At 29.7% G+C, this 144,179-nt stretch overlaps 6 protein-coding genes, 1 long non-coding RNA gene and 1 pseudogene across 19 annotated transcripts; 4 read left to right on the forward strand and 4 right to left on the reverse strand.

Annotated features, from left to right (window-relative positions):
* Positions 1 to 421: 421 nt before the first annotated feature.
* LOC145191977 (glutathione hydrolase 1 proenzyme-like) lies at positions 422 to 15,064 on the forward strand. 4 transcript variants are annotated; one of them, XM_090084041.1, is made up of 17 exons: positions 434 to 656; positions 2,985 to 3,019; positions 3,996 to 4,241; positions 4,418 to 4,477; positions 5,391 to 5,592; positions 5,778 to 5,894; positions 6,429 to 6,577; positions 7,158 to 7,339; positions 7,543 to 7,733; positions 8,014 to 8,242; positions 8,363 to 8,543; positions 10,325 to 11,568; positions 11,777 to 12,101; positions 12,639 to 12,829; positions 13,748 to 13,973; positions 14,098 to 14,278; positions 14,573 to 15,064. In XM_090084041.1, the coding sequence occupies exons 1-12, from the start codon at positions 577 to 579 to the stop codon at positions 10,432 to 10,434; spliced, it is 1,782 nt and encodes a 593-aa protein (XP_089940167.1). In that variant the 5' UTR covers positions 434 to 576; the 3' UTR covers positions 10,435 to 11,568; positions 11,777 to 12,101; positions 12,639 to 12,829; positions 13,748 to 13,973; positions 14,098 to 14,278; positions 14,573 to 15,064. The 4 variants fall into 4 exon arrangements, with proteins under 4 accessions (XP_089940177.1, XP_089940167.1, XP_089940155.1 ...); XM_090084029.1 differs by having other exon boundaries at positions 2,985 to 3,766; positions 14,573 to 14,780; XM_090084051.1 differs by lacking the exons at positions 5,391 to 5,592; positions 5,778 to 5,894; positions 6,429 to 6,577; ... (2 more) ...; positions 8,014 to 8,242; positions 8,363 to 8,543 and adding an exon at positions 4,920 to 5,121 and having other exon boundaries at positions 422 to 656; positions 11,455 to 11,568.
* A 2,672-nt stretch (positions 15,065 to 17,736) lies between these two features.
* Positions 17,737 to 31,150, reverse strand: LOC145192187 (glycine dehydrogenase (decarboxylating), mitochondrial-like). Its single transcript, XM_090088239.1, has 28 exons — positions 28,568 to 31,150; positions 28,326 to 28,404; positions 27,689 to 27,824; positions 26,884 to 27,048; positions 26,583 to 26,660; positions 26,280 to 26,433; positions 26,041 to 26,152; positions 25,564 to 25,648; positions 24,302 to 24,504; positions 24,148 to 24,203; positions 23,815 to 23,901; positions 23,227 to 23,307; positions 22,820 to 22,920; positions 22,190 to 22,274; positions 22,038 to 22,079; positions 21,730 to 21,872; positions 21,552 to 21,627; positions 21,343 to 21,468; positions 20,676 to 20,755; positions 20,409 to 20,478; positions 20,050 to 20,162; positions 19,795 to 19,978; positions 19,443 to 19,518; positions 19,009 to 19,104; positions 18,712 to 18,819; positions 18,492 to 18,556; positions 18,245 to 18,325; positions 17,737 to 18,137 (listed from the first exon to the last, which is right to left on the reverse strand). The coding sequence occupies exons 1-28, from the start codon at positions 28,820 to 28,822 to the stop codon at positions 18,006 to 18,008; spliced, it is 3,069 nt and encodes a 1,022-aa protein (XP_089944365.1). The 5' UTR covers positions 28,823 to 31,150; the 3' UTR covers positions 17,737 to 18,005.
* Positions 31,151 to 38,832: 7,682 nt separating this feature from the next.
* On the forward strand, positions 38,833 to 60,282 carry LOC145192107 (structural maintenance of chromosomes protein 2-like). The gene is made up of 33 exons (XM_090067931.1): positions 38,833 to 39,182; positions 41,095 to 41,244; positions 41,470 to 41,592; positions 41,771 to 41,809; positions 42,898 to 43,008; positions 43,469 to 43,513; positions 43,761 to 43,853; positions 43,954 to 44,031; positions 44,422 to 44,484; positions 44,594 to 44,647; positions 44,779 to 44,874; positions 45,024 to 45,213; positions 45,293 to 45,347; positions 45,522 to 45,642; positions 45,780 to 45,838; positions 46,440 to 46,499; positions 47,056 to 47,113; positions 47,325 to 47,405; positions 47,528 to 47,674; positions 47,779 to 47,901; positions 47,971 to 48,052; positions 48,272 to 48,407; positions 48,537 to 48,661; positions 48,799 to 48,884; positions 49,004 to 49,111; positions 49,199 to 49,264; positions 51,107 to 51,184; positions 51,258 to 51,323; positions 51,494 to 51,622; positions 54,375 to 54,575; positions 59,082 to 59,207; positions 59,529 to 59,680; positions 59,806 to 60,282. Exons 1-33 carry the CDS (start codon positions 39,015 to 39,017, stop codon positions 60,086 to 60,088), a joined length of 3,552 nt encoding a protein of 1,183 aa, XP_089924057.1. The 5' UTR covers positions 38,833 to 39,014; the 3' UTR covers positions 60,089 to 60,282.
* Positions 60,283 to 62,439: 2,157 nt separating this feature from the next.
* On the forward strand, positions 62,440 to 76,184 carry LOC149894692 (receptor-type tyrosine-protein phosphatase epsilon-like). Of its 4 annotated transcripts, none has more exons than XM_090067948.1 (16): positions 62,440 to 62,462; positions 66,639 to 66,718; positions 68,178 to 68,372; positions 68,493 to 68,585; positions 68,711 to 68,777; positions 69,157 to 69,350; positions 70,222 to 70,362; positions 70,542 to 70,697; positions 71,039 to 71,376; positions 71,716 to 72,006; positions 72,167 to 72,422; positions 72,686 to 73,017; positions 73,127 to 73,255; positions 75,216 to 75,373; positions 75,502 to 75,637; positions 75,773 to 76,184. In XM_090067948.1, the coding sequence occupies exons 2-16, from the start codon at positions 66,664 to 66,666 to the stop codon at positions 75,995 to 75,997; spliced, it is 2,766 nt and encodes a 921-aa protein (XP_089924074.1). In that variant the 5' UTR covers positions 62,440 to 62,462; positions 66,639 to 66,663; the 3' UTR covers positions 75,998 to 76,184. The 4 variants fall into 4 exon arrangements, with proteins under 4 accessions (XP_089924074.1, XP_089924070.1, XP_089924066.1 ...); XM_090067944.1 differs by lacking the exon at positions 62,440 to 62,462 and adding an exon at positions 65,632 to 65,731; XM_090067940.1 differs by lacking the exon at positions 62,440 to 62,462 and adding an exon at positions 65,889 to 66,152.
* Positions 76,185 to 87,708: 11,524 nt separating this feature from the next.
* Positions 87,709 to 90,253, reverse strand: LOC149894693 (uncharacterized). Of its 2 annotated transcripts, XR_016452688.1 has the most exons (4): positions 89,261 to 90,253; positions 88,735 to 88,918; positions 88,375 to 88,596; positions 87,709 to 88,231 (listed from the first exon to the last, which is right to left on the reverse strand). It is a non-coding gene; the product is annotated as an uncharacterized LOC149894693 (long non-coding RNA). The 2 variants fall into 2 exon arrangements; XR_016452684.1 differs by lacking the exon at positions 89,261 to 90,253 and having other exon boundaries at positions 88,718 to 88,833.
* LOC145192708 (chloride channel CLIC-like protein 1) lies at positions 88,204 to 117,645 on the forward strand. Of its 4 annotated transcripts, none has more exons than XM_090088081.1 (6): positions 88,204 to 88,630; positions 95,213 to 95,454; positions 111,512 to 111,793; positions 114,660 to 114,865; positions 115,110 to 115,308; positions 117,254 to 117,645. In XM_090088081.1, the coding sequence occupies exons 3-6, from the start codon at positions 111,578 to 111,580 to the stop codon at positions 117,584 to 117,586; spliced, it is 954 nt and encodes a 317-aa protein (XP_089944207.1). In that variant the 5' UTR covers positions 88,204 to 88,630; positions 95,213 to 95,454; positions 111,512 to 111,577; the 3' UTR covers positions 117,587 to 117,645. The 4 variants fall into 4 exon arrangements, with proteins under 4 accessions (XP_089944207.1, XP_089944195.1, XP_089944202.1 ...); XM_090088076.1 differs by lacking the exon at positions 88,204 to 88,630 and adding an exon at positions 94,195 to 94,557; XM_090088069.1 differs by lacking the exon at positions 88,204 to 88,630 and having other exon boundaries at positions 94,015 to 95,454.
* LOC149894694 (uncharacterized) lies at positions 113,112 to 114,497 on the reverse strand (annotated as a pseudogene).
* Positions 117,646 to 137,612: 19,967 nt separating the features above from the next.
* Positions 137,613 to 141,596, reverse strand: LOC149894695 (uncharacterized). Of its 3 annotated transcripts, XM_090067179.1 has the most exons (5): positions 140,932 to 141,596; positions 140,556 to 140,780; positions 139,708 to 140,418; positions 138,890 to 139,290; positions 137,613 to 138,419 (listed from the first exon to the last, which is right to left on the reverse strand). In XM_090067179.1, the coding sequence occupies exons 1-3, from the start codon at positions 141,190 to 141,192 to the stop codon at positions 140,221 to 140,223; spliced, it is 684 nt and encodes a 227-aa protein (XP_089923305.1). In that variant the 5' UTR covers positions 141,193 to 141,596; the 3' UTR covers positions 137,613 to 138,419; positions 138,890 to 139,290; positions 139,708 to 140,220. The 3 variants fall into 3 exon arrangements, with proteins under 3 accessions (XP_089923305.1, XP_089923300.1, XP_089923308.1); XM_090067174.1 differs by lacking the exon at positions 137,613 to 138,419 and having other exon boundaries at positions 138,703 to 139,290; XM_090067182.1 differs by lacking the exon at positions 137,613 to 138,419 and having other exon boundaries at positions 138,703 to 139,290; positions 139,708 to 140,415; positions 140,932 to 141,540.
* Positions 141,597 to 144,179: the final 2,583 nt, after the last annotated feature.

Consider the following 144,179-nt stretch of genomic DNA (forward strand, 5'->3'; position numbering starts at 1 on the left):
CACATAAACTCTAAAGTATAAACAATTTGGTGTGTAATTCCTGGGGTTTATTCGCTGTCTAAATCCTAGGGATGCTTACAGAAAAGAATGCGTTTTTAAATATAATTAAACGTTTTTGTAGCAATATTTAACGCTTCAGTAGATTTTTATCATAGTGTTTTTGATTTAAAAAAGGGGGTTTTTCAAGAATCAAATCTTTTAAAATAACAGTCTCATTTGATTTATTTGCGAATTTGTTTGTAAAAGTACAGTAGTAAAAGTGCTGAGCGCACTTTGGTTAGAGCAAATGATATCTGTTGTCAAAGAGGTGCAATCTACTACACTTACAAAGTGAAGCTTGCATAGTTCCCCACAAGGGATTTTTCTACCATCCATCAAATGTGTGACCAGTGATCTGAGACAGAATTGTCATACCGAAAGCCTGACGAAAAACAATGCCCAAAATATAAGAGCAGGCATCGAGCGTGAAACTATCGAAAAATCATGAAAAGATAATGTTTTTTTAAAAAAAGATTTTTATCTTATTTCTATAATACACACAAGTTTATTTTTTTGTGTGTAAAAGAGGCAAAAAAAATGGCTTCATGGGGAACCATGAGTCACTGCTTCTTAGTGGTTGTAGTACTTTTAGCTCTTCAAGAAGCTGCTGGGAAAAGGTATCATCTTCATTTGTGCTTTTGGTTTAAACTCAATGTGTAATATGTAAATTAAAATGAAAAAGTTTACACTTAACTAAAAAAAGGGAGAGAACTTGAGGAAGATTAAAACAGGTTACCAAACCTCTGCTCCGAACATTTTAATCGTTATTTCTTACGGCAACATTATTATTAAAAAATTATATATTACTAAAAAATCGATTGTAAGAGTAATAGTTCAATCAGTTTGAAAGCTTTAAAAGAATCCTATATGCGATTATATCCATTAGCATCTTTGATGTATCCAGTAAATTTTTATAAGAAACCAATCCAGTTTTTACAAAAAATTGAGCCGAACTAAATTAAAAAAAAAAAAAAAAATCTTTTTAATGGATTTTTAAAGTGCGAACAAATTTTATCTAAACTTCTTCTTTTTGAATTTGTAGATAAAAAAAAATTGTATGATAAAAAACATAAAAATCACAAGTTTTTTTGGGTTATAATTAAGCGCCGTCAATTTTTTTCAACTTTTTTTTAACTGAAAAAAAAAAAAAAAAGAAAAGAAAAGAAAAAATAGTAAATGCAAAACTTTTTTTAAAATGTACTTTTTAAATTTATTCAATTTTGGGTTGACAGAGGGAAGATGGCATAATGACGGTTATTGTTTAATCAATAATAAATGCTTTAGAACACGAATTATTATTTATTCTAAACTTGTCGACATTGAAATTGTTGATAAGTAACAAATAGAACGGTGATGCGGTATGAAACCTCAAAACAAGACCAATAACGCTTTATAATGTGTTTGTATCTATAAAAAGTTGAACATCTCATTTATTTCTCCACAGCGCATTCATAAAAGATTTTTTTTAAATGTTGTACTGTGTGGTAGATACACATTTGGCAACCCAATTTTATATAGTGCATTGTCATGTTGGTTTGTTTCAGACACGAAGGCAGCAGATCCATAAAAGCATTGTGTGGGGAGAGATTTATTTTTCTGGGGTGGAAGGGATAAATTAAATGGGCAAATTCCATCTAAGACTCTTACTGATTGATACGATTATTTAGGGTGTTCTTCATTGCGATAATAAAACTCAAACCTACCACTGATTACATTGATACTGTGGTTACTGTGGTTACTGTGGTTACTGTGATCTCTGAGTCGTAACTTAGTAACGCTATTACTTTTTGCTCAGCGAAATAAAATCTTTAAGCGGTCTAATACCTTAACCCGTTACTTTGTATATACTCTGTATATTTTCAGAGAACTTTTTTTACGTATATATATATATATTTTTTCTTTTGATGGTGATTAGCTACTTTTTTAAAATAAATTATTTAAAAATCAGTATGAGGAACAAGGATAAAAAACAAACGTAACATTAATTTAAATGAAGAAGAATTCCATATCCTTATATTTTACACATTTTATATTCATTACATTTACAGATTTCTCAAACAAACTCTAAACTAATCAAATTGTTTAGGATTTGGGAAATTCCTTGCTCCTTTTTCTTATTTCGCCAAAAAGTTAACTTTCACCAAAATTTTTTAATTAAAATTTATTTTTTAACAAGTATTTTTATAAAAAAAAAGGTGGAATGTTGTGAATGGAATCTCCATACTTTCAGAAAGAATAAAAATACCTATCGCACTTTTGGCCAGAAGGCAAGACAATCAGGGCAGTTTGAGATTTTTTAAATTTCTTTGCTCTTAAATTAGATCACGTAATAATTCCCGAAAGAAAAAAAATTATTCCCCAATGATATATGTTAACTAGATGTCTAAGTTCGAGTTAGATATCTAGTTAATAAATATCATCGTTATTCAAAGAGTCAAAGTAGAGGTTTAGGATTAAGAAAAAGGTTCGAAGGTTGGGGTGGGGTATGGTTAGCGGGATAGCGTAAGGGTTAGAGAAAAAGAAGGGCTTTTATTTTTTTTACGGGGTGTTTTTTTCATCTGAGTATCAACTCTTAGAACAAACTATTATGCATATAAATTATTATGCATTTCGCTTAAAAATTTAACTGTAACTTTAACGCAATTATTTGTGAAATAATTTAATAAAAATTACTACCATTATATATATATATATATATATATATATATATATATATATATATATATATATATATATATATATATATATATATATATATATATATATATATTCGGTTGATTTAAGACAGTTGCCTAAAAATGCCAGGCTAATGCCCCAATAGCTCTTCCCATAACTACTACGTTGTAATATTATAAACTAAAGTTTACGTTTCATTATACCTTACAGTGCAGTGTAACAAAAATGTGATTTAGTTGTATAATTTTTTTGTTTGTTTTTGTTTTTAGTCGACTTGGTTTGAAAAGACATAAAAGTGAACCTGGTAAGAAAAGAGATAATACTCAAACTAATGCTGGTACTCAGTCTGAGGCTGGGACACAAGCAAATTCTCAAACTGGAGCTGCCACTGCAACTGATACTAAGACTGAATCACAGACATTTACAAATACAAAAGTCAATACACGTATAGCAACTTCTTCTAATGCTCGTAGTGGAGCAAATGCTGCAGCTAAAGTAAAAACTTATGCACATGCTAATACAGAGACTAGAGTAAATACAGAACAAGAGTCACCCCACCCACCTACAACTACTCCAAGTCCATATAAAACTCCAAGACCTGATGCTTTGCCACCAGGTCCATTTGAATCTCCTAACAATGGTAGTTGGTACGGAAATTGTACAGGAAATAAATGTCCTCCCACAATTATTAAAGTTTATTGTCCAAAATGTCCTTGTCCTTGCCCTCCACCATGTCCATGTGATTGTCCTTGTTTAAGACCAAAATCAACACCAAGACCAACAAAACCACCACCCCCTACTATATGTTTACCACCTTGTGTACCCCTTCCTGGACCTTGTATCTCACCACCTTGTCACCCACAACCTATGCCAATATGTATGAATCCACCTTGTTTTGATATGTTACCTCAAATGACATACCCTATGTGTCCAATGAATTGTCCAATGCCTCCATGCCCTTGTCCATTATATAAGCGTTCTGAAACTATAAGTGATATAAACCAAACAATTAAGCAAAAGAAAATAAAGAAGAAAACTCACAAAATGTTCAGTAAGTAGAATTAAAAAAAAAAAAAAAGAATCACAGTGACTTTTTGACAAAGACTATTGTTCTATACCCGAATTCCAAGCATTTATCAATCTGAATTAACTTGTTTTTCCTGTGTGCATGTGTTATCATTTTATTAAAGGTGGTTTTATTCACTTCTCATACATCTGCTTGCTGTATTATATTCATAACATGCAATAGCACTAGTTGCTAATTGCCTTTTTTGCTTCAGATGCACAGAAACGAGTGCATGCAGCTGGTCCACCACCAGATAGTCAAGAAGAACCTCTTCAGTTTGAACATGCAGCTGTTGCAGCAGATAATGAAATTTGCTCAAAAATTGGAAAAGAAATTCTATTGAAAAATGGAACAGCTGCTGATGCTATTGTTTCTACTCACTGCTGCGTTGAAATAGTTAACAGTCATTCTACTGGCCTTGGTGGAGGAGGCTTCATGGTATATTATGAAAAAAAAACTGGTAAGATTATAAAGACACACACACACACACACACATATATATATATATATATATATATATATATATATATATATATATATATATATATATATATATATATATATATATTCTGCTTATTATATAGAGCATGCTTTTGAACATGTAATAAATGTTTAACACGTGTGTGTTTTTTTAAGGAAAAGCCAAAGCATATGACTTTCGTGAATCTCTTGTTGCAGGATATACAGATTCAGGAAGTAAGTTTATAAATTACTTAACTGATATTTGTATAAATATAAAAAAAATTTCAGTTTTATATATTTATACAAGTTTTTTTATTGTAATGTTACTGATCTGTTTTATAAAAAATGGGGGAAGAACCTTTTTATCTGAATTTTTGTGATACTAATTTCCAAAAGAAAATTAGCTTTTTTTGTTTGCATGCTAAATGATCACTTTTTTTAAACAGAATTAGTTCATGGTCCTCATTATATGTATCAGTTAAAGTCCCCAGTAAAAGTTACATTTAGCTGATTTTCTTTTGGATTAGTTTGCATGCTTTGCATAGCTTTCATCATTCTGTTAAATTCCAGGACCAGAATAAACTTCAGGCACTAATTCTGTTTAAAAAAGATATTTTTTTTTTTCAAAATTATGGGTTGGGCAAATTGACCATAACATGTTTTTAATTGCATCTAGGTAAAACCCAAGGGGAGACAATTTTAGTGCCTGGAGTTTTGAGAGGTCTAGAAGCTGTGCACAAAGATTTTGGAAAATTACCATGGAAAGATTTATGGCAGCCTTGCATTAAGTTAGCTCGTGAAGGATTTTATATTCATGCAGCTCTTGCTGCTGGTATTAAAAAGAAAAAAGATTATATTGAGGCTAATTTAGGATTACGGTAAGACTGGCTGCACTTAGTATGCTTAATATCTTTTGAACTGAAGGTATTAAGTATAGGGCTAAGTATGTCAGTGCATTTTTTGTTTGCGTTTATCCAAAAGAACAATTTTAATACTGAGGCCCTTTTATTTTTATTTGCTGTAATTTTGTTTTGTAAAATATTACCCCAAATCTCTCAAAAGTTTCAAGAGCTGGTATTAAAATTGGACTTTGTGAAATTAGTTTATTTAAAAAAACACATCAGCAAGTTTTGATTAACTTACTTAGACAAAACACAAGGGGACACCATTTTAGTTCCTGGTGTCCTAAAGGGATTACATAAAGTGTGGGAAGATTTTGGAAAGTTACCATGGAAAGATCTTTGGAAGCCTTGCATTGATCTTGCAAACAAAGGCTTTCCAATTCATACAGCTTTAAATAATGCTATTCAAGCCAAAAAGGATTACATTTTGCACAATGCAGCATTAAGGTAAAATGTTTATATGGCTTATGCATTCTACATATGCTTTATGAATTCTTTGTATTTGTATGTTCATTTTTTCTTATTTACAGAAAGAAATTTTTATTCTTATGATTATGTTTTCAAAAATTTATTTATTACTAAATATTTTTATATTGCTATTTTATGTTATTGGCAAAAATGTCATTAATTAGAAATTTGTTCGTACGAAATAACAAACTGCTAAAACTTGGTGATATACTCAAAAGACCTACACTTGCCACAACTTTCCAAAGAATAGCTGACAATGGCAGCTCAGATATTTTTTACTAGTGAGTCTTTTTTCACTTTTTTTAAAATTTTAATAATACAATTTTAAATTTGAATTGTAATCTCTTCTTTTTTTTTAAATTGTAACCTTTTTTTTCTCCTGTTATCAAGTATAATTATATTATGATAATCCTTTAAAAGATTGCTATTGACTTGCGTTTACTGTTCTAATCTAAAATTTTTTTTTACTCATTTAAATATTTCAAATTCCAGCCAAATTTCAATCACAGAAACCATTCTATAAAGGTTATACTTATAAATTTTCAGTACAACAGAAATTTAATAGTGCTAGTAATATGAGAAAATTATTGTACTATTGTTTTATTGTAAGATGTTATTGATTGAATACTTCTGTTTCTGCTTGGCTTTTTGTTTTCATAAAGAATTGTAAAGTGTGGAAATGCAAAAATTAAAATTAATCTATCAAAGTAATAAATTACCATGAAATTTTTCCTTGTAATGTAAGTTAACTATGTCTACATGCATTTATTTAAGTTGAAAATTTATCTAAAGCAAGTCATTTCTGATTCTTTTAGTGGTGATATTGCAGACCAGATAGCAAAAGATGTTCAAAGTGCTGGTGGTTCTATGACAAAAAAAGATTTAGAAGATTACCAGCTGCATGTAAAAAAACCTTTGAACACAACCTTGAAAGGATTAATAATGTTATCCACTCCTCCTCCAGGTGGGAAACTGGTTTACCAAGTTTTTAATTTATTCAATTAGTTTCACAATTTTGAATTTTTCTGAATTTATTCATGTCTTTAATATGAATCGTCTGTTGAATTTTCATGTAAGTTTGCCATAGCTCAATATGAATAGGCTTCAGATTTTTATTGGACATTTGTTAGAGCAACCAGGTATGTAAATTAATGTAATTGGATTAGATTAATGTAGATCAAAAGGTTTTAATTTTAAAAGTAGTGGTTTGAAATCAAACTAAGAAAAAATATTTTTAAATTTAATAAAAAAGTCAATTTTTATGAAGGAAAAAACATTTTTTTTTTTTTTTTTTTAGTTGGGGAGAAGTAAACTTGTTAAAATTTATTTAAAATATTAATTTTATTGTTGTATATTTATTGTTAATTTTGATTAAGATGTTAAAAAAATCAAATTAATTAAAAATAGGGTGAAAAGTAATTTTATTTGAAATCGGAAGCCTATTCAGACTGAGCTATTGCAAACTCTTGTGAAAATACAAAAAACAGTTCATTAAGAAGAAACAAGTTCTTTGCTAAAGGTTAAAAAAAATAATTTTTAATTAGGAAGTGGAGCATTGATTTCTCTGGCTCTCAAGATTATGGAGCACTTTAATTGGACTGCAAATGATCAATATAAAAACAAGGCACTGCTTTACCATCGAATAGTTGAAGCAATGAAATTTGCATATGCCCCATATTCTTTTTTGTCTGATCCAGCTTTTGCAGGACAAACTAAAACTGATCAGGTAATCAAATTTTTTTATTTATTATTTCTACTATTCTCTATGTTTTTATATCAATTTAATTCTTAATTTTGCTGATATATTTCAAATAATTGTTACAAATATTCAAAAGTCATATAAACATGAATATTTTTTGGGTATAAGATAGTAAATAGTATAACTTTTCTTATAAATACTAAAAAGTTTTTAATATATTTTTAAAAAAGTATACAGACTACATGCTGAGTGATGATGTAGCATATAGAATGTTCAAAAGAATTGATGGTGTCTCACATACTGTAGATTATTACAGTCCTTTTAACAAGAAAAAGCATCCAAAAAAATCTGGCACTTCTCATATTTCAATTATTGATAGATTTGGTAATGCTGTTGGTGGTACAACTTCCATAAATGCATAGTAAGTATTTGCAATGACCTCAAATACTGTTTTTATCTGTTATTTATCGATGTCAATCTCTTTCTCTCTCTTTCTTATCAATTTCTCTTTCCTACCCTTTGTGAACTTTATGAAAACTTCTTTTTTTGTATTTTGACAATCTTTTTTACTTTTAAACCTTACATTTAAAATGTTAAATTATAAAATAAACAATTATAAAATATAATATTGCAAAATGTTCAATTATTAATTCAAATTATTAATTTATTAATTTAGTTTAAAATACTAATTATTAATTTAGTTTTGGATCTAAATATTTGTCACCTAAACTTGGCTTCATTTACAATAATGAGCTGGCAGATTTTAGTGAATTTTGGCCTGATGTCTATAACCTTAATTCTGACAGAAAAATTCCTGGTAAAAGACCCATGTCAAAATCAAGTCCAATAATATTTCTTGATAAACATTATTCTGCAGTTGGAGTCTTTGGTGCTGCAGGAGGATTTTTCATACCATCATGTCTAATTCAAGTATGATCAGTTTGATAATTGGTTAATACTGATATCTTAGTTTGTATTTTAAAGGCTTAACTCTGATGTATTACCCTTAGTCTAATTTTCATATCATAATGCTCTTTTTTTATTTTCTAGACTATTGCTAATTGGTTATTTTTCCACAATAACATAAAAATTGCTGTGTCAAAACCACGTGTACATTGTCAACTGTTTCCACCAACAGTTGTTTATGAGCCAACATTTCCATCTGAGATAATACCAGGCTTAGAATCATTTTCTCATGCTTATGTCACAAATAGCACTTATGATGTTTCAGGTAAGAGTTTATGAATACCGAATAACTTTTTAAAAAGCCCTTTCATTTAGTTTTGAGCAAATCTAACTTTAAAAAGTAAAAAACAAATTTCCAAAGATCTTTTTATTTCATGTTTTGAGATTATTTTAGAATGATAATAAATAAACTTGAAGTTTTGTGTTATTAAACTCTTATTTGTTTTAAGTAGCAATTTTGTGGGTAATTTTTATTGGGGAAGGGTGGGAAATCACTTAGATCACTTTTGAAGACTGTTATCTAATAATTCCATTACAATTGCATGTCTGAGTATTAAATGCTTCTTGTAAGAAAATTTTTTAAATGCTTCTCGTAAGAAAATTTTTTTTAAATTGAAGTTTAATGAAAATACTTTTTAACAATAAAAATATTTTTAATTTTCTTTTTTTTTTTTTTCTTTTTTTTGATTTTGTAAAAAATTGAACAAATTTGCTTTATTTTCATTTGACAACCTGAACAAATACATTAATAGAAGTTTGGTGAAATTGTTGATAAATTAACTGTTATTGTGATTCACAAAAAATGAATACAAATTTACTATTATAGTTTTCAAGTCACAATAAACAGTCGATTTTATTATCGAATGCTTTTATGCAGCGGGTTCTGATCCTTTAAAAGTTAATAGCTGGGCTACAAAACACCATAATTCAAGAAATTTAAGTAAATCACAGATTTCTATTTCAAAGATTTATGAAAATCTTGATGGACAATTTTAAGCAAGTTTAGTAAAATGAAGAAAATTAATCATCTTTAAAAGAAGGTGGTTATTATAGCTGAATTGTGTGGGAAAAAAATTGTATTATACTATTGATTTATACTGCATATCATGTAAATGAGTCATATTTGTTTTGGAATAAGGTTGCTTGGTCAAATGAATGCAAATTCAAAATATTTCCTTCAAAAAGTTCAGTCTAAATGGCTTGAGGAAAGCCTGGCAACAAAAATTGAACCAAAGCATTTAATGGCAATAGTTGTAAGAATCTCTAGAAAACTAGAAAAAAACTAGAAGAAGAAAAAAAGAAGAAAACTAGTTTTCATCAATAAAAAAATGTACCAAAAAATGTCTACAAAGTCAACCTCCAAAAGAAAATTTTTTTTCTATTACCCAACAATTGAATTTTGAATCCAATTTTGTATTCCACCATGATAATGACCCAAAGTACCCTTAAAGTGTGAAGCAATATTTATCAAAAGCATTGAATAATCTTTTTATCTCCAGTTCTTAATACAGTTGAATATCTATGGAATAATTTAGCATGAAACGGTTACCAATCTGACAAACCAAAATTAGCTTGACTGAAAATTTGTCCATTCTGTATTGCAGCAATTGCAGGCAGTTCCAGAAATGAAAAATTTCAAAAAGTAATAAAAATTTCCTTAAATATTTCTGATTTTTTGTGTTACATTCATAATAAACATAAATAATAATATAATATTCATAAATAAACCGCTGCTTGAATTCTTTTTTTGCATCAAACCGACATATCAGAGATAAGAATGAAAAAAAAAAGGATTTTTTTTTAAAATATATTTGCTAACAGCAAATATATTTTTTTTAAAAAAAATCATTTTTTATTCCAAAGAAAATATTTGGAATTAAATTAGTTAGAAAATAAATTTGTGGTTTTTCTATTGAAAAAGTAATTATTTCTAATAAGTATCTGAAATCATTTCTTAGTGGTTGTCTTCAAACCATTCTGATTTTATAAAAGCCTGTATTATAAATATGCAGAGATTTTTCAGTAATAAATGTTTACATGTTATAGGCCAACTTAACGCTATTATGGGAGTTGTACAAGCTGTTGTTAGACTACCGAATGGCAAACTCAATGCTGAAAGTGATTACAGAAAAGGAGGCAAACCGGCTGGTTTTTAAGATATCACTAATTACTAGGAGTTTAATTTCTCAAAAGATTGTTATCTATTAATGCATCACTATTTGGACAAGATGAGAGGATTCTTGTGCTGAACTCAATCAAATGTTTTTTAGAAAGTTATGTTCACAAAGACTTTTTTCATATATTTTGCATACTTAAGTATATATATTTTATGTTCATAATTATATGGAATTTATACTTATATGGTTTTAGATAAAGAAATAAAATTTAAAAAATTCATAACTTCCGAAATTATTTTTATCAACATTTTAATTTTTCAGGAGAATATTCACTAGCAGTAAATGTAAAAGTTCTTCTCTCCTAAAACATATTATTTACACCTGTTTTAATGCATGAACTTTTGATAGTCATCTGTATACCTTCTTTTATCTCAAAAATTATATAACATTTATATGATGCACCAAGAAAAACAGATTTTGAGGGATCCCCTACTTGTTTGTGTTTTTATTTGGTGTTTTCATTTAAAATTTATTTTTACTTTTTTTAAGTTCTGCAAATTAGTATTTCATTAATTTTTTTAGACTTTTCACTATGGTATTATTATTTAACGAGGCTTAAATCTTGTTTGTCTATTTAAGTATTGTTCAAATTCAATTAAGTGAGAAACATTTATGTTATTTGTTCATGATACTAATGTTTCTTTCATAGTTAAAGGCAGTATTTATTTTAGAAATATTAATATTGAATGTTTCATTATCTGTGATCATATAATAGTTCCAGCATATCTTGTATTTACATACAATTAAAAAAATGAATTTGTATTTTTACATATTCTCTTTCTTTTTTCTGTTTCAGAATGAAAGCTGCTATTGGTTCTTTTCACATTTATTCCATTTGCAACTGTTTTATATATCACATTCTTGTGTCCCCTTGTAGAACTAGTCAAACTTGCTGATGTCTTGATTAGTCAAATTTGGATGTATTTCTATGATTTTTATTTCCCTGGTGTTGCAGTGCATGATTTATAAGAGCTTTAAAAATGTCTTTGTTTGCTTTAGAGAATTGTTTGCCCCTGATGGCACGATTCTGCAGCTCGGCGATAAGCTTGCACGACCAAAACTTGCACGAACCTATGAGCAAATTGCAAGTGAAGGAGCAGATGTTTTTTACCTGTATAAAAATCATTTTTATAAATTATTTATATTTTACTTCTTAATCTTTTTGATTTCTTTTTATGATTATAAATTGTTATAATAAATTTTATTATTAACAGTTGCATTTATATTGCCTCTGCATACTTTGTGTCTTAAAAATTTTTTCTATTAAGCAAATATTAAAGCTAATTACAAAAATAAAAACTTTAAATTTTTTATATTTCAGTGGAAAAATGGCTGGTCAAATTGTAGAAGATATTCGTGCAGCAGGGGGTTATATGTCACGTGAAGATCTTGCTTCGTATAAAGTCCGTGAGGTAGAACCTATAAAAACCCAAATTAATGAGTTCACAGTCTTGACTACTCCTGCACCAAGCAGTGGAGCACTAATGTCACTTGCATTGAAAATTTTAGCTGAAGGAAAATGGAATGCAAAAAAGTTTTCAGAAACACCAGACCGATATTTTCATGAATACATTGAGTCTATGAAATTGGCCTCAGCACCTTCAACATTTTTAAGTGATCCTCGTTTCAATAACATTACCAAACAGGTACCAAGTTCTTACATATATACATTATACGTTATTCTTACATATACATTATTCTCAATTTTCACAAAACTTCAATAAATGTTGGTTCCAGAATAAAAAGTATTGTCAACTTATTAAAATTTGTATAAACATCAAATAAAAATTTTGAAGTTCTCTAATGTTTTCATGAATATGAAACAAACAAAAAATGGTTCAAAAAAAAGTAAAATTCAATATGTAAAGTTTTATTTGAAATATGTAAAGTACCCCATTGATTTTTCTAATTATAAAATTAGTAACTACATGAAATATGTAAAGTACCCCATTGATTTTTCTAATTAGAAAATTAGTAACTACATGAAATATGTAAAGTACCCATTGATTTTTCTAATTAGAAAATTAGTAACTTCATGAAATATGTAAAGTACCCATTGATTTTTCTAATTAGAAAATTAGTAACTACATGAAATAGTAATAAATGCACTTTTTAAAAACATGTTTATGCTGGAGATTTTTTTTGATTGTAGTGGAAGTAAATTTTTAGAAATTTTTCATTAGGTTGAGGAGTACATGTTATCTGATAGTACTGCAAAAAACATGTACAAGAAGATAGACGGATTCTCTCATAACGTTGAAGACTACAAACCATACTCACAACTCTTTTCCACTGAAAAAACTGGAACTTCTCACATGTCTATTCTTGATCAAGATGGCAGTGCCTGCTCACTTACCTCATCAATTAATGCCTAGTACGTCTGAAAATGTTTATTTTTCTAAATGAATATATTTAACTTTATAGTTCACATAAAAAATTACAATTGTAATTATTTCAGTATGCTGTGCTTATGAATAATTGTAATTTTTTAAAAAGTAAAAACACTGTATGTATGTATGTATGTATGTATGTATGTATGTATGTATGTATGTATGTATGTATGTATGTATGTATGTATGTATGTATGTAATGTATGTATGTATGTATGTATGTATGTATGTATGTATGTATGTATGTATGTATGTATGTATGTATGTATGTATGTATGTATGTATGTATGTATGTATGTATGTATGTATGTATGTATATAGATTTATATATAAATTTATATATAGATTTTTATAGATTTATATATATATATGTTTTATGTTATATACATATATTTCTAAATATGTACACACATTTAGAGCATCCCGCCATTGGAAATTGCGTAAATGCGTAAATTCCGATGTGAGAAATAGTTTATAAAGGTGACTCCTACGTGATTTAATCTTTTTATTTTCCGATATTTTCCGATGGTTTGTGGTGGCTTGCAAAATTTTGCTGTAATTTTGCGAAAACTTCGTAATTATAGGTAAATACATCGGAAATACCACAATATTACGAGTTTACACTTTAAATACGGTTTATTGTGAAATTACGCGAAAATATCGTACGATAATGCGTAAATCTCGAAATATATCGGAGTGCGTGAAATTCTCCCCATCGGCCTCGGACTACATCGCATCTCCGACGTGATACTATTCCTCACCATCGCATCACATAGGAGTCACCTTTATAAACTATTTCTCACATCGGAATTTACGCATTTACGCAATTTCCGATGGCGGGATGCTCTACACACATTTGGCTTTTTAGCAAAGTATAAAAGGAAATGAACTTTCTCTTTAAGTTTTGGATCCAAACTTCGATCTCGAGAACTGGATTTTATTTATAACAACGAACTTGCAGACTTTAGTGAATTCTGGCCGAAGATTTACAATTTGACATCTGATGCTAAAATTCCTGGAAAAAGACCAATGTCAAGAGTAATGCCTTCGATTTTCCTTAAAGGAAAGAACGTAGAAGCTGTCTGGGGAGCAGCCGGAGGATTTTTTATTCCTGCCGCTATCACAATGGTAAGATATAATTTTGTAAAGTACTAAATTAGAACATCGCATTTGAATTTATTGTTAATTTTTTTCAAATTTGTTAATAAGAGTTGATAATTCAAAATTTCAAGAGAAGTTTCTTATATTTCAGAGCATTGCAAACTGGATGTTTTTGCAAGATAACTTAAAGGTTGCTATTACACGACCGCGTTTACACTGCCAGTTGTTTCCACCAACTGTGGTATATGAGCCAACTCTCCCTAGACAAATGGTCCCTAAAATTGAGTCATTCAGCCATCAATATGTTACTAATAGCACTTACGATGTCTCTGGTAAACATAAGTTTCGATTATTTCACCGATATACAAAAATATTTTAAGGTTATTTGTCCATAAGACTGCTGTTTTATATGTTATCACCTCCAAGTACCGTGCCACTACTCTGCATGTAATTTTCGATTTTGTCATTGTAAAGTAGGATAAACTTCTGAAAACATTTTCGTTTATTTTTCAATTCGATAATGCAATGATATTAGTGCTAGATTATCTTCGTTGCTTTTTACTGACAGTTTTTTGTTAACTGTTAAAAAGTTTGTTTTTTAACTTGTTTTATCTCCTTTTTTTTAGGTCAATTAAACGCTATTATGGGTGTAGTTCAGGCTATTGCTCGCACTAAAGATGGAAAAATCTCTGCTGAATGCGATTACAGAAAAGGTGGACGGCCGGCTGGTTTTTAGGAAACTAAGTGACCGTTGAAAGATTTTTAAAATGTAGACAATTTCACGCTCGCCGAAATTTTTAGTTTAACTCTTTAGAAAACTATTTAATCGCGTAACATTCGTAGTTTTCAACTCTTATCATTTTCTTTAAAACGAATACTGTGGGGAAAAAATGAGACTTAGTAGAAAAATATATCAGCATAATTGGCCCTTTTAATCGGCTGTTAAAAAAATTATTTTGTAAGTTATAATCAACGGAACATTAACGTTGCAAGAAAGACTAATTTTTGTGATCATGTAACATGACCTTGTAAAGATTACTAATTTAATATTTAAATTAATTTTTTTTTTTCAGTAGCAATGTACAATTAAAATTACGAAATTCATTTTCATTATTGAAGCACTTTCTAATATAGATTTGTTCGTAAATGGGCAATTCATCTTCCAAGGTTTCTCTGTAGTAGCATTAAGGAAATTTTCTTCGAAATGACATTTTCTGTAATGTGCTGAAATAGAGAAACGTGGAATTGTTCAGTTCTCTTTATCTAACGAATTTCCACTAAAAACCGAGTTTACCGGTCTCTTATTTTTAGTTGGCTAATTAAACGAAAATCTAAATAATAGTAGGCACCAACCTGTTCGATCGAAATAATTTCAGGTTTTCGTCCAAAAACAAAAATGTTTTCCAAACTTAAGTAAAACATTTTCGCAGTCAATTATCTTCAAGGCCATGATGCTTTTTATAAAGATAAAAATCTTTACATCAGTTATTCTAAAGATTACATATTTATTAAATGACTTTATATATAGATAATACCAAATGTCAACGGTTTGAGATTAACTAGTACTAGACACCTGCACTACGAAAAAATTGCGATTTATGAAAGGTGGTAATTACAAGATGTTAGACATGAAACTTGAAGTGAAAATTCCAAAAGAGAGCGTAATTAAAAAAAGTCTGGCGTAAGACAATTTTGCAATATACGCAACTAATGATAAAAGTATATTTTTGTGATAAGAAATACAAAGAAAAAGTTATTTCTGTTGGCGCAAATATTTTTCTTCATCAGTTTCCAGTCAGATTTTCTTTAGTAAAATTTTCTTCAAATTCTGTTGAAAGTAGACAATCATGTCAACATTTTCTGGATCTTGGATGACTTCTGCGATCACTGACAATTTGATAACTTGCAGAAAACAACCTTTCGCTGTCCTTCCCTTGAAAGGAGCACAACCCATAACAACATTTTTCTGATTGAAATTTTTGTCGATGTAGTGTAACGTTATCGAGATGTATAAATCATTGTTGCTATTGGTCCTCATGTCTATTTTGAATACTACATCTTCGCATTCTGCAAGATTAGTTTCCAACCTGGAATCTACAGCTTTGTTTACATCATTGTAGAGAAGAGGAAGTTTGTTCTTGGAAAAAGTTATTCTTGGAAAAAGTTTGTTCTTGGAAAAAAGTTGTTGCGCTCTTGATTGTGAATTTTGGCAGAAACTTCGAAGCCCATTTTTCGGAAACCTTCATTCTCCACAAAGCTGAATGGTAAGTTGACGCAGATGAGCATTTCCATCACGTCTCGATCAAACTCTAGCTGGCAGCGATCGAATTAGGGTAGCTTCATGTTCATAAAGGAAGAAATAGGCTTTATTGATGAAATTTCAGCCATCAATTTTCTTTTCTTGCTGTGAAGTGTCCTGTGTACTGATGTACACATCTCGTTGTCTTTCATATTCTTCCGCTTCCTTGACTGCCGATGCAAGTTCATCAGTTTCAAAAACACTTTTTCTTTTCCTTGCAGTCTCATTTTTCATAACTTTGGTTGCATGATCAGTGTGAGATATTTCAAGGTGATTACTCGTCCCGGAAGTAGTAGCTTTTCTCTATCGAATGATTTTAGAGCAATTCATTTGATTGACCAGTAATCAGCTACAGGGATAGGGTCTTGGTTGTAAAGCCACACAACGATGTTTTTATTGCAAATGTGATAAAGATTTTAATTAACTAATTGTTTGGTGTCCACACACGCAAATAAAAATTAAATTTTGTGACAAATGTGGGAATATCAAATTATCACTTATTTAAATTTAGACTTTTGTAAAATTATTTTTAGAAACTGGAATGTTTACAAATTTGAATGTGAACTAACGAAAGAAGTACATGAAAATTACGACTGACTTCGCAATTTCTACCTATTTATATAAAAAAGTTACGACATATACCTTTTCGTAATAACTAACGAAAGAAATACATGAAAAGTACGACTGACTTCGCAATTTCTACCTATTTATATAAAAAAGTTACGACATATCATACCTTCTCGTAATAACTAACGAAAGAAATACATGAAAAGTACGACTGACTTCGCAATTTCTACCTATTTATATAAAAAAGTTACGACATATACCTTCTCGTAATAACTTCATAAATACCCGTTCGTAATGCAGACGTCAGACAATTACAGTTAAGATTTAAAACCAAGGTATTGTGTTTTAAACTAACAAAAGCATTTAAACAAGGTTCCAGATCTTTCTATAAATCCTTAGCAAGACAATTTAGCCCTTAATAGACATCAGTTAGGATCCTAAAAAAGCTCCCGAAATACATTTTGGATTTTATGTGTTATCTTACTCTCAATGATATTGGGATTTATTGACCTGCAAAAGTCTTAAGCTCCCTCCGACTTTTAGATACAACAACAAAAACTTCTTTTTCAGTTGCAAAATGAAAAAAACATTGATAAGCAAACAAGTTCAAAGAGATCATCGCTCAAATACATTTTGAATATCAAAATTTCTTAGCTTTTGTTTTTCACGAACTTTTGTTTTAACGAACAATTGTTTTAATGAACTATTGTTTTAATGAACTATTGTTTTAACGAACAATTGTTTTAATGAACTATTGTTTTAACGAACAATTGTTTTAATGAACTATTGTTTTAATGAACTATTGTTTAACACAAACGTTTGTTTTAACACGAACTTTTGTTTTTACAAGTTTTCGATTTGAAAATAGCTTTTTCCATTTCATAAAATGACGAATAGTCTTTCGGAAATAAAAACCTAATTTAATTCGTTTTATTCGTATATATTAATCATAATAAAAACTATTACATAATCATTAAACGCGAAATTAGAATCAAGTAGAATTTTTCAATACTAAAATCCAAATTTCTTAAAATTCCTATTTGAATAAATTTAAAAAACGCAAAAAAACAATGTATATGCAGATATTTACAAGTAAACAAATATGACAAAATATAAGTATTAAAGTATAATACGAAAGTAGGACAGTTTAAGTTTCAACATTTCAAAACGTTCGATAAAAAATATCATTATTCTCACAGTCCGCCTTGTTTTTGATGATATTCATAATCGTCAACGGGAGGACAAGAGCAAACGAGATGCGAATCACCGTGCACATCATCAACTCGTCCGACAGAAGGCCAGAATTTCGATCGCAAAGACCAAGGCTAAAAATTAAAACACGTTGTTTAGGCTACATACACATCACGCACACACAGCCCCAAATAAAAATTAAAACTAGGTAAAACTGTTTACAAATGAGTTGTAAACTTACAGCAGGAAAAGCCGCTGTTTTACGTGAGTAAGGTTTGTTCCAAATCTCTTCAGCTAATACCGATTGTGTGTGAGGAGCATTCTAACGAAAGCATAATAATAAAGCTCTTAAGTTTTAAAGAAAAAAAAAAAAAAAAAAAAAAAACCTTAAGAATGATGACGAAAACAATCAAAATTAAAGTTACAAACTCTTTTTCTACGAGTATAAAATATTTCTCTAAAGTTTTCTGAGCAGTTTAAAAACGAACCTTGAGTGGATTATTCAAACGATCCATACGACCTTCTTCAATTTCACGAATTTCTTGTCTGATATCTTTAAAGAAAGAGAGAAAAAAAATCCATTGAATAGTTTTCAGTGGCATGTTCAAGTCTCAAAAGAAAATTCTGATTGACTGATTGCGTCCACACCCACACGCAAATAAATTGGCAATTTATGGCGATGATTGGTTAAAAATAAAAAACACTCACATATAAGAGCATCACACAATCTATCAAGCTCAGCTTTATTTTCACTTTCTGTAGGTTCAATCATTAGAGCGGTACTAATAGGCCACGCCATTGTAGGAGAATGAAACCCTGAACGTAAAAGAGGTGTTTGATATTTGTTTAAACAAAATAAAATAAAAAATAGAAGAGAGAAGTGAATATTTGTTATTCCTAGTTAACTTTCGTTAATCTGCGTCTGACAGATGGGATTACCAAAGCCATTTTTTTGTCCATGTAAAATAATTTACGTAATATTATCTATGAAACATTATTGGTTACCATAATCTTGCAGCCGCTTAGCTATATCAATTACTTCAACATCAGCACTATGTCGAAATGCTCTGCAATCAACAATGAACTCATGAGCACAGTGACCTAAATTGTAAACATTAATCCATAAGAAATTGGCAAATATGTCTACGTTTTAACTAATTTAATGCAGCATAGGTTTTATCTTGAAAGTAGCTAAAATTGATTTGCTCAGCCAATATATTGGCTTCTTATTTACATTTGTTTTAATAAAATTTGAAAAAAGAATTTTTGAAGAGCTTGTTACTCGTGTTTATTTAGTAAGTTGAAATTTTTAAACCTTTTTAAGTAAACCCCCCACCCCCACCCCCACCCCCACCCGCTAATAAATTATATAAGAAAAATGTGTCTTGTCAAAATTTACAAACCATGTTAAAAAAATTAAGAACCATGTTTTTTCTTACCATGTTTCCCATGGAAACGTAATTCATAATGATCTTCAAGTCTTTTCATCATGTAGTTGGCATTCAAGATGGCCATCTGAAATAAAAAAAATGATATTCCTTATTAATGATCAAAGGAAAAACAAAAAAACAAAACATTTCTCATATTTAAAAATATTGATAAGTCAGATTGAGTAATTTATTATAAAACACAGTAGAACAAAGAACAGTTTGGAAATAAGGTCATATTTATTTGTGAAAAGTGCCTTTTAGAATTCTTTTTTAAAAAAACCACAATCACCTTGTTAATTTTCTAATTTCTAAAGACCAAAAAGTCATAAAACAAAATATTTAAAAAAAAAAAAAATTTCACCTGTGTTGCTTTTTTCAATCCACTTACTCCCATCATTTTAATATAGGCCCAAGGAATGGTTAAAATACCCGCAGAACCATATGGTGCTGCTGATATTGTACCAAAAGGTTTAGCATTTGTAGAATCAGTACCTTCAGGGGGTACAACAGGATGTGAAGGGAGGAAAGGAACCAAGTGCTTTTTGCTGTAAAATTAAACATTCAATAGAAGAATAAATACATAAAAACATCCTAAAATACATCTAAATGTACTTACACACAAATAGGACCCACTCCTGGACCACCACCTCCGTGAGGTATACAGAAAGTTTTATGTAAATTTAAATGACAGACATCTGCCCCAAAGTCTCCAGGACGGCACAAACCAACCTGCATTTAATTTTACTATATGAAACTATTTTTAAGTTTAATTTTAACAAAATTTGATACCAATATGATAAAATATGATAAGATTAAATACAAATATAATCTAATTATTGAGGAAGTGTATGCAAAACACAATAAAATACAAATAACACAATTTTATGATGAACCTAATAACATTTATAAATTTATTTTAGAGCCATAATATAGTCACAGAAGGAAAGATAAACCTGTTATAAAAACCAAAGCTACCTGTGCATTCATGTTTGCACCATCAAGGTATACTTGACCACCATGTTTATGGACCATCTCACAAATTTCACTGTAAAAAAAAATCAGTTACTCATATTGCGCTATATCAAGTAGCAAACATGCAAGTTTTAGAATTAACTTGATTTAACTTAAATCTTTTTAATACTAAAAATTCATCTCTTTAACATACCTAAAGTCCCTTCTTACCCCAATAAATATTATTAACATGATCCTTCTTACACCAATAAATATTATTGCTAATCTTACATAATATCTTCCTCAAAAACACCACTTGTTGAAGGATATGTTATCATGATGGCGCCAAGACTTGATGAATTCTTCTCTACCTAACAAAAACAGATGATGCTCTGTTAAAACCTGATTACATTTCCACTTCAAGTGCAAAACTTTAGCAATTCTCAATTTTCATTTTAAGTGCAAAAAAAAAAAAGAAAAGCTTTGGTTCTTTTTAAAAAAAATTATGTTGAAAATTTTTCCAAGCAACAACTATATCATTTTGGATGACAGGTATAATTTATTTAATTTGCTGTAGGCAAGAAATTATATTTTATACACATCATTTGTTCAAATGGATTAGCAACTGTTACTTAATAATCACTAATTTAGATTATCATTTAGATTACAGATTATCATTTCTCTAAATGAACATTATATACAACCAGAAGTAGTAACCTGCTGCAACATTAAAATTTATTTTTTTGTAAGACAAACAACATATTTAAAAAAGATAGTAGCATATGCTACCAAGAAAAACAGCAAAATAACAAAAATGAGCATTTTTGTAAGTTCTTGATTTTTTTAAAAAATAAATTCTTTACTTTTATATATAAAACACTTGCATTTTACTTGCTTTAAATTTCTTTTAGCACAGTTTTTGTTTTTTATGCAGTTTGTTTGAAAAAAAAAATACCACCTTGCTTTTTAAATCAATCATGTCAATTCCACCCATCTTATCTGAATCTACAGCTACTATTTTGAAACCGGCCATTGCAGCACTAGCAGGATTGGTCCCATGAGCAGATTTAGGAATAATGCATACCTAAGAAATAGTATATATAATTATTTCTTTCACCTTATAACTATTATATTTAAAACCTGAAAATAATAAAGCAAAGTAATTACATTTCTATGAGCCTGGTTATTATTTTGAAGATATGCGCGAATCACCATGAGCCCAGCATACTCCCCTTGTGCTCCACTAAAATAAGTAAATTCTGACAAATAATTTTAACTGTTTAAACCAAATTTCTTGTGATTTTACAATCATGAAGAAGGGAAAATGTAAAAAAGATACACGTACCTATTTGGCTGAAGAGATGTTGCATCAAAGCCAGTTATTTCAGCAAGATCTTTTTCTAAGTCTGAAAACAATTGATAGTAACCAGCTGCTTGATATTTTGGAACAAAGGGATGCAAGTTTGAAAACTCGGGCCATGTTATTGCCTAAAAACACACAAATGGCATTTAACTAAAACCTTTAATAAAATATTTTTTAAAATATAACTAACTTAGTTTCTAATCCTTTGGGATTCCAATTAATCTTTTTACAATAGCTTATTTTTTTACCTATTTTGTATATTTCTAGTAGACAAAATTTAAAAAACTGACCATCATTTCTGTTGTACCATTTAACTTCATTGTGCAGGAACCCTAAAAGATGTCATTAAAGTGAACTTAATGTAACAGATACATTTAAAACTATTTTGGCAAAAAAAACGAAAAAAAAAAACGAAAAAAACACTGGCTTTCTATATAATTACCAAAGGAATCATTGCATGAACAAGTGATAGATCTTTATTTTCTAACATCTTCATGTATCGCACAATTTTTGTTTCACTTTGATAACTAAAAAGGAATAAATTACTCATAATTATGATAAGTTTATTTCTAAATAAGTTTAATATTATATAATATAATATTCTAAATAAATTTAATTCTATCATTTTATATGAATTTTAATCCATTAAAAAAACATTAATTTTTGTCATGCAGAAATGGTGTGTGATAGAATGAGGAGACAAGAATAGATTACAGGAACCATGTTGCAATAATAATCATATAGTTCCACATGAAAGAGATGTTTACAATTTGAGTATAAGTGTTGAGTTCTATTCTTACTAATCAGCCAAACTATATATGAAATATCTCAAAATATTTAAATTTATTAAATGATAAAATACAGTGATAACTATTTGCAATTTGAAAGTCTTTGACTTCCCATTGCAAAGAACTTCCTATTGAAAAAAGTGTTCTATGACAATTCAACAAAGATTACAGACATTATAGTAACAGCCAACATAAAATGACTTTGATGATCTGATATGAACATAAGTTAATAAGAGCTGTTCAAAAAAAAAACTTTTCAAATGTTTAAAGAGAAAAATGTTTACCTATTAAAGACAGGGTGCTTCATAAAGGAAGATGTTCTTTTCAGCTTGCTTTTAAGAATACTTTGATGCAGGGGATCACTCATGCCTTTAGCAACATCAGCCTGGACAACACATAAAACTAAAATATGGTGCTAGTTACACTTCTAAAATATCATAACTACTCTAAATGTTTTAGTTCAAATTTATTTACAAAGAGCATTAAATGTGATCTGCATAAATAATATTATTTATAACAATGTTTATACATTTTTAATAGTAATTTCAATTTTGAGATTCAATTTTTTAAAAGAAAATCTGAGAAATAATATACTGTTTCAAAATACTTTTAAATTATCAGCTACAAATAAATTTTAAAATTGCAAAAAGCTACAAATACTATAAATACAAAAGGGTACTTTTACACTTACAGATTTTTCACCTGCATTAAATACCCAAAGTAGATCATCTAAGTCTTTTTCTCTGATAGTTTCATCCATGGATATTCCAAGCTACTCAAAAAAAATAAATTTTTTTGGCAAAATGATTACATAGATTTCTAGAAAAATATTAGTTATTTGCCTCTCATCTATTTTGACTTTATCATAAAACTTTTACATAATTTACACAATTTGTTTTAAAAATTTCCATGACATCAATTCTTTACTCCAACTATCCTGCTGTTCATTGTCTAGCAGTCCATCTTTTGAATTAATGTCCTTATCACTAGGCTATTATGGTTTGTGAAAATGGCAATCTCATCACAGTAATAGCAAACTTTGAATTTTTTTGCATTTAAAATTTTTAGAAACTAAATGTAAACAGCAATCTGTGATATGACCTTAACATTTCTCAGACCCCTTTTTATTCTAAATGTCCTTCCTTCTTCCTCTAAAATTTAGCAAACATGCTTCCCAAAAATTCTTACCTTAATCTCCTAACTTCAAAGATTAATCTCCTAACTTCAAAGTATAAAAAAATGTATTACTTTATAAGAAACACAGAACATTAAAACTTACAGATGCAGCATCACTAAAAACTCTCAAATTTATCTCTTTTTGATTAGCTCTTTGTAAAACAGCCTTGATATCCTTCACATTGATGACCTGCACATTTGAAAGAAATCTTCTTAAAAATTTATTTTATAACTGGTTCTTTATTTGGCTTTCTAACAGTAGTCATTGCAAAACCAGTTTTAAAAAACGAGTTATGGAAAACGAGTTATAAAATTTAGAAAGAATCAAAATTGTATGGTATTTAAAAAGAATTTAAAATATTTTGGACCAAAAAAATCTACTACGCCACAGGGTACATTTGCCTTTGTTCCTGTAAGAAGATCCAACATAGTATACCTTAATTGTGTCAAAAAACTGTCCAGGAGCAAGTGTATATCCTGCTTTTTTTAAACCTGGAAAAAAGTAAAAAAAAAACAAACAAATTTTGAGTTTAAAAAAAAAAGAAAAGAAAAAAGAAAAAAAATGTCTTAGTAAAAACTTGATAAAATACCTTCAGACAGAATTAAAGCAGCATTGTGTACACGTGTTGCAATTTTCTCTAAGCCAGTTGGACCATGATATATCCCAAACATAACTGACATATTAGCAAGAAGAGCCTGGGCTGTGCAGATATTACTTGTGGCTTTGTCACGACGAATGTGCTGCTCTCGTGTTTGTAAAGCCAAGCGATAACATGGATTGCCATGAGAATCCCTTTAATGAAAGTTTTTTAAAAACAGATTCAGAGTTTAAGGTTGAATGCTTAATTTTTCCTCATACAAAGTCAGGACTTATAACATGTTAGCAACAATATGTAAACTGACTCATTTAGAAAGCTGTCTCTGTGCTCTGCAAAAGCCAATTTAAAGTTTATTTATAGATTTCAAATAAAGAGTCTTGCAATATGTTCTTTTTCCTTTATAAATTTTACAAATCACTCAGATACAACCATTTTAAAGGTTTCATCAGAGTGATATAAAACACTTTAAAATAATGACAAAGCAATATTTAGCAAAACCACTTTTAAAAAATGACAAGATAACGTCTAGCAACTAAAATGAAGAAATGTTCAAACCAAAATTATCTTACACAGGCCATGCAAAAGATTTCTGCACAGAAGTTAGTGTAGACTGTTTAGTTAGTCCTGTGTAGGCTGTGTGTTAAAATTCTTTATAAGAAGAGAAGTTTTATGTTTAGCGATGAGCTATTAAATTTTGAACTTTAAGTGTGTTTTTAATTGTACAGCAAATTAAGATTCCAAACAAGAGAATTGCACTGATACCATTTTCCAAAATTCTACAGTTTTTAATCTACTGAATTTATGTGTTTCAAACTACTTCTAAAACTAAATGTATAGTTCATATGAAATACATAACCAAGCTACAGATGGACTGCCACAATTTAAGGAACAAGACTCACTTGTAATCAACTTAGTCTCTGAAGATGATGCATGAGAAAAAAGTACTTATCATTGCTGGAGAGTTTTAATATACAACTTGATGGCATGTAAAAAGTTTAATACAAAATTTGATTGGATGGCATGTAAAAAGTTTTATTTAAAACTTAAAAAAATTTTAGATGGTGAAATGAAAAAAGCAAAACTCGAAACGCTGTTATGAGAAATGGAATAACTAGAAATGGTAGAACGATAAAAACCAGAAATATTATGCCTATGCCATTTGGAAAATTTGTTGCATTTCTTTGTAACTAAACTGTGTAGCCTGTGTAAGATGACTTTAATTTAACTAAAAGTATAAAAACACAGCTACTTACTTTGAAATCCCAACAACTCTTCCTGGTAACATTCTCTTGAATTTATCTGACACAGCAAAAAATGCAGCATGGGGACCACCATAACCTGCAAAGCATTGAATTCAAACACTTCTATACAATTAAAAAAAAAATTAGGATGAATTTTTGGTGTCATGCAGTCTCATCATTCTGATAAGAGTAAATTTGAAAAATATGAAATGGATTCTTGCTCTAGCAGCTTTCACTGGTAGTAAACATCTAACAAACATCTAGTTAAATAAAAGATAAAACTTCTTTAATTTCCATTTAAAGGAACAAGGGTCAAATTAACACACAATCATCAATCTAATACACTCCTTAAGATATTATTCTAATATGTTGACATCATGTAATGTTATCTTAATATCAACAAAAAGATAATACCCTAATATAAAACAATATATTAGCCCCGGCAGTTTAATCAAACTATCACAATCAGTTGTGGAGAGAAGAACTTACCAAGTGGCACACCAAACCGTTGACTACTTCCAAGAGCAACATCACAGCCAAACTCTCCAGGTGGTTTTAACAAAGTCAATGCAAGTAAGTCTGTTGCACAGCATGCTAAAGCCTTAAAATGAATTTAAAATAAAATTTTTAAAATACTAAAATAAAAAAATAAAAACTTTGCTTCCTTAGTAATAATAAAAATTGATACAGACATAACTTACAAAAATAACATACAAACTGTAACTTACCTTTCCCTCATGAGCTTTTTTTACTAATTCCTCAAAAGAATTTACTTTTCCATTTGTATCAGGGTATTGGAAAAGAACACCGGCAACATCCTCTTTTAAAAAATCAAAGCTTTCATAATTTCCAACAACTACTGTCATTCCCTCACCAATTGTACTGTTTAAAAAAAGTTGTAAAATTTTTAGTAAAATAATGCTGGATAATTTCTAGAGCAGAAAATTTTGAGACAAAATTTTTAGTTAATATTATTTTATAAAATTTTGTGGCAAACTAATTGTATGAGTGGTAAAGCCAGAATATTTTACCTTGCTCTTGTTTGAACAACTGCAATTGTTTGTGGATGGCAGTTTTCATCAACAAAGAACTTCTTTTTTTTTGTGTGTCTGAAAAAGAAATTATACAATATATTGCAAAAAAAAAAAAAAAAAAAAAAAAAAAGAAACTGGGTAAGAAACACTTACATAAGGGTTAAGTGTCACTGAATAAAAAAAAAATACAGCATGATGTTCATTAATATGATACATACTTTCCCTGAGTTAAGTTATACTTTACAAAAGAATTTTGTAAAGTATAACTTAACTTAAGTGTAATTTTCAGAGTATTTACCTGAAAGCAAGACTTAATGCCTCTGCTGCTGCGGTGCCCTCATCTAAAAGTGATGAATTAGCAAACTCAAGGGCTGTCAAATCACTTATCATTGTTTGAAAATTAAGCAAGGATTCTAGACGCCCTTGTGATATTTCTGGTTGGTATGGTGTGTATTGAGTTGTCCTGAAAACAAAAATTACTTTTATTTACATTTTAAAAAATGTTTAAAGAGAAAAGTTTGTTTGAAAAAAATAAAATTGGATGAAAAAATATGAAACCATAATAATACCAGTCATACCAAAATGTCAAAAATGTAAATTAATGCTAAGAAGATGTAATAAAACTTGCCACAACTATGGTTATTAAAATAAATAAGAAACAAAAACTTTTAAAGAACTGTTTAGCTTGTTTTAGCTTCTTTTTTTATTTTAGTGATGATATATACTAAACTTTTTATACTCTTTGTGTCAGATTTTTAATTGTAACATTTGAAATGTAATTAACAAAACATTCTCTCTTTTTTTCCCTTTAAAACTACATTTTAGACTATTAAAACTGTTGCGACACAAAACTCTAAAAACTTCTTTATTTCATTTTTGATATCCCAGTTTTTTAACTTTCTGATATTAAACTTTCGGAAAAGTTTAATGTCAGAGATTTAAAAAATTTTATAAGAAAAACAGAGGGTAAATGATATGCAAATATATCTAAAGTAAAAATTCTATTACTATGATACAAATTGTGGAAGATGATACAAATGGTGGTACTTCTCTCAATATTAAAAAATGACAAAAGAAAAAGAAAACTATTAAAAAGTACCTACCACCCAGGATTTTCTAAAAGGTTTCTGAGTATTGGAGTGGGAACGTTAGTGTTATAGTATCCCATCCCAATGTAAGAGCGCCATACCATGTTTTGTTGACCAAATTGCCGCAAATGGGTAAGACATTCTGCCTCAGCTAAGAAACAGAACTGAGAAAATTACTAAAATGTTCTTCGCAGCAAATGATTTTGAAAAATAGGTTCAATTTGTACAAATTGAATTTGCTCTTGTATAGCATGCTTTTACACAGTATCTATTGACTATATTAATAGTATATAATGTATATTTGTCTAACAACAACTTTTAGACCTAATACTTTAAACTTTTAGAACAAAAGGTTTCATTTTCATATATTCTTTAAAATACACATAAATTTTGTATGAGTAGTTAAAACTGAAAACAAACAAGAGATTGTAACCATAAATTGCAGAAGTTGCTTCAATAATTTGATTACAACTTATTTTTGTAACCAGCAAAGAATTGTTATACATTTGAAGTGTTAGGCTCTTATAACCTTAAATTTTAGGATATTTAAAGTTATGAGGTTAAATTTTTACTTCAAATACTGTGTAAAAACTAATGCTAGTATATATTATGCAAATATGTGCTATGTATAACCAGATTCTGAAAATCATACTTTTTGGAGTTTCCAAATTGAGTTCACCATTTAATCTAATGTTTCTTGGTATAGTTCTGTCAATCAACTCAGATATATTCTAAATAAACATGCATATAAAAATATCATTGTTTAAAATTTTATTCTTTTGTTCTAAGATATTTAGGATACATATACAGCTTAAAAAAAAATTAAAACTTAAAATTCACTGGCATTCTGATTGCCTTTTAATGTATGTCCAATAGATGACCTGCAATACTAACCTTTAAATTCAAAAATTCAATCATCTCAGCTCTTTCTTCTTTTCTTGGTCCCAGATGACGTTCTGCAAATGCATCCTGAGGTGGTACAATATGTTTAATACTGAAATCTGATAAAAACCTCACATATGAACTACTTGTAAAACTTGGAGTTAAATTGTTGCGACACAATATGAACCTTCTTGCAGGATGATTTACAATTCTGTTGTTTAAGAAGACTTCAGGTCTTATCCGAGTTATCCATCTTCTAGTCGACATTTTTTAGTTAAATGCACTTGAAATATCATGTGAATGTTAAATATAAATAGATTTTGAAACTCAAGAAGGGGTATTTACCTAATGACTATCTATCTAAACCCTGTCCAAGTACTTTTACTAACCATAAGAAAAACTGGGGGCTGATTTAGTTTTGGTTTATTTTTGATTTATCAAACTAGTATAACAAATTAGTTACAAAACAAAACTTGCTGACTAAAAATATTGAAGGCAGAATTATTTTATATTATTGAATAGAGAGTATTATTAAGGATTTTATGGCACGTATTCTTAAAACATTTTAAAATCTTTGTAAAGTCAAACAAAAAAAACCACACAAGTTGTTTCTTATTTCAAAAAAATAAAATTTAATCACTAAATTTAAAAATATTTTAAGCAGGCTCCTTGTAAGAAAGTAGAGTGTTAAATTTTAAGCATTTATTAAAAAAGAAATAGATGAAACTTTATAACTTTTCCTTTAAGAAATATTATTCTTAAAAAAAAAACAACTGTAAAATTAGAATCATCAATTGAACAAAAATAGTACAATAAGAAATGTGAACAAGCTAAAAAAGTTGAATCCAGTGCAATAGTTCAAATTTAGCGTGATCTACTTAGTAAATACTTTGCTTATTCAACTATTTTTTTTTAAATATGTGCTCTGTTCCTTTTATTTCGTTTATGACAATCTATAATTTCAAACATTTTTGACAGAGAAAAGAGCTATTGCAGACAAAGGTCATCTGGTGATTCAATGACAGAGCTCAATGGGACTCTCTTTTTTTTTGAAAGTTTGTGAATATTAACAATTTTCCATGCATCTATAAGTCTTTTTAGAAATACAGTAGTTTCTTTAAGATTGCTTTGATCTATTTTAGAATGTGCTCATAATGCCGAAACACACACAACACACAAACATTTTTCTGCTCAACAGATTTCAGAAAGACTTAAGCAGCATTTAAGTGTGAAATAAGCACAATTGTTTTATTTTCTAAACAGTAAAGTTTCTTAAGGTCTTCCATCTTGGAATTAAATTATCATTATCGTTGTCCATAAACTGTAATTCTTGAGTTTTTTTAGAAATCCAATTATTTTTAATGCTTTTCCAAATATGAACATAATCATAAAGTTAAAAAAATGTTAATTTAATCTTCAACAGATTCAAAGAGAGAGAAAAACTTTACATTGACTTTATCATTATTACATAGAACTGCAACAGTTACCATTTGCATTGGAAATTGATTTAACTATGGAATTAATTACTTCATACTGAATGTCTGAGTTAAGACTTCATCTTAAAATCATAAAAATTATAAAATTGGGTCCACCAGAAAGACACTAATATTGCTTTTGTTAATTCATCATTATTTAATTATAAAACTTTTGATGTCAATTTTTGTGGAACATTAACACTAGGAAGTTAATAATTTGTCTAATTTGCTTATAGAAAGCTCTCAAAACAGAAAAATATTCAAAAGCACAAACAGTGTCTGAAGAATACATTGTACCACAAATACTTGAGATTTTTAATAAAAGCTAAACTTTCAACATGAATTTGTTTTCTTCTAGATAGTTTGATATTAGTTAAATATTTTATGGCCTCAGTCAAAGCGGACCATTTTTTAAAATAGTTGCATGGCTTTTCCACAAACTTGTTACATGGCATAAGCATTCACAATGATATCTCATATTTTAAATTAAAGAAAGATTTAGTATATACCTATGAAAAAAAACAAAGACAAAAAAAATTACTGAGATTTTCTAAAAAGAAATTCTATGATAAAAATTTAAAGTAAACTGATCTTATTTTAGTAGACGACAGTATAATTGAGTTGATTGAAAGCAAATTTTTAAAATCTTTTGGTGTTTTTTTTATAATTAATAACCAAATTATTGTAATGCACTGATTTCATGGCTAAAAAAAGCTTCAAATTTTTCAGCTTGTACATTTCTTGCACTTGAAGTTGCTGAAACTGTAACCCTTGATTTTTGTGGTGCATTGGTACAAGGCTGGGTTTAGCCCTATGAAAAATAGAAAGTGGAGAGGAAAATCTTCTTTACCATGAACAATTATTTTTCTGAAATTTAAAGGCCAATACTCAGAATATATAACAGTAAATTTACTATCAAAAATAATACTTCTTGGAATAGCAAATAGCCACTTTCTATGCTCCTCTGGATCTTTAGGTAATCTGTAAGCAGCGCATAATTAGTAGAACAATTTGTAACACAAGACTTCATAGGCATAATCAGTTCAGACTCAGAAAAAAAAAATGTTTTTTAAAGAAAATGTTTTGTATGTGGTATATAGTATGAAGAACTTTTCTGAACAAATTAGCCTACAATTTTTCTTACGGTTTGCACGAACAATAGGTCTGGGTTTTAAATAACCGTGATTTACCTACAAAAACCCCGTAATTGGATAGGACAGAAAAATCGTTTATTTCCGTGATTCCTAAAATGAATCTTTTTAACCCCCACCCCCTCCCCCTCCCCTACCCCCTCACCGTCCCTTATTTTAAGGTCCTTTTTTTCAATCAAATCGTTTACGGTAGATAGGGTTCAAGTGAATTAAGTTTACAAAAATGTATTATTCTCATCAAAAGTTTACGGTCGATCATTTCAATCAAAACCAAAAAAGGCGGTAAATTTAAATATTAAAACAAATTAAAATGACTCGAAAAATAGATGCTCGTGAATCTGCTGGCTTTCATGTACAGTTTAGTTATCTTACAGCTTTTAACTTTCAAATTAATGATTTATTTTTTAAATCAAATCATTAAAAGAAAAACCTATGTTTATTAGAAATATATGCTTAACGAAGATTTTTGTTGAATTTTCATCTTGTTTAAAATCTCACTCTCAGTTTTGATTTTTTTTTCAACGGTTCAATGAACGTTAAAAAAATTTGGACGTTTTTTTAAGTTCATGCATATGGGGCTTAGCTTTAATAAAGCTCTTCAAATGAAAAGTTCTGTAAGTGGTTACAAATGAATTTTGTTTGTTTTCATTTTTAAAAAAGTTGTAGAAATGCATAAGCATTTAGAACTAGTTATATTTGAAGCATTTTATTCGTTAAGATAAATAAAATGCTTTAAATATCCAATAGCCAAAAGTTTTTATAACTCGGAGCTAATTTTAAGATAACATTTTTAAATTCACATTGTCTTTGGATAATTTTTAAGATTCGATGAACAAAAATCTTGTCTTTAAAATATCGGATGCAAAAAATCTTTACGGTACAAACAAGTCATTTGTAACAACTTCTCAAGTCGAGTTACTATAGTTTACCTAAGTAATAAAAAGTTGTTATTTTTTGTAAAGTGGTTAACACGATAGCGTTAATATAAGGTTTTTAGTATATTTTGTGAGCAATCACCCAAATTTTGTATCAATTGAAAAAGAAAACATTACGAGACATAATTAAATATTAAGCAAGAACGGTGTGAATAGTATTATTTTTGAATTGGTTTTAATGAGTCATATATTTTTGTTTGTGGGTGTTTTACACTTAAGCAGAAATAGATTCATTTTTAATGTTTCTTTTTTAATGTTTCTTTTTTGTTTCTTTTTTAATGTTTCTTTTTTAATTCACTTTTACCTCATTTTCAGATAGCATAAAGCTAAAAATAATTTTAAAAAGTTTTTTATGATAAAAAATTGAAGCTAAGTTTTCATTAATTTCCTCAAATAAATCTTATTCGAACTAAAAAGAAAATTACACAGAATTGCAGAAAAAAGAAAAAAAAAAAGATGTTACAATGAAATAATCTTTATCAAAGAATTTGGTCACACGCTCACGCACTCTTATTTATTCTTAAAACAAACGAACTGCTCGTGGGAATGCTTATAATAATGCTTATCAATGATAAGAATAACAATGATTACAAGAATTAGAATCTATTTCAAATATAAACCAGGTGCATTAAAGTTAAATTAAGATCTTTACCTGAAAGTTAAAACTTTCTAACATAGAGCAAATATCGAGGTTACTTAATCCCACATGTCTGCAACAAAACCTCCTTCTCTTATAGATGCAATATTTAATTTCTTTTTGGCATTGTTTGATAACTTTTCGTGTTTTAATTTTTCATATAAATTACCTGGTTTATAACTGAAATGCCTGCTCACAATTGTGGTACTCTACTGGCAGAAAATGCGAAAACCAGAAACCCTTGTGCATAACTGAAGACTATTTAAACGTGTCATTTTTATTCTAATTACCAACTTACTAAGTTTTGAGCAACCCTCATCTTGCACTTCCTACTCATTAAATGCAAAACTTCCTTTCTTAATTTTTAATGAATGAGAAGAATTAAACCAATAAATAACTAATTTAAAATCATAAAAAAATAATTTAAAAAAGTGAAAAAACGATATGATGTCAAAAATCTGTTCGATCCGAAATTGACAAAATAACAAACTAACCTCCATTTCAAATTAGGAAATTTAGAAAGAAAACGTTGTTTTATTACTCAAATAGAAGTCTAGAATGTCATTCTAATATTTTTTTAATCCACACTCTTTTCAAGACTGTAAATAGTCAATTTTTAAATAAAGCATGCAAATAAGATGCCTTAAATATCTAAATTTTTTACAAATTTTACAAACTTGTTAATTTTATAGTTTTTAAACTTCAAAGAACTTGGTTTGTATGTTGGATTCCACAGTAGCCAGTGGCATTTAAAAACATTTGGAAAATGCAATATTACATTGAAACTTTGGCTCGGGTATAATTAGTTTCAGACTTAACGCATTTATTAATCTCTATTGTGAGCCATTTCTCGCCATTTTTCATAATAAACCGTTACCTCTAATCGTCTATGTACCTCAGTAACCTTAACTGTCTGACTAGAAGTACTTTTGAATGGGCCGAAATGAACCTAATTCATGGTTTATGATAGCTATAATTGTGTAATTCACAAAGCCTACCCAGTAAACACGCTTTAATTGGTCCAACTCATGGGCCAGTATTGGCTACAGTTGGCTAACTGTTGGCATTTCTCGCCAACCATTAACCGACTGTATACCGCGTGTTTTTGGATCGTAAAAGTTCCCCGTAAGTTTGTAAATGTATATTATAGATATATTCACTTAGACCATGCGACTAATTATTAAAATTATTCAAATAGATTCATTCATTGATTAAAACTATTCAATAGAGTTAGTTTAGTTTGAAGCTTTTTATCATTTTTTTTTTTTCAAACGCTTTTTCTACCCTTTAATTAAACTTTTAAACTCAAACTCTCGTACACCTCTTAATATAACCGTTACGCTGGTAAGTAGAAATATTTTACATTTATCCATTAGTGACACATTCAGATATAATTTTTGACATTGGTTGAGTTTTCAATTTATTTTTATGATGAAACCATTGTTGTATTTGTATAAGACATTTTAGCTCTATTTTAACTATTATCAAAAGTTGAAATACAGCTAAAATGTATATGTGCGTGTATAGTAGTATGTTTATGTGTGTATTTCTGTATGTATATGTATGTATGTTTGTATGTATGTATGTATGTATGTATGTATGTATGTATGTATGTATGTATGTATGTATGTATGTATGTATGTATGTATGTATGTATGTATGTATGTATGTATGTATGTATGTATGTATGTATGTATGTATGTATCTATCTATCTATCTATCTATCTATATATATATATATATATATATATATATATATATATATATATATATATATATATATATATAGATAGATAGATAGATAGATAGATAGATAGATAGATAGATAGATACATACATACATACATACATACATACATACATACATACATACATACATACATACAAACATACATACATATACATACAGAAATACACACATAAACATACTACTATACACGCACATATACATTTTAGCTGTATTTCAACTTTTGATAATAGTTAAAATAGAGCTAAAATGTCTTATACAAATACAACAATGGTTTCATCATAAAAATAAATTGAAAACTCAACCAATGTCAAAAATTATATCTGAATGTGTCACTAATGGATAAATGTAAAATATTTCTACTTACCAGCGTAACGGTTATATTAAGAGGTGTACGAGAGTTTGAGTTTAAAAGTTTAATTAAAGGGTAGAAAAAGCGTTTGAAAAAAAAAAAATGATAAAAAGCTTCAAACTAAACTAACTCTATTGAATAGTTTTAATCAATGAATGAATCTATTTGAATAATTTTAATAATTAGTCGCATGGTCTAAGTGAATATATCTATAATATACATTTACAAACTTACGGGGAACTTTTACGATCCAAAAACACGCGGTATACAGTCGGTTAATGGTTGGCGAGAAATGCCAACAGTTAGCCAACTGTAGCCAATACTGGCCCATGAGTTGGACCAACTAAAGCGTGTTTACTGGGTAGTCTCATACTAAATGTTTATTTTTATTAATACATTAAAACTATTTTCCTTTCTAAATTTAGGGTCTTCAAAGTCTCTAAAAGTTTCAAGCTCAAATCTTTTCCTCATTACTTTAAACAACGGGTCAAGTACAGTTCAAAACTCGCCTTTAGGGCCAGCCTATAGCAAAATCTTAAAGAATATTGATTTTCTTCATTGACATGCTAAGAAATAAGTTTCTTTCAAATCTATTTGTCTCATTGACTTGTTACAGAAATTCAACTTCGTTCTTGAATCCTACTTGGGCAACACTCTTTCAAGATTTTTTGTTTTGAGTGGATTCTTGGACTGGAAATCCCAGTTCATTAAAAGCCCATGCTGTCTTTTTTTTTTTCATGTTTGTCACTTTAAAGAACTCAAGAAGTAGTTATGGGGGCTATACAGTGCCCAAATAACTGATGTCATCCATCATTCCTTCACTCAGCAGTTGCAAAATATACAAACGTGTGCCAAATTATTCTCAGTATGGGATCAATCTAAAAAACCGCTTGGTCGACTTCAATAGCAAGCATATTTAAAGACTTTCCTTAAAAACTTTCCCCAAATTTTATTAAGTATACTTTTTGTTTGTAGCATGCCATATCAAAGGAAAAAAAAAAGGGGAGGCACTGGGTTCCATTTGGTATAGGCCTCATGATACATAGGAGCCTCAAAAGCCTTAAAGCATAAAAGCTTTAGATGTTATAATATAAATCCTAACTTATGTATCAGTACTGTGATTCAATACTAATCTAATGTTATTATTATGATTATTATGGTTATTTATGTAAAAATAAGCTATTTGTTATTTATCTAATTCTTTATTCTATGTTATATATATATATATATTATTTTTGTTATTATATAAACTAAATAATTAGCTTGGTTTATATTAAATTACTTAAAGTTTCACGCAATAGCGATCATCAGATGTTATAAACCGTAAAAAAACGTAACGACAAAAAAATACGAAAAAAGTGCTATGGAGTGTCTGCTATGATGGCATTAAAGTTTTTTAATAAAAATTTATTTTCATGGCGGCACTTTGATGTTAGTTCGCTTCGTTTATTGAGCAAGTCTAGTTCTGAAGTAATAATGTGGTACTTTTCAGTCAAGCACAAATTACAGTAATTACCACCAGGTTTAAATGGTTCTGCCTGATCGAGAATATTCCACGTAAGGATGGGTCCTAAACCTTTACTTTTGCACTCCCATACAAATTTAGAAAGTTCAGTGGAGTTTGCTTTACTTTCATAACGAAAAGAGTTCCTATGCTTATACCATCTGTCTTTAAAGGTTTTTTCAGTGAGCCCAATATAATAATGCCCCTTTTCTTGCTGCTGAGTTTTTACATTGTAAATATAAATAGGGTTTTTCTTAAGGCATTTTCCATTTAGTGGGCATGCAGCGGTTTGTCGGCAATTGCATGATTGGCTATTATTGTCAGTAGAATTAGATAGAATTCTTTTGTTATGAGCAGTAATAATTTTCTTAATATTTGGGAGGCAGCTGTAACTAACTTTTAAGTTGTTCCCGTTAAAAAGTTTGTGAAATTTATGGTCTTTAGGAAAGCATTTATCAATTAAACCCAAAAATATCTTTGCTACGTTTGTTCTAACGTTCAGTGAAAACGGAGGGTTAAACCAAATAACGTTTCGTTTTCGAGATCCTTCATCACGTTTTGGCGTATTTTGATTGAAAAAAATTTTTCCTTTAAATCCACAAGAATTGAGAGCGTTGTTATAAAACGGTGCGGCTCTATCAAAAACCTCTTTATTTGAAGATATATTACTGATGCGGTTAGAAATCATTTTCGGTATCGATTTGATGGTATTAGGTGGGTGATTGGAGTTGACGTTGATATACATAGGGTTATCTCCTTGTTTTCGGTAAGGTTGAAAAGTACTGTCAAGGAAATTAAGAGCGGTGTCGAGGAAGTTTACAATTTTTAAATTAGATTTAATAGTAATAGTAAGGTTGAATTTATCTTTGAAAATGTTGACAAAATTTTTCTTTTTCTTTATTTTTTCTGACTGAGGACCGCTGATATTATAGAAGTAGCAGAGACCATCATCTCTATATAGTCTTGTGGTGTTGAGCCCGTATTCACTGGCAATAGTATATAATATGTAAAGGCCTACTAACTCGCTCAGTTCGGCTCCGTCAAAACTTCCCATAGTAACGTCAAAATCAGGGTCGCCTGATTTTTTGCTCCACATATTATTTCCTGCAAAAAGTAAAGTTTTCCTAGTATGGTAGATGATATTGATTGATTCATCAGGAATTATGGTGAACTTCTTAGCGTGTATTAAAGTGCCATGAAGTAATTGTTTTGATATAGAAGAGAAGAACTCGTTAATGTCGTATTGAATAAAAGTACAAAATGAATATTTCTATCTATTTCTATCATATATTTACAAGTTAAATGTGTGTGTTTGTATATATATATATATATATATATATATATATATATATATATATATATATATATATACACATTTAACTTGTAAATATATGATAGATATAGAAACTTGTAAATATATGATAGAAATATTCATTTTGATATTATTTTATAATTTCATTTATTAATTAGAAATTTTTTTCTTTCCTGTATTTCTTGCTTTTGTCGTAATTGAGCGCGTAGCAAATTGCCTATAAAAAGATAAGAACTGATCTTGATAGAACACAAGATAAGATGAGAGATCAGTTGGTATTCTTTGTTTGTATATAATAAAATAACATTAACTACCAATTTACAGTTTGTGATTATTATGTGTTTTAGATATAGGTGGATGATTGTAAATGCGTGATATGCAAGAAGACTTAAAATGTTAAAACCCCTGGGCCTCTGTGAGGGCCTGTTTGTATGTACCTCAATCTACATTTCCTTAACTGTAGTAATGATATTTATGAGAGTTATAGAATTAATTGAAGAGAATAATCAGTTCAAGATTACCGAATTAAAAAAATTGAGAAAGCAAAAATTTAAAACTTAAAATCAAAATTTCTTTCTCGGATATTTTAACCAAATTTCAACTATCTTCTCATTCAGTCAGATCCTAAACTACCAAGCATACATTTTTTTAGAAGACCTAAAAATCTAAATATTGAAATAAGTTAAACAAAAAAAATCAGCTTTTACCTCTAGATTTTTAATTTAGAGGTAAAAGCTGATTTTTCATGCCGGTAATCCAATTCAATACAATTACACCAATATATATATATATATATATATATATATATATATATATATATATATATATATATATATATATATATATATACGAGAATATGAATATGCTATCAAGATGGGACAAATCTGTGATTTGGGCGCGTAAATGACCCCCGACGTGCGTTTGAACGCTTATTCCCGATGTTATAAGGGTCTTTTGTACGTATAAAACTAGTTCTTAAATACAAATTTGAATTCTTTTAAACCAAAAAAAACATTATTTTAATGTATGGCATATTTAAATGTGAAAGTTCGATAATTTTTGCTGTTTTTGCTATAATTTTTTTGCATAAATGAGCTGGTTTGTTTATCACCATTTACTAAAAAATACTAAAAATCATTTGTTTACGCACCACAAATTTGGCGCGAACTTACTTAACTGTAATTTTACAGGGAGTTTAAATTCGAAATCTTTTAAAAAATTTTCATAGTATATTTGTATTAAAAGTTACAATCAGTATGTTTTAATAATTTTGTTGCTTTCTCAAAGTGTTTTGTTGCTTTCTCAAAAGTTTCTATAGTATTAAGTATAATACTTCAAAGTAGTAAATGTATATTAAAAGTATTGTTTTGGATGGCTTTAAATCATATGCACAGCGCACAGAAGTCAATGGATTTGACCCTTTATTTAATGCAATTACTGGGCTCAATGGAAGTGGAAAATCAAATATTTTGGATAGTATTTGCTTCCTACTAGGCATTACTAATTTAACTCATGTCAGTCAGTTTCTTTAATTTAATTTGGTTTTAATTATATCTATCTTTATGAAGATCTTCAATATAACCTGTGAATTTTTTATATTTTGTTAATTAAGCACTAAGTTTAAAAAAATTAGATTTTTTTTCCTAATACTGAGGTGCTCATCTACCAAAGATTAAATTCTCATAAGCATTTCTTACTAAAAATTTATGCAATAAATACTAGTTTATATATCTATATATATATAAGGTATGGTTTGGTTACCCATTCATATTTTATGTAAAACTTAAATCTCATTTGTGTTTTAAAACTTTGGTTGCATGTTTAATAGATGCAAGTTTTTTAAATTTTTTACTTTTGAAATCAAAAAAATTTTTAAAAAACAGAACATTTTACAAAGTTGTACATTTGGAATATTTGTTTGGTAAGTGCTTTGATACTTTTAAAAACAATCAGTATTATAAGTAACCTTTTGATTATCTATTTATAATGTTACATGGTTCAAAGTAACTGTTGATACATATTGGTTATGATTTGTTCATAGTAATTGTAATAACTGCTTTTAGGGAGATTGATCTAAGGATTCTCCATCAGAATAACTGTTTTACTATTTCGATCTGATAATAAATTAAAAACTGTTTCCTTATCTTTAAAAATATTACAAAAAAAGATCCAACAGAAAAAAAAATCATCAAAGACTGCAAACTAATAAATTGTAGGAGAGTTTGAACTTTCAGTTACTAAAACATTGTTTTAAAATCTTAGCAAGGTAATGAAATTATTTATACATCAAATAACAAAAAAGAAATAATTTAGGAGAATATTATGGTTACTTGCAGAAGGGGAAAGTAAGTCTCATAATGCTCTCTAAATAAGGTTCAACAGCTTAACAAGAAAAATATACAACTAATTATACATTTTTCTTATTAAGCTGCTGAACTTTATTTGGAGTCAAAAGGTGGTAGCTATGAATGATTCCATGGGTTTATGAGAAAGTATTCAGAGCTAGGACTATGTACACCAGAATCTACAAGTCTTAGTCAAGGTACCAGCTTTTATAGGCACAATGTTTAAGCTTTCTTAAAAAAACTTAATGATTAAATGAAGTAATTTAGCTTTGATCTATAGGCCATTAGGAGTGTAGATGAAACTGAGATAACCACTGTTAACATGCAAGTTTTCTGTAATATAAGGAAGTAATATAATTTCAGATGAATGAAATGAACTAGTCACTGTTTACTGTGTAGTAAATGCAATTGATAACAATTTATCATGTGCATAGTTACCATGGTATTTACCTTCAGAAATACTGAAAAGTACTCTGGTCAATACTCTGCTTGATTTGTAATTATTGGCACTTCTAATTTAAATTTATTCTGTTTTTTTGTTTTTCTTCTGCAGATTACTAAGGACATGTTTGCCTGCAGTACTAAATTTGAGATTGTTTACCTTTTGTTTTTCCTCTGTTGATAACTTAATTTCTGAATTATTCTTTAATGCTTTAAGTGTAGGGATGAGGGCCATAATTATTAGGTTAAACATAATTATTGGTAAGTTCTTGGTGTAAATTTTTGACATTTATTGTTATTTTATGTTATAAGTGTATGTTATAAGTCTATTGTGAAAAAGGAGCAATATAAATAATAAAATCTAAATTAACAAAAAGATTTAGTTTGTATTTCTACCAAGTATTGGTTGCAATAGGAAATATTTTCTGAATAAAATTAGCCATTATATTGTTTTGATTTGATGATAATTTTAAATTTTAAGATCAAATAATCAAATACCCATGTATTATTAAGAGAATATTAAACGTAATGAGGCAATTTAATAATATACATTTATACATTATTATGCAATCACAGTGTATGTTATCTCTGAAGTTCAGTCAATATTTAAAAATTGAAATTAATATGATTCAAAAATTAGGTACGAGCTACAAACCTACAAGATTTGATTTATAAAAGTGGTCAAGCAGGTGTTAGTAAGGCAACAGTCACTATTTTATTTGACAATAAAGATAAAGATCAAAGCCCAGTTGGTTATGAAGCATTTGATGAGATCACAATTTCAAGGCAGGTAAAAAAGGAATATTTATTAATTCTAGTAATCAAATTAAGTAATTAAATTAATAACTAAAATTTAAAGTTTTATTATTTAATTACTTTTAAAGTTTAAAGTTTTATTATTTAATTACTTTTAAAGTTTAAAGTTTTATTATTTAATTACTTTTAAAAGCTCACAATATTATAGCTTTTTAGCCTTCCATTATTTTTTCATACTTTTTCTGTAAACTATCTGCAGATTGTTCTTGGAGGAAGGAACAAATATCTTATCAATGGTTCTAATGCTCACAATGCTAGAGTCCAAGATTTATTTCGCTCTGTGCAGCTGAATGTCAATAACCCTCATTTTCTTATTATGCAGGTAGTCATTTTATGTTTTTAGGAAATAAACTTATGATTAAAAAATATGATCACAAAAAGCACATAAAGTTTTACATATTGAAAGCACTTGCATAGTTAACTTATTTTTTGGTCTTGTGATTGCTTTATAGAATTTAAATCTCTTCCATTTGTTGTTTTCAATAGCTTCTGCTTTTTAGGGAAGAATAACAAAGGTTTTAAACATGAAGCCCCCAGAGGTATACTTATAAAAATATTAAATTTTTTTAAAATTTGTTTTAAATACTTGTAAAATAAACATTTTATGTTTGGGCTTAAATGGCTGCATAATATTATTTAGTAGCTTAAATATATACAGTGTTTTCAAAGAAAATCATTAAGATTACTTTTCTATATAGGCTTTTCAGATCCTGCATATTCTATATTTTTCCTAAGTAAAAGCTTTCTTACTTTATTTAAAAAGAATACCACTATTTCATTCCAATTTTAAAATCTTTTTCTATGCTCATGATAATTACCCCTTCCAATCAAAATTGATTGGAGATCTTAGAATTAACAAGCCTTATAAAGAGCTTTTGAGGTCTCAGTTGAAGCAGCAGAACTTGTTAGGTTTAAATGCACAAGGTGTAGATTAGAGAATGAGTTACCAGTCTTTTTCCAGCTTCTTCACCACAATATATTTGTTCAAAGCAATCAAAGTAACTGTTAATAGAATGAATTTTTTTCTCTTGATTGAGAGCTGATTTTGTACGTTTCCAGCATTCTCTCATTAAATAGCATATATCCCATTGGTTCTGATATGATAATGTCCACATTTTCAGGTAAAGTAACCTTTTATCAAAAAATAAATTGAAAATAAAATCAAAAATTAAAAAAAAAAAGAATAAAAAAAAAGAAATGCACTAGGACAAATTAATTTATTTTTCTTCTTTTTTTCTATTTAGAATTTGCAACCCTTTTTTAATCATTTAAAATGACACTTTAACTTAATTCTGTGTTTAAAATTTAGTTTTTTAAAAATTAAAACATAGTTTTTTATGAAAAAGTTTATACAAACTCAATCTCAGCTCTCAATCAAGAGAAAAGAGATCCAGAATCCTTAAAAACGTTACTGCTCTGTAGTAATAGTCAAAAGTATCTACCTTTTCTTGTGACTTATGCAATACAAATGATATTAATCTAGAGTGAAGTGTAATGAGTAGACTTGGAGATCATGGAGGCTTAAATTGCAAAGTTCTGAAGATTGCATAATACTTTTGGCATAGTTATTGTTTTTACAATGATGCTTTTCTAATTGTTAGAATGCTCTTTTCCTTTCTTGTTAAAGATATTATCTATGCTTGAGGAAGCAGCTGGAACTCGGTTATACGAAACTAAAAAGCAACAGGCATATAAAACAATTGAAAAGAAACAAAACAAGTTGCAGGAGCTTGATTCTGTAAGTTTTTTTTTCATTTTTGTTGATTTCGGTAAAAAATAGACTTTTATTGATTTTGTTATGGAAATTGTGATTGTTTCTTACTTTTTATTTATCTTAATGAACATTAAATGTCACCTGTTTTTATCTGTTTAGTTTTTTTTATTTATTGAAATAAATAAAAAGCTATAGAACAAAAAAAAAGGGTTCTTTTAAAAGATAACATTTTTAAAAAGTTAACATAAAATTAATTTGTTTTGCTGTTGTAAAAGTTAAATATTTTTAATTGAAAAAAAAGAATTCTTATGATAATATTTATATTGATAATATTATAATAAATACATTATTATAACAAATAGTTATTATGCAACTGTAACTACATTTTTTATTTACTAAAATTGTTTGTTACTAAAAGGAACAAGTTTATTACTAGTGTTTAATTATGTTTTCAAGTAACCTTCATATCTTGATTTTCTTTAAGATTTTAACAGATGAAATTATGCCTACCATTAAGAAATTAAAAGAGGTATTTGAACAATAATCTACTAATTTCTATTTGATGTTTATAGTGAACAGATTTAAATCACAATATTTAACATTGCAATTTTCATTTGGATGTTGTTTTTTTTTTTCATTTTTTACTTTTCATTTTAAAAATTATTATTTTTTGGTTAAATAATTTTGAGTTGTGTGAAATGTCATATTTTTGAGTTCTTCTGTATTCTTCTGGAATGTATTAACTAAAATATTAAACACTGTTCTCTTACTTACAGGAACGTTCTTCTTATTTGGTGTATCAAAAAGTAACACGTGATATTGAACATCTTTCTCGCTTATGCATTGCATACGAGTTTGTTCGTTCTGTGGTATGTTTTGATGTTTTTGTAATTTTAAACCAGATAAGATTGGTGAAGATGTTGGTACCTTTAAGACTCTTGGATAAAAAATAAGAAAAAATTTGTTTAGGAAATCAAATCAAAATCTACTTCTGAATTGGAAAGTATGAATGCATCAATAGAAAAACTCAAAGAGCGAAATTCAGAGGTTTGTAAAGAAGTGATTTCCATAATATAATTTAGTTAAAGATGATGTCAAATATTATTGAAATCCTTTTTAATACTACATAAAATGTACATTAATTGAGACAAGGTAATATAATATGGTAATTTGTCAATGATAACAGTAAGATTTCGCTAATTTCCTAACTTCAAACCATCTATGGTAAATACATTCTTTATTGGATGTTGAATAAATATTGTTCGTGTTTTGTAAAATTTATGTCAAATGTTAAAATTCTTAGGTCAAGGAACAAACATAAGTAATAAACTCTAAAGGATAAAACTATGTTTGTTGTTAATCAGAATATCCTTTTTAACTAATAACAAATTTAAAATAACAGTAAAAAAAAAAACAGTAGCAAAAATTTCTGTTTAGATTGACACGGAAATAAAGCGTATTGATGGAGAGGTTGCAAATTTACAAAAGAAAAAAGATGCTGTATGTGTTGATTATCTCAATATACAATTACATTATAAAACAAGTTATGCTTTTGAAAAAAAATTATCAATTTATATTTTTACTCAATTTGAGTTTTTTCAATTTGAAGGAATCAGGAAATCTTTTAAAAGAACTTGAAAAAAAGTTGGATGAAGTTTCAAAGGTTTGTTGAAAGTGTGATTGGCTGATTATTTATAAATGGAATTCTAATCTAATATATTGTTTAGTTTGAAAGCTGCATTTTGCTGACATTTTGCTAAGATTTATAGTATACTCTTGTGATATTTAATATAGATTGAGGTAAAGTCATCATCAGATGTCAAACATGCAAAAGATTCTTTAAACTCAGAAGTAAAGAAAATAAAGCAAAATGAAAAAAACATATCTGAGGTACCTTTAATATAAAAAGTGGATAATATATTCAATTAGAGCTTATTTACTTTGTGAAAGTTGTATAATAGCATAAACTTGTTGTTTAAATTAAGTATATGTAAAGTTGAAATTGATCATTTGTTTCAGCTACTATCTTATTATAATAGAATGAAGTTCAGTTGGCTTCTAAAGAAAAAATGGTTACCAACCTTCAAACTGCACTTACTAAATTGGAGCAAAATACTATTGCTGACATGGCAGCTGTTACAGAAGCTCAAAATCATTTTCATGCTGTTTCTGCAGGGTTGTCAAGTAACAAAGATGGAGAAGATAAAACACTCACTGATCAGTTAATGGGTGAATAGTCTAATTCTGTTAATAGTCATGTGATTAATTTTGTTTGATTGACTTTTTTTTATTTTTTTTTTTATTATAGATTGCAAGAACATAATTAGCAAATCTGAAACTGAAGTCAAACAAGCTCAAATCAAGCAAGTTTATACATTTGCTGTTTAACATTTCATAACTAAAGTTTTTCTTAAACATTCAAATAAAGTTACTTAGTTTTTAAACTTCTAAAAAATGTCTTTGAGTTATTGAAGCAGTTCAGGGATGTCTTTAATTGGGAAAGCTCACAATTGATAAATAAGGGTTTTTTTTTTTAGGTTAAAATATGAAGAAAGTGAACTTAAACGTAAGAGTGAGTTATTAAGCACCACAGCTAAAGACTATCAAAAAGACAAATCATTACATGATGCGCTTAATACAGAGATAGATAAAATAAAAGTAAAGTTTTAAAATGTTTTTTTGTGAAAATGCTCGTTAAAAGTTCCTAGTTTATATGGCTTTCAGAGTTGCTAATTGGTAAGTCTTGATGTAAAATTGATTTTTTTTTAACAAACATTCATTTTAAATTATTTTAGGCCCAGCTGAGCAAGTTAAATTATGAAGAAGGTCGTGATGAATCTTTACTTCAACAGAGGTTATTTTTTAATCTCAAAGTTTAAATATCTAACACATTCATTAATAATTTAGACTCTCAAAGGTTCTAAATGGATTCTTAGGAAAAAATAGTTGCTGCTGAGCTGTAAAACATGTCCAGGTTTATTAGAGTATTTTTAACACATGTATTTAAAAAATCTATTTAATAATGCTTAATTTTTTTTTCTAATGCTAAATTATATAATTCAGTGTGTATATTGACGTAAAACATTAAGAAGAGGGATAAAATTTGCACCAAGTGAAAGATATACACAAAAAAAATTGTAGAATACTCACTTATATTGTCAAATATGGCAATAATATTTCATATCTTTTGAATTTATTTGTTATATTTAAAGAAGACTTAAATTATTCCCCCTAAACAGCAAAAAATTTTAAATGGGAGCTTTAGTTTATACTACAGTTGATTTTAAAATAAATAACGCGTTGAGCTACAAAACTAGACCAAAATTAATTAACAGAGAAATTTTGGAATTAATCAAATTTCACAATTGTAAAAAGATAATTCTTTTTTTTCTTCTCAAGTAAAAAATGAGCCCAGTTTTAAGTATTCTAATTTTTATAATTGTTATTTTTTTTAGGCGCCAGTTGCAAGGTGAAGTTTCCAAGTTTCAGACCATTGTAGAGACTCTGGAAAGCAGGTATACAGAAGGTTTCATAAGTCATATTTTTTATAATTAACAATAAAAGGATGTAGTAATGATACTTTGCTTGAAGTGGTCAATTCAGAAGAATAATCTAACTAGATCTGTCTTATCTCCATATCTCCCTGATATGCTGTGCTCATCCTGTAATTTCGTCATCAATTTAGTTAACACTTCTATTCATGTGCAATGATAATTATAAACTAGTTTACTCCTCTATTTCTGTATGACTCTTTCTCTATTCATGTAATCAGCCTCTGAGGAATAGTTGAATGTATGAATAAGAATTACTTTTTTGTTTTCTTATCATCCCCTCGTACATATTCAAGGTAATTAGTTTTTAATGATAGGTTTGTTGTTATGATCCACATTTTTTCTTGTTTTTAAAGAGTAATGTTAATTTACAGAGAGTAGGAAAATAAGAGTATACGTGTGACACAGTGTCTTTGACAATCTATGGTTTTTGTATACTTAGGTAGTCATTGGTGTTTTTCTATCTGTTAAGTTAACTTATGAGAAAATTAAATTTTTGGAATAATTTAATACTTTTCAGATTTCCACATTTGCAATTCCAATATTCTGACCCACAGCCAAATTTTGACAGAACTAAGGTCAGATTTATTCATAGATGATGTGTTTTTAAGCATATGTTTTGAAATCAGTATTTAAAGCTGATTTATTTATGAAATATATATTTTAAGATTAGGGTCTGAAAATTTTCATAATTGTAGAATTAATGACCCTGTCTAAAAAAATTCAGACAAAGTGTCATTGAGAATTATTATATATCAACTAGCTAAGTTAAAACATTTTTGGTCATAGGTCAAAGGTTTGATCTGCAACTTAATCAAGGTAAAAGATATTAGCTATGCTACAAGTTTGCAGGTTTCAGCTGGAAACAAGGTATTTAAAAATCCCTAACATAATGGTTTTAAAATGATAACTAAGTTTTACTTTAAAGTATTGTTGATAAATGTTAGATAATTTATTGTAAAAATATTGTGTTTTTCTTTCAATGTTATCAGTTGTACAATGTTGTGGTTGATACAGAAAAAACAGGCAAGTTACTTCTTGAGAATGGTCAGTTGCAGAGAAAAGTTACATTGATTCCATTAAACAATATTGCTGCACGTTCAATTAATGAAGATGTTGTAAATAAAGCAAAGACTATAGTAAGGATTTTTAGTACAACGTATTGATTGCCACAACATTTTTATTACAACATTTACTGTGTTCAATTTTTTGGGACATAAGATTTACTTTTTTACGTCAATAGGTTGGTAAAGAAAATGTTCATACAGCTCTATCCTTAGTTGGTTATGAAGATGAAGTTGAAGCTGCCATGAGATTTGTGTTTGGTTCTTCATTTGTAGCAAAGACATTAGATCAAGCTAAAAAAGTATTAAACTTTTACTACTGTTTCCTATCTACTTAATATAATTCTGTTTTATAACATAACATCTTATAGGTTGCATTTGATCCACAAGTGAAGATAAAGACAGTAACAATGGATGGGGATGTGTTTGATCCTGCTGGTACTTTAACTGGGGGTAAGTGAATCTAACCTAATTCAAAGTTTATTCTTTTGACAAATACATTTAATTATTACATATAAAGAAAAAGCAGAAAAAGTCTCTTATAATAAATTAGTAATGATAAATTTTTAGTAGATTACTATTTTTATCTAAATGAAGTTTATGGTTAATTTAAAGCTTATTAGTATCAGTATTTATACTGATTCAACTGTCACACAAGTTTTTTTAATTTAGGAGCTCGCTTGAACCAAGCTTCCATACTTGAAAAACTTCAAGAACTTCAAGATTCTCTGAACAAGATGAAAGCATCAAGTAATGAGTTGGCTTTAGTGGAAAAAGAACTAAGTTCTACTAAAGATATAGCTGACAGGTAATGTGCTTTATGTGGATTTAGTCTTGAGTGCTCTGTTATGTGTTCAAATTTTTTGTTTGATTAAGAAACATGTGTTATATATGTAACTCATTCACTCTAATTATTTATTTTTGGCATATATTTTAGGCATAATCAGCTTTCAACTCAGTTAGACATTAAATCACGGGAGCTTGAGCTTGTCCAAGATAGAATGAAACAAAGTTCCCATCATCTTAAAGTTGAAGAACTAAAGGCTCATGAAAAAGCTATAGGTATAAGTTGCTTTTATTAAAGCTATATAACATCAGGGTTTGCATCATGAAAAATTGTTGTTTAGAAAAAGTTTTAAAACTTTTAAACTTTTTGACAGGTGTTTAAATCTCAAAATATCATTTTTATAATTGTTTAGTTGACCTAAAAGACCTTGTTAAACAAGCAAATGAAGCAAAGCAAACAGCTCAAAAGAAAGAAAAAGATCTTGAAATAAAAATGAAGGTTTTATTATCATACCTTTTGCTTTTGTTTTTTTTTAATCATAATTTAGAAAAAGAATTTTTTTTTAACCAAAGCAAATAAATAACAGCACACAATGAAAGTGAGTCTTTTATATTCAGGAAAAATCTTCTCATCGAGATTCAGAGCTCAAAGAAGCAGAGAATCTTCTTACAACTGCAAAGCAGAATGCTGAAGGGTCAAGCAAAATCTTTAAAGCAAAACAGCAGGTTCCTGAACTCTTCAAATTTTATATTTGGAAGCTAAAATTTCAGTTCAGTTTTTTAATATTGATTGATTTTTTGTCCTTTTTAAAGGAAATGGAAGAGCTAGTTTTGGAAATCGAATCTTTGAAGGAGGAAAATAAAGTATTAGTAGATCAGGTGATTCTCCTGTATTTACATATATTTGCTTTATTTGGAAATGTTTTGGAAATTAATTTGAAAGTTATGACAATTTCTCTAAGTAGCACTCAAGGCCAGAATGACCATGAATAGAATCATATTGTCAACTGATGGCATGTAACTTAATTTACCAAAATAAAAATTGAAACCAAGCACTGAATTAGCTTTAGATGACATGCAGTATCATACAATATCCTGTAAATTTAAGAGTTTGATTAGTTTTTTCATGTTATTATTTTCCTCTAAAATTTCTTCAACAGTTGCTAAAACAAAAGATCTTTTTTCTCCAGAATTCAGGGCTTCTCAATAAGAGAATTTTTTTTATTATTACAATCAAACAAATTTTATCTTAAGAGATCCTTGTCCTGAGTCCATCTCACAAATGAGAAATAAATAATCTTCTGTTCTTTTAATTGTCTTGGATAAAAGAAGAAATCTAATTGAAGAACCTTTTTAATGAATTATTAGAAAACCCCAATTATTTAACTAGCTACTCAAAGGGATTCATTAGTCTTTTTTATCAGGACATCTAACAACAATGTTAAGAGAACTGCTATGTGCAGCCTGCATGAAAAAATGAAAAATTAAAAGTATGTTACCGCCAAAACCCTAAATTGAACAAAGTTGTTTAAAGCAATTATGAAGGGTCAAATTTATTAAAATAATATTGTATATATTGTTATTGATTTATCTGGTTAACTAAATATTCAGTGCTGTTTCTGTCCATATTTTAATAATTTCTATGACTGTTATTAAATATAACCTTGAAGTGGTTTGCCATATCTAAACATAATCACTCCACATAGACATCTTTGATTCAACAGCAAATGCTACCACTTGAAATTTTGAAGGTTTTTTACAAAGCTTGTAAATGCAAACAGCACAAGTATGTGTCCAGCATTTTTTTTTTATGTAGAAGGAATGTATTTAATTTTTAATATGAGAGTAATTCAAATTGAATGACTTTTTTTTTATATAATTATTTATTTCATTGTTTTCCTAACAGCTGTGTAATTACAAATGTTTTTCCTAGTAAAATGTGTTCAGTGTTTTAAAAAAAAAAATTTTGATTGAAGGTTTTGGTAAGTTCACAATAACTGATCTATTGGATTGGCTCCTCAGGATGAGATAAAGCTGTTCTTGCAATCTGTAGTTTTTTGTAACCTTCCTGATTCTGGAAATTGTTTTAAATGAACATTTAACATATATTATGTTAACATAATTAACATATTAACATAATGACATAATTCTTGGAAATTATTAATCTACTTGCTTTTTCTCTGTTGCTGATTCTGAAACCATCTTTTTATACCTATTATCTGGCACTTTTTTGCTCAGCTTACTGCTTTCCATCCCATTTCTATGATCTTAACTTTTAGATCTTCTCAAAACAAAAAAAATCTTAAATGTGACTTAAAAACTGGTCATCAATAGCAGTTTTAAGCAACCTTTTATAGAAAATAACATTAGCAAAAAAATAGTTATGAATAACAGTTGTTTTCAGAATAAAAAATAAAACAAAAATGAATTAAATCAATTAAAAAATTGTGCACCTATTTTTTATTTACTTTTTTTTTCTTTTCTACCACATTTTCAAGTAAATGTTTTTAAGTGTACACTTTGTAAAACTAAATCTATAAAAAAATGGACTAGTGAACTGGTTAGTGACATTAATTGTAGAGAAAGTTTTTTGCCATGCAAAAAAAAAAAAAATCAGTCTTTTTCAAATATAGTTACTTTTAAGGCTTTGGCAAAGAAATATCAAAAAACATCTTTTTTGAAGCCATTGTAAATTAGTTAAAAAATTTAATGTGTTTTTAGAACTGTGATTTAAAAAGATGTGTTACAAAGTTAGAAGATGATATTGCAAGATTGACTGAAATTGCTCAATCTAAGTTGGTAAAAGAGTTTTTTCTTTTTATTATAAAAATTGTTATGAAAAGTGATTAATTAGTAAGTCTCTTATCTTAAGGCTGCAGTAAAAAATGCAGAGGAGATGCTACAAAACCAAAAGGATGCTTTAAGACACTGTAACGAGGTTCTTTTATTACTTACAAACTAACAATTAAATCTTAAATGAAGTTTAATTTTATCTCTGTGTTTTATTTTATTATAAGAGTTAGCTTATAATGCTTAAGTAAGTAGTTAAAAGTGTGTTAACTTTCATGTAAAATTTTTCATTTGACATTTTAACCCTTTTACTTTTAGAGCCTCACAAATTTCGCGAAGGAAAAAGGACAACTACTGAAGGAAAACTCTAATAATAATTTATTGTTAAAAGATTTAACGCACAAAATAAGTAAGATAATCAAAGAAACCCAAGAGTCTGCTCAAAAGGTTAATTTTGTGAAAAAGCTTTAAGTAAAATTTTTTTGAAAATATGGTCAGTTTGGGGGTAAAAAAATGGCTAAGATATTTTTAAAAAAGAACCCCATGCTTCCTTACTTTGTTCCTTGGAAATCAGTATTTTATTAATATAAAGGACTGGGGTTCCTTTAGTTTTGTCTAGACTTCGGTGCACTTATATGGCTATCAAGAAATTACATCAAACTAACTTTTCAACAACTTATGATTTTTAAAATTGTAAGATCCACATATAAACTATATCTATTTGATGCGAAACTATATCTTCTATTTTGATGTGTGGGATGCCTAACTGCATATCTTGAAATATGTTTAATTATTTTTATGCTTAAATGGTATTTCGTAAAAAAAAAAAGAAATTTTTTTTTACCAGTAGGATGTCTTGGGGGCTTGGGGACAAAAAGAAGTATCCTGAGTTTAAATCTTGAGTGCTTTATTTTTGTCCCAAATGAAAGGGACATGTAAGTCTACAATAAAGTATTACCACTGGTGTTGTTATGACTTTAAAATTATTCGACTGTTGACTAAATTGATTAATGTATTATAATACATTTTTAAAATCGACTTAGTCAACTAAAAGTTGATTTAGTCAAAATATTTGAATAAAAAAATTGTATTATAATCATATACTTTAATTTTGGTTGACAATTTATTTTTTAGATTTTATGAAACAAATAAAACTTTAAGAGTAAACAAAAAAACTAGGTGGTATGTAATACTGCTATAATACTGCATGCTGTTGTTATATCAAGAGCATTTTCTTTGTTCATTTTTAATTTATCTAAACTATTAGATGAATTAAAATCAAATAAACAATCAAAATTACAATCACAAAGTAAAAAAAAAAAAAACACAGATGGCACTTTATATCATTCTTTTTTTCCACAACAATTAAAGAAAAAAATTAACAAAAAATTTAATGAAAAACAGTGGTGTAGATAAGTGAGGGCAGATGGAGCGGCTAAACTTTTTTAGGGTATCAGGTTTATAAAACTTTTTCTCATCCTTAACTGAGTACGATAACATATTACATAACATTTTAATTCAAAAAACATCAACTGGTTACTTTAATGAGAAAAAGGAAACTTTAATGAAGTGGCGGTACATATAGTAAGCTTAGAGTTAAGTTTATGTGATACTGCAAATTAGTTTCAATGGTCAGATATTTTGGTTGACTTAAAAAAACTGCTATGATTGATATTCTTACGCATGGCTCAATCCTTATAAATAATTTATCTTCACAAGATAAACTACTTATTAAGATATCTCTTTACTAATTGGTCAGCATCATAACAATATTAATGATTGATAAAGTTAAATCAAGTGAAAAAATAGAAATAAGTATGTTAGGATGATTACCAGACTAAATCGACTTTTAATTGATTAGTAGAAAACCCATAGTCGATTAAATCGACTATTCGAATTTTCAAAGTCAACTAATTTTGACTTTTGACTAGTTGACCTTTAGTCAAAGTCAATAACAACACTAATTACCGCAAAGATAAACTATGCATTCTGGTATTAGAGTTTCAATGTTTCAAGGAAAAGCAAAAAATGTTTTATATAAATATAAGCAGCTTTTATACTTTTTTTCTTATAAGCAGGTGTAAAACCTGCTTCTTTTATGAAAGATTTTCTAGCTTTTATACTTTTTTTCTTATAAGCAGGTGTAAAACCTGCTTCTTTTGTGAAAGATTTTCTAGCTTTTTTTTCCTTGAAACATTGAAAACAAACTTTCATATGATAATTAAAGAAAGCAATTACAAATTTTTTTTTTTTTTCCAAAAAGAGTCTCAGTAAGAATAGTGTCTTTTGAGTAATTATTTATTTTTGCATAATATATGATGGCTCTTTTGGATTTTAGTTTTGAAGTTTTTTTTAACGTAAGCTCATCTCTTGCACTTATAATTAGTGACTGTTCAAATTGATGGCAATCATGCTCTTGGCAGCTATATAGTGGAATAAAAACATTGTTTCAATCACCCTGAGGTTAGACAGTTAGAAAATTGTCTGTAATGCTGAGCCTTGAGAATACTTGAGAATGTGATCTTATTTATCTAAGTTACAACTGATTAGAATAACTTTCTTGGTTTTGATTACTTCTGAATAGGAGAGGTTAGTTTAAATCTTTAATGGTAGAACTGCATGTAGTATATATAGCATAATGGTAGAACTGCATGTAGTATAAGTCTACTAATGTTCCTACTAGTTTTAAAAGTCAAACCAAAATTAAAAAAGCAATACCTCTTGTAGAAATGTAAGCAACAGTAATTTACATAAGCTAAAGTGGCACAGTTTACAAGTAAACTCAACAAGGTATTTTACATTTTGTAATGTTAAATATCTTGCCAAGTTTATCTTTCATGTTGTAATGATTATGAATGTTCAAATTTTTTATCAAATGTTCCATTCAATAGCTTGTTTAAAAACAACAGATTTTTCGAAAATGACAGCGCTGCATAGTTTACTACCATCCAAATGTTTACTTTAATGTTTAGAACTCTGTCTTGCTGTTACAATTATTAAAGTTTTATGGTAAACCAACTGTGATGAATGAGAGACTTTTTATTTAAGTTGGCACTTACTTTGCTCTGTTACTTATTTGTCAACTTATAGTTATATTTAATATCAAAGTTAAGAAAAAGTGCCTTTTTTAGGCCCAAACTGACAAAATGTAAAAATTCTATTCCAGGGTGTAATATTGTTTAAAAAAATTTACATTCAGGTTGAACATATGCTTGGAAAATATGAATGGATTAAGACAGAGAGAAATTACTTTGGACAAGTAAACACAGCATATGATTTTAACAATAATGATCCAAAGGAAGCTGCAAAAAAAGTGGCTCGTTTAGAAGAAACTAAAGAAAAGCTTGGCAAAACAGTCAACATGAGAGCTATGAATATGTTAGGGAAAGCTGAAGAGAAGGTGAGTAGATATTGCTTTTTTTCTGACCAAATGTAACTTAATGCACATCAAGTTCTCTTTCTTTGATAATATACATGAAAATTCTGATCTTTTTTTTTACATAAAATATATCTATATACACACACCTATCTAAAACTTGTCCAGACCTCAACTTTGATCTAATCTCTAAAGGAGAAAAACACATTTAAAGTTGTTTGGCTTTTTTGGCTTTTTTTTCACCTTTGGCGTATGGAATTTTTTAAAAAGTATCAAAAACACTTTAGAGAAATGATTTTGCTAAAATCTAACAAAAAATGAGCTCTTAAAGACTTTTGGTTTGTGTACAGAGACCTAAAATATGGGCTCTTACTATTAACTATGGAAGTTTCAAAATTTAAGTGAATGAAAACTTGGCATGTAGCTTTCAAGCGAAAAAAAAAAAACAAAAATATAAACAAGATATCTTTTATCTGTGCCAACATATTGTACTTAAAGTAGGAGTCTGGCCTTTGAAAAAATGCCTAAAATAAACGACTTTTTTGTGGTTTTTATGCTTTTTAAAGATTCCAAGTCACATCAAATAACAAATTTAGTAATAATATCATGTAACTAGTTGGTATTGGATTCTATGTTTAAATGATTTCACATGTGTGTACTTTGCCAATAAAAAGAGTCCTGTTTTTTTGTTCAGGTTTGTATAAAATTTGGGATGGAAACCCTATAGTTAGGCATTTTTTTTCTTATTGTTCTGAAATTTGAAACACATTAAAACCTCTATACATTTTAGTGGTTAATATAAATGTTTGCTTTGTTGTTTTTGCTTAAAATAATTGACAAAATTTTCGAAATGCATTCAATAACTTTTTTTTATATTTATAATTCAAAAATTTGGGATTGGAAAAAATTGGGAATTAGTAATGAAACTTCAAAATTTGTGTTAGAGTTTCAAGTTTTTTTTTATATAAGTCATGTAAAATATGCTTGTAGTGCTTATTTCCTTGTATAGAAGCATCTCATTCTGCTTTTTAAAAAAAGTGAAAATAAATGTTTTTTATTTTCCTAAACAACAAAAAAAGTTTTTTCAGTTAAATATTTGTAAACCAATTTAAAAGAAAAACTCATCAAGATGGTTTTTTAAGATCGTTGGTAATCTGTATGCTTCCTTTTTTTTCAAAATATGACAAACAAATTACTGGTTTTGATAAAAAAAGAACTTAGCCATTTTCTCCTAATTATCCTTAACAGAATTAGGCTAAGCAGAGAAAATAAGTAACAGATGATAGAGCTTTAATTATTGCTCCAAGCCCCTCCAGAGTTCAATGGATATCAAGAATTTCTCTAACTACATTTGACATGGTTCAAGTTCAAATTTATACTGGTTTTTCAAATAAAAAGATGCAAGAACTGGCTTTAACATTAAACAAGGTTATAAATTCAAAAAATGTTGAATCATTTGAAAAGTTGAAAGTTCATTCAAAATTTCCAAAATTTTACTTGCAAGGTCACCAACATAAACTGATTAGTTGACAGAGGTTTTTCACTGAAGTTACAACCATGTTGGAGAGTTTTTTGACAATAATTGTTATAAGCTTTTGAAGAATATGAATGTTTTGCAAAGAATTGTTGAAAGAGAAAAGATGGACCATATGCTTAGCTGTGTCAAAACTTTTTAACATTTTAAGAGTGTTGTCAGACCCTCTTTTTGAATGATATTAAATACTGCAAATGTTCAACATATCAAAGACTCTAAGAGGTCATATATTCAGTTACCATTTTCATTCACAAGCCCATGAGGTGTGTAACCATGTTCCTGAATTTATTGCTCGTAAGGGTACAGAGTTGGGGATTTTTTAGTGGGCATTCAATAGAAGCCTTAAATTCAATCTTCACTGGTCAATGGGCCAGTTAAAAAAAACCCTGATCATATTGATTATGGGGTTCAGTTATTGAAATGTGTGATTGACTATAACAGTAGTATCTTTGAATTGAATTTTTTAGTTGATTTTTAAACAATTTGTATGATTTCAAGTGTTTCATTCTAGAAATACTTGAAATACTTGAAATAACAAGTTTGTTGATAAAGAATATTCTTGTCTGAATTTTTTGTTTCCAATATCAGGTATGTTCATTTTTTTAAGTTAGCAAAAAATTATTCAGGAAAATATTTCTTATTTTTCAATTATTAAATAAAAAAATTCAATCTCAGCAACAATTACAAGGAAATGTAATAAACACCATAAAACAACCATAAATTTTTTTTTTTTTTTTTAATGAAATTATTTCATGTTTGTATGTATATTTTTTTTTAGTGAGAGATTAAAGTTAAATGGGATTTTCTTTTATATGAAATCTTGTTAAAACTCTTTTCAATAAAATCTTTTTTTTGTTTAAGCATAGAAAAAAGTTGTTATTGTTGTGTAATAGCAAATTTTTCTATACTTAAATTAAAAAGATTTCTTTTGTTTTTTTTTTTGTTTGTTTGTTTAAATTATAAAAATAATTTTAATTGTAAAAACAATTATTTTCAACAAAAACAACAAAGCAAACATTTTGGGTTGTTTGGGTCAAACAGCTTTGGTCAACAACTAAAATGTAAAGAGGTTTTAATGTGTTTTAAAATCAGAACAATTAGAAAAAATGCCTCTAACTATGGGGTTTCCAAAGTTGAGACTCCTACCTTAATTGCTTTATCTTTGCACAGATAAAAAATATCTTGCTTATACTTTTTTTGCTTAAAAGCTACATACCAAGACTTCATTCTATTAAGCTTTAAAACTTTCATAGTAATAATAAGAATAAAATAAAGACATGAAGCTTCCATTGTCACTTTTTAAAGATGCTTTTAGTGCCACACCTCATATTTTAGGTCCCTGTACACAAACCTCAAGTGTTAAAGAGTTAGTTTTTTGTTATGTTATTGCCAACACATTTCTTTAGAAGAGTGTTGGCTATAACCTAACAAAAAATTAACTCATTAACACTTGTGTACAGGGACCTAAATTTTTAGAAAATTCAAGAGTTCTTGATAGTTTTTAAAAATTCATTACACCAATAGTGAAAAAAAAAACAAACAGATTTACAATAGGGTTCTAAGTGCGATGAATAGCACAAAATGCTTTAAATTTTAATGTATTTTTCTCTCTTTAGCTATAGGGATTGGATTTTAGTTTTTACATCTAGTGATACCTGAGATCTTGAAAATTAATGCACCATTGGTCATATTTTTGGTCCTCAAAGTTAAGTTTGGATAGGTGTATACAGAAGTAACTTTTTCCAGGAATTTAGCTGTTTCTGCAGGATAAATTTGTTCCAAGGTTCTTTGGAGATACTCTATCTAATGTATTAGTCTACCGAGCTTATGTTTTTCAGTTTAGTTTAATTATTGGATAATGTTTTTTTTGTCGGACTGAAATCAAATTGAAATCTTACTCATTATTATAGCTGATATTGCTTATGCAATATAATTTTCAATGGGGGAATGCAATATAATGCAATATATTGCTTATGCAATATAATTTTCAATGGGGAAAAATGAATTAAGGGGTCATTATAGCGGATAGTGAACGCTATACAAGAGAAAATAGGATCGTTTTCAAAAAAGAATTACCAAAAAAAAAAGGTCTGTTAAAAGCTGTGTTAAATGTCTTTCTATAATCTAATTTACAAGAAGCAAAGATTCTTTTATATTCTTTTGTTTAAGTATTTGTTTTACTCTTCCCTTTTTTATTAGAAATTTTTTATTACTTAAAAAGATTGATTTGTTTAAACCTTTCCTGCCTTACGGTACTTAGAAGTACCACCACATTTTTCGTCTAATAACTTAACACAAAGTTCCTGACGGTACTTTTAAGTCTAGGTCTTGGAAATAGTACTTCTAGGTACAATAAAAATCTTAAAATAATCTGAGCGTTTCCTTTTATCTACCTTATTATGATAATAAAGTTAAAAAGCGGAACTTTTCAAAAATTACTACCCCGGCAGGAAAGGGTTAACAGAATAACTTTGTGATTCTCTTGCGGTGTATAATCGTCACGCGAATACTTCACAGACAAGTGAAGTGTTCGCGTGATGATTAATGAGTCCCGGTTGTGTTAAATGTTCTAAAAATAGATTTGGGAGAGAAAAATGGCTTAAAAATGACAAACATTTCCTTGTTATGTTTGATTTTTCAGTAAAGCATTTCTTCAAATAAAATCAAACTGCAATCAGTTAAAACAAGATTTTCAATACAAAGATTACATTTAAGGGCACTAAATTTTCTTAGAGTCAGTAGTTTGGCTGAAGTTTTTTCGCCTATAAATGAATGTGCTATTTTGTCCTCACGTCATGGAATTTTCATTTGGTTGAAAGAAAGTTGGATATGACAAAGTATGAATAATCCAACAATTATTATCTTAATCCAATTTTTTTTCTTTTCATAAAGTTTTTTAACGCAAAAAAGTGGGAATTCACTTTAAGTGATGAGTCGATGAATTCACCGTGAATGTTGATGAATGAATGATGTTAAGTTGTTTTGTTTATTTTTAGTACAATGATCTGATGAAACATAAAAAAACAGTTGAAACGGATAAATTGAAGATTGAAGATCTCATTAAAGAATTAGACGAGCAAAAGAATCAAAAACTTAGAGAAGCATGGATTCAAGTCAACAAGGTTCATTCTTTATGTTTATTTTTGTATCCAGCAATAATCTGATTTAAAATAACGTTGCGGCATTTCTTTACAAACACGACTGTCCCTATTATTTTCTAAGTGATCAACGTTGCATTTACGGAAATTTACCGGGATATAACTAAGATTAATTTTCTGAGAAAACTTGATCACGTGCGTAGTAATTATCTAAGTGTCACAAAGCAGGTTCCATTCAATCAACAAGTTTAAAAAAAAAAAAAAATTTAATCAGTTCAAGAACTTTTAAAGTTTAACAATTAAAATGCCTTCATTGGATTTAATTTTAATTTTCGAACTTTATAGGATTTCGGAAGTATCTTTTCCACCCTTCTACCAGGAGCTAACGCAAAATTGTCTCCGCCTGAAGGCCTTGGTGTTTTAGATGGTCTGGAAATTAGAGTCTGCTTTGGCAACGTCTGGAAAGAAAGTCTAACTGAACTTAGTGGTGGTCAAAGGTAAAGTTCGATCATAATCGCGCTCTTTACTTCAATTTTCTTTTTTTCTTTTTTTTTTATGAAAGTTAAAAATAATTTTTTTTGCTTTTAAAATTTGTTGAATTTAGTTTCTTATTTTTGAACAGGTCATTAGTTGCATTGTCTTTAATTTTATCAATGTTATTATTCAAACCGGCACCAATTTATATCCTCGACGAAGTTGATGCGGCACTTGACTTATCTCATACTCAAAATATCGGTCAAATGTTGCGTTCGCATTTTCGCCATTCGCAGTTCATAGTCGTGTCATTAAAAGATGGTATGTTTAGCAATGCAAATGTTTTGTTCAAGACGAAGTTTGTTGACGGTGTATCAACTGTTGCACGATTTGTCCAAAATCAATCTCAAAAAGCTGCTCCTCGCCATTAATAATGCTGGAATTTCGAAAATCAGTTAACTAACAAGTGATAGTTACCTAACGAGTAATAATTAAATAACGAGTGGCAGTTAGCTGACGAGTGACTACACATTTCTTCTATTCATGTCGTATTATTTTAACACTAGAATGCTATTATATAATCGTTTTTAATGTAGCATCTTTAGACAAGAAAAATAATTTATTATAAGTGTGTGGTTCATTACTAGCTCATTAAATAAAATAATGTAAAATGGTATAAAATAATGTAAAATAACATGAAATAATATAAAATATAGTAAACTTTATTGTGATGAATTACGGGTTTAAAAAATAAGTACTGAAATAAATCAACAACTTTTGGGAGTCTTAAAAGATGGCGGTACAGATTGCCGTTTGCTACAGTCAACTCTTTTTTCATAATTCGCCTGTAATAAGAGTTGATTGTAGCAAATAACATTTATAATGAAATGGTTATTTTTTGAGACCGAAGAATAACTATTTTATTTATAACTTAAAATGTATACATCCGGTTGTAATTTGGATGTATACATTTTAAAATGTAAATAAACTAGTTATTTTTGCAATTGGTTTTTCCTAATCGAATGAGGTTTTGTTGTAAGAATAAACCGCTGAATTTTTTTTCTATCAATGAAAAAATCTTATCTACTTGTAACAGTGTCCTGCATGTTAATAATTTTTTATTCTCTTTGTCGGGAGTGTCCATCATTCCGACCTCAATTTACATTAAACAAACCCAAAGCATTGACACAAAAATTTAATCACAAGATTAGAGATAAAGTGAAAAAGGAAAACTTCTGTGGTTTAATAAAACAAGTATGAAAATTTCAAATCAAAAAGTTTACACACAAAAAAAAATAAATAAATAACGCTCTTAAGTAAACGCCACTTTCTCCCTATCACGTATCGTTTTTTAAACAAACGTGTAAATCTGGTTTAAAGGATAAACTACACCCAACTTTTTAACGTTAGCAAATAATTTTTTCTCTGTAGTATTAATTGCGAAACAACTGTCACGGATTTAAGGGGAAAACTCTGCGTTGGTGCCGATAGCGTCCTCATAAAATCTAAACGGTTTTCATAAAAATTATTTCGAAAATTTTTTTTTAAAATGGATTAAAGTTTGTCTCTATAGCATGGGATAATCAAAGAAGCATATCTTTATCTCTTTGAACAAAAAAATGCAAACAATTTTAAAAAAACGGTGCTTTGTTTTTAAACTAAAAGCTTTTTTTCAAGCTTGCTTAAAACTTCAAAAACCAGCCACCTAAAACCACGTTTCAAGATCCGCCAATCAAATAACCCCACATTGCTTCCGTTATTATCGATTTAAAACAACAGCTCGGAAGGTTTTCTACTTTTTAAATTTGTTTTCCAACCTTCGTTGCAGCGGGATTTCGTAGAGTTAGTTTATACCGCTAGAAACTTAACTTTTAAGTGTTATTTTAAAGGGAATTAATTTTAAAGATCTGGAAACAAGTTTGGTTAAAAATGCATTCAGAATAGTTAAAACAGCCGCTTTTGTGGTCATGGGTTACTGTAAGCGACGCAGTAATAACGACAAGGGAACTACAATTTAAAGCTGCACAGTCTCCTATCTAAACTTTCACGTACTATAATTTTAACAATCGTTTGTTGAGTGGATAGAAAAATTAAAAATCAATTTTACTAATATTTTGAAAACGTAAACGAGAACGCGTTGCGAAATAGCAATTAACTTTTAATAAATACGACTTAACTCAAACATAAAACGTTCCCGAGTTATTTAAAGAACGGACTTTGTCTTGTTAATGCATATATTATATTAAAAGCATTTTTTTGAATTTTTTTTTTTTTCTCGTAACAATTATGGTTTATGGTTATAAATTTTGTTGCAATTTTTTTCTAACGATGTTATGAAGTTTATGTTAAGATAGTGGCAGCTAATTGATGATATGTATAAATACGTTTAAAATTGTGAGGTTATAGAGAGAACTAGAAATACGGATTGACCAACTTGAAAATTTTTGGAGACCTTTTTTTTATTGCATTTGGTATGGATTTTTCTAATTAGTGTTTACGCTCACACATTCTTCCCGAAATTTTTACATCTCCTGCTAAATGTCTTACCTGAATTTATATATTTAAATATTTTTAACATATATGACATATATAACATATGCTAGTGTATAAACAAGCAGTGAGTTTTTCAATTTGCAATCAAAAGGATTTTTTTAAATTTTCATTTTAAGTTTGATGTTCATTTCTTTCTTAAAAGAAACTAAAAACTTCCTTTTATCATCATCTTATTCTTAAAAGAAAAAAAAAAGAAAAAGGAAAATGATATAAAAATTTAAAATTTAGCAGCTTCACGCATGTGGAACTTTAGTGAGTTGAATATTTCTTTAGATATAATAAATCCCCAAACTCTTAAGCAGGTTTTTTTTTTTTTTTTTTTTTTTTTTTTATTCACGTGTTGACATGTGTCAATAACGTGATGTAATAGTTCAAATAGAATGTAAGTTTCGATATAAGCCATATAATTTACTGAAGATCATACCAAAAATCATCATTGTTATTTCACAATTATAATTATTTGACAACATCCTCCTTGGTCAGACGACGACAATTTATGGAAGTAGTTACAACTAAAGGACGTTGCGTAATTAGTTATTATGGTTTTCATATTTTAAGTATACCTTTTTTCCATTGTATTTCTCGTTTTCTGCAACAGCTGATGTGTGTGTGTGTGTGTGTGTGTGTGTGCTTGTATGTATATATATATATACATACAAGCACACACACATCAGCTGTTGCTATATATATATATATATATATATATATATATATATATATATATATATATATATATATATATATATATATATATATATATATATATATATATATATATATGTTTTAAAAGATATTTAATACTTAGTTGGTTTTAAAAATACAATTTAATTAACATTTATGAGATGTGATTACTCTTTATACTGTCTTTATACTGTCACCTATATACGTCAAAGCGAGAAAAATTATGTAAGGGCGAAATTAAAATTCTTTTAGATTCGATAAGTGGGACATCTTTGAAAAATAATTTATCAATTATTAAGTTTGAAAATCATCATCATCATCATCATCATCATCATCATCATCATCATCATCATTATCATCATCATCATCATCATCATCAGTATTTTATTACATTTTTTTTTTTTTTTTTTACCATTGTTACTTTTATCTATAGAAATAAAATTTTTATTTTTATTTCTTTATAAACTTCTTTCCCGTTCTTTTAATACAATTAAATAAACAATACGAGTTAAATCTGCGGTTTAAAAATATTGCTTTCTATAAGTGATTTTCTAGAGGAATATATTTCACGGATCTAATGGATTTGGGGATATTTCGTCAGATAGATAATCAAATCGAGTTAGAATATTTGCAACTTATTATCAGTAAAATTTTATCTGATCGACGTAATAAAATTATGTTGCACTGTAAATGTAAAACTTCAAAAGTAACAAGAAAAACATTTGTAAACTTTTTATTACAATTTAAAACAAATGTATAAAAAATAATATACAAATTTATAAAATTCTATACAAACATTAACAAATTATACAAGCTCGAATTTTTACAAATGCATTCAAATTTCTGTAATTGAAAATTTTTAAATCATAAATTTCAGTTTTTGAAACTCGCGAAGTGTATTTTTTGTGATAAGGTGAAAACTAAAGATGGTGCTGTAAAATTTCATGTGTACGATAAATCAGTGTTTTAGCAAAACATCTAGCATACATAGATCTCTGAATGAAGTTCGCATGAAATATAATAACTTAAACATTATAATGTAAGTGTATGAGTATATAGTTTTATTTTTCTCCTTTTCTATTCATTTTCTCATTTTTCTCTATACTTTGTCATAAAACTAAAAATCTCCAAAGGGATTTTAGTTTTATGACAAAGTATAGGTTTATGAAAATCAATCGTGAGCAATTTTGTTTGGCTTTATCATCCATGGGTCAGCGTTATTTTAAGGCTTAGTGTAAAGAGACTAAAAAGTGTTCTAATCAAAACGTTGTTAACAATTAAAAAAATAGCTAGCATAGTTGTAAAATTTTACGTTGCGGTTCAATCGCACTATTGTATCTTGTTTTAGCTCAAATAGACGAATAGAAACTATTTACCATTGTTAAAACGGATATCAATTGATTATAATTTGCAAAGGTTTCACCAAAAAAAATCATGTCCGTCTTTAAAATTAGACGGTCAAACAAGTTATAACCAGTTAAACAAGTAATGAGCTGAACGACTCCAGGGTGTTTGTAAAACCGCATCAAGTTTCAGACCTTAAACAGCGATGAATGTAAAGAATGCATATTGGCCTATAAAGATTTTCTAAGTGAAAAGATTTTTAAAAATTTCTCCTTGACGATAAAAACAACATTAAAGATTAACACAAAAATATGATAACTATTTAGTTAAATATCTAATATTAGATAATAGTAGAATGATTTTTTATTTAAAATGTGCTGGCAATTTACAGTACGGAAATGTCCCGATAACAGTCCGTAAAAGTAATTACTAATGAGAAAAAAGTAATTACCAATGAGAAAAAAGTAATTACCAATGAGAAAAATGTAATTACCAATTAGAACTGTAAGTAAGAAAAAAAAAAAAAGCTTCATTTTCAAGCTCTTAAAAAAGTCAAATGTATAACTCACTACATCTGTTAAAATTCAAACTTTTTTAAATGTTCAATTTAAATTACTCGAATTTTTAACCAATAATCAGTGGAAGTAAATATCGAAGATTAAGTTTTAGTACAAAATTCAATGATTTTTTACACTCTCTAATGCTTGCCCACATCTTGCTACGCTACTGCCAACGATCCGAGATGCTCAAGACAAAAGTTTCTTTACAGAAACTTTTTAAATTTTAGCAATATTAATTTATTTAGTTCTTCATAAGAGTAACACCAAGAATATATTATAGAAAATTTCAACGACTCTCTAGATGCAGCATATTGGAAAACTTGTGTTAAGTAATTTAGTACTTAGTGCGAGATAAAGGATTTAGTTTTTAGTTTTTTGTTAAAGATTTTTGCTTGTGCGCCATTTTTAAATGAGAAATGATAAAAAATTAAAAGAGAATCAGTATAATTTTTTGTTCAGCATTTCATGTGTAATTTAAAAAAAAAATCTTAATTAGAGCTATAGAGAAGGCCACTAAGAAGTATTGTAAATAATTTGAATTTTTTCGCTGAGAGGAAATTTATTAAATTTTGTTAAACTGAATGAATTTATTGAGTTTTTTAAATTTCTTTAAAAACTTTATTATTCGTTAATTTTCCTTTTAAAAATTAAAGCATTTTTTAAAGTTCCTTTTAATCGCATCGTTGTGATACATAAAGATCGCGTCATTTCCTTTGTCTGGTTGTGTTGCGTTCATTTTGTTGATACTTTTAAGTCGCGTTAGATCGCCATGTTTAGTGTTATTGTTCATCACAAATGTAACTTTAACTCTGCTTAAAAAACAATTGATTCAAAACTTGCTGGAAGTATTTTCTCAAAGGGTGGTAATTCTTTACTCAAAAGGGGTTTTGGTGGATTCGAGCGTTGATACTAAGAGTTCCTTTTTCTCGTTAAAATGTAAGTAGGTAGAAATAATTTTTTTCTGTCGCTAGCAACTCCTGCGTCTTTTCCACTACAATCGCATTTTGATGTGTGACGTAATTGCTATCGAATCTTTGACGCCATTTCTAATAAATTTTGTAAGCATATGAGCCTCTTCGTCATCATGGTTCATGACGATGGAGGGAATGAAATAATGGGATCATTACGGATTCAACGACAATCAATCATCAGCATTCAACATTGGTGGTCCTCACTGAAATTAGTCAACGTGAAATATTTTTTATAAATTTACCGAAAAGCAGCTGCATTATTAGTTATAAAAGCAAATATTAATATATGCTCTATCGACCAAATTATTGATATAACGTTGCACGAGCCGAACAATGTCTTGGAAATTCCGCTTTCAGACAAACTTGACGTTTTAGCTGGTCACTATGTAAGTCAAGAATTATTCACGTTTTCGATAAATTACGTTAGAGTGACATTGAGTCCAATTCAATTTAGTCTGGGAGCGTACTGAACGGGTTTCTTCTAGACTGTAAATTTCAATTTCTTTCTTTGAAATCTCAGTTTAAATCTTTTTTCTATTGTCACCTCGAATCACCGTTTTTAGTTACTTTTGGTTTTTGACCATATTGATGCTTGATATAAAATTCTTTTATATTTTCATTATGAACAGGAAAAAAAAAATTAATTTAATAGATAACATTCTTATCATGTTTCTTGTTTATCGCACGAATAGTACGTTCTTCTTTTTTAAAAAGAATCGTTGGGTAATGGGGACCAAAATACTTTAAATACGATGTAATTTAAGATTTAAAAAAAAAAATTGCATTCGTAACTAAATCTTTTATAATAATATGAGAGAAAGTGATTATTATTAGCTGTGACTTAATTTTTCTCAATTTATCTCATCTTTTAGAAGTCATAAAAAACTAAAATTAAAGATGAAGTTGAAGATACCCATTGTTATTGCCATTTTCATAAGCTCATTACAAGCAGGTGAGTTCATTTATTGTTCACTGCTACCATCTTTTTAACAATTTAGGACGGTTAAGCAGTCTGTAGAAGTATTGCCGTGTGGCAGCTTAAAATCAGTAAATATGCTCTAAAATCTCCTAAGTATTTTCTGCTTTCTAAATTACAATTAGGGAATTAGTCCCAGCAACAAAAGTTGTCGTAAGTTTCTATTAATAAAAGCATGCTAATGTTTTAAAATCCATTTAAAAGTGTAGGAAAACAAAATTTTTAATCAAAAGAGGCTAATCTACACGATTTTCATAGGGAAATAGGTATTATTGATTATTTCACATGAAGAAATAAAAAAATCTAAAAAGTAAAGGAGTCAAAAGCTATTGCACCCTCCCACTTACCAAAATGCTATTTAAACTTTCCCCCTCCTACTTTTATTTGCGCATTTTTGATCCTTCTAAAAAAAAAGTTCTATCTACCAAATAACTGCATCACATGTATAACAAACGATATTATAATTATTTTTGCTTAATTTACCAGAATGATATTGAATCCCTGTATGCAAATACTGCATTTCATCTTCTAATAAAGAAAAATTAACAACTTGGAGGAGTAGTTCATACTTTTAACAGTTCAACTTTAGTTAATGCCTAATACTTGAAGGGAATTATTTTTCTATTGCAAAGGAAATAAATTCATTATATAAATAGTGCTTTTGAGGGTTTTATTAAGTAGGATCTAGTAGTAGAGTTATTGAGTTCTTATATTTTCTGGAGATTATCTAAATGTTTCTTTTTAATATAAGAAGCTAGGTTGTCTAAAATACTAGTTCCCTTTACCTTGCAATTATTCAGGACCGTTCTGGAAGAGCCTACAAATTTATCTTATTAAAATACTTTAATAATTCAATCAAATTCAAAGAAATTTTGAACGTTTACTTATTGTTGATGAAGCACAGACTCAGCTCACAAAATTTAGTAATAAGTTGTATAATTTTTTCTTACAAATAAAATCACATGGTCACAATTATTTCCTTAAACCCTCAAAACAATAAACCTTGTGAATATCAATTCCTTAAAAGCTTTAAAATTTTTCTCTTTATTCTTCATAATAAGTATTGCAAAAGGAAAAATTTCAATTATTTATCATAGGTTTACATAAATTAGAATTATCCAGAAATTTAAAAGTCCTTTTATTGGTAATTTCCTGTTTCATGTTTGTTTTTTTTATCCTGTAAACTGCTCCTGCATCATGTTGTGTTAAAAACTGAAGCATTAATTATATTTTTAAATTTCATGTACTACTCAAAACATCTAATTCTTTTTTATTATCTTTTACAACAAATTTTCTTAGCTTCAACAGGTCTAATGATTTCTAAGTTTCATATCTGATCATGTATCATAAATAAGTTATGCCAGTTAGGTTATATTATAAATACTTGCTATATGCAGCTCTATAAACTAAAAATATATATTTTTCTATTTTTAAGTGCTAACAGATGATAAGGTTGTATTGATACAGACTCTAAACCAGTTATCTAAACCAGTTGCATCAATAACCTGGCAAAATGTGAAAGCTGATCTCTTTTCAGTTTACTTTATAAAAAAATCAGGGATATATGGGGTTGAAAACAATTATGAAGAAAGGAGAAATTATACAAAACCTCAAGCTTTGATAACACTTGGTAAACATGAGATTATTTATAATTTACTCAATGTACTGTGTAATCTATGTCTAACTTAAGTTCATTAGGTATATAGCAGTTATAAGATATGTAATTATCTATTTTTTTAAATTTGTACAGACTTTAATGCAGAATACAGTTTTGTAACAACACACATGGAAAATGGTTCAGAAAGTGGACGCAATGAACCTATTTGGCTACAAACAGCTGCAAGTATGATGAGTTTTACTAATTTTTTTGCTGTTTATTTTAAGTGAAAATGTCTAGTTTTGTAAATGAAGATTTTTTTTAATCTTTGGCTTTAAGAATTAGTTTTATTTTAAAATTTTTTTTTAAAGCTCCCATACCAGTTGCAAAATCAAGCACCACTGCTGAAGTGTTAATGCTAGACTTTCCTAATGCAAAGTAATTTATTTTGCTATGGTTCCAAGTTTTTAATTTGGCTTTTTTTTTTTTTTTCAGCAAAAATGTTGGTGTTTTGTTAAATGCTTTTCTATTTTTTTTTTATTTATTGGTTATATACTTTTCTTTTTTATAATCAGGTGCTTTTGCGTATCAGTATGTTTTGTTTGTCATTTTGTTTTTTTTTTGCTTTTAAATCACAGCTTAACTACTGTAAACATATTAAAAAAGTAATTTTTTGTATTATTTAAACATTCAAACATGTCATTCATTTAAACATGTGATACATGGCGCCATGTAATTTGTTTTTTGTGTCTTATGAGCATATATCTAGTAAATCTGTATAAAATCTTAATTTTTAACATACTATTGTTCTTTTTAGATACCATGAGTTGGTTGTGTTTAAATTACCGTCATTTAACATAACCAAGACATCCCAAGTCAACACTACTGAACTATTGCTGGATGTTAAAAATAACCAAAAAGTCAGATATGTTACACTAATTATTGATAACTTGGTGAAAGAACAAGTTTTTGTTGTTGGAAATAACTCACTGTTTACATACAATAATATAGGTATAATAAATTTTTGTTATAAAGTATAGTCAAAGTATTTTTAAGTATTTATAATATTTGTTCATATGTGAATACCAATGTTGGCTTGAATTTAAATTTTACCTAGGTTAAAGAAAGTCTTATATATTTAGTGCTGCTTATAAATGATCTGTATCTGATACATAACCAAATAATAACCATGTTTGCAAATGTTAAAAAATATTAAAATTGGTAAATACTTTAAGAGAACAAATATTTTTATCATTGATAATAAGGTTTTCAGGTATTTAAACCTACTTTTAGACCTCATATAAACATAAAAACTTTTCTAAAATCTGGATTCACATTAGGCATTGGTAGTTCAAAAGAATAAATTCTTTTAAATTACCAAATGATTAGAGTAAAAACATCAATCTGCTATTAGCTTGAGAATTCAACAATGGTATTTAGAAAATAAATATGCCTCTCCTTGACATTGTATATAAACAATGTCTGAGTTGTATAGACCTTTAGGTGTCTATACAAGTACTTTCTCTACAAGAAAGAAACATTTTGGAGGACAGTTTTGGTTGGAAATCAAAACTAAAAATAGAAATTTAGTCCATAGCATTTTTGACAATAATAAAACAATTTTAACTTCATTATTTGTTTAAACTTTAGTTAAGTACTAATCAAATTCCAAGTTAAAATTTTGCAATTTTTTTTTTAAGTTAATGATAATCAAAGTATAAGCCAATTTTTTTTGGTGGTAATTAGCTAATATTTTGAGCTTTTGAAATCATAGATGAACTTGATTTAACTTTCTATAAATAAAGTTTCCTGCTTTTTTTTGCACAGATTTTAATATAAAAATATGTTTTAAGTTGTTTTTCTCTTTTTTTTTATGCAATAGCCTACTGTAATTTTGCTCTGGAACCGAACACCAAGTATATGTTTTTCCAGCGAACATATTTGAATGATACTGAGTATTTTTCATATGACTGGATGACAGTTATCCAAACAAAGCCCTTGCAACAGAATAAAAAGCTTACTGGTATTTTTTTTAAAGAAATTTTTATTTGTTTATTATTGTAATTTTTGTTTGCTTTTTTTAATTTTTTGTTTTTTTTACTATATAAATCAGTATCTTTTATTTCATGTGGTAAGGATTATTGTTTTTACATTCTTTATCCTTGTTTGAAAGTTAATCCTAATGATTCTGTTTACTATTAGAAACTGAGATAGCATTATTGTCAGTTGGAATTATAATTGGTATTGTTTTGCTTGTAATTGCTATTGCTTGTTTTCTGTATTATCACAATTCGTGTAAATCTAATGGACTCAAAGAAAAAAGATCACGCTCAGATCTTAGTGATATATTCGATAAAGGTACAACTAAATATTTTGTTGATGCACTTTCAATTAATATATTTTTAAATCTAAAAAAAAAAATTGATAATTAGTTTAAAATGTATGAATCACTGAATGTCTTTAAATATCCCCATAAAGTTGTGGAGAAAAAAACAAAAGAAAAAAACTAGAGACCATTTTGTAACCTTTTTTTTGGTATTGGTTTTCATATCATCATTTGATCATTTGTTAAGAAAAATATTCGTGCAAACTGTCAAGCAATTAGCAAAGTATTTATGTATGAATAGTAGATAAAGTTATAGTAACACTGCTTGGTTGGTACATTCTCTTTACATATGATGGTTTGTGATGAATTATAGATTTGGACCTACAACGTAAAGCCACAATCACTTCAATTGAACATATCCCAAATATGAAGTTCAGTAGCCTTCAAAGTTTTATTGATAGGTTTTCTCCCAATTTAAATGATTCTGTTGGTTTTAGAACAAATAGTGCTAAAAAATTCAGCACTATTAGTTCTCTAACTTATGATGAGTTTAAAGTTCATGCCAAAATCAATGATATCTATAAAAGCGCAACTTTTATACCTGGATTTGTAACGGAAAAAGATTATATAGTTTTGTTGAGTCTGCTGGATGAGGAGGTTGAGCTTTTATGGAAGATGGTTTGGGAAAACAATATAAACCAAATTGTAATGGTAATCCATTTTCTACTTTTTGTTAATATACAAAAAGCTTTTTCAGACTTTATTTTTCAATATTTATTTCTATGGGTGTAGAAAATTTTTGTCTGAAGATTTTGAAGATTCTGCTATCATAAAAAAGCAAAAAATACTTTTCTAACAGTTTGTATAATAAATTGTTTTTCATGAATCTTAAGTGTTATTCAATTTGAGTTGTTGTTTAATATTTTAAACAATATCATTTTATAGAATAAAAAAGGGTTATCAGATATCTTTCCAAAAAAGATTTTGATTTTTCTATTTTTTTTTTTTTTTTTTTTTACCTTTTGATAAAAAATTTGGTTGTTGTTTTAGATAGGACCTTTTAAAGAGAACAAATCACCTCTTTGTGTGCAATATCTTTCTACAGAAGACTCACAAATGGTTCATAACGTGTACAATGTATCTGTAGTTAAAGTTTACAAATCTGCCAATATGGTTTTCAGGACTATTTCTTTGAAATTTGGAGAAACATCACGCATTGTCAACCATTACCAATTTCTAAGCTGGAGATCTGATCAAATTACACCAACTCATCCATCAATATTTATACAATTTGTTCTTTCAATTATTAAGGAAACAACCAATCAGAATTCAGGACCACTAGTATGTATTTTTGAAACAAAAATATATTTTCGAATTCTAAAAGATCTTTTGAAATTTTTTTTCTAGCCATTTATAGTTTTGATATGATAATTACAGTTTAATAATCAGAGATTAAAAAAAAAAGTTAATAGAGCTTGTTGAACTAAAATGTTATTTTCAGGTTGTTCACAGTGCTTCAAGCCGCGGTTGTGCAAATGTATATACTTGTGTTGATGCTCAAATGCGTCGCATTGTTGAGCGAAATGATGTCAATATTCATTCAAATGTCTTAAAAATTCGCAATCAAATCAAATCAATAGAAGAGTTTATATTTGTGCATGACTGTATACTAGAATTTATTCGCATAAGAAGTTTTGAGGACATTCCTATTGAGAATCTTTCCACTTATGTTGAAAAAATTAAAAAGGAAGTTGCAGGTGTTTATATTTTAACTTATCTTTAAAACTTTTAACTTTTGAAGGAAACCTTTTAATAAAATATTGTGTTTAATAATACTAATCTAATATTGTTAAATGTTGTAATCATTAATGTTAATTTTTTGTGCAAAGTTCAAACAATTTGGATTGGTTTTTTTTTTAATTATGTAATTAGTTAATATCATTTTTTGGTCATGCAGTATTTGAATTATTTTTATTGTGTACTTTATCTTATCAAATTAAACTTTTTTTTTTTCTTGTAGATTCTCCTTTTAACTCTGAGTTTAATTTCATTTTGAAGAACTTCTCAACCAATCAAAAGACTTTAGTAGCAAATTTAGATAGTAATAAAAAACAAAACTCTGATGGCTGCTTCAAACCTTTTGATTATAATCGAGTTAAACTTAAAAAACTACTTAATTCCGAGACTTCTGATTATGTTAATGCAAGCTTTATAGATACCTTTTCAAAAAAGAAAGCATATGTTGTAACTCCCACTCCAAATGCCAGTATGGTAGAAATGTTTTGGCAAATGATTGTTGAAACAAATTCATGGATAATTGTAATATTTAATGAGGAATATAAAGAAGACAAGGTAACATAGAAATATAAAATTTCAACTTCCTTTTTTTTTTTTATTTTTGAGATTTTTCAAAGTCTTGAAAAGAAATTGTTATTATTATTTTTTTTTTTTTGTATCATAGAAAATTGAAAAATTTTTGCCAAATGAAGGTACTGGTTTTGCATTTGGTGACTTTTCTTTAAAACTGATGTCTGAGCAGTGTGATAATGACAGGGATGTTGTATTGAGGTGTATAAAACTCACAAATAAGGTAAAAAGGGGCGTAATATAATCAAAATATGTTAATATACACTTTTTAAAATTTTATGTTATATAATAATAAATTGAAATTTATTATTATATAACCTTTTATAATGTTATATAATAATAAATTCAAAATGAAAATGATCCTCAGATATTTTAGAAATGAGAAAAAATTGCCCTAAGAAAAATAAGCAACTCTGCTTTCAACTGATGTGTTCAAACATGTCTCCTTGTACCATAAGTAAGCTCACAGTTGCCTTTCATGGCCATCTTGAAATATTTCCAAAATCAGCAATCAAAAAAAAAAAAAAAATGAGGTTCAAGAACTGATAAAAAACCTATTAAAGTTTTAAAAAGCCTTGAAAAAGATTTTATATTATGTTTTAATGTTATATAATAATAAATTGAAAGCCCTTAAAAAGATTTGTATGGCACACAGTAGGTACCAGATACCAACAACAACAAATATATTTTCCAATAGGATTTGTATTCAGTTCATTTATACATTATGACTAAACCGTTAAAAGAGATCAAAAAATGATTTTCTTTATTTTGGAAACTTTTATTAACTCATCATATTTAAAATCAAGCTGTAAATATGCAATAACAGGTGATGAGGATGAGATACAATAAAAGATGATAAAATTATCATCTTTTATTCTATCTCCCCCCTCTGTATTTATGTCTCTGTATTTAAAAGTATATAGAAAGCTTATCTTAAACAATTTTTGTGAGGATTTCAATTCTGAATCCATTAAACTTAAAAATCAATCAACATTTACTACTCTGTCAAAATATACACTAGTGTTTTTTAGATAAAATATTTGATCTTGTTCCTTTACTTCCATAAGTTTAAAACCATTTACATATTGAAGATGTTTGTAAAAATCCAAGGAATGTTTTGAGGCTTGAGGAAACATAGTAAACAGCTATTGGTCTATCTAAGGCATTTGCTAATGCAAAAATTTCATCATCAGTGTCCCAGATTTTATCATTTTCCATATTTGCAGCTCTGATATATTTCAACATTGGTGTTGATATACTTCAAACCCATTTCTTTATTCTGGTTTCAAATTATTCTGGATAAATATTTTTTCATCACAATTCTAATTTAAAGGTATTTTAGAATAAGGAGAGATTTAGCAAACAGCACTTGGCTAAAACTTTATCATCCAATCAAAATATTGAACAATCGTGGGATTTTCTGTAATTCGTCTTTTTAGTCTTTCTTTTGTTATGATTGAGAAATATTGTAAACTACACATTGAAATTTTTTTTATTTGTTTCGAGCCTTCATGCTCACCAATAAAATAAAGACAATTCCTTGACAGGAACTAGTACAGGATGCAATTTAGGAGATTTTTTGTTTGTTTTTGATGTTGATTTTCGACAGTCATAACCGTTAGCAACATAATTTTTAATATCTTTATTTATATTAAGCCACCAAAATCCTGAATCTAATAATTTCTATGAATTTTGATTTGATTGTTTTCAAGTGAGCTTTTTTTAAACTGGTTGTGTGTTGTTTGATTTTTAACTATGCACACATTTTTTTGGCTAGAAATATTATGAATTAACAACACTTGTAATGAAACTAATAATTGTAACCCCTCACATTTTTAAAAATTTTTTGCCCCTTACATATACCCTTCCTTTCATAGTTTCTTGTAATGTTCCAGATTTCAAGTATTCTACTACTGAAATTTGTCATAATTGAGTTCCTTTAGTGTATTTTTAGATGACAACAAATCAAATTTAAGTTTGTGTATCTATTAAATGCATATTCTTTATGCATTTAATAGATACACAAACTTAAATTTGATTTGTTTATTGAATGTATACTCTTTCTGTGGAAATTTGGTTGGGTTTTATGTCTTTCAAAACAATAGCAAACTATAATATTAAAAAAAAGACAAAATACATTCTGTATTTGTCTTTTTTTAAATATCTATTATTTATTACATTAGGCTGGTGAAGATCAACTGGTTATGTTCTATCAGTATCTCACTTGGCCAAAATGTGAAGACGTTTCGTTTGAATCCATGTCCAGTTTGCTAAACTTCATTCAAGAAACAGATGTTTGGAGAAAGAAACTTAGCGCAAAAAGAGTTGCATTAGTCTCCAGGTTTCTGTTTAAGAGATTTGGTTTCTTAAGCGCAAAAACAGTGTTGTTTATAATTATCGATCGATGTACTTTTTGATTAAAAATTAAATTATTTTTGTTGATTTCTTTATTTTAATTCGGAATTTTAGTTTGGAAGACAGACAACCTGGTGTTTTTGTTGCACTTAAATCTATTGCAGAAGAAATCGAATCCACTGGCAAAGTGAACATTTTCCGGACAGTTTATACATTACGTCAACAAAGGCTAGGGATGATTCAAACGAGGGTAAAAAGTTCTTTAGATTACTTTTTTTTCATTATTATATTTTGAGTTCGATTTCTTGAAAAGGTTTCTGTTTTGCCAAAACATTTACAATGTTGGATTCTGCAAAGTGTTCTAAATTTGATTTTGCTCAAATAGGCTGATTATGCTCTGATATACACGTGTGCTTTGGAACTTACAAAAAGACTTAAACGAACCAACGAAAGCAACGGAGTCAAAGGTGAACAGTCTTTAACAGGAAGCGAACAAAACAATTTCTCACCAAAAGAAAATACTTTTGCTTCGTTGACCTCTCTATCTAACTCCATCGGACAGACGAATTTAGCCTTTAATAATGAAGAGAACCCCTCTGTCCTAATGTAGTCGTTGAAAACTTTAATGCTGACAAGCAACACCTGGTTTTTACTGCAACTAGAAATGATTCTCTGTTTTAAGATTTCATTTCTGACATTTTAAGTTTTGAGTTTACTCTTAATTTTTATGCCGAAAAATACAAAAAATGAAAATGTTTTGTATATACAATATTTACGTAAATATTTACGTCTGAGTCTTTTTTCGTATTTTTAAATAGCCTTAGGATTATGAACGGGTTTTCAAAGAAGAAGAGCGCTTAAATTTTTTTTAACTGATTGTTGCTGATTGCATGGTTGTCACTAGATGTGCATTTTAAATCGTGGTCTGAAAGTTACCCACAATTACATTTTTGGAAATAGTGTTTTTTCTCCAAATAGAAAGGTGCCAATCAAATTACATTTACATTAAAGAATTTTTTTTTAATTCTATATTTTTTTTTACAACAATCGTTAGCAGCAGGAAAAAACTTAAGTAACTTTCAGACTTCAAACTGCTTTTAAATGAATAATGATATAGTTGTCGTTTACTTAAAATGAAGATATGCATACTTGGTATTAGGGATTGCAATCCCGGAGGTCTTTTTCAATCCCGGGATTTCGGGATTGAAAAATATCAATCCCGGGATCCCGGGATTGAAAAGCAGATACAACATCTATATAGTATTAAGTAAAATAAAAACAGTACATTTAACTAAAAATATATTTATTAAATGAATTTAATTTAACATGTTAATTTTCAGAAGTTAATGTTAAAAAATTATGTTAGAGATAAGGAGATATGTTATGTTTTTTGTGCTTCGAAATGTGACTTAAGGAAGCATAACGCGTCCAAAGTTTCATCACCTAAACGGTTACAAATTTTTGTATTGAACAGTCCAGCGGAAGAAAATGCCCGCTCAGCCTCGACACTTGTCTGTTTCACGGTCATTAAGAAAAGAATAAACTCTTTCTAAATAATCGCCACGTGTACCCCCATTTTTAAGTAGTGTGATTTCTTTTTGAATTTTCGATGACAATGTTTCACGTCTAATTGATTGTATTGGTGATTGTCCTTCTTTAATAACACGATCAAGTTCCTCTTCAATACTTAAAGTATTACTTTAAGACTCAGGTGCCATTTCAGATTCCTCAATCAAATCCAGCATGTCAGACTCAACTGATGCTCTTACTAGAGCAGGATTGGAAGCATTTAATCTATCCACCAATTCTACCGAAAGTTTTCGACATTTAAATGAAGAAGGCACTGTAATTATTTCTTCATCGACTTCAACGGAGTTACGACCGTCATGCAGGTATTCCAGAAGTCCACTCATATCGGCTCGGCGTTCATGCATGTGAGTCATTAAAGCTCTACGCATTTCTTTGCTTGTATCATTGTCAACATCATTTAATTTTGAGCATGAAATTAATAGCAATGTCGGCTGTAAATAGGTTAGAATCTCGACGACATATTGCTTCAACCATTGCTTTAATGGGAACTAAAGTTATAATAGTCTCTGATAATAATGTCACTTCATCATGCGACAGAGTTATAGAATTATTTTGCACTAGTTAAATATCAATTAATGATTTTGTATATAATTTTTTACTTTGTAAAATTGTTTAAGCATTAACAGAAGGCTGCTCCACCATGTCTTGCAGTCCATTATTAAAGACAGCTGTTTTCCAAATTTAGCCTTAACATACTTTTGTAAGATATCGTTCTTGGTAGGTGATCGTCTAAATTTTAGCATTAATTTGCGTACTTTTTTAATGACTGGCCCATAATGAACTTCATTTAGTTCAATTTTAGGTCTTACATTTTCATGGTTGTAGTCCAACAAATCTTTCTCAATGTCCTCATTCTCGGATGAATCACTGTCAGAAATTTCATTCTTAAAATCTGGCTGATTTGCATCGAATTCTCTTTATTTATAAAGAACATCAATTACAGCAAGTTGTGTGCCATGAGCAAAACATAATTGTTGGTTAGCAGGCAGCAACCTGCCAACTTTTTTCATAACACTAGCTCTGTCGGTCATTATAGCCACAATGTCGCTGTATAGATCAAGACAATGGTCTTTAAGTCTTTTTTTCTAATAGATCAATGCATTTTTCTACTGGTATTAAATCTGTTATTCGCACTAAACCTAAACTCCAGAACTGAGTTTAGTCCATGAACATTAATATTCATGTAGCGACTATTTCGAAGTGACGTCCATTCATCAAAAGACAAAGGAAATCTCTCCCCCACACAGAATTCCGTTTTCTTGCAAACTTCGATTTGATGAACTAAACCAACCAAACCTAATCTTATTTTTTTCCTGTACTCTACTACATGATTACGAATTATGTTTGCTGACGTTGGTAGATTTCTGAATCCCATAGCAGTTTGAGCGGCACGTAAGTCTGTTGAAGAACAAATTACATTAAATGAAAGCCCGTCAGACGACGTTAAACGAGCAAGTGTAGCACAAAGTGTTTTATCTTCCCTTTCATAAATCGTATTCTGTTAGTGGCTTAGATTTCTTTTTTGGTGGTTTATTTGGTGTGCATTCTCTGGTAATATGAGGTTGGGTTGGAATTTCGACCTTCACATTATGCACCGACAACATGTGTGTATGAAGTCCTTTTGTTGAGCCACCACCAATTTTTAAAATCTTCTTGCAGTTTGGCAATTTACAAATTGCTGTTTGGCCTTTTTCGTCCCGTAGAAAATATTTCCAAACAGCTGAGTTACTTTTAATTGTAAAATCAAAATATGACATGCTGATTTAATTTTTAATTATACGATTCTACCTTATAAGAAAAGCGCTTTTCTTCAGTTTGAAAAAACTGAATATACTAAATAAGCTATTAAAAATTATTAACCATAGTAACTAAGGTATTAAAAAATCTAACTAATTTAACGCGAATATTTTAAAAGTGTTTACATAAATAACTTTTTACAACGTAAATTTGTATTACATAACGAATTATTATAAAATAAATATAAACCGAATATATAATGATACAAAGTCTGGGTATCACAAGCAAGCATATTATCATAATATTTTTAATTGCTTACAAATCTATTATTTAAATCAGATCGTATTCAATTTTTAAATAGTGTATATGCTAACCAACATGACATAGTGCGAAGATTTTCTCTTTTGTTTTTCTCTAAATCAATCCTTTTCGATATCGTATCTTATTATACAACTAAAAATACAATACTTTTTACAATTTTATAATTAATAAAAATTATTTTATTGATACGCAAAATTTTTGTTATTTTTATATAGAGTAAAATGGGGTCAAATGAAATAGTTAAGAATTTTAATTAATTTTTTTTTAAGAGAAAAAGGTTTTTAATTTTTTTTTTAAAGTTGTTGAGGAATTTGAGCTGTATTTAAATATATACAAATCAAATAAAAAAAGTTTTTAGTTTTTTAAGAAACATTTATTAAATTGAAAAAAAAAAGTTATTTCATTCTACCCCACATTCTGGGAGAATGAAATACGCAAATTTATATGTAATTAAAACAACACTTAATTAAAAAAAAACAAAAAGCAACCAATAATAACAATTAAAAAAACAACCCATATTAACAATTAAAAAAATAACCTAATAAAAAAAACTTTATTCTTGTGATGATGTTGAGTTGTAGAGAGGTACTAGAGGCTGAGCTGAGTTGTCACTTTTGCGGAACTTTTTGGTGCAATAAAACTCAGCGCCTTTAACATATCGCTTTGGTATGCATTTTTGACAAAGCCAAACCTTGCATTTAGAATTTTCACACTGGTACCATTCTATATTTTGACTTGTTGAAGCTTAGCCTAAAACTTTACGGCACTTTTTACACTTGACTTGGTTTGTAGCTATTAATGTTGTTGGAGTCGCTGTTGTTGCTTGGTTTATTTGCTGCTCGTCATTAAAGCTAAGCTTGCGTTGTTTTTTAGCTTGCTTTGCTGCTTTTTTGCTCTCAGCATCTTTTAATCTCTCGAGTATTTCAGGTTTATTGAGACACTCCTCTTCGAACCTTGGTGCGTCTACATTTTTTCGTTTTTTTGTGTCAACGAGTTGAATGCGAAACTTTTGTCTGGGCCACTTAAGCACCAATCTTTGTAGAGACATTTTTTAGATTTTTTGGAGCAGGAAGATTACCAGCATCATTGATGCGATTTCCAACTGTATACTGGATTTTTTTCGAGCGGCTCTGAGTACTGAACTATTGCTTATGGGTCTAATGCTCAACTTATGACTCCAAAATATTCCAATATCTCGAAAAATAAGCAGAACGGAAACATAAAATTAACTCCCGAATGTTTAAACTAGTTTATCGTTTAAGTTAAAAGAACGGGGAGAAGCTAAAAACAAATTTGGATAACCTTTTTCTAACATGTTTTAAGAGAGATGGTTCAGAACGTCTTCCGAGTTGTGCATCTAGCGGGTTGTGCATCTTGCAAATCGTGCATATTTTTGTATTTGATCCTTATTCTTGAAAACGCAGAGAGCTGTCGTATCAATATCCTTTGGAAAAGTTAGGGTTTCTCCTTGGTTGAAACTGCATTATGTTTCATGTTACAACTGCCAGAACAAGCTTAAATGAAGATAAAATTGAAATTCTTCACCAGAAAATTAAACGTTCTGAAGATTGGGGTAGGGTAAAATCTTAAGAGTCATTTATAGTAATGTTTCCGAAAATTGTACAGCAGTTTACCATATCTGCTAAATATTTTCGGAACAAATATTCCAATCTTTTTTACCTATCAAACTTCTTTTCAAATCACCACGGAAACGGAATCATCACGAAAACCCTTGGTAAGTATTACAATTCATTTATTGCTGAAATTTTGCAACACTCAAGATTCGCTGAAAATACTTTTATAGTTAAAAGTGAAAATTGATTTCACTAACAAATACAAATTAGAGCTCAGTTAAACTATATCTTGTTCACTTAAAGAACAGTGATAAATTAGATTACATAACTATTAATCTTAATACCTATTTATCTCCAAATCGTTGGATTAGCTTAGTGAAAAACTAATCATTTCTCAGTTTTCTTGTACTTGCTGTGCAAGTTTTAGCATCTTCTAGCGGAATCAAAGAATTACTGCACATGACAATTTTCTGCCAACTTGGCTACTGCCGAAAAACCTGAGTTCAACTTAGCTTTTCTTTTAGCACTGTCAATAATAACGTTCAGTGTACACAAATTCAGCAGTGATAGTTGAAATGAAGCACAGCTTATCAACGGCTTCAGTTAAGATTAAGTTGAGGATGCAGAATGTAAACCACGAGTATATCCCAATTAAGTTAGCTATAACTAATATGTATTATTCCATCAAACACTTTGTCAAGTTCACCTAATTCGAATCAGCCTCACTTATTCTGCTGTCTAGATCAAATATGATGGCTGACTAACGTATCACTGATGTGATTGCCTCAAAAGACTATACCACCAAATGTTGATTAATACTCTTTTAAATTTGATGAACCTTCAGAAATATTTTCATTTCTTACTTTATTTTTTTTTCAAATATAATTGAAAGTGAAAATTCTTTCGAGAAAATTGAAAAATAGTTATCTAAAACATATAAATACAAAATCAAATAAAAAAGCTTTACAGTACTAGAATTCTTCGCTAGATGAGTAGCTGACCTGCTGAACCAACATTTGATGCATCATAAAGATGGGTTGGGGTAAAAACATCAGAACTAATAATTTTGTCAACAGAATTTATAGCATCAGACTCGTTTTTACAAATAATAAAAAAAAACTTTTTTTTAATCTTTGCTTATAAGTAACAATACAGGGTGTTCGTAAAGTCGGTTTAAGTCTTTGATTAAAAATTCTCCTCATTAAAATAATTTATCCATTTAAATAGTAATATATGTTTTAAAGCTTAATTCTAGGAAAATTAATTTCAGAAAAAAAAAGAGCTACCAACTATCTCTTGAAAAGAGAACTAAAGCTGTTCTCTATGCCAAATTCGAGAGTTCTGAGCAAGTTCAGCGAGAGTGGAGAAAACAGCTCGGCACGCAGCCATCCTCAAACCGGCGATTCTAAAGTTGGTTGACAAGTTCAAGGGGACAGGCAGCGTTCATGGTTCAGAGATATCGGGCCGGCCTCGCTCAGCTGTGACAGAAGAGGCAGTCGAAAGAGTGACTGAGGAACTCGTAAAAACGAGCTATCTCTTAATTCGAAAGGGCGCTGCAGCTCTAGGCATGAAACAGATCAGCTATTACAATGCCATTAAAGATTCAGGCCTTCGACCCTTCAGACCTAGCAAAGTCCAAGAGCTTAGTGAATACGACTTTGATAAACGAGTGCAGTTTTGTGAAAGATTATTGGAAAATTTTTCCAAAACCCTGGTATGATTGACAAGATTTTGTGGTTGAATGAGAGCCAGTTTACTTTGAATGGAGTTATAAACTGTTACAATAGCTGCTAATGGGCCTACTCTAACCCGCATGAAATATTCCAGGTTGGGACATCTAAAGAAGGACTAATTGTATGGTGTGGAATGACTTCAGGTGGATTTGTTGAACCATACTTCTTCGATGGTTCTGTCACTGGCGATTCCTATCTGGAAATGTTTAAGACAAATGTACGGCCTAAAGTTAAACAGCGTTAATCTACTTTTAACAGGATAGGGCGCCTTCCCACTATTCACTTGTAGTGAGAGAGTGGATCGATCAAAAGTTCCCTGGTCATTGGATTGGCAGACGAGGTCCTATCGAGTGCCCTGCGCGTTCTCCTGACCTAACTCCACCAGACTTTTTCCTCTGGGGCTACTTAAAGGGTATAGTATACAGGGACAAACCCTCTGCACTTGTTGAGCTACGCAGCCGAATCGAGCAAGCCTGTGCGGAGCTACAGCCATCGATGTGCAAGAAAGTATGCAGAAGTGTACCTCATCGATTGAAAGTATGCAGAAGTGTACCTCATCGATTGAAACTCTACATAACAGCAGAAAGAGCTCATTTCGAAAATTTTCAATAATTATATATACTATCGATAATTCTACTTTAAAATAAAATATATGTAAACCAATTATCTTATTTCTTCATCTAACTGTATTTCATCAAAGACTTAAATGGACTTTACAAACACCCTGTATAATAAAATCTTTAATGATTCAAGTTATTCTAATGAGAAAATATTGCATTTTTAAATGCGATTCCTTTTTTGTTTGGTTTTATCTATCAATTATTTCGAAAATTTTGTTTCTATTTGCTTTATAAATATATACCATTTACTTTTGCCTCATTAGGTACTGTCTTCGAAAATGATAAAAAAGGGTATTTTGAATAGATGATATGTGGGTAGTGTAAATGTCTTTAGTCCCTTAACGCGAAATGCAACCATGTATCATGTGTTTAAGGCCAGCAAATATTTAAAATCACAAAATTTTTTAAGTAATTACAAAAAGACAAAAGCAACTTTTTATCGAATACTAAGTGAATATTATGAATATTACTAGAAAATGTGCAAAATTTGTGAAAATGTGCAAAACCCTTCTCCCTCTTAAATTTCCTTTAAGAACTAATCATCAAGTTGAACACTTTTCTTGTCTGCAGCAATATACAAATAAATGTCTTCAACTATGATGTAACAGTTTCATGGAAAATGCATATTCTAGTTTATCACATTCTCTCCTTCGTGGAACACAATAACAGTAGATTAGAAAATTATGCAGAGCAATTTGATAAGGCTGTTCATTGCAAAGTCAAAAAATCGTGGTTGAACTATAAAAGAATCAAAGAATACAAGAAATATGGGGAGAAACTTAAATCTGCTGTAGTGAAATTCAATTTTGTTTGATGGGAGTCCTATTTACGCTTCAATTTTTAAAAATATTTGCAGAGACCCTTTGTTTAACTAAATCAACACTTTAAACCAAGGTAAAACAGGTTTTTCAGAAGTTTAGTGGAAAATGCAACCTATTTTAGTGTCCACAAATGTTATAATCTTGGTTGATTGTTCTGGGCGACTTATATCTTGGTGCAATCGAGAAAGACTGAAAACTAGATTGAAGTTTTAACAAAATGATTTTCTGTTCGATGATCTTTGAAAGCACTTGAATCAGTTCTTTTTTAGTTATGAGCATGTCTTCTATCGTTATTTCGATGCGTCTGAGGTCGTAATTCTGAGATACCAAACAAATAAAGTTGTTCAGTTACTTTAAGAAATTTGCTATTGTCATAAGGTTGAATTTTAAAACTGTTCCCTAGCAATTGCAAATTTTGTGCGTCCAAAAGACTAGCAACATATTACGCCGTCTAATATCTATTGCTAGTACTTTTCTTCGTCTTTTCGCTGACTTATTTTGACACATTTTCAACCAAAAGTGCTTATAGGCATGGTAAAGCTATAATTGCGAGATGTTCAATTATCTCTTGCATGTAAACCACTAAATTATCATTTATTCTTTTTTAACGATTCTGCTTTTTCAATTTGTTGAATCCTAACTGGTTTTGCAATAAACATAAAGTGAAAAAAGTATGAAGATGATGCTAAAAGAATTATTTATTTTTTCTTGAACATTTATCAAGATCGAAAGTCAACAACCACGCTCTTCAAAGATGAACGATGTAAAAAGAGAACAAAAAGGTATTGAAACTTTATGCGGATAGAGAAACGTTATGGGGTAGAGTTGAGCATCTTTTGCATGTAGGGGTAAAATTATCTTTATAATTTTCAGTTGTTCCATATCCGGTACCAGTTAAATAATTCTACATAACTGTCGGTTACTGTGAGATTGAGTGAGACCATATAAATATGAACAAAAAAAATGACTATGTGACAAAACAGAGAAATCCACCAGCTGTACCTAACAAAAGACCACTGGAATGTTTCTTAGCGTCGTGCAAGAGAAGTGCAAACAGAAATATGACACATTTTGAAATATGACACGCTTTAAACAAGAAGTATGACACATTTCGAAGAAGGATCTTTGATTCATCCGCTTTTATTACTTCTTCAATAACTTTTGAGCGTTTCCTTTGAATCCAATCTTCGCTATTAAAGGTTGTCCGTTGCATTTAACCTGTTAATTTTGACTTTAAATTGTTCATCTGTCAAGCCTATATTGGCATCTTTTTAAAACGTAGGAGTCGAAGCATCAGTAGATTTAAGTTAACTAATGAAGATAATAAACTAATGAAAAGACATGCTGTAATTGTAGTATTAAAGGCAGAGCTTTGCGATTTACAAATCGCACAATTTCTTAAATTCACCCGATCTTTTGTTTTTAAAGTTCGCAAGGAGTTAGAAGAAAATGATGGTGATTGTAATCAAGCTGCAAAACGTAAAAAGCACGAGCAATGGTCAGACACAACTAGAACACCTGAATATATTCATCAAGTTCAGAATATTGTTGACGAGAGCCCTCAAAAGTCAATGAGGTCAATCGCAAAAAAACCTGGGTGTTTCAGAAGCCACAATTCAAAGGACTGTTCATGAAAATCTTCACTACAAGTCTTATGTGATGAGCAGAGACCAGTTTATGTCTGAGACTACCAAAGCTAATTATTTGATAAGATTGATAAGTTCAAAAGAAATAACAGATGGGTGTGTAATAACTCTTGTAAAGTTCCAAAAGTCATGCACACAAAACTTCCTGCAACTGTTATGATTTTTGGGGTTGTTAGCAACGAAGGACATGTGATGCCACCATACTTCTTTCCGCAATGACTAAGAGTCACTTCTGCCGCTTACATTGACGTCTTGGGTACTGTTGTTAAGTCTTGGACTGATAGAGTAAGAAATGGAAGGTCCTACATTTTTCAACAAGACTCTGCACCAACACATAAGGCTCAAAACACTCAGGAATGGTTGGCGGACCATTTTTATGATCACATCACTCCAAACATGTAGCCTCCAAATTCTCCAGACCTGAATCCGTTGGGTTATTATGTGTGCGGCGTCGTTGAGAGAGAGATTGATAAACATCCCCACAACACCAAAGATTCTCTGAAAGATTCCATTGTCCGAGTAATGGACAACATATACGAGGGCCATCTCAAGCGCGCTTGTAGTCTGTTTAGGTCTCGAATCGAAGCTGTTATTAAAGTAGAGGGTGATTTCATTGAATGAAATTATTAAACAATAGTTTATCTTATATTATTTGTATAGTTGATTTTGATTAAAAATATACCTGAACCACTCCCAGGGTATGCTTAGCAAAAAGCAGCAAAAGATACCTATAACGATATTTCTGCGCCATGAAAACATATCCCATGGAGAATCAATGTAGCAAATAACGAATGCCATGCATTCTCCACTAACCAAAAGCAACCCGGGCATTCACTAAGTTTTATTTTATCTAAAACTGATGCTAAGCTGGGTGTAACTATATTTCTTTTGCCCTTTTTTCAGAATTATAGACTTACACCTACCCAGATTTCATTGTCAGACTGGCAATCTAATTGATAATTCCAAAGTGTTGCATTAGTTAGATTTCTCATTACGCTGATTTTGAATTAATAATACTGAAGTTTTTATGAAAACTTTATTATTATTTACAACCACATGGAAACTAAAATTCAAATTTAAACAAGAAATTTAACATTTTTAATTCACTTTTGATTTTATGTAGAAGCAAAATTGAAGTAGCAAATATAAAGAAACAAGTATGTAACAGCTAATAGGTAGTATAAAAACAGTTAGACTAAATTACTTTTAAACTTATAGGAACAAAGAAGGAATGTGCCGAAACCATTATTTAAAAGTCCAAAACAAAGACCATCCTAAGCAGCACACACTATAGGAAATGTTGAACTTTACTTTATCACCACAAGATGGATTTTTTCAGGTGGCCGTGAGCAGAGACCACTTATTTTATTGGAGTGCCCATGAAATTTGTTATTCAAATTAGGTATCTAAGAGGCAAGGGGTATACCCAAAGTTCTAATGTTCTGATACTGGTATCGAATGAGGATGACTTTCAAGAAAATAGGTTATTTGGAGCGAGCAAAACCTCGCCCCAACCCCTAACTGCCTTCTCTCTAGAACTATGTCTCCTTAAATCATAACTTTTTTTTTTTGGTAAAAAATTGATCAAAGTTAATCGACAGATTTCAAAGTCATCAAAACGTTTCTTTTCGAGTGAGATTTATAGCCGTGCAATGTTTAAAAGTTATTTACGCCCTGAAATAATTTTAAACAGTCGTAACTTCTAAACAAAAAAAAAATTTTTGGCACATGAACTGTGTTCTCCACATTTTCTTCTTTGCCAAAACAAGTTGATATCCTGATCATTGGATTAAAGAGCTTGTTTGGTCCAGTAACCTAACTCTACAGATTATAAGAAAATTAGAAAAAAATGCCACAGAAGTTCATGTTTGTTTAATGAATTTATGTCGCAATTTTACAATTTAACTATTGAAAATAGTCGCTAAGTGTTTAATGACTAATAGCAGTTTATTTTCTTCCAAACTTAAAATCTATTTATCATTCCGAACACTCCACCTTTCATGTCAATGAATTTGATAATATGTTGCTCAAAGGATTTCTATAGTTCGTAGAGAACTGCTGTAAATCTTTGATATATCTAAAACTTAAAGATTTTCAAAAGTAACTTTGAACTATTTTTTTAAAAATAATCTAAGTTCCTCTATGTATTTGGCAGCGGGAACTTCATGACTAGGCGCCTGTTTTTAAGCAGCTTATTGCGAGAATTCCCTTCCAAATGATGGGCAAATTGTGTGCAGTTCTTAAAAAAAAGATGAACAATAAATATCAATAAAAACAAATAACAGAAACTTTTTTTGTATTAAAAATTGGGGAACTGGTTTTACAACATAGAAAGTTAAGTCTGCATCTACACTAAAAAAAAATAAATAAAAAATAAAAAAACTTTGATTAACTTGGTATAACTCTCTTTACTTTCCATTCAAACAAAATTTCAGAGGATTTATGATTAACTTTGTATGAATCTCTGCAGCTTTCCATTGAAAATTTCAGAGGATTTATATCTATACTGTAAAAGCTGCTTTGGTTTTCATAACTGTATAGAATGTTGGTCGAGTAATTGCTTAGAAATATATTTACACACTCTTTCTTTTGGTTTTGTTTCTTTTGCTACTTTTTCACCACCATTATCCTTACAAATCTTCTTTCTCAGTTTTTATTTCTATCAAGCATTGATTTGTTACACCAAATATATGTTAATCCAAGTATTACAACAAGTGAAACAGCTGGTAAAATAGTGAAGTTGAGTTTATCTTTTTAGGTGTTGTTTGTAACACAAGGTTCTTACTTTAACTTTTGTGTTTGCTGTTTAAACAAAAAAAGTTAAATTCAATACAAAAATATGCAAACCAAATGAGAATGTAACTTAAAAAAGTATAAAGGAGATTAATTATACGATAAACCTTACAACTTTACAAAAACTTGAAATATTCATGCTTTTAAGTTACCTCTGACATGTCACTCGAGATATCAACAATGTCGCTTTCATTACTACTATAATAATAGTATTGTTCATTTGGAATTTGTGCAATCGCTGATTTGTTCAATTGAAGGGCAGAAATTGTTAGTAGCCAATTACTTTGAACTAAATTTATAAAATGTACAAGAACATGCTTCAAATACGAAGTGCTTTGGATGGTTTCAACTGCTTTATGTACATCTGTGTTTTTCTAAATACACGTAAAAGTTGGACGGTTGTTAAAGGTATGCTTCATAATTACTTTGAAAACTAAATGAAAAAAACAAAACAAAAGTTGAAAAGATAAGAAAAAAGAAGTTAAAAACAATAACCATTTTTCAACACTCACAAAGAATTTTCTAGTTGTCTCTAAAAGCTTATATTCGTAATATCAAAAAAAGCTGGGGTGTCATCTTGTTTATGAGCTTCATTGAACCAATAATTCCCTTCGATTCTTTGGTTAACGCCCCTTCCATATCTTTTTGTTTGCATTTATGATAACTTTGCTTTAATAGCTTTTACATAACTATGGCCTAAAAAAAAAAATAAAGAAAACAACGTTAGCTGAGAGTAGTTAGAAGCACAAAGTATTTTAAGTCGTCCTGGTACGAATACGGATAAAGTACGATTTATAACTCGACACAAGTTAATTGACAAGTAAATAAAACTAGCATTGAAAAAAATTACTAAATTTATCAACAATTAACTTGCAAAATTAACATGAGCAGAAAATGATAATTAAGTTAAAATAATATCACTTTAGGTGAGAATATATATAAATAGTATATATATATATATGTATGCATGTATGTATGTATATCAAGTTGGTTTAACACAAACAACAATGCTATAAAGAACTTTGTGACGCAACTTACATTGAGTTACATTGTATATTGAGTTCTGATTATTTGCGCAGATGACTCCGTAGCTTCTTCAAAACTTAAGTGGTGCTACTTAAGTGGTGCAACCTTAGCACTGGTACGAGTTAAGCAACCTTATTATATATGTATGATTATATAGTGTTATGCATATGTCATTTTATGTTGCGTTACCTATATTACATTATCTGTAGCTATCTTCATGATAATATTATAATGACTTAAAATTGAAATGATAACACAATATCTAATTCTCTGCACATAAAACATCTTTATGCCTGTCTAATTTTCTAACTCTTTTTTGTTATTTTTTTTTGTTTTTTGGTTAGCTACTTTTTTTTGTGGTTTGTCTTTTGTTTGTTTTCTATATTTTTTTGGTTTGCCTATCAACAATCAATATTTAAGCTTTGAAATTTTTGCGCTGTAAGTGTAAATCAAAAGAAAAATTTAAATGAAATTAAAACCGACTGTATAAATAAAAAAAAAAACCTTTAAAAAATTCAAACTTTAAAAAATATCGAAAAAATTTGTCTTAAGTCTTATGTATAGTACTGCATAGCGCAGTTTCTTAAATAACAAAAAATAAATTACAAGTTTTTAGTTCAGTCTTTTGAATGAGGATGAAAAACTTTCTCCTGTATTCATTATTATTTTTTCACCTCAATGATAGAGCACACCATCTCGATTTGCTGTTAATTTTGATATTAGAGCATAAAACCACTCAGTTCCATAAAAACGATAAGAAAGATACTTAAAAAATTTTAAAACTGTTAAAAACGGATTCTAACAGTTGTATTATTCGGAAATTTTTTGCATTAGTTTCCAAAAGTCAGATGGGCACAAGAAAAAGTTCATTGGTTTAAAAATTATCTTTACCATGTTTAAATATATTGGAACTGAATAAATTTTAATGTATACAAAAGTTATATAAAATAACAATTTCACGGACACGGAGTAGCAATTGAATTCAGTGGAATGACAGTTAATCACGCAGAAAATCTTTCAATTCCACCTTAAAAAAACTTTCTCCGTTTGAATGGCAGCTTCATAAAAAATAACACAGAGAAAAAGAAAGACGAGAAAGAAATAGATTTTAAATACAAACTTAGAAACTTTCTGAATTTACAACTACAGACAAATTAAATAAGATCTAAAAGATTTTGTGGCTGAAAGTTTTATTATGATAATGAAAACTCTGCATAACTTCTAGGAGATATTGATTCTTATCAGTGTTAGTAAAAATTAAGATATGTCAAGGTAAGGTTACCATCACTTACAGGGATACATATCCTGATGAATAAATTATTGTTTCTAAGTTTATGTTATTCAAAAAAAAATCATCATACATGACTCTAACAATTTTTAAAGTCTTCTAGGTAGCCTCCTATATCCCACTAGGTAGCCTCCTATATTCCATTTCGCCGTGCTGTTGGTAAATCCAATGTTTAAAAATATAGTCATTCTAGGCTTTTTTATTTCAACCTAGAAAGACCAACTTGACAGAAGAAACAGTCATGCATCTGATCACGAGTTTTTGTTCAAAAAAACCTGGTAATGTCTCGTCTTTTCTATCCTCTTTTCTGTGTTATATTGCAGTTCTGCAGGACTCGTAAATCCTCTATTGTATGCGCGAATCACATGTATCAATGTTTGTGTGGTACGAATGGCAAGATCGTTCTGCTTATCAAGCTGTTAGCAGTCTCTTTGTATTTTTTAGAAACAATACACATTCTTACGGTGGTCTTGATAGCTTTTAGCCTGGTTTGGCTAAAAACTTGGAAAAAATTTTTTCACTTTATTTGTGTAACTATTCCTTGAGAAAAAGAAAACTTAATTTTTTTACCCTATCAAATGTTTAAAAAATGTTTAGTAAAGCTTAAGAAATGATGCTTACATTAAAGGTTTTTTACTGACAGAGTTGAATTGAGCGCACTGCAATTTAGAAAGCAAGACTTAAAAAACGGAGATTTGAGATTACTAATGCACTTAAACTTTCATTAGACAACTTTCAATTTGATTTAAAGAGAAAATTTGAACTTTTTGTATTTTCTTTTTATCTGAATCAGTTTACAAAATATAAAAAGCCATAATTTGAATGACGTGCACTTTTAAAGTTTTTTGAACAGAAAAGTTGACTATATATAACAACTTTCTGGTACTAAGATACCCCCTAGCGTGAATATATTAATGTTTTCAATTTAAAACGAAGTTCTATATAAAAAGAGCAAAAGTAAGTATGATATTTTTAATATCTAAAAGATGGCAGATTAATTACCACATTTTTTAAACAAACTTTGTTTTGAATCTTCTGAAACAAAGTCCTGAAATATAAGTGCAATCAAGCTAAATGCTTACCCACATGTTGTTGCTTTCTTTCACTGATTTCGGTTTTGGAGACTGTTAAACTGTACTGTACTAAAAGATTCAAAAGTAACTGTTTTCTGCAGAAAAAAAAGCATTTAAAATTTTGCATCAACGGATCCTCGGATGTGTATACATCATAGATGTGGCGCTCCTGGATTAATAAGCTACATTATGATCATTCATTGACTACATTGATCAATCGTTGAAGAAACCTTTCCAACTTTCGTCAAACTTTTTATCACCATTAAATTTTAAAATGGAGTCGTTTTATATACCTCCACTGATCTTGCCTAATTTTAACAGATTTTTCATCTGAATTGATTATTGCGTAAGTTTCTTATACTTGAAATCATTGTTGCTCGTTGATTTGAAGGACCGTTTATATGTTACGTCATTTTGCATTTAAATGTTGCATAGCATCTGCAAAGTCGTTATCGATGTTTCAGTTTCTAAATCGACATTTTCTTCATACTCTTTATATTTTAGTAGCACAAATACTCGTATAACCTCTTTTTGTGTGTTACCTAATTTGTTACATAAAACCCTTATTTTTTCTTTACTTGGAAGTACATCCTCACCAAGAATTTCAAACAGCTGATGTGTTAATCAAATGAATGAAGGTTTGAAACCTTCATTCATTTAAAAGAGAATATCAACAGCTGATAAATATTCAAATTGGTTTATACAGCTCATATTTTTTAATTCCAAAATATTTAAGATCTTTTTGGTCATACCCTGTCTTTGATTTTTATTTAAATTGTTTAAAAAAATTTGTTTTGGATATGTTGTTGCTCCTTTACCCGAGTGGCTAACATGTTTACAAATTCAAATTATTTATTGCTTTTTAAAATCATTTTTTAAAGTTATTTAAAAGCAATGACAGTTTATTTTTAAAAATGAACACAGTAAAGAAAAGGTTTTCAATTACTTTCTGCTAAAGCTTCATCTTATGAGCTAAGTGTGTTATACAAATAACATTTTTTTTAGTAAAATTGTTTATATTGCTTGTAAGCAATTATAGTAAAAAAGGCAATTTAAGCCATGTTGAGTTTATATAAGGGAAATAGTATGAAAGGTGAGGGGAGGGGAGGGAGGGGAGGGGAGGGAGGGGAGGGGGGATCTTTTTTTTTTAAAGTTACTTGATTTTTAAAAAATACATTTCTCCTATTATATTTAGATGATGGTAGGTATTGTTCGTAATTAATTGAATAGATCTAAAACAATATCAAGTGTAAAACTGCTAATGTAATCTCTTCAACCGTTAAGGTGGCCATACACTATAATTTAGAAAAGAACAGTAATTTTTTCTGTTGTCTACCATATGTTTTACAATACGTTTTAGACAACGAAATTTTCTGAGAAAAAAAAATATGACCAAAATTTACTCAATAAAAATAATCACAAATTTTGATATAATAAACACAAACACGTCGAAATCTGAAAAACAGATTATACCTGCAATTTTGCGACGCGAAAATATTCAGTAGAGAAACACCAAGTTTCTGCTGCGTGAATGGAGAAATTTGATTACAACCACCTGAAAGCACCTTCTTAAGAATCTCTATATTGATGGTTAAGAAAGTTCCAGAATCGAAATACTAAAAATATAAAAACTGCAACGCCGGCTTATAATAACTTTCTATAATAACTTAACGCTCTATAATAACTTTCGGAGCCAATTTGTTCCACCCCAATAGAAATAAAATCGATAGTGCATTCGGCTGAAAATCAGTTCTCCATGTATTTAGCTGAAAAGTAGATCTCCAATTATAATACTTAAAAATCTGAACTCACCGAAATCAATAAAAGACTGCAGTTTCCAATCAAATTAGCCTATAGTTTTACAATTAACAAAGACCAAGGACAACTTTAAGACATTCAGGCATCAACCTTAAAGACTCCTGCTTCATTCGCGGTCAGTTTGAAGCTCGAGAAATATGTACCTATATACCCCGGCTAAAAAATTGAAAAATATTGTTTATAAACAAGTAATATAAATATTCAGAATATACTTTCGATATAAGCTATATCTCTTACATATTGTTTATCTCTTACATATTGTTTATCCATTTATTCTAACTACCACATAATCTCATATTAACTCTCTGAGCGATCAGGGATCACAACTAATTATAATCATATTTAAAAATGAGGTTTTATTATGTTAAAATTTCCACATTTTAAAAGTTACGTTTAAAAAGTATTTTAGTTTTTTAGTTTTCTAATTTACTTATTAGTTGACTAATTTACTGTTTTTGTTCTTCCGATTATCCAAGCACTTTTTTTCTTTCTCACATTTTTTATAAGCTACCATTATGATAAGATTAGCTGTGATTCTACTTATTTCAATGAAAATATTTGTTTTTAACTTATCCCGCTCAAAGTTTAATTTTTGCTTGACTTGTTTGCGCGGGTGAATATTTAATATATATTCTTTAAGCGTTTGTAATTTTGTAATCAATTGTACGTCTTTAAGTTTTCTAATTTACTTTTGTCGTTAGAAATTTACACTTGGCGATGTTTTAAGCTGTAAAGGGATGAATCTACAACAAAGTTTATTGTTTTTTAGTTGTTTAAGCAGTTTGTTAAAAGCAGTGCATAAAGTATAAATGCTTTCGAGTTTTTAAAAACTGAGTTGTATTGTACCACTTTTTCTCCGGAACTTAAAATTTGGTGTGTTTGAGATCACCGTCCAATTGAAGTACTATGAATCACACTAGAGTGAAAAACTTTACCAAACTACTTGGCACCTTCACATTATGGTCTTCAATTTGTGCTGTTACGTTAACTTTTGAAATAAGGTGTAAACTATCTAACATGCGTGCAGTACTTTAGGAATGGCATGTCTCATTATTAAGAAAATGAATATGCTGTCGATCTGGTGACAGATGGAGGACGGCCAAACACATTTTATCAAATATTAGAGACAGGTATGATAATTTTTGGTTTGAATAATCCAAACTTAGATCCACTAATTTCTTCAGCAGGTTGTGTACACTTGCAAGAGATGTAGATCTCACTAATGTTGCAAAAATGCGATCTTTTTGACATATCTTAATTTTTACTAACAATGATGACATAATCTTTTTTTTTGCCTAGATGTTATGGAGAGTTTTTATTAACACAATAAAACTTTCAGCCAATAAGTTTTTTTTAGATCTTGATTAAACTTGTTATGTAGTTGTAAACTCAAAAAGTTTCTTTGCTGAACTCTCTTTTTGCCTGGGTTATTTTTGAAGATGCTGGGAAAGTTCAAGCTTATCTAAAGAGGAATTTAAAGATTCAACTGGCATTTATAAACTGTTTTGTAAAAATCTTTCCCCAATTTCAAATACAAAAAAAAGAGAAGAATTTCTATTGTTTATTTCTCTTGAATTTCTATAGTTTGTTTCTTTTCTTGTTCAAGTTTTTGTAAGAACTGTACATGATTTAAACAAAGTGCTGGCATTCATGATTTGTTACATGATTTTTTTCAGCTTTTTAAAACTTTCGTTTTTAATTTTTAAAATCCTTTTGTAATCATTTTGAAGGGCTAAGGAAAGATTTTAGTTTTATCTTTTTTAATCAAAAATGAAAATCATTTAGAATTTAAAACACTTGCAAAAGTAAAAAGTGATGATTGGAAATCTTTACAAGTTTGTTGTTTTCATATCCTATTTTGTTAAAAACCCTATCGTAAAAGATGATGGTGATAGGTTAAATGTTTATGAAACAACTTGGAAAGATCAATTTGACGTTGGTCTCAGAAATCTTGATAATACTGAAAATATTCTCAAAAAGAAAGAAAATGAAAAGCAGTTATCAGCAAGAAAAACGCTGAAAAGATTGTAAGTAACGTTTTGTTCTTGCTTTTGATATTGTTATTTATTTATTTTTTTTCCATTTATTGGTAGATATTGGATATTGTGGTTACTACTAGATAGTGCCGGTTCTAGCGCATTGAGCCTTTTCCCATACTTAAGGTTGATACCTTTGATGCGTTGACTTAGCTTTTATTCAAAAAAATCTGTTTAGAAGTTCTAAAAAAATTTCTTGCCGCAATATATTTTTGTGATGATTCTTTTTGTTAAGTTCTAAATTTTTTTTCTTGTTGAAGTTTTAAAATATTTTTTGCCATGATTATGTTGTTATAAAAAATTTCTTACCGCAATGATTTAAATCTATTTTGGAGGTCTGCTTTTGTAATGTCCAATAGCCAAGGTGTGAATACCGTCTTCCAAAATGAATCTTTTATCGTCGTTAGCGCTGAGAGCGACTTTGTTGATTTCTTCGGTGTACATGTTGTGAAGATGAGATCGGATGACGTTCATGGTTTTGAGCTGTTCTTTCTTATCCATTAAGCAGTCGTAGTAATCTTTGTGATCTAATTTATTTTTAACTACATTTTTCTGAACTCCTTTGCATCTTTTGTGTTCTTTTTCTTTTTCTTCGTCTTCTTTTTTAAGGATCTTGTAAGAGTAGAGTTTAGGTCTAAGCCCAACAAACTCTTTAATTTGCTTTCCTCCGGTTTCATCCTTGAACATGCCGATGACCTTTTTATTTAAGCCCACTTTGAACCCAACGTTTTGAACAGCAGGATGGTTTTTATCAAATTCGCTCGTGTCAAATTTGCTTTCAACATCATCAGCAATGTCTTCGTAAAAATCTTCCGTTTTGATTTCGTAAAAGAGCGAGTCTGTATCGGTCATTAATAATTTTGCTCGATAACCGTATTTAGGCTTCATGTAGTCGTAGTTGTGCTCAAACATGAGAGTTTTGCTGATGTCAAGGATACACATTCCCAAGTAAACAGGTTTATCATAAAAGACTTCTGTTTTCTTCATGTGAACCGCAATTAAGTTTTCATCAAAAATGGTGTTTCAATCATATTTAGGACTTTTGGATAATTTTAAGGCTTCTTTTTTAGTGGTGACAAGTTTAATATCAACATGCTTGCAACGGACGACTGATGCAAGGCCTTTACCTGCTCCTGTTAATGAAAGACCTATCGTAGTTAGGTTTGTTCGACCTCCTGTTAAAGTTTCTGTGAAACCTGCAAAAGTACGGTTTGTTGTTGGACCTGATGTAACACCTGCTCCAAGGCCTGTTTCAAGCGACTTGATTTCATTCGGACCTGCTCGCTTGCAAAATCGGGTAACAAGAGCTGAACCATCCATCCTTGACACACCTGTTACCGATTCAACAAACGTCATTACACCTAGACCGGTTCCAGCACCAAGACCTGGGTTGTTTTCAAGAATTGCAACAACTGTCTACAACGGTTTCAACAAAATAAATGCTCTCGTTGATCATTCATTCCGAATAAGGTGAAAAATGCAATGAGCAGCGTTAGAAATGGAGTGGAAGAAACGATAAAGTCTCTCAAAGACGTTGTATTTGGTAGACCTGTTCCCGCTCCAAGACCTTTTAAAATAAAGTTTAAAATGACTGAGCATTCAGCGGAGCGTGCTGTTAGACAATTTTCTTACGAACCTTCCGTTCGATATCAAGACCTTGCAGCCTTTTTTAACTTGGTGAGAGAGTCTGTGATCAAAGTCATTAACTGGTGAAGAAACTACTCGAACGGCTACTTTTTCTTCCAACTCGGAAATTATTCTGGGTGCTACGAATTTAAAAAAGTTAATGGGTGAAATGGAAGAAAAAGTATTGGAACGTAGTGTTAAATACAATAAGTTGGGATCCAATTGCAGAATGTCTAAGATTTTAAAAATGGATATAAACTTTATTGATTACGTGCCTCTCAGCGGCGGATCCTACATCGATCTTCCTACTGAACTTAAAAGTAAAAAGGCGATCATCAACATGGAAAACAAAGACGATCAATGCTTTAAATGGGCGGTCACCAGAGCGTTGAATCTGAAAAATAGAGACAACAAAAGAATTAACAATGAGCTCATTAAAAAATCGGAAGAGCTCAATTGGGAAGGAATTAAATTTCCTATTGATTACCATAAAATCGGCAAGTTTGAAAAAATAATCCAGACATTAGCGTTAACGTCTTTTGCTATATGGATAAAAAACCTCACCCTTTGCGAAGATCTGAATTTTTGAATCGAAAGCATTGCGTTGATTTGCTGTATATTTCAAACGAAGACACTGACCATTATTGCCTCATTAAAAATTTCAGTCGGATGCCGGTTCTTCAGCATCAGCTCGTCAACACAAAAAATATTTTTGCAGAAATTGCCTTCAAGGTTATGACCAAGAAGAAAAGCTCCAAATTCATCAACCTTATTGTTATGATAACGCTCCAGTAAGAATCGAACTTCCTAAAGAAGGGACAACCGTTGAGTTTAAAAACTATAAAAAGTCTATGAAAGTTCCATACGTCGTATATGTCGACTTTGAAAGTTTCATCAAACCCATCGATGACAAGACTAAATATAATAACGAAGAGTCTTACACCAAAAAATATCAAAAGCACATTCCAAGCTCCTTCTGCTACTACATCAAATGCTTCGACGAAACCATTTACAAAAGAAAACCTGTCACGTACACAGCAGAAAGCAATGATGACGATGTGGCGCAAAAGTTTATAGACAGCCTTGAAACAGAACTTATAAAAATTTGGAACGATAGCGATTTACTACAACATCGCTGGAGTAAAAAGAAAGTGGTAACTGATGAGGATGAAAAGAATTTTAAAGATGCAACACAATGTCACATTTGCAAAGAAAAACTTGAAAACAATAAAGTCTTAGACCACTGTCATTTAACTGGAAAGTACCGAGGAGCTGCGCACAACGCTTGCAATAAAAAATATCAAATTCCAAAATTCATACCTGTCATTTTTCATAATTTGTCCGGTTACGACAGCCATTTGTTCATCAAGAAATTGGGTGGCAAACTCAATTGCATCCCCAACAACAATGAGAAATACATCAGCTTCTCAAAAAAAATCAAAGTGAGAGAATTTATTGATAAGAAAGGTAAACTAAAGGAAGATTCATGTCCTTCAAGTTAGACAAACTGTCTAAAGATCTAAACGACGACCAATGCAAAAACGTGGCTATGTACTACTTTGGAAAAAAGTTTGACTTGTTAAAAAAAAAGGCATTTACCCTTACGAATGGGTGGACTCCATTGATAAGTTCTCTGAAACAACATTACCACCTATTAAAGCATTTTATTCCAAACTAAACGATGAACCAGCAGAAGTGAAAGACTATGCACATGGTCAGAAAGTTTGGAACGAATTTGGATGCAAAACGTTTAAAGATTATCATAAGCTGTACAACAAGTCTGACGTGCTGACACTTGCTGACATTTTCGAAAATTTCAGAGAGGTGTGCCGAACCTATTACGGTCTTGACCCTCCTTGGTATTACACCTCCCCTGGTTTGGCTTGGGATGCTATGTTAAAAATAACTAAAATTAAATTAGAGCTTTTATTCGACCCTGACATGCTTCTCGTGATTCAAAGAGGAATACGCGGTGGAATCAGCATGATCTCCTACCGACATGGAACTGCTAATAACAAATACATGGGCGACTCGTACGATCCTTCACAACCATCAAAATTCATCCAGTATTTAGATGCTAACAATTTGTACGGATGGACGATGAACAAAAATCTTCCCGTTGGAGGATTTAAATGGATGTCTAAAGACGAACTCACCAATTGGAAATCCATGCCATGCATTCTTGAAGTCGATTTAGGTTACCCCGATCACCTTCACGACAAACACAACGATTACCCTTTGGCTCCTGAAAGAATGACCATTGGGAAAGTAGAAAAGCTGGTTCCTAATTTAAACAACAAAGAGAAATACGTCGTCTATCATGAAAACCTAAAACTCTATGAACAAATGGGTTTAGTCATTACCAAAATTCATCGAGGGATCACCTTTAGAGAAGAACCTTTTATGAAAATTTACATTGACCTCAACACCAAAAAGAGAACAGAAGCTACCTGCGAATCTGATAAGGAATTTTTCAAACTTATGAACAACTCCGTCTTTGGTAAAACCATGGAGAATATTCTAAAGCATGTTGATATTAAACTTGTCACCACTAAAAAAGAAGCCTTAAAATTATCCAAAAGTCCTAAATATGATTGAAACACCATTTTTGATGAAAACTTAATTGCGGTTCACATGAAGAAAACAGAAGTCTTTTATGATAAACCTGTTTACTTGGGAATGTGTATCCTTGACATCAGCAAAACTCTCATGTTTGAGCACAACTACGACTACATGAAGCCTAAATACGGTTATCGAGCAAAATTATTAATGACCGATACAGACTCGCTCTTTTACGAAATCAAAACGGAAGATTTTTACGAAGACATTGCTGATGATGTTGAAAGCAAATTTGACACGAGCGAATTTGATAAAAACCATCCTGCTGTTCAAAACGTTGGGTTCAAAGTGGGCTTAAATAAAAAGGTCATCGGCATGTTCAAGGATGAAACCGGAGGAAAGCAAATTAAAGAGTTTGTTGGGCTTAGACCTAAACTCTACTCTTACAAGATCCTTAAAAAAGAAGACGAAGAAAAAGAAAAAGAACACAAAAGATGCAAAGGAGTTCAGAAAAATGTAGTTAAAAATAAATTAGATCACAAAGATTACTACGACTGCTTAATGGATAAGAAAGAACAGCTCAAAACCATGAACGTCATCCGATCTCATCTTCACAACATGTACACCGAAGAAATCAACAAAGTCGCTCTCAGCGCTAACGACGATAAAAGATTCATTTTGGAAGACGGTATTCACACCTTGGCTATTGGACATTACAAAAGCAGACCTCCAAAATAGATTTAAATCATTGCGGTAAGAAATTTTTTATAACAACATAATCATGGCAAAAAATATTTTAAAACTTCAACAAGAAAAAAAATTTAGAACTTAACAAAAAGAATCATCACAAAAATATATTGCGGCAAGAAATTTTTTTAGAACTTCTAAACAGATTTTTTTGAATAAAAGCTAAGTCAACGCATCAAAGGTATCAACCTTAAGTATGGGAAAAGGCTCAATGCGCTAGAACAAGCACTATCTAGTAGTGTGGTTTATAGATAAATAAGCAATATTATTCTAATAAAAATGTGCGGAAAAATATTTCTTTTTTTGTCAAACGCCAATAACTGTTCAATAGCAGTTAATGCTGTTTCTTTTATGCTATAGCAAAAATACTGTACGAGTGTTAAATTTGGTACTAAATTTTGATCACGCTTTTGTAATCGTACCAAGGAATTTTGTGAATAAAGATTTTCGACTAAAGACTTTGATAATTTCAAAAGAAGAAATTCGCAAGTTGTTTTTCATTCTAGGACTTTAAAAGAGAAATAACATGCAAAAAAACAACAACAACAACAAAAACTTAGTAAAGAATTTTTATATTTCAAACTGATTTTAACAGTTCCTGAGAAGATAAGATATAGACACAGTGCTTATTACTGGAACTTTTTATTTATTTTTGTTTTATTACATATAAGTACTAATATTTAAGTACTTCATATAAGTTATGACTACGGTTCGAAATAATATTGAAATTTATTATTCTTAAGTTAGCCTCAACTCGTGTTTTTCGAACAACTAAGATTTCGAACAATTGCTATCTTAATTTTATTTTCAATAAAGTCAAACCCAGCTAACACAAAACGTTCAAGAAACGTTCGTAGAACGTTAGAAACGGTCGGGGACGTTCTAAGAACGCTCTAAGAACGCTTCTAACGTTCTTCAAACGTACTTAAAGGTTTTGTGTTAGCTGAGAAGTTGATGGAGTGATTTAATTATAATTTGAGCTTTTATAATTATGATTATATCAACTATTTTTTTCCCGTGGTTTAATGTGATAAGCTATAAAACTAAAAGGTTTAGTAGTAATTTTTGGTATTTGCGAGGAGCTTAAATTACTTGAAACTCTAGCCTAAAAACTTATACAGATGACCAAAGTTTTGTAATATATCAATGCTTTTGTGTAATTCACTAACAAATTGGCACTGCTCAAGATTAAATTCAAGTATCGTCTTTGACAAAATGACATTCTATCATCTCGGTGCCATTCGTAAGGCTGATTTTACGAAGGATTTTATTTGAAAAATCAGTTTTAGTGTTTGAGAAAAAACTAACGAGGTTGATTGCCTGAATAACTGCGGCGAACTTTGTTAATATTATGCAAAGTTACACACCTAGTGTAATAAACTAATCAGTATGCAAGAAATTATTTTTTTATAAACTGGGCTTGGGTGCGCCCTAAAGTATACAAATGTAGATCATGCATTACTAAAGATGAAAGTAAATATGTTAATTTAAACCAACCATTCATTAAAATCTACTTCAAAATGAAATAAAAAACTAAGGATCAGCAATGATTTAACATAGTATTGGAGTTAAAAAGTGCGCACTGATCGGCAGAGCAGTTTTTCTTGTTAACAGCAGAAAAACCCGATTTAGGTATAATTACAAATTAATTAAAAAAATTTTATATAACAATCTGGCTTTGAGAATATATAAATATGTTCATACAAAAATTTTATAAACATGGTATATTTAAACTTTAAAAGGTTTCTTAAAAAAGATCAATGCACCCCAACATGAGGTTGTATGATCTTCTAATTCATATGAATATCATATGAGTAACATTGATTTTATGCCTAATGCTGATATTCAATATGCTGTAAATGACGTAATCTGTACTTGTATATATTATATAATAAATACAAAAAAACGTAAAGCAATTACAAAATATATTAATAACACCTAAAATACTAGTAAAAATTTAATTAAATGAATGACTTAAATCTTCGATATGTAATCCGCTATTTACTAGTGACTTTATACATGACAAAACTTTACAAGATTTGTAAAATATTCAAGCTGTTTCATGCTATAGAGGTAAATGTAATTAGAGGTAACTGCATTTTAAGCTGCAAGATCTGTAAGTGATGATGCTAAATATTCATCATTTGTAAAAATTTTCTGGTAACTAAATGCCAACCACTCAAATTCAAACTGCATTTTGCCTGGTGAGAAAGATTTTGTATAAGATTCCTAAATAATAGAAAAAACATCAAAAATGGTCATAGTTCTTAGATTTATAACCATCGAATTGTCACGTTGGAGAACCTTTCAAACGATCCACAAAAAATTTTCTCCAATAGCTGGGTTTCTTGTTTATTGCATAATCTAAGGTTCCAACAAACACATGTCGCACCTGTCCGGAGAGTCTTAAAACATAAAAGTCATGCTCAAAAAATAAAACCAATTAGGTTTGGGAGCCCATGCATCCATGTTTCAAAAAATTGAAATCATCGGCCTACGTCCAAGGAAAAAAAATGACTTTAAATTTTCTCATGTTATTGGCTCCTTTCTTAAAGGCTTAAGGAAGAAAAGATGATACTTATTTATGAATACCAATAAAGTTTGATAGATAATCACTAGAAAAAATAAAAATTGATAAAAAATAACCATGTAAAATAAACAATATGAAACTAGATTGCTTTTATTGTTAATCCATTTTAAATTGCATTACCCTAGGGGTACCTTTACCTGCTAACTCGCTTTCTCTTAGAAGTCAAGTGTTTTAAACATTTTTTTAAGCCCATATTTTTTGAATAGCTAGGTCCATTTTATTGCTTAGTACTTAATGTTACAGTGTTACATATTTATGTCATTTAATAGTGAAATAAAGAAGCTGTAAAAACATAAATTTTTTCTTTAGTTGCTGACAATAAAATAAGCGCTTTATCAAATGATAACACAAACAAGTACTTTTTGAAATTTTAACTTTATTTGAACTCTTTCAAAATGCCCAATAGTGTCAAATCTCACGAAGAGTGAAGAAAAACAGTGAGTGTTTTATGTATGAAAAAGTGAAATTCACCAATTTCTGGTGTAGTCTTTGAGAGATTCCAAAACATTTTTGCAAGAGACATTGACTTTTTGGACTCTAGAGTTCTAACTGGAATGTGTGGAACGTGTAGAAATCAACTTAGAAGGGTTGAAAGAGGAGTATCTGTCAAGCTGCCTACTCTTTACAATTTTCAAACTATCAATAACAAGACTGTGACAAGAGGTTCCAACTGTAACTGCCAAATTGGTAAGCTGAAGCTAACTGAAAATCATCCTTTGGATAATTCTACAACTTCAAATCCCACAAATCTCCTGAAAAGATTTTCAGACTGTTTGTCACACAAGGGAAAGGCTTACCTCATAAATGCAACTCTACTTCTTTGAATTTAAACCTTAGAGAAATTTAAACAGAAAACAAAAAAGTTTTTGATCAGATAGCCTCTGCAAATATCAAAGGTCAAGAATCATCACCAGGTGGGACAATCAGGCTGTTAGTGAGTGAGGGAGGTCGTCCATTACCTGTTACCCTCAGTAACTTAAATTTTGCATCTTTCCTGTTTTTAATGGTCCCATTTTGTCTGTTCTAAGATCACATTTCATAACAAGGTTTTTTAAAATTCGTCTTTAGGAGCATCATGTTCAAATCAACAACTGCAAAAAAGTATAAGTTAAGTGCCCAAGACCTGGTGCAAGTTTAGAAAGCTACAGGCATGTCTAATATTGAGTCAAAAAACTTGCAACAACACTAAATTTGGTTCCAAATTCGCCTCTTTTTGAGCCAAACTATTGAGCAAATTTTCATGAAGCAGGGTTGCAACTTGCAAATTTTTTTACAAAAACTACACTCGCATCATCAGGCGAAAAAATGCCACACAAAGAGTACACAGTGGTTCACTGCAAAAATCTCTCTGACTTTCTAATAGAAATATCACTTAAGAGACAACTTCAAGCAGGTCATCTCATAAAAGTTGAGATTGATGGAAGTCGAGGCTTCCTAAAGCTTACAGTAAGTCTTCAAAGAATGAATGATGAAGATGATTCAAGGCGTCCACCTTCAAAAAAAATTGTCACCTCTCAAGCTCTAAAAGACAGTGAAGTTAAAAAGCAATTTCTAATGGCAGTTGCAGAGGTTCTACATGAGAATTACAGCAACATCAAAAACTTTATTGAGCTTGTTCAACCTGAGAAATGTAGACTTTGTGGTCTCTTGTGACTTGAAAGTTGCTAACATTTTATGTGGTTTGCAATGTCACTCTAGCTCGCATCCATGCCTATACTGTAATAGTGAAGCAAAAAACTTAGCTGAAAAAAGGTGTGCTCAGGACGCTGTCTGGTCTTCAAAATTGTTACACAGACTTTCTTTCAAAAGGATATTAGGAGGGCAAAGGTTTTCAACAATGTTGTCCATAAACCGCTTCTAAAAGCTGATCCAAGCAAATTTATTTTCGAACAAATTCCCCCAATGGAACTTCATCTGCTTATTGGGATAGTAAATCACTTATCAAAGCACTAAAAGAAGCATTGCCAGAAGCAGATGAGTGGCCAAAAAGACTCAACATCACAATCCAACCATATCATGGCGGACAATTTGCTGGCAATGATTGCCAAAAACTCCTGAAAAATATTGAAGTGATAGATCAGCTCTTGGAGAGCCTAGATTAATCAGTTTTGGCCATCATTGATGCATTCAAAAAATTCAGTGCTGTTGTTAGAGCCTGTTTTGGAAAAGTCTTTGACAAGGAATATGAAAAAAAAATTGAAGATTTTCGGACATCTTTTTTAAGTCTAGGATTTTTAATTGTGACCCCAAAAGTGCACATCTTTTTTTTTCATATTGATGATTTTATCAGAATGAAGAAAAAATTCCTTGGTCCTTTCAGTGAACAATTTTTAGAAGCTCTTCATCACAATTTTTCTGTTCAGTGGCAAAGATACAAACATTCAAAATTACATCTACAATATGGAAATTGGATGGAAAGATGTGTGGTTGAATACAATAGCAAGCACATTTAGGTGAAATATGTCTGTTGCATCTTTAATGAACATTGAAACCTTACTACTTTAGAATAAGTGTTTGTGACAAAAAAAAATAAACTAAGAAAATACCCATGGATTTATTTAAATTTATTTATGAGATTAAATCTCTTTAAATATTTATTTGTTTAACTTGTTTGTAATTGTAATTTGTAAAAAAATCCACAGTAAATAAAACCTATAATATTTAGAATTTTGAAACAGCCTTTGCCGAAGTTTAATTATAGACACTATTTTAATAGTTTTTTTTATTTTGTGACTGTGTTTTAAGTTTAGAAATGATTCAAATTCAAAGAAAAGATGGTGATTAAAGTAATCTTTTCCATTAAAAGGTCAAAATGACTGACAAGTTCAAAGTAACAATGATTTCCAACACATTGACTGATGGCCTAACTTTTTATTTTTAAAGCCTCTTTGTATATACTATGCATATCAATAATAGTAATATCAGTTTTATTATTCAATTCTTATTTTTCAGTGTGTCTTTTGTGGTTTGAGGCTCTCCGGGCAATAAAGCAAGGAACAAAAAAATCCAAAAAATCAAAGTAATTTTTTTTCCTTGGACGTAGGCAAATGATTTCAGTTTTTTTATTTTTTTAAACATGGATGTATGGGCTACCAAACTCAATTGGTTTTATTTTTTGAGCATAACTTTTATGTTTTGAGGCTCTCCGGGCACGTGTGATGTCTTTCATGGTTGTTTAGGAGTAATAAAGCTGGAGATTTTAGAGAACAGTTTTAATATTTCACAAAATGCTCCATCCTTTTTATAAAAATGTCTGTAGTCATTCAACCAGAATGATTTTCTAACCCTATGCATCAACTGGGACCTTCCTTTATCATGTAATCTCGAAACGTTATATTTGGAAAAATAAATAGCAAAGTAATAGAATTTCCAGTTGAATTAGAAGCGCAATATGGACTTATTAACGTTCTCTTTCTGCAGATGTGATACTTCAGACTTGCTTACTCTAACTTTTACAACTTTTATTGCTTTTTATACAGTTGTTAAACAAGTTTCAGCAATTTGACAGTTTACATATTATTGAGTGTCAAATTTTTATCTTACTGCTTCGAGATTTTCAGAAAACTAAACCAAAAGAATGTCTATTAAAAGCATTTGGCTGAGCAAATATTGCTGCTTTAGGTGTTCGGAGAGAAAACTCTTATTGTTTTTTCATAAAACTTTGTAACCAATTCCCTTCAATGTTGTTTTAGATCCATAATGATGGGTAGATCTTATCATTTTTCTCAGCAAGTTCAAATTCTAATAAACCTTTTGATTTACTTAAAACACCGTAGTTCGTTTTGATTCTTTTGATTTATCTTCGATTTTCAAACTTTAACAAACAATGAGCTCGATTTACTTTGGTAAAATTTGTTGTCTTTAAAATACTCATAGTTGGCGTTATTTTCCATACTAAACCAAAATATCTTTAAGATAAACGAGCTAAAAGCTTTTTAGAAAGATATATTTTATAATATGACGCTACCCCTAAGAATTATTTTGATTGAGCTTCCTTTTATAAATCTTTTTAAAGTGATTCGATCTATGCTAAACTCCTGTGCTAAGAGATTCAATTGTCTTCCTTTCAAAACTTCATTTACAGCAGCTTTCAATATTTAAATTGCTACAGCAGCTCCCCAGCTAACATAAAACGTTCAAGAAACGTTCGTAGAACGTTAGAAACGGTCAAGCACGTTCTAAAAACGTTCTAAGAACGTTTCTAACATTCTTTGAACGTACTCGAACGTTTTGTGTTAGCTGGGTCTATCTGCCTTTATTATTCTGTTTCAATCCATTTGAAGATCTGAAAATGATAATTAAATATTTGCATTCAAAATACTTAAAAAAACTTTTAAACAAATTTTATTTAAATTAAATGTACATTTTTAAAATGGCATGTTTAAGGCATCTGTTTAATTCACGAAATTCATGTTTTGTCGTCCATACCCAGATAGCACACTAGCATCGACCCGATATCGGCGCGACGTCCGCATTTAATCGACTTTAGATGTAATTTTGATGCATTTTTACGGGCGGCTGCTCATCGACAAGACGTAAATAAAAACGTAAAAATAACATTGGCAATTTACCTTGTTACGATGAATTAGCTGATAAATAGCCGATCAGGAACTGCCCGGTAAAAATACATTTAAGTTATAAATGACATGAACAAAATATATCTTTAGTGAGGTAAACCAATAAAGGTATATTTGACATAGGCTCAATCAAATAAGAAAACAACAAAAACGTTATGAATTAATACAATAAACAATTATAATTATGCAATACATTTAATATAGGTTGTTTGTTGTATAAAGTATTGTATGTTTATAGGATTATAATTTACTTATATTTTTGTCATTTATATATTACTTTTAAAAACTGTAGACATGACAAAAAAAAGTTTATAATATAAATTTTAAGTAAAAATAGATATATTTATTTAAGTGATTCGATTATATATATATATATATATATATATATATATATATATATATATATATATATATATATATATATATATATATATATATATATATATATATATATATATATATATATATATATATATATATATATATTATATACTCTTAAGTGCTAAAAAATACACTTATTATAACTTTCAATCTTACAAAAAATTAGTTACTTCTATTAGTAATTTTTTGGAAATAAATACTAGTAAGTATTTATTTCCAAATTTTTAAAAGCTATATTAATAATTAAATGTTTTTAGGAAAACTTACCTGAAATGGATGAGGAAAAAATACTTATACAAAAAATAAACATATAAAAACTGTATTTATCAAAAAAGACCTATGAATGTTTTTTTATAAATTTATTATTACAAATTTAATAGTTAATTGTATGATCCTTCTGCCGCAGTACAGACTTGAATCGGTAAAATACCAATATTTACTGACTGAAACAGAACTCTTGTTAAAAGTGTGATATTCAGTACGTCTAGCAAATTTTTCCCCATCAACCAAAGTTTTGGTTTAGGATTGGTTAACAATTTTTTATGCATAACCTTTTAAAAGATTTTGCTAACATAAGCAAGAAAATATTTTGGACAATAGTTGGTGCAATCAGCCGTATATTCTTTTTGGTGGACTGGAATAACTTGGGCTAGCTTGAAGATATCACGAAACATCTCTTGTGAAATGAATTATTTAAAATGAAACTTTGTGGTTGACAACTTTTTCTGATAACTTCTTATTGAAAAGGAAATGATTAAAGGAACTAGCTGCAAGGGTGAATTTATTAGATTATATAATATTGAATATTTTTAATTGATATTAACGTAATATAAACTAAAAAATGCTAATATCAACACTTATGAATTAGATTACAACTTAAATGGTCTCTAGCAAACTCTGCCTGATTTTGCAAATGATTTTTTTCTTAACAATTGTACTTTTCGAGTAAAATTACATTTTAAAGTTTCTTCGCAATTTGCTTTAGTATTGTTCATGCGACACATCTGCTCCAGTATCCACTAAAATTTGGGGTGTTAACACAAAAGGATTTATCTTAGCTTAATCTAAAGTTTGTCTCTACATTTATTGAAGTTTTTCTTGGTCTATTTTTTTTTATTGATATTGATATTTAATAGCATTTTGTACAATTCCCAACGACCACTGGTATTGTATTTACTATTTCTTTATCTGAAAATCCATAAACTTTCGTCTTAACCGAAATAAAACGCTCATCAAATAAGCAATTTTTTTTCTGCCAATTTTATCGATACTTAGAACAAAACTAAATAATTTTTTTTGATGAAACCACACATTTGGTCATAAAAGAAGTTCAAACAAGTTGATGTGCGGTTTTATGACTTTAAATTATTTTTAAATAAATATTGTGTATTTAAATCGCTTATGAAGTAATTAATTACTTGTTTAAACATTTTCAAAAATTATATGAACATTATAGTTTTATTGCTACAAATTGAATTGCGTTGTACGGGTAAATATTTTTTTGCAAGTGGCTTTCTAAAAGCTGGCTATAAGACTTTAGAATCTTTGTGCAGACTGTTAGACCAATCAATAACTGATGATGCAAAGTTAAAAAAAGCAAAAAAAGTACATGAATGTTTTTTACCCTGCTTTGTTGACGCTTTTTATAACGGGGACAAAAGCAAAAAAATACTAGACCAAGTAAATATTCCTAGTCTTTATATATTATTAAGAGTTACAGACAAAACTTTAAGAGAGATTGAAAAATATTTGTTTGAAGTAATTAGTGTTGGATACAGTTTATCAACTAGAATCTAAAATAAACATCCGCAGAGTATTCTACCAAGGACATCATTTGGAAGCTAATTCTTGCAATTAGTAACTTACAAGCAGCCGCCTAGTCTTGGAGTTCCCGCTACCAAATAAATAAAGGTACATAGAGATTTTCAAAAAGTAGTGCATGGTTGTTTTGGAAGATTATTAAGTTTCAGTTATATCAAAGATCTAGAGCAGTTCTCTACGAGCTATAGAAATCCTTTGAAGGGACACTAGTTGAACAACATATCATCGAAATGGTTAACATAAAAGGTGGAGTCTTCGGAATGATAAATAGTTTTTAGGTTTGGTAGAAAATGAATTATGTCGTTAGAACATAAATATAAAGCGTCTATTTTTAACGGTTGATTTCTAAAGCTTGGTAAATTATGACGACGATTCATTAAATAAACTTGAAGTTCAGCTGCACTTTTTCAATTGATCTTATAACCTGTAGAGTTAGGTTACAGGACCAAACAAGCTCTCTGATCCAATCATCAGGATTTCAACCCGTTTTTCCAACCAGTTCAGACTTTTCCATTCAAGAGCTAGAAAAAAGTTTTGATTAAGTGTTACGACCATTTAAAGTTATTTCAGTGGTAAATAATTTTAAACTTTGCATTGTGATAAATCTCACTCGAAAGAAACTTTTTGATCAAGTTTAAAATCTGTCGATGAACTTTGATCAAATTAATAATGGAACTAGAAAAAAAGTTATGCATTTAGGAGATGCAATTCTAGAAAGGGTGCAGTTAGGGGTCAAGGAGGGGTTTTATTAGCTCTAATTAACCTATTTTTTTTGTAAGTCTCCTCATTTAGTACCCAAATAAACATTTTAGAACTAGGAGTATACTCCTTGCCTCTTAGCTAAAAAGTCTTTCATTTTTATACTAAAATTAACTGTCATTTATTTAAAAAAAGCTAAAAAGAGCAAATAATAACAAAAAATTAAATTTTGAAATAAGGGCGTATCTTAACCGCTAAAGATCTTGAGTACTCCTCTATAATACGTAATTTCAGTCCATGCCCCTGTGTAAAAAGTTGCTTTTTACATTTTTGGACCAAAGAAATGATTTTCTGATCATTCAAAAAAATACATCTGGGGATGTGTCGCAAGGTTTCAGAGAATATTTCTATGCACCATAATGTGTATATTTATAAGTATAAAAATATCTTTACATACTTTTATAACAGAAAATAAATGCAGAAAATTTAAAAGATCAACTGCAGGAGGTCATGATAGTATCAAATAATCATATAAAGTATGACGAAGCTTCAAAATAATGCATACCAAATCTTCCATACTTAAGGCATTTTCTGATGCACTTTTCGCAATTGATGGAATCTGTTAATAAGGCTGAACATGAATTCTATCAAGCACAGTATCTTGCAATACTGGAATAGCCATTTCTGGTGAAATTGCATTTAGGACACTTTTTCTTTTCCTCAATTGTGATATTAAAAATAAATTTTTTGAAGCCATTTTTAAAAAAAATCATTAACAAGCAAAATTTTAAAACTATCGCCAATAAAAAAGTAAACAAATTTTGTCATGAAAGCTAAAGAAAGTGTGTTTAATTTTGATTGTTAAAAACCATGTGTGCCCTCTCTCTCATCATATATATATATATATATATATATATATATATATATATATATATATATATATATATATATATATATATATATATATATATATATATATATATATATATATAAATGCATATGTATACATGAATAAGTAAAAAGATATCTTTGTAACTTTTTGTTACAGAAATGGGATGCAGAAGGCCCAAAAGTTCCACCGCAAGATACTATAAAAATACCATTAGATCAACAAATGTATTGCAAAGCTTCAAAACAATGCGTACCAAATACTCCATACTTCAAACATTTTCTGACACACATTACAGAGTTGATGAAACCTTTTAATGAATCTGAATATTATGTAGCACAAGTAAGAATTTCTGCTTTCAAATTCAACAGATTGAAGATATTGTTAAATCAAGAAAACAGTGAAAAAGAACTCTTGGATACTATCAATGAGTCTTTTGAGGTAAACTGGTTTTCTATTTTTTAATGAGCTTTGAGGCTGCTAATGAAGGATATGTTAGTTGTTTTGATTCTTTTATCCTATTTTTATGACAAAACACTATTTTATTTAGTTAAACGAAATTAAATAAAAAACAGCAATTACAAAAACAAATTTTTGAAATAAGGAGGTGAACAATATGAAAAACTTCCTGTGGGGATAGAAGACAGTTCCACTTTTTACATAGAATTTGTTGTTCACTTTGTGCCTTAATTTTGACTATTTAAATAATGCTTGTGACACATTCCCATTTTTCTCCTATAACTTTAAAAAAAATATTTAGCCAAAATGTATATATGTTTATGCAGTATTAACATTAAGCTCAAGCAAAATAAATTTTTTCATTTAAACCAAATTATGGAGCGCAGCACAAGTAAAGTTTTCTGCGTTTAACTCAAAACATCAAATCAAAATTTATAAATGCTATTATAAAAAAAAATTATAAATGACATTATAAAAAAAATGTTTTGTAGTTGATTGGTCAAAATGAGGAAGATTTAAAAATTGTTCATTAACTAGTATTGAGTAATATGAAAATGGTGAAAGTTTTCGTGTTAAATTTGCAGAATAATTTGAGCAACAGTTTCAATCCAATATGAGGCTACTTTTCAAGTGGAAGGCAAAATCTTTATATTGTTTATTCGAAAACGATCGCCTGGATTTGAGTTTAAAAACTCAGTTTCTTAAATATTTGAAAACTGATTTCTAAATGCCTCAAGAAAAGGAGATTTACTATCACTGATAGTTAATCTCCTTTGCTAGAGTTATTGAGTAAAAAAGCAATAAGCAGTGTTAATAGTTTTTAATAAATTTAACTAATGCAGCTACTTGTCATAATGTTTAGTAATTCACACAAAGCCTTTTACAGAGTGATGTGATGTTTTTGAAAATAGATTGCGATGAAATCTTAATAGGTTTATATAGTCACGGTTTGAAAATATTGACTTTTTTGCCGACTAAATACCCCAAAATTGTCCTTTTTAGGGTTGATTCTATATATATTGGAAACTCGAAAACAATAGACTTTAAAATCCTGGATTAAAGTCCAAGGGAGATATTTAGCTTCGAAATTACCGAATTTTCTCACTTACTCAAATACTTTGTTTTGGAATTGTAGAGCCTAAATTAGTTCAAATAGTTCTAACATATATTTTATTATATTGCTATAAAAAAGTAAACAGATAACAATAAAAAAATGCACAATAAATATGTAAAAGTATTATTCACAACCTTTTCTAAATTTGATTATCACAAATATCTTCGTTGTACCCTTTTGTGCTTCTTAGAATTTTTTGCTATTGTAATCAACAACACAATTTAACAGCTATTTGGAAGAATCTGGGTTAGAAATAATCCTTTTGAATTTTTGCCAATCAGGCTTGAAATTTGAATAGAGTGCCTGTGTTGCTTGTTCACTGTAAATTCCAAGACCAGTTTTATGGTGCTTTAGAAATTGTGGAACATGGTAAAAAACAGCATGAACTTTTGGGGTGACAAAAACAGTCAACTTTAGATAATTGCTTTTAAACTCTTGAATCTTTTTCTCAAAGTCTGGAGAGAGTGAGCATCCAAAACAAGAATTAACAACTTGGAGAAACAAATGTAGAACATGGCAGATGAATGATGCTTCAAATGCCTTATCAGCCACGTTATCTGCTTCAGAGTGTCAATTTTTTTCAGCAACTTCATGCAACCATTGCTATTGAAATGACCACCATGGTACGGCTGTAATGGTATATGTATTGAAGTCAACCATTCTTTTGTTTTTGGAAAAAACTTGAACCAAGTGCTTAATAAGATGGTTAACATGCCAAGAAGCAAATGAAGTTCCATTGGAGGAATAGCTTCGAAGATTAGCTTTTCATTTGGGAATCGAAGTATTGGTGGATGAACAGCATTCTCGAATTCTTTTGATTTCTTTAGATCAGCACCAGATAAAACAAACTTTTGATGTTGCTCTCTGATTGTTCCAAATGTTCTGAGTTGGCCACAGTTGTTCAAATTTGTTGACTCAATGTTGCACCAGCAACAAGGATGCTTGCTACTATGAGACTGAATTCCACAGATAATATTTGCAAGCTTCATGTCACATGACAGAATCCATTTGTCAATTAATTCATTAACTTGCATTAGGTCCAAAATTAGTTTGATATTGTCAAATGTTTCTGGGATGTTTTCAGAGATTGCTATAATTTGTTGCTTTTTGACACCTGTGCTTTTAAAATTTTCACTTGAAGCCGACTTAATTGACTTTTTTACTGGACTTTGTTGTTCTGTTAGGTGTTCAGAAATTAGACTCAAACTACCTTTGAAAAAGAACCCTCCACCATCAAGGCCCAGTTTTAAAATTGCTCGCTCATCAAATCTTTTGAAACTGTGATGTTTTCCTTCAGGGTTTTTAAATTGATACAATGAACAATGTCTCGAACCTCATTAGAATCTGGCAATTTTACATTGGTAGCAATGAAAAAATCTTTTCGACTAGATCCTGCTGATGCTAATTTCTGTTGAAAATTTTGCTCAAGAAGGCGAACAGTACTACAAACAAAGTTTTTTTGCAGAATGATATTGTGGTGATTTGAATCTTGCTTGTGATGAAACGAGAACAATATCTATAGATTTTTAATTTAATCCAAAAATAATGAATTTATTTTGTTACCCTAAACATTTAATCTGGTAAAGTGTTGTTGAACGTAAGGTAAGTTGAAGATAATGGATGTTGAATCATCCATTAAAACTTTTTAAGTTTAATTCTTGTTTAATAGTTGCTGCAAGGCGCGATGATCGTTTGATGAAAATTTATTCTTCAACGTTTCTACTATGTATTTAGCATTTGCCTCATTCTGATAATGGTTGCAGCTGGGGAGATACTTTCAATAATCTAATGTGGCCCGGGTTGCTTTCGGTTAGTGGACTATGCATGATATTGATTATTTATTATATTGTTTCTTCATGGGATTTGTTTGCATGGCGTAGAAATATTGTTATAGTCATCTTTTGCTGCTTTCTACTAAACATACCCTGGGAATGGTTCAGGTTTGTATACTACTTATAAGCTTTTGTCAATTGTTTTATGATCTTTCTTGTTTTTCAGAATAGGAAAGATTTTTAGAATAAGAAAGTTTCTATCTAAAAAAAAAGAAGCATCTCTCTATTTAGGAAAGAAATTAGGTGTTTAGGTAAAATGAATTACTATTGTTAATAGGTATGAATGCTTTTCTATTCTATCAAAACCCAAAAGTTGCTTAATGCTTCTTTTAGAAATATAACTCTGATTTAGGATGTACAAAACCGCACTTAGTAAGAAAACTGCAACTTCTTTGAAAGACATTCCTCCTGTATGTTTCCCAAACAAAATGACAGCATGGAGTAGCATTATGTTGTGGTTTAAAGACCATTTTAGCACAGAGTCTGATCAATGTGCTACATATCATGAAGCTATTTTAGTTGATCCTATTTGGGAAGTTTCCCCATTTATGGTGAGTATAAGTTCACAAAATTTTGTTTTTCTTATAGACATTCGTTTGTATGAGCAACTTCAGTTCTGCCAATAGTTTTGAAAATAACCAATTAGAAATAGTGTCGTTTCTACTGTTTGATAGCACTAGGCTGCCACCAAAGGCGGAAACAGAGAGTTAATTTTTCAAGTTTGATATGAAACAACGAAAAAGTAAAGCAAGTTTACGAAAGAAGCTAAATGAAAAAAAGATAAATAGTTGAAACGTCAAATTGCTTTTTGAACTGTTTGTCAAATGTTGAAGTATTCGATTTATTTTCATGTTGTTTTCAAATTGTTAGAGTTTTAAATATTTTTTTGTTAAGCATAAAAAAAAGATAAACTTTTATCTCTAAGATAAGTTTTCGTAAAATATGATTAATACATTATTTAAAATGTTTTAAAATCATAAATTACGAAAATGGTTTGTTACAAGTTTTCAAAATTTCTTATGCAAAATGTTAAGAACTATTATCACCAGCTAGAAAAAATCTTAAAACTGAATGAAAAGATGTATAGATGTATAAAGTATCTGTGTCCTCTAGATAGTTAACTTAAACATGACAATGCTTCAAACATTTAAAAAGATTCCAATATAAGCTTAACAGATGAACACATTAAGTTCATTGAAGCAAGCAGAACTTGTTGTAAATATTGCAAAGGATAGCCTTAATAACAAAGATGGGAATCAAAGCAAACGCTCAAAAAACATTAATGAAATAATTATAAACAGATAAATCAGATTCTTCTTTTAAAATGCGTCATATTTCTTGTTCAACTGTTTGCACTTTTCTTGCAAGAATGGACTAGTGGACATTTGTGAGCTACAGCTGGTGCATTTTTCTCTTTTACCATTGCTATTTTTTCTATTCATATAGAAGATCGCCTATAATTCCTTCATAATAAGAGCTAGTTCACAAGCAAGAAGATAATGTTGTGGTCTTGTTTCTTTGAATGAATGGAACTAAACGCTTCTTCACACACTTTTTAAGGTTGAAGGCACTTGTTTACCGCTCCAGATATTACGCAATGTTTAGAATTTGATCTCGGAATCACCTGTTAAACCAAATAATTATCATAAAACATCAACTTTTTTTTTAGATTTAATTACAATCTCACAGTTACCGACAATCTTGCAGTATTAATTACCTGTCACCGGAGATGGATCAATAAAAGGACAATAAATTTTATCTTTCATAATAAAAAACTTTTCATCTTTAATCGATAAGAATCGATATGATAACTCTGATATTGTTTTGCCAACTTGGCTACTGGTAGAAAATCTGAGCTCAATTTAACTCTTCTTTCAGCACAGTCGATAACAAGTATTTCTCAGCAAATCTTAAGTGCTGTAAAACTTCATCAATAAAAAAGCCTTGCTTTTCGAGTAACTGCACCACATCAGCTCTCATACTGAACTGTCTATAAATAATTATAATGGACAATGCACATTCAGTATGACAAAATGTTCAGCTCAACAAATGAACAACACATTTTGTTCTTCAGAAAAATCTTCTGCTTTCAATAATCATCATTATTCGCTAAAAACAAATTTTTTTGTCGGGTCTTATGGCACAAATTTAAAAGAATTCTTCTCTTACTCAACAAGAAATAGATGTTATTACTTGTAAAACGATGAGATGAGTTTTCAATAAACTACGCGTTTTTTATTTTCATCTGCTGAGGACACCTAGAACAGTCTTGATTAGAAAAGCTTAGTTTTACTTATCTTCCGAAATTCCATTGAAAATAATTTTAAATATTTTATATTTCACTGTTCATTCAGAGTTAACGTGCAGAACCGTTATCTAAACCTTTTAGCACGTTTTACTGACCGCTAATCTGTTTATTTGTGATAAATGTTAAATCTAAAAGTCTGTAAATTTGTTTAATTGTTTTCATGTTCTCATTCTGTTTTGCTTCCTTAGGCAACATCTGCATGTTTGTCACGTTTCTTTGCGGAACCGCTCAAGCAACTCGCAGCAACATCTGGAGAATGCTTCAAACTGTTCTTTAGGGAGATTCCTGTACAATGGCAACTAATAGTATTTATTGCGGTCTTTACAGTAGTGGTTATTTCGATTATTTCGTTTTCAGGGGTCGAAATCTCTACACCGCTGCTGCGTATCGGATCAAAAAATGCAGACGGTTTAAAAACTACAACTTACGAAGAAAGAACATATTCGTTAGAAGACAAAAAAAGCCACCGAAGACTAAAATTTAAAAGAAAAAAATCTACAGTTCATAGAGGCAAAAAATAAATCATTATAAAAAGAATAACTCATTAGAAAAGGAAATATACTCTTCAGAAGCAACAAAAGTATCGTTGCATTCAAAACTTGATGAGGTTGAAATTACTAGTGATCGTAAATAAACTGATTGTATTATTGTTTTTGAAAGCTTAAGAAAATTAGATTGATAAAAAAAAACTTGATAAAAAACCTAGTGTCAAAGGAAATTTTTTTAAAATTACCCAGTAAACAATGAGGGAACCAAGTTAACTTATATCGGTATGGATAATGGAGCAGGGCTTTGGAGTCGGAGTCGGAGTCGGAGCTCATTTCGGCTGGAGTCGAAGTCGGAGTCGGAAAAATTGTACCGACTCCGACTCCGGTTTAAAAAAAATCTTTCAAAGTTTCATAATTTTCATAAGGATTTTATAGATGTTACAAAACTACAAGTCCCAGGATGCTCTGAAAGCTGTAGGATATCCAGACACAATGGGAATTGTAGTTTGCAACAACTGGAGGACAAGGAGTTTGAAATGTTATTTTTAGGCCTTTAAAACAGTGATAAGCAATAGGGTATTTTGCTGCTTATCACTGAGAATCATATATCACCTCCCTTGCACTCTCCTCTACCTTCCCTTAAACTATATAACTTCATGATCCCCTAACTCCCGACTTAAATTGTCTGGCACTGTGCTACATATTCTTAGTAGAAAGCTAGGCGTGCCACCACCAAGCACCAAAGAGTTGCTCCACAAACAGAAAGACTGTAAGTATTCAATTAACTTTGTTTCTCTGGAGAGAGAGAATATTAGAAAATTAGTGATTGAAGAAGCTGTTAAACAAAAAGAAGAACTTAATGAATGTCTCAAGGGACGCTTTGTGTTTCTTGAATAAGAAAAGGGATAAGAAAAGACTTAATTAACTTAATTAACAATTGAAATTTTAAAATTCAATTGTTTTCTTCTTTGTAAAGGGAAAACTGCTAATGGATTTCACTTGATCATGTAGTTTTGCAGTGGTGTTTTCGAAAAATATTTGTAAAATACTATATTTTACAATATATTTAGCGATATGATTAGAGTTTTCTTTAAATTAGTGATCTATATAGTAACTTTTTAAAAATCAGTGACAATTAGATAATTCAGAAAATGAATTTCTTATATAAAAACAGACTTTCGCACTAACAAAATCAATTAATACATTATTGCTTTACTAAGCCTTATGAATATGCTGCTGACCAACTTTTGCATGTTGATACCAGAATGGCATCTCATCTCTTTCAGTTTTCCAAAAGCTCTCTATAGGATTAAAATCTGTGAATTGTGATGGCCGATCAAATTGTCTTTTATCATTACTGTAAAGAAAGACATAAAAGCGATACGGCGATTAAGAAAAGGTGTCACACAAAGACGTACTCACTCAGACGCATTCATACTGCCAAATTAGTAAAATTAAGATTGATATAAAAACAGTTAAGAAAAGAAGATTAAAGAAACTTAAGAAAACGATAAAAGCTCAAAAAATATGTAAAATAAGAGGAGAGAACAAAGTTGGTTGAATAAAAGTCAGCTAACGTCGTGCCATTTTTGATAAGAAAAAGAGAGAATCGTTTTTTTCGAAAGAAATCAAAAAAATGAAGCAGAAACAAGTTCTGTGATAACAAAAAACAATTCAAGAATGAAACATCCCAATCCTGATACATAAATTTGTATCACAAAATATTTCAAACATTCTTTATAATAATTAGATCCTACGAATAACAAAACTCAATGATTAACAATACAGTCCTATTTCACAACTTGCAACTAATAGAAGTTTGTCCAAGATTAGTGCTGGTGTTGAACAGCAAATGTTAAACAACGTCAAAAATGGTGAAGCATCCAGTTTAGCTCTGGATGAATCAACAGATGATGAATGAATGATGAATGAAAAAATTGATGATGAATGATGAATGATGATGATGAATGAATGATGAATCAACAGATATTCAAGATTAAATTAAAAAGGCATCAGATTTTTTGATTTTTTTCATCAGTTTTAAAAGAAAATCTTTGGTTTTTAAGTATTGGTTAATCTGAAAAGACACAACTCAATGAGTAAATGTAAAGGAAGCCCTTGAAATAGTTTCGGTCAAAACCAATGCACATTCCTTCATTTCTGTTAGTGTTTCTACAGATTGCGTACTAGTTATAGTTGGCATATATGGTGGACTTGGTCTAATTAAAAGTGAACAAGTCTCAAGAGTTTATACCAGTTAAACGTGTGGTTAATCAAGATCATTTAGCAGCAAAACATTTCAATTTTCCAACTGTTCAAATACCAGAGTTGGCACTATTTTTTTAGGATTAGGTTCTATCTCACCTTTAATGTAACACAGTGAAGCTTTTTTATAAGAAAAAAGATTTGCAGAATGTCTTTCCGCAACTTTTTGTTCCAAAAAAGACACAAGAAATGCATAATTTATTTAAGAAGAGAAAGAACTTTTTATTTCAAATTTTAGAAAAGAGAAAAAGTATGAATTTCTCTCAATTTAAAATGTTTTTACTTCGAAAAAGTTATTTTCTCAAAAAACCTTTGCTTCTGTTAATATTAGACATCAACTTTCGATAGATGTTGCAAAATGTTGCAAAAAGTTGTTTTTGCAAGTTTATCTGTTAACTGTCTCGGCTGATAATAGCTAAGTATTCAATTACAGTATTTTTGATAGTTTTGGGACTCAATTATAACCAAGTTGGATCGTAGAGGAAGGGATGCAGACTATCCCTACTGCGCCATCCGCCGAATCTGAGGCCAAACAGTTCAATTACTTTTACTTTCTCATCTTAGGAATGTATGGGTTAAGGTTTTGTAACAAATTCTAATTAACAAATACTGAAAAACGCCTTTTCAAATAAGTTAGTCAAAATGTTTTGCCTCGCCCAGAACAAACTCCTATTTAAGTGTTTTAGATTCGAAAAATTGAGTTTTTATGAGCAAGGAGTTAAAAACAGACCAAAATACATTGTAAACTTAAGGATTAAGTTAAATTACAAGTTTCAAATGGAGTAATAAGACGTAGTTTATAAACAGCGAAGGTCTTCTCGCTATCACTTTTCTTCCACAGATTTTAGCGGTCGCCAACCAAAAATTATTCTGTTGGCAAAATGTTCTGGGTTCCCACCTCAAGTAGGTTCCGCTTCCCAACAGACGCTGAAATCCTTTTTTGGAGCCAGAATATTTAAGAGACCACTATTAATCGAGATTTGAAAGCCACCGAGAGGCTGAAACGGAAGCGGAACATTTGCTTCTTGCCGCCTGAAAAAAATGAAGGCAAAAGTCGAGAAAAGTAGCGTCACTCAAATGAATTATTTTCATTGTACTGTTGCTCGGGAAAGAAGAAAAAATCTGCTTTGCCACATTTTTTAATCAAGAATAAGTTAAATAATCGCAAACAGCCACCGTTCGACAATTAACGGAACATTTGTTAATAAGTCACGAAAATTTTACAGGTCGAATCTTTAGGATTTGCTTATTATTACTGTTTGACTTGAACTACGGATGGATGTCTAATTGGATGAAGTGTCATATTTACGCTGATAATGCTTCGTTTGAAAGCGCTGTCATGAAAGCGAAGGGAATTCAAAAAGCTGTGACTTGTCTATTCTAAACCTAGATGCAAACAAAGAAGACCGTATTAGGTATGTTGATAGGCTGTTTAAACTTGATGAACTGTTTGTTACTAGTAATAGTGTAAAATAAACTAAAACTCTAAACTACTTAAGATGTTTCAATCGCAATGTTACCATTTTAGGTTTATTGCGACTCATTTACTGTTCTTTAGAATAAGTCTCTTTAATAGCTGCTACATCCAGATCAATGGTAGAATATAAGCTTTTGAGAGACAATCCAAACTTTCCTCCCGTGAATAGATAATAAATCTTATTGAACTAATGATGCTTACATTAAAGGCTTTGACATGTGCACTTTTAAAGCTTTTTGAACAGATTGATTATATATAACTGTTCGAACAGTTTCGAACAGTTGACTATATATATACATATATATATGTGTGTGTGTGTGTGTGTGTGTGTGTGTATGTGTGTGTGTGTGTGTGTGTGTGTGTGTGTGTGTGTGTGTGTGTGTGTGTGTGTGTGTGTGTATATAATTCGAACAGCTGACTATATATAACAACTTTCTGGTACTAGGATCACCCCTAGCGTGAATATATGAATGTTTTCAATTTAAAACGAAGTTCTATATAAAAAAAGCAAAAGTAAATATGATATTTTTAATATCTAAAAGATGGCAGATTAATTACCACATTTTTAACAAGCTATGTTTTGATTCTTCTGAAACAAAGTCCTGAAATATAAGTGCAACTAGGCTAAATGCTTACCTACATGTTGTTGCTTTTTTAAAAAAGAAAAGAAGATACTTCAAATGCCTAAGGATTGTACATCTTGCTAAAAGTTGTGAGACTAAAAATGAAATGTTTTAATTGTTCTAATTTTCATCATGTGTCAATGTTTGAAGGTAACTAGAGAGGATTCTATTTGATATTAAAGGGTCAAATGATCATACTGTTTTATTTCTTGTTTTAAGGACATTTGCACTCCTACAAATGATCAGAATATTCAATTCGCTCTTAATAATTATAGTCATTTAAAGGGTCTAACTATAGCTGGTATTGTAGTAAATGGTCCTGTAGATATTGATATTCTGGTAGGTGCTGGTCGTTCAGTTAAAAAGAGAGGAGATTTTCTTTAAATACTGTAAATGTTTTAAAAGTTCAATAAGAAGTTAATGATGATTAAGAAGTTAAATAAGTTCAATAAGAAGTTAATGAAGATTCTGAAATCTTCTTTAAGAGAAATATGGGGTTGTAAAGATAGTTGTAAGGAAAATTTAGAATTAAATAATTTTAAAGAATACACTTATTTTGATAATGATATTATTGAAAAAGTTTCAGAAAATGATTTCAATGTTAAAAAAGTACATTACTTGCCTCACAGATCGGTTTAGCGTGATCATAAAATAACTACAAAGGTTCGAATGGTAATTGATGCAAGTGCAAAATCTTCTACAGCATCACTTAATGAGTGTCTATATTCAGGTCCTAATTTGACTACATCACTTTTTGGAGCTTTTTTACGGTTTCGTTTTAAAAGATTTGTCTTTATTGCATATATTGAAAAGGCGTTTCTTCAAATAGGTTTTATCGAACAATGTCGTGATTACGTTGGGTTTTTATGGTTTTTATGATATGAATAATTTAACTGTTAAAAATTTGTTAAAATGCAAAATTAGCAACATATCGCCTTTGTAGAGTGTTATTTGGAGTAACATCATCTCCCTTTCTACTTACTGGAACATTGAAACTGCACTTTGAAAGATCTTTAAAAAGTAATCCGTGTTTTGTTAATAAACTTGTAAGTAGTCTTCATTTCGATGATGTAAACTCTTGTTTTAATAAAGTAGATTAACGTATAAACTTTCATGACAAGCTTTTATGGTATAAAACAATGTTAAGAGAAGGTGGATTTCATCTTTGAAAATTTGAATTTAGTTGCAAAGACTTAGAAGATATTTTTCAAGACAATCGCTTTATTTAAAAAGAAAAAACTTAAAAAAGTCAAAAAAAAGAAGAAACTTAAAGTCCTAGTTATAATCTGGAACAAACGAAGTGACACTATCATGAAGCGAAAGTTTAATGAAAACTGCTATTAGTATAGCAAATAAAAGAGATGTTCTTATTTTTATTGCCAGCGTATTTGATCCTTTTGGACTAATAAATCCATTTGTTGTTTAGTTGAAGTTATTATTTCATTAGTTAGTATTTGTTAGATTGGCAAAATATAGTTAATGATTTACGGTTGGCAAGTACTATGAATTTACCACGATGATATCTTAGCCATTTAGTACTGTCATATAAATTTGATATTCATGGCTTTGCAGATGCTAGTAACAAGGCTTATGTGAGTTGTGTTTACCAATGTTTCTTTAATGAGACTCATTAATTTTCTACTTTATTGACTTCTAGGTCTAGGGTTGTCTCAAGAAGTAAGACAACAAAGCCTTGAACTCAGTGGTAATTTATTATTAGCTGAATAACTTAATGAGAAAAAAAATGAGCTTAAATCTGTTTGTAATGTTGATAAAGTCACTTGTTCGACAGATTCCACAATGTGTCTTCCAGTGGATCAAACTAAACTAAAAAACCAAAGAACAGAATAAATAAAATTGGAAATCTTTATGCTATTAAGTCATTGAAGTATGTTGAATTAAATCGAAACCTAGCTGATACTATTTCACGTGGTTGTTTTTTAATTGATTTAAAAAAACAGAATATATGGTTCAATAGATCAGGTACTTTCAATAGCTAAGAGATTAAATGACCTGTTGATATATATTTTCAAAATCGTTTTAGCAAGAATTAAAAACAGTTAAACCTTTTGAAATCTTCGATATTATTAAGTGAAGAACTAGATTATGCAATCATTTTACTGATAAAACTTATTTATTTTACTTATTTGAATGAAAATAATTATCTTAAACAGTTCCTATTTAAAGTTAAATTTTGGCTAGACATGTATGCGCGGGTAAATATTTAATATTAAATTTTTTAAGTATTTGTATTTTTGTAATCAATGGTACGTCTTTGAGTTTTCTAATTTACTTTTGCTGTTATAAATTTACACTTGGCGATGTTTTAAGCTGTAAAGGAATGAATCTACAACAAAGTTTATTTTTTTTTTGTTGTTTAAGCAGTTTGATAATAACCGCGAATAAAGTATAAATGCTTTCGAGTTTTTAAAAACTGAATTCTATTGTACCACTTTTTCTCCGAAACTTAAAGTATGGTGTGTTTAAGATCACCGTCCAATTGAAGTACTATGAATCACACTAGAGTGAAAAACTTTACCAAACTAGTTGGCACCTTCACATTTTGGTCTTCAATTTGTGCTGTTACGTTAACTTTTGAAATAAGGTGTAAACTATCTAACATGCGTGCAGTACTTTAGGAATGTCTCATTATTAAGAAAATGAATATGCTGTCGATCTGGTGATAGATGGAGGACGGCCTAACATATTTTATCAAATGTTAGAGACAGGTATGATAACTTTTGGTCTGAATAAATAATAATTTTGATCTGGTGAGAAATAAAGTATTTATAATATTATGTAAAATATTTTATGAAATATCAGTTTTATGAAATATCACTTAGCTATGAAGAATTTTGGTGTGAATAACAAAAGCTTAGAGCCACTAGTTTTTTTCAGCAAGTTTTCTATGCTTGTAAGAGATGCATTAATGTTACGAAAGAGTGGTCTTTTTGAAATATCTTGCTTTTTAATATCACTGATGACAAGATCAACTTTGCATCAAAGTTATATAGAGTTTTCATTAACACAAAAAAACTAGATTTATCTTGTCATGTAGTTTTGTTTCTTTACTGAACTTTCTTTTTCACTGGGTTATTTTTGAAGATGCTGTCATTCGAAGAGGGAAATTTCCAGTTCCTTTAAAGTGGAGTTGAAAGATTTTCTGGATGATTCAACTGTCATTCTATTGAATTCAACTGCTACTTCATGTCCATCATTTTTATTTTATTTTGTCTAACTTTTGTGTATATCGGGATTTCTTCAGTTACAATATACTCCTTCTGAACATGGTAAAGATAATTTTTTAACCAATTAACATTTTATTGTGCCCAATTTACTAAAATCGAACTTTTTATGCATTTTAACGCAGCAAGTGTTTTTGTACACAACCCTGCTAATATAGTAATATGCAAGGCATCAATGTTAACCGCTATAATGCCTTAATCATAGCGTATATTACTAGGTAAAAATTATACTTTTTTTATGCATTTTTGTGTTTTCGATCTGGTTTTCATTTTGTGTTTTTGATCTGTTTTTTTTTGTTAAACAATTTTAAAACTATAAAATACTTCATACAAAAAACAGAAATATTTATTGTATTATTTAGAAATGGTTATTGTTAAGTTTTGTAGCTTTTCTTTTTAAAGGTAATATTGAGCTAATTGATGAACTAAAATGATAAAAAATTATCTAAAAACAAACTAGGCAAGCAAGGCATAGATGTAGCTGTATATCTACATATCTTTCTTTACTCTTTAAGCATTTCTAAATAATATAATAAACATTTCTGAATAATAGAATATTACCAATTTAATAATTGATAATCTTGAGGTAAAAAATTGATTAGATAGAAAGCGTTAATAATACGTGAACAGTGTATAATTAGTGTTTATGTTAATTATGTAAGTTAGTTTATTTTTTCTTTTAGCAGAATGTCTAAGGGAGTCGCTTCTTCAATTAGATTCAGATGTAAAGAGGCTTCGGTTGAGAATAGGCATTTCTTACTCTAAAACTCAATATATCAATAAAAACAAATAGCTTGGAAAGAAGTATGAACTCAATTGTATGTTTAACAAGTTACTCCTGGGAAAATGAAATCTTTAGCGCTAAATGTTGAAAGATTATGGAAAATTGAATAAGTTGATAAAAACTTTCTTCAGCTGCTACAAAAATTACCCAACTTTCCTCTAAAACTCAATTTTCGCTATAAACGCTAATTTAATGATTCAATGACAACTCCAAACATCAATCGGTTATCGCAAGCTGACATTTACGTCAAATGTATTTTTTGCAATCAGCTGTAATCGTTAAAAGATGCTGATTTAAAAAAGAAGCGCGAAGCTTTTTTATTTGATAACTTTTTTTGTTTTTAATAAGTTTTTTAGCAATTCTGCTCTAGAAATATTTCTATAATTCATTTCCATTATGTAGCCAAAAGCGGAACGGATTAAAATTAAGTGTAAATGCAGATGATGCACTTTGGTGAGAAATAACTATTACCAATGTTTACCATTGGGGAGTGGATTTGGAAAAATAGTTCGTTAAAAGAGTCTCTCTTACAAAGCACAATTTGTCGTACAAAAACGGAAGAAAAAAAAAAAAAAGGCATGCGGTTTTGTTGTCTTCAGCCGAAAGTTCTGTAGCCGAGTTCAGAGATAAAAAAGCATAAAATTGAAAAGTGAGAAAAAAACAACTTCACATTGACCTTTTTTTCCAAACGTTGCAAGTATGTCGAAATACTGAAAAATGTGGCGAAATCTATTTTATTTAAAGTTTCAGTGGAGTTTTTCAATTTTTAATGTCAAAGTAGGATTCTCCATTTTCAAAGTTTCTTGCCGGTCCCCTGCTCCTCTAGATAATAATTGAAACAAACGGCCATAGATTAAAAGAGATCTTATTGGAGTAGCTGGAAATGATATTTATCTTATTCAATTACCTATATTTAGGGGAAGATGGACTACGGTAGACGTTCTATGAATCGACAGTTTTCCGTGACTACAAAAAAGCTAAATAGTGAAGGTTCTTCTCTGATCAGGAAGAAGAACCGAGAACCAAATCAGAAGAAGCTCATTTTAACTTGTACACAAACAGCATTTCATATTCTTTTTACCAGAAATTAGGAAAAGACCCTACCGAATTTTTCAAAAGCACCAAATTGATGAAGAATTTGATAAACCATTGAAAATAAACATAAGAAAGTCAGTTAGCTTTTGAGAAGCCCCAGTTACCTATGTTCTAAATCCAAACGGAGAGAAGAGACTTAACATAGGAATTTTCATGTAAACAAATTAGATGAATAGTTATCTTAAATTTCTATCTGAACTTTTAACTTTGTTGATTTTAACAAAAGTTTTTTACAAAACCAAAACAAAAAATTAACTTTTTTTGATTGATTTGCTCGTTTTAGTTTTAACTATAAAATTAATTTTAAAAGTTACATTTTAAATTTCTTCTTAAATTTAGAAACCTGATATATTATAAATATGAGCCTATTAACGAAAACTTAGTCATTTTTTCAGGAAGTGAGAAAATAAAAGAGTTCTTGTTATTGTCACAGAACCCTTAAACTTTTCATTCTTTTTTTCTTTCAAAGCTAATACGTTTCATCGATACTTTAGAACAAAATTGACCACTTTTATAGCACAGGAAAACGGAGTTTAAAAAAACCAAATATATATTTACTAAAATTAGGATTTTTTTTTGGGAGTATAAAATAACATGTAAATCAAAAAATTTTCTTCGATCAGTTGCTTTTAATAAAAAAGAAGGAAAATATAGATGTGGAAAAAACTAGCCAGATTAACGTTACCTCAACACTTAAAGAATACGCTTCCAAATTATTGTCGCACCACTTTGTCGACTCCTTTAGAATAAAATCAGTTTGGGAATTAATTTTAAAAAAAATCTAGGCAGTATGATTATTTACTTTAGGAATCTCTAATATGAAATAAATAGTTAGTCAGTATTTATGGTCACATCACTTAACAAAGTCCTCATCGTCCGATCCATGAAATAGTCTTTAAGTGTTCACAAATTTCCTAGCACAGTATCTGTCTGCTATCGCTTAATTATGAGTAAGGGAGGTAAAACAAGACCACGTTTAATAATTTAATAAAATATGGATTTTGTGTAAATCAGAAGTAAAACACTTTAAATGAGTTTTTAAGAGCGAAATGTTTTATTTATTTTTGCTGCTTGTCCTATATATCGTGCGACATGTGAAAAAAACAGCCAAAAACAATGTTTTAGTCAGAAACTTTAGCTGGCATCTTGTCAGGTTCATCGAAAAGTCATACAACAGTGTTATGGTGAATCTTGTCAAGCGTTACAGTGTTTAAAAAAAGCTTTTGTTTCGCAACTTCTTTGTTAGGATTTAATATTCCAATAATATCATTTGATATTAAAAAAATATCGTTTGATGATATCCCAGCAACATCAGCAGTCTCAGTAATTTGCTGGCCTGTAGTTACTTAGTGCCTTTCAGACTTGCATATTCATATGCAGCCATACCACGGTGGACACTTTGCTGGACCAGAACGCCAAAAAATTTTGAAAAACTTAGACTTCATACTTCAACAAGAAGAGAAATCTGCAGCCATGTCAGCTAGTTCATCAAGAAAAGAAATTGCTTACTGGGAATGTTTAGTGAACAAGCCACAGAAGCTCTACATCATACTTTTCAACAACATTTGCAAAAGTATAAACTCTCACAGGACCATCCTCAATATGCAATCAACTTAAAGAACTGCATCGTTGACTACAACAGTAAAGTCTTGGGTAATCCAATCCATTGCACAATTTTGAAAATTTACGTGAAGCTTCAAAACTACAAAGATTTCTCCCATAACCTTGGTTTTCCGTATCTCAAAGCTGAAGCTGTTAAACAGAAATGTTTTGTAACAAAAAATGATTTGATGATTAATATGATATTTAACTCCTACCACATTTCTTTTCTGAATGATGCGCTAAAACTGTAAAAAAATTGTACTCTTTTTGGCCAAATACAATTTTTAGGTACATCCCATTTTGGGGTAAAGTTATAAAAACTGTAACTGTATTCTCCTCTTATTTTTTTACTTTATAAAGTTTTAACAAATACACAATTTGAATGAAACCTTCAGTTTTGAAGTTCAGAAACCAGAACTTTGCAACTCATCCTTGCTATCTTTGGGACATGACTTCATCCCAAATGTTTTTAATGGAAGTAGTAGAGAAATGAGAGTTCTGGGCCATTTTCATTTTTCATATATTTTTGTGTCTCATTTTAATTTTTTTGTTGTATGACGCTAATTGTACTTACCATTTTCATAATTTAGGTGATTTTAGTTTGTAATATCCGTGGGCGAGGGTGTGAATTCCGTCCTCAAGGATGAATCTTTTATCGTCAACGGCGCTGAGTGCGACTTTGTTAATTTCTTCTGTAAATACGTCATGTTAATGGGATCGGATGACGTTCATTTTCCTGAGCTGCTCATTATTACTTTCCAGACAATTTTTGTAATCTTTGTGTGTGATGTATTTTTGGATGACATCTTTTTTCACCCTTTTGTACTTTTAGTAATTTTTTTCACGAAGTTTGTAAGAGTACAATTTGGACCGGAGTCCAACAAATTCTTCAATTTGTTTTCCTGCGGCTTCGTCTTTGAACATTCCAATAACCTTTTTGTTGACACCTGCCTTGAATCCGACGCTTTTAATGGCGGGATGGTTTTTGTCAAATTCGCTCGTGTCGAATTTGTTTTCGACGTCATTGGAGATGTCTTTGTAAAAATCGTCCGTCTTGATTTCGTACATGAGAAAATCCGTGTCGGTCATAAGCAACTTTGCTCGATCAGAGTACATGTTCCTGATGTAATCGTAATGGAATTCATACATTTACGTTTTGCTCAAATCCAAGATGCACATCCCCAAATAAATGGGTTTGTTGTAAATGAGTTTTGTTTTTTTCATGTGAACGGCAATCAAGTTTTCATCGAATGTCGTGTCTCGATCGTAATTGGGTTTGGAAGACAATATCTTGGCTTCTTTTCTTGATGTTACCAGTCTCACGTCCACACGATTTTCAATGTTTTCTATGGCTTTTCCAAACACTGAATTGTTCATCAGTTTGAAAAAGTCTTTTTCAAAGTCGTTGGTGGCTTGAGTTCTTAAATTGGTGTTGAGATCAATGTATTCTTTCAGCCATTCTCTTTCCTCAAATTTGATGCCTCTGTGTACCTTTGAAATTTTCAACTCCAATCGTTCATACAATTTGAGGTTCTCATAATGGACGACAATTCTTTTTGTCGTTCAAGTTTGGAACGAGTTTGTCCATTTTGTTAATAGTCATTCTTTCAGGCGCCAGAGGGTAATTGTTGTGCTCGTCATCAAGACTTTCCGGGTAATCTAAATCGACTTCCAAAATACACGGTAAAGATTTCCAATGGGAGAGCTCATCTTCATTCATCCATTCAAAACCGTGTGTGGGAAGAGGTTTGCACATGGCCCATCCGTACAAGTTGTTTGCGTCCAAGTACTGGATGAACGTCGAATCTTTGTTTGGGTCAAACGAATCTCCCATGTATTTATTGTTTGAAGTTCCAAGCCAGTTCGATATCATGCTGATTCCTCCTCGGATTCCTTTCTTGATCATCAGCGCCATGTCGTAATTGCTCAGAAGCTCCAAATTTATTTTTGTCATTTTGAGCGCGGCGTCCCATGCTAATCCAGGAAACGTGGAATACCAGGCGGGGTCGAGCTTGTAATGGTTCATCCAAACGTCTCTGAAATTCTCAAAGACATCCGCCAGCATCAGAACGTCAGACACGTTGTACAAGTCGTGGTAATCCCTGTAATTTTTGCAGTGAAACTCGTCCCAAACCGTTTTGGCGTGCGACTGCTTTCCGGAATAATATTTGGAGATGTTTTTACATTGGTCTTTGGTCAGATTTTTTGACAAGCTGTCCAAACTGGAAGACATGAATCTGAAGCTGTCGAAGAATCTTAATTCTCGTTTCACCTCAATGACCTTTCCCTCTTTTTCGACCTCTCTAACTTTGATTGAGCTAATGTATTTTTCCTCGTTGTTGGGGATGCAGTTTAATTTCCCACCTGACAATTTCTTGATGAACAAATGGCTGTCGTAACCAGATAAATTGTAAAAAACGATAGGGAAGAATTTGGGAATTTGATATTTTGTGTTTCAACTGCTGTGAGCAGCTCCTCTGTACTTTCCCGTGATGTGACAGTAGTCTCGCACTTTGTCATTCTCGAGACCTTCCTCGCAAATGTGGCACACGATTACATCATTAAAATCCTTTTATCCTCGTTGGTCATGACCATATCTTTTTTAAATTTAGTTCTGTCGCAAATTTTAGTAATGTCTTTTTCGAACATTTCCACAAATATTTTGGCGACGTCGTCAGTTTCGTTTGTTGCCGTGAACGTCACCGGCTTTCCTTCATAAATGGTTTCGTCAAATCATTTGATGAAGTAACAGAACGAACTCGGAGTGTGTTTTTGGTACTGTTTGGTGTAAGACTGGTTTTTATCGCACTTATCAGGATCGCACTTGCTGATCGGAATCATGAAACTTTCAAAGTCGGCATAAACCACAAACGGAACTCTCATTGATCTTTCTTGATGGATGAACCTCATGGTTGAATTTTTTTCAGGAAGTTCGATTCTGACAGAATTGCGCTCTTGGCAGTAAGTCCAATGCTTGAAAAGCGCCTCCTCGCTGTTCATCCCTTGCAAGCAGTTTCTACAATAATATTTTTGGCCATGATGTGCTGATGTTTGCAATGAAGCAAATTGACTGAAATTATTAATCAAGCAATAATGATTAGTAAGCTCATTTGAAATGAGCAGCAAGTTGATTTTATTTCTTCTGTCGTAATGCTTGGATTTGTTTTCGCATCCAAAAACATTGACGCTAATGTCTTGATTTTTTCTCTCAAACTTTTCAATTTGATGAAGCGGGACTGGAAAATTTATCCCTTCCCAACTCAACTCTTTTGACTTTTCAATGAGCTCTTTGTCAATCCTATAGCAGTGATCCTCTTTCATATTCAACGCCCTGGTGACACACCATTTAAAGCATTCATTGTCTTCTGTGTTCTGATTTCTGTGATCTGTATTCGATTCCTCATTGCTGTACTTGACCATGTTTTACAGGATTTCTTCTTTCGCTCTGTCATATAACTCTCTCAAATCCGTGGTCTCCAGCACAATTTCAGTGTAGGATGAAAAAGGGACAGTTCGAGTCGTTTCCTCTCCAGTGGAAATGCTCACACATGTCATTTCGCACGTCAAAACAATGCGCACTTTTTTATTTCTGTTTTCACTCATTACTTTCACAGCTCCATATTTCGCAGAGTTTAAAAAGGCCGAGGCGTCATGATGATTTCCTTCAACGTCGTGCGAAAATTGCATGGTGACTCTTCTCAGCGCGTGATTGGTCAATTTTAAATAAATGGGAGGTCTGTGAACTGCTGAACGCGAGATTGATTTGAGAACGATCGATTTGATAGTCCACTTTTTTTCGCACTTCGTTCCCAACGTTTCTCACTGTTTTCTTCACCGCATCTGGAACGTATGGAGATCAATCGATTCAAGCACATTGTTGAAACTGTTGACAACAGCATTTCTTACAGCTGTCGTCAACCTTGTAAATAAACCAGGGGCCAACACAGGTGTCAAATCTGGAACAGGCTCGTCAAGGATGTGACACGTAACGATGATAGGTCTCGTAGCGATGACAGGATTTTAACAAGTGAAATGGTTTTGGCATGAGACGTGGTTTCCACATGAAAACTGGTCTCGGAGTGATATCTGGTCTCGGCGGAATTATGGATGGTCTCGGAGCGATGACAGGTCTCGGATCAGGAACCGGTCTCACAACGACAGGTGTCTCACGAGATCGGTCTTTCGCATCTTGTTATTTTGTTTTTTTAATCGTTTTAAACGCCTGGCTGATATAACTCTCAATGCCGATATGCAGCGCCTCTTCAAAATCAAAAACGTATTCGTCAAACTGATGAGCAAAAAGATCAACTTCAATCATAAGATTTATGGTGGATTTTGTTTTTAGATGAATTCCCTCTTTGTCAATGCTGAAACTCACCATTTTGATGTTATTAAACAAAAGTTCAAACAAGGCTTTCAATTTGCCGGCGTGTTTTGTTTTGGCAATAAACATTTTTTAAAGAAAGAAATCATTTATGTCAATAAGCAGCTCATGAGCGTCATCACACTCACGGACATTACAAACTAAAATCACGCAAGCTATGAAAAAGGTAAGTACCATGAGCGTCATACAACAAAATAATTAAAATGAGACACAAAAATATATGAAAAATGAAAATGGCCCAGAACTCTCATTTCTCTACTACTACTGGAGAGGGGTGTTTATCTGTGGTTACAAAAGCGACTCAAATCCTTTGCAAACAAAGAACTTTCAAGAACTACTTGTCTAATAACTGTATTATAATTTCTACGACTATTTTTCTGTGTAAAAGTGGATGCAGACTTTGCGGCATTACTTTCACTAGTCTCAATATGTTTTGCACTTCGTTCTGTTTAACATTATATAATTTTTCTCCGTTGAAATAGATTTATTGCATGAAACAAATTTTGCCACCAGTCTTTTGATATTGTGTCACGAGTTTTCTAAATTTACTTGAGGCGTATTGTTTTGCTTAAGGCATTCCTTAAAATATATATTGATTCAATTATGTTTACATTATTTTAAATCACTGTTGAAAAGTTTTGAATTCTTTAATTTGCAACAAAATTGAATTTCGTAGTTTGCTTTTTAAAAAAAGGTTTCAAAGACGAAATATTAATCACGACTTTTAAATACTATTTACTTAAAACCTATAATTTCAACGAATACTTTTTTAGCAATAATTACAGTTTTAAGAGTATTGATAATTCCACTTTCAACCAAACATACATGAAAAGCATCACGAATTGCAATATTTAAAACTATATTCTAATAGTTAGAAAACAAAGCCAAAACTAAACAAAAAATAAATTAAACAAATATGAAAAGTTCACTTTTTTATTTATTCGAGAAGAATTATTTAAAAAAGAACGAGTTGCTAAAAATAATAATAAAAAATTATCAGCTTCAGTTGATAAAAAGGTCGTGTAATTCATTTTTCTTTTTAACATGCAGTGAATCTATTTTTATGATTAAGTATTACAAATAGATTAAATTTGCAGAGATTCCTTAGTTTCCCACCTGCGTATTTAAGCAGTAAAAATGTCGCAGATCTCGAACCTTCATCTTCGGCTTTCCAACTATTTCATTTATTGTTTCAAAATAGCGATAGTGATAAACAAATCGACGATATATTTAGATTGACTATATAAGAAGATTGAAAAAATTGACCGTGAAAAGTTCAAACTTGTCACAATTGAGCTTGAAATAAAACAGAAATCAAAAGTTAGCTTTAACCTGCGGATGAAATACTATAGCTATATAAACTTGCGTAACTTACAATATTGAGGTTGACTCAGAGTTTTCCTTTCTTCCATTTAAGCTGCTTTACAAAGAGTTCATTTAAAAACAGTTAGCTAACAGGAGCATCCACTACCTAATGGGAGTCTTCGAACGGAACAGGAGTAGCTTTACAAAGTCCTGCTTGACAAAAAAGTGGGTTGCAGCAAACGGTTTTACAATTATGGCGTCATTCCATTTAGCCAGAAGCGTGGCTCTATTTCGAGAAATTTCTCGAAAAGTTTCTCACTGCTGATTTAGTGGGAGTTGCATCCAATCTGGTGTTGACTCGTTGTTCGGTGGAACAACCATCACCTCATTGCTCTTGTGTTATCCCGGTTGAAACCATAATATCCTAATACTAAAATACCAAAAGATAGGGGATGATAGAAGTAAAGGCTCCTTGAGGCTTTAAGTACGTGTTACAGCGGGATAGTTTATAACTCATAAATCGTAAAAACGAGAATCAATGATTTTAAGGTTTGAAATTTAAAACAGCGTGTGCGCAAGTATGGGCATACGTGTAGGCACAGTGAATCTTTTATTGGGGGATTTTGGAGTTGAAAAGTCATTACATAACTTACGAGCCAAAACTCTGATAGTAGTAGCAAAAAATGAATTAGTCCCAACCCATTATACAATTTATTGGGGCACATTAGGATAGTATCAGCAAAAAATCAGGTTTTATCAAACCACTATATAATTTTTCAAACTATACTAGTGTAGTGGCAGTAAAGAGTCAGGTGTAACTAAAACACTCGTTTAGGTTTTTTTTGCACTCTTGGTAGCTAAAGGTATTAGCAACAAACTAAATATCCTCAAAAAGCCCCTTCTAGATGCTACTGTATTGTTTTACATAAAACTTACACTTCTGTATAAAAATTTCTATAATCTCGAGAGAAATTTAATTAGAGTTTTTTGGTAGGCTTTTTTTTTTTTTTATCTATTTGTACAAATTTATAGGAAAAAAATTCCATTACTGTTAGGAAAAACTCAAAAAAATGTAAAAACAATCGAACCCGCAGTAATCCTGTGTTTCAACATAACTCAGGAAGTTTGTTGCAACCTACCCTTTAGGCATCATAATTACTGTAGTCAATACGTATAACTTTTTATTTATTTATTTTACTTTTTTTGGAATTTTTTTTTTTGTTTGAAAAAGACTTTTTACTTCTCATAAAATTAGTTGACTTGATGGATTATCTATTAATTTTCTAGTGAAAGTCGAATTTACTTTGAAGATAGAGAATTCGATTTTTTGAACTGCGAAATTGAAAAACTCCACTGAAATATCAAACAGAATAGCTTTCGCCACTTTTTTCAGAATTTTGACGCACTGTACAGCGTTTGGAAAAAATGTTCAATATGGAATTGAATTTTTTCTCACTTAAAATTTTTTTTGCCTATTTCACACTGCACATAACAACAGGATTAGCGGCTAGTTTTTATTATACAGTTTGACCTAAAGGCAACAAAATAGCATGGGGTGAAGTTGCTGCCATTGAAGTGCCCTTTTCAACGAAATATTTACTTCAAAGTTATCTTAATTTTATGAGATACGAGTGAAAATAGCTGTAAAAAAACCCGACTCCGGTAACTTACAAATATTTGCCATATATATGGCTTGGTAATGTCCAATTTGAACCGAAACCTGTTTGACCTAAATTTAATTGAAAAAACAACCTTCTGTTATGCAAAAAAAATAAAATCACACTCCACTTCATATTAATTAGCTTTAATTTTAAAGTTGATCATTTCTGATATTGTTGGGACGTTGTTGTGTAAAGTTGTGTAAAGGTTAAGGAAGAAAGAGTAACGAGGATCGTGAACAATTAAATAACACCATATGATAACAAAAAAGAACAGCTAGGGCTGCGAGCAGTCAACAATAGAAAGAATAAACAATTTATACAGACAAGTTTTTGCAATTATGAAAAAAATACAAAACAAGACTTGATGAGTTTACCATTCTCAATTCTTGTTTGATGCAGTCGTTATAATTATAAATAACATCTGATTTATAAGATTACTAACTAGATAAGATATGATTTCCAACTGATAAGATTACCAACTAAGTTTATAAGATTACCAGCTAAGGTAAAACTCCTTTATGCTACAGGAAACTTTCAATAATTTGATTAATTATAATGTTAGCTGAGTTTCATTGTGTTTCCCCACGTCGGTTGACCAAATACGGTTGTTCTATTCAAGGGAACACACTAAAGATGTGGAACTATGTTAATCAAGTTTTAACATCATATAGTTTGAAAAAGTGCATTACATGAGGAAGGAAAACGAAAGAATTTATAAACATGTAATTTAGTTTTCGCTCTACTCAAAAAATTATTTATCAGGCGATGAGAAATATGATTCAGCCCAACATAACTTTATCTATATCGATAAAATAACAACATTTTGATATCTAAGGCTCACGATTTAAAAATTTTTCTTACGGGTTAAGACCAAAGTTTAACTATTGGGGCATTCCACGTCAAGTGGAACCACTTTTTGGTCAAATTCGACATCACAGACTCGGATTTTGATGAAAATTGACTCACATGTTGGGCATATGGACAGAAATTGGCTCACATGTTGGGCATATTGACAGAAGAAAAACATGTAAATTTTTTTGACTTAGGTCAATTATTTCCTGAGATATGACCTTTCAAAGTTTTGACCTTTTCACTTGACCTTGGTTATTTAAAATGTCATAACTTTTTTGCTATTATACTTAGGAAGTTGATTTTGGTGGCAAACAGAAGCTCTTGCATAGACGAACAACTTTGTGTCTATACAAAAAAGTGATAAGTTCAGTGGAAAAAGTTATTGGTCATTTGACCTTTGACCCTGGTCGATGGCAAAGGTCAAAGGTCATAATTTTTTTTTACAAATTGCTTTTTCTATTGTGGATGTCCCATGAAAAAATCTTTTTGGGATTCCCATAAACAGCTTTGGGATTAACGTTAAAGTATAAGTAGGTTCTAAAAGTTTAATATTTAAATACTTTATAATTATAGAGTATTTTAAGGTAATTTATTGAACATAGGCCCTAGGTTATATAATAGCTACCATATACCAAATATACTTTAATTTGGTGATACTTGGCCTATATATATATATATATATATATATATATATATATATATATATATATATATATATATATATATATATATATATATATATTTGAAAAGTAACAAAAATGCCTTATTTAGCAGTTTTAACTAGATGACAGTGCAGTACTGAATGCAGTATAATATTTACATCATTACCATTGCAATACATATTTGCTAATAATAAATTAAAAAGCTATAATAGTTAACGATGATGCAAGTTAAATGCTTTGGTTGCACCTTCAGACTCCTTAGAAGTCATGAAGTATGACCGACCAGTTGTAGTTTTGGGTTCGACTGCTAGCAAAAGATCATTCAAATCAACGGTAAAAATATCTGGAGGATCTGAAGGAGAAAAATTGACCTGGACCATAAGGGTGAAGAAAGTTCATGATTACTTCTCTTTTTTCTGGATCGCTCTCCAACACACAACCTATCCACCAATGTTCATCATACTCTACAACCATGTAACCAGTAATTGAACTGAAGTTGAGCTGGCCAATATTCTGTGACGTAATTTTTTCTAGACACAGAACTGGAACTATAATCTTGTACTTGAATTTCATTCGTGGATAATGGTTTAAAGCAATGAAGTTTTTGAGTACCAGGAATCGTTTTAGCATTGGAAAATCATTCCTTCAATATTGTGGATTCGATTTGCCAATCATTTGCAGTGAGGTATTCAAAGGAAATTCCATGGTTATTTTCTTTAGCAAAAGTATATAATTGATAAGTGGTCATTATTTGGTCATGGTATGGACGTTGTAAGCTTGCTTTTGCCGTTTAACAGTTCCTCCAACTCCATCACAAGGGGCCTTACCATGACTTATGTCAAAGAAATGTCATTCGGCTGGAATAGCAAAGTCCTCTTTGTGATAGCACAGATCTTGCAGTTTTTAAACGACTAATTCAATGGAAATGAATTGATTATTTTAACATAAATATATATAGCTTTAAGCCTCATACAATTTAATACTGACTTAGTATGTATATATAGTACTAGTAATTAAATTACAACCTAAAAAATAAAAGGAAAACAGGAAATAATTGATAATATATATCTACAATAGGCTATTTACAGAAAATGACCTCAAAATATCGCATTTGCAAGGCCGATAAATATTAAATTTTTAGAACGTATTTATACTTTAACGTTCAGTAAAGAAAGACATATATTAACAAAAATATTTAAATTGAAGGTTAAATCTTTTAAGGTTTTGTTTTTATTATTACATGTTCTTCATTTAAGCGTTTGTTCCCAAATAGTTAATGAATTTAGTTAAGTTAATTCATACTATAATATATAATATACTTACAACTTATAACATAAATAATATACTTAATACTTCACAAATTTTTAAAATGTAAATTGACCTGATCTATAACAGAATAATTTTTGCTTATATTTACAGTCTTGAACGAAGGTAGTTATTTCCACTTTTCGGTGTATAAAGCTTGTTACTTTAAGATGAACTTTCGTTTGACATAAAGTTCCTTCTCAAGGGTTTTGAGGCGTGTTGTTCAGAGATTGTTAATTTTTTTCTTTCATAGCCAGAAGTCACACTGGAACAATATTTCTAGGTTTACCTTCAGTAACTTAAAAGCTAACACTATCTGTATTATCAAAATCACTTTCATTTTCATGTTCCTCTACTTTTGTTTGTAGCAATTTGTTTGATCCTTTTACAGAATTATTTTCTCTTCATAAGTTGCATTTTTTGAAGCTTCCGTGTTATTTGATCTGATACGCAACAGTGGTGTAGAGATTTCCGATCCTGAAAAAGAAATCGTCAAAGCAAACAATAATAAATGGACCATAATAGATACTATAGGTTGCCATTGCATAGGTTCCCTATAGAACAGTACGAAGCATTCTTGGCAAAGATACATGACAAACTCTTACAGGTGTTGGAATAAGCTTAGATACTTATTATACTTTGTTAGTTTCTGTTGTGGTAAATTCGTTTGTTTATTTTGGGAAAATAAACATAATTGGTCGGCAATAATGTTGATGATGGCTAAATATTTTGCTCATTCTGTTTCTTTTTGAAATTCTTGGTAATTTCAAGGTTTCTAAGCCCAACATCAAGAGTCTTTTGAAGTTGTTTTATAAACAAAATACTGACCAAAAATACTTTCCATAATATTAACAAAACAAAATAAAAAAACAGCAGAATTGATTAGTTTTGTACCTATTACTGCTTTACTTTTGTAAAGGTTTTAAAGTCTAAATGATTTTCATTGTTAATAGGATTAAAAAGATCAAGTTTGGATTTCCCCTGGCCCTTCAGAATGATCACAAAATGATTCTAAAAATTATAAATGAAAGTTCTCAAAAATGAAGCAAAGCAATTGATAAATCAGGAATGCTAGCAATTTGTTTAAACTATGTGCAGTTCTTACACAAAGGTGAAAAATAAAAAATAATGAAATTATAGAAAACAATAGAAAAAATGTTTTTTCATTACAATGGAAATTGGGGAATGATTTTTACAATATAGTACCTTAAGTCTGCATCTACACTAAAAAAAAACAACTTATGTTAACAACTTGTAAAAATTCCATTAACTTTGATTAATTTTGTATTGATCTCTGCAGCTTTCCATTGAAAATTTAAAGGATTTATATCCACACAATACAAGCTGCTTTGGTTTCCATACAGAAAGTTGGTTGAGTAACAGGTTAGGAATTTATTATTCACACACTCATTGCCAATCGTTTTCTTCCGCTACTTTAACACCACCATCATCCCTATGCATCTCCTTTCTCACATTTCTATCAAACATTGATTTGTTATACCAAAAACATGTTAAACCAAGTACTACAATAAGTAAAACAGCTGGTAAAATAATGTTGCTGAACATCTCTTTGAAGCTGTGGTTAGTAACACAAAGTTCTAACTGCTAAAACAAAATAAGTATAATTAGTATTAACATACTACCCAAATGAGAATTTAACATAAAATAGAATAAAGGAGATTGATTTTATCAAAAATCTTACAACTATATAAAAAATTGAATTATTAATGTTTATAATTTACCTTTAAAATCTCATTTAAGACATCAACAACTTCGCTTTCATTACTATTATTCATTTTAAATTCCTGTAATCTATTCAACTGAGGGACAGAAATTCTTAGTAGCAAGACACATTCATTTCCAGGCTGACTATTATTTTGAACTAAATTTATAAAACGTACAAGGATATCCTTCAAGTATGTGGTGTTTTGGATGGTTTCAACTGCTTTATTCATACCTGTGTTTTTCTAAATAGACAGAAAAGTTAGACATGTTAAAAATATAATCATTATAAGATTTTAAAAATTAAATTAAAAAAAAAAGTAAGAAAAAAAAGAGTTTAGAGAACCAGATAAAATAAAAGATATTAAAAAAAATCATTTTTTAACATTCATTTACAATTTCCTGGTTATCTTCTTGCACTTTTGCCTTTTGGAGGCTTTCTTGAACATCGTTCTGTAAATTTACCAAGAGAACTTTGCTGTTGGCATTATTCTGGTCGTCAAGCAATTGCTGTTCTTTCTCTTTTTTTTCAAGATCCTCGGCAGATTTAAGATTTCCAAGCCCACCATCAAAAGGGTTTATCCAATTATCTTCAATATAACTTGCATTAGCAAAATAGGATAAAAAAACAGCAATTTTGATTAGTTTTGTGACCATCGCTGTTTTAAAGTCTAATTGATTTTCATACTTTAATTGGATTAAAAAGATAAGTTTGAGATTTTTCTTTGACCCTTTAGAATGATCACAAAATGTTACTAAAAACTAAAAATGAAAGTTTTCAAAACTGAAGCAAATTGAACCAAATTAAAGCAGTTCATCAAAGATTGACTTGTTATACCAAAAATATGTCAAACCAAGTTCTAAAGTAGAAGCTAGAAAATTTTTGCTGCTGAACCTTGGTAGTTGTGGTTAGAAACCTGTATTTGAATTGCGCGGAATAAATCATGGACTTTTGAAGAAAAAAAAATGACAACAACGTGACTTGCGATTGCACCGAGAAAATATAAATTCGAAAATAGAATCGCAAGTTTTCATTGCCGATCAATACTTGAGCCGAACACAGAAAAATCTTTTTACAACCAAAATATATACAGTCGAAAATTGTTAAACTGAATTGTTTTATTTTTCTATTGAAACCTTTATAACAACCGAATACATAAAAAGGATTTATTGTCGAAATATTTAGAAATGAAAGGTTTTAAAATATTTCGACAGAATTATTTAGATCGAAAGAATTCTATAATTAACACAAGATTAAAAATGTAACAAATTTATACATTCCCAGCAAGCGCACAACGTTGAAACAACATTAAAATAACGTTGATCGACGTTGATCAACGTTATTTCAACGTTGTTTCAACGTTGTGTGCTTGCTGGGTTAACTTTGAGTGCTCAGACAATAATTTTCTTAAAGAAATTCAACTGTACAAATAGTTGCAGAAGTTCTGCAAACAGGGCATCTGCTATTAAAGCTGCCTTGAATGATTTCAGCACAAGGTTGGCATAAAAAAAGGACGGATATACACACACACACACACACACACACACACACACACACACACACTAACGCACAAAAGTTAATGCACCTCATACATTTCGATTTATTTTGGTTGTCGTTAATATCATAATATATTTTGACAAACACATTAAGAATAGAACACATGAACACAATTATTTCCATGATAATAATAAAATCTTTTTGAGGATGGTGAAAAAAAACTAAAACCAAAATTATGGTTCGTTTAACAAAATGAAGTAAAATGATTATTGTTGTTATGCACACTAGTGTGCAGCTTAAATTGAAACATTTTTGACTTATCAATAACTAGTGTTACTACCTCTTGATGTTATTACAGCATGAAAGCGCCGCGGCATACTTTCAATTAGAGATCTAATTGTTTCTTGAGGGATATCTTCCTACACCCGTGTAAGACTTTGTCGCAGCTCGTCTAGGCTGTTAGGTGCTGGCGCCCAAGAGCGTACAGAAGACCATATATATATATATATATATATATATATATATATATATATATATATATATATATATATATATATATATATATATATATATATATATATATATATATATATATTAACTAACCTAACTAATTAATCTTTATAAATCCAATTTACTTATCGCTTAAAAAAATCATTATCTCAATTGATTTTTAATCATATACCATCTAGACTCAATATCTGCTATATGCAACTATCCGCAGTAAACAATTAACTGGATAAAACATCTTAAAAACCAAAGTGATCATTTTACAGTTCTGCAATATTGGGTAAAAATGTTGGCTTTTCTTTAATAACAGTGTAATATATTGATAATAATGTATTGATAGTTGTTGCTCTAGGCTCCAATCTTTTTGTAAATTAGAACGTTCTAATGTTCAAACAATTATTATCTAAAAAGTCGTTGGATTTTGTTTTTTCTTTTCAAGTTTATATCTTCTGAACTTTTAAACTTTATTTAGAGTTAAAAGATAAAAAAAATGTGTAACAAAGTTTTAAAAAACTGTAGATCTTGCAACTTGTTTATTTTGAGTTACAGTGATATTTTTCAGAGTGGCATCTTGTTTTTTTTTGCGTAATTATTGAGTTATTTCTTAAGTTAGTGCAAATCAAACACAAGACAAATCTTAAATATTTTAGAGTTTTCTCCCCGATGTGGGACTTTCTTTTATCTTTCTTTCATCTTAATATCTGAGGTTTTGCTTAAACACCGGACAATCGTGCGATTAGATTAACGGTTAATGTCAACCAAATTAAAAAAGTAATGAACAAAATGATCACTGCTTTAACGCCGTTTTAAACTGTCATCAATTGAATTGAATAATCATTATAATCGCTTTAAAAAAGTTATTTTAACCGTTTTGGTCACTTTAAAGGGTTTCTAATAACCGTAATGGTCATTTTCAAAATCGTTTTCACCATTTTATTTCACTAGATATCTATGTGTTTAATGAGTTAGAAACAATAATTGAAAAAAACTTTATACACATTTCCCGCATATATTTTAACATAAAAATTTGTTAAATCTTACCTTCCAATTTTGAAAAGTATTGCCACATAAGAGATGAGGTGTGTTTCTTTTTTTTTTATCACCAATCACGTCAGCAAAGAAAGTTAAAAGCTGTTCAAAAAATTGAAAATCTCCCGTTTTAATTGTAAGCTTTAAAGTGGACGCTCAAAATTGATTATTCTGATAAAAATTACATTTCTTGATGATTAATTGTTTTAACCGCGAAAAAACAGTATTGCTTTAAAGCAATACTGTTTTTTTGTTTTTTACATTAATTAATGTACCATTTTAACCGAGACGCTTCATTTTCAAGACCTTTCCAAGATGCACTCTGAACCGTAAGCATGAGTTATATGCGCTAAAAAGTCTAGCGCATCAATTTTTCTGAATCTTTAGATTGTTAGAGAGGAAAGAAGGTGCTTCCAAGAGCTATGCAGGTGTCTAAATAATAATGAGTGTCTATGATAATAATGAGCAACACATTTGCTCGCAATGCAGCGTTTTAGACAAAATTGAAGTCGTCATGAATATGTTACAAATGTTACTTTATCCAATGAAGGATTAACAAATCGCAAACTTGGTGGAAGATTTGGAGTGTCTTATACAACAGTCAGAAGGG

This window comes from Hydra viridissima, unplaced genomic scaffold (genome assembly GCF_058129835.1).
Source record: "Hydra viridissima isolate aposymbiotic clone 2 unplaced genomic scaffold, HvirCarnegie_v1 scaffold_1, whole genome shotgun sequence".
Classification (NCBI taxonomy): domain Eukaryota; kingdom Metazoa; phylum Cnidaria; class Hydrozoa; order Anthoathecata; family Hydridae; genus Hydra; species Hydra viridissima.

Bases quoted from the DNA above. Each gene is read 5' to 3' on its own strand.
- LOC145191977 (XM_090084029.1), top strand. From the start codon at position 577: ATGGCTTCATGGGGAACCATGAGTCACTGCTTCTTAGTGGTTGTAGTA. The intron at 657-2,984 runs GTATCATCTTCA...TTTTGTTTTTAG, and splicing joins CAAGAAGCTGCTGGGAAAAG to TCGACTTGGTTTGAAAAGAC. The intron at 5,895-6,428 runs GTGAGTCTTTTT...TGATTCTTTTAG, and splicing joins AGCTCAGATATTTTTTACTA to TGGTGATATTGCAGACCAGA.
- LOC145192187 (XM_090088239.1), bottom strand. From the start codon at position 28,822: ATGTCGACTAGAAGATGGATAACTCGGATAAGACCTGAAGTCTTCTTA. The intron at 22,275-22,819 runs GTAAACATTTTT...ATTCCTTTTTAG, and splicing joins AAGCACCCTGTCTTTAATAG to TTATCAAAGTGAAACAAAAA. The intron at 18,820-19,008 runs GTAACCAATAAT...TTTTACGTTCAG, and splicing joins TAAGCGGCTGCAAGATTATG to GGTTTCATTCTCCTACAATG.
- LOC145192107 (XM_090067931.1), top strand. From the start codon at position 39,015: ATGTATATTAAAAGTATTGTTTTGGATGGCTTTAAATCATATGCACAG. The intron at 43,009-43,468 runs GTAAGTTTTTTT...ATTTTCTTTAAG, and splicing joins AGTTGCAGGAGCTTGATTCT to ATTTTAACAGATGAAATTAT. The intron at 48,408-48,536 runs GTAATGTGCTTT...CATATATTTTAG, and splicing joins ACTAAAGATATAGCTGACAG to GCATAATCAGCTTTCAACTC.
- LOC149894692 (XM_090067948.1), top strand. From the start codon at position 66,664: ATGAAGTTGAAGATACCCATTGTTATTGCCATTTTCATAAGCTCATTA. The intron at 69,351-70,221 runs GTATAATAAATT...TTTATGCAATAG, and splicing joins GTTTACATACAATAATATAG to CCTACTGTAATTTTGCTCTG. The intron at 72,423-72,685 runs GTGTTTATATTT...TTTTTCTTGTAG, and splicing joins AATTAAAAAGGAAGTTGCAG to ATTCTCCTTTTAACTCTGAG.
- LOC145192708 (XM_090088081.1), top strand. From the start codon at position 111,578: ATGTATTGCAAAGCTTCAAAACAATGCGTACCAAATACTCCATACTTC. The intron at 111,794-114,659 runs GTAAACTGGTTT...CTATGTATTTAG, and splicing joins CTATCAATGAGTCTTTTGAG to CATTTGCCTCATTCTGATAA. The intron at 114,866-115,109 runs GTTTGTATACTA...ACTCTGATTTAG, and splicing joins ATACCCTGGGAATGGTTCAG to GATGTACAAAACCGCACTTA.
- LOC149894695 (XM_090067179.1), bottom strand. From the start codon at position 141,192: ATGGTCACAAAACTAATCAAAATTGCTGTTTTTTTATCCTATTTTGCT. The intron at 140,781-140,931 runs GTAAATGAATGT...CTGTCTATTTAG, and splicing joins AAGAAGATAACCAGGAAATT to AAAAACACAGGTATGAATAA. The intron at 140,419-140,555 runs GTAAATTATAAA...ATTTTGTTTTAG, and splicing joins TCTTAAATGAGATTTTAAAG to CAGTTAGAACTTTGTGTTAC.